General features: G+C 37.2%; 1 protein-coding gene across 5 annotated transcripts; it reads left to right on the top strand.

Moving 5' to 3' along the window:
• Positions 1-34469: 34469 nt before the first annotated feature.
• Positions 34470-129472, top strand: STXBP6 (syntaxin binding protein 6). Of its 5 annotated transcripts, none has more exons than XM_030948788.1 (7): positions 34486-34594; positions 41045-41121; positions 69285-69470; positions 104548-104678; positions 106478-106643; positions 125059-125216; positions 126377-129472. In XM_030948788.1, exons 3-7 carry the CDS (start codon positions 69317-69319, stop codon positions 126398-126400), a joined length of 633 nt encoding a protein of 210 aa, XP_030804648.1. In that variant the 5' UTR covers positions 34486-34594; positions 41045-41121; positions 69285-69316; the 3' UTR covers positions 126401-129472. The 5 variants fall into 5 exon arrangements, with proteins under 5 accessions (XP_030804647.1, XP_030804648.1, XP_030804649.1 ...); XM_030948789.1 differs by lacking the exon at positions 34486-34594 and adding an exon at positions 38300-38449; XM_030948790.1 differs by lacking the exon at positions 34486-34594 and adding an exon at positions 38318-38439.
• Positions 129473-144179: the final 14707 nt, after the last annotated feature.

Raw genomic sequence — 144179 nt, 5'->3', positions numbered from 1 at the left:
AACTTTCTTTTAGAAGCATATGCCACTCATTCTGTGAGCAGAACAGACTATTCACAAAACACGCTTTCTCAGGAGTTATTTTTTAGTAATTAATCCTGTCAGATAGAAAAAAAATCAAAGTTCATGCATTTAAAGTTTATGTTCTCTGTAATCAACACCACAAATATTGGTCCACAGTTTGAAAGAGTAAGCTTCTAGAAATGTGTACAACCTACTGTAAGATTGTAACCTTTTGTAGTATCAAATGTCAAAAGATCCCTATAATTTACTTTTTAGGGTACCACAGGATACAAAAAATGAATTCAAAACACATAATTATTTCTGCACAAACCAATAACTAATGGGACATATTGACTCTTTTAATTTTCTATTTCAACTGAAGTTCATGGAGGAAATAAAAATTATGCTATTACTATTTACAGAGTATTGAATATACTTCTCTTTTTAAAGATTTAATTTTTCATAAGCTTGTCTCTATGTGAGATTTGAGTTGATTTATGGAAGGCTTGTAGAACATCTATAGTAAAAATTATAAGATCAAAATGGTAAAAAGAAGTAATGGCCACACCCATACATCTTTAACTTGTCATAACTTTGTAAGATGGTCTTGCTGAAACAAAACAAAACACACAACAAAAGAGCAAGAAGAACTGCTGCTGCTGGCTATGATCTTTCAGCCTTAGTCTTGCCTGAACTTCAAGTAATGACAAGCTTCTCAAGTTTGTCTCACTGTAAGGATTTCAAAGTATATTGCTGTGCTGTTCATAATTCAGCTACTGAGATTGCAACAATCCCTTCAGCCTGGTGTGAAGATGCTGGAATCTATTTATTCTTGCCAGCTCTTAATTTGCTCTTACTTGCCTCTCCAAATGCAAGCAGAAAGTTGTCTACTGGAAACTTTGATGTGGATTCCCAATGCATTAAGGTAGGAAGAGTAAGAGAGGTCCCCTGAATCAATCAGATGCTGGGAGGAAACTGTGTGAGGACAGAGGGTGATTATGAACAATTAAGTGACTGAATTTTAATCTTCCCTTGGAGAAGGATTTGTTAATGTGAGGGAACACAATCACTGAGGTCCAAAGCATACACTTCCAGGCTTTAGAGCTACTCTGGGCTCACAGTGCAGCCAGGCACAGAGAGCCCCCTATGTGAACCTCAATATTGCAATATTGAGGCAATATTGGAACTAGCAGCACCAGGAACAGACAGAACGAAAGCCAGAATCCCAGTGGGATCAATCCTGGTCCAAGATGAAATGGTACTGTAGTAACGAGTTTTAAATTATTCTACTTCCTCAACTCTGTAAGAAAATTCCCATTAAATAGGTGACAGTGCTGGGACGGTGTTGACAGTGTTGACAGAAGGGTGCATCAGGAAAAAGACAAGGTCAAGGGAAGAACATTCGAGTAAGGCTTTTTTACATACACTTCTATTTCTCCAGATCTCACACTGTTGCTTTACACTGCCAAATTTTTTCTCAGCAGCACAAAATAGCCATTGGCATTAAGAACCTATTCTGAGACTAAGCATTAGCTGATGTGCTAATAATTAATTCTGTGAAGCAGTTCAGTGAAAATTAGCTGTAATCTGTGCTGTGGGCTGCCACAAAAGTATGCAAATTCTAATGCTATTTTATTATTTTCTACTACTTTGTTTCCTTATGCTTTGGGAAACTTCAAACAACAAGATGTATCTTAACTAGGTACTTGCTGGGATAGTGCTGGGCTTTCACTTAATGGTGAAACTTAATCGCTAATGACTCTGTACTGACACTGTCTCCTTATATTTGCAAGTATTTAATTGCTTCTGAAAGAATTAATTCCTCTAACAGCTCAATAAATAATGCACAATGAAGTAATCTCTCAACTTTAATTCTAATAATCAAAGAGGAGCAGTCTTGGACAAGATCTTTATCCCACATCTAACTTATCTTTTTATATGCAAAATACAAGTCAGCATTCAAGATACTGTTCTATACCATTAGTATGATTTTTCCACTCCAGAATAGTAGGTAATTTTCTTGACAAATTGTCTATCACCGAGAATTTGAATCAGGAAAGTGATTACCCAGGTATTAAGGCCTAATATTCAAACTGCTATCTAAATACTAAGTACAATTACTTATTTTCACTGAAACAAACTAATCTGTTCTTAAACCTATGGGAAGAACAAAAGTTCGGGCTAAGAAAAGATGATTTTGTCCAAAATATCATAATATTGTACTTGTTAGGATAATTATAATAATTTATCTGCTGATATCAAATTTTTTAGTGAAATCACATAGGAAAAAGCACAGAAATATAAACAACCTATGACAATCCCAGAGATCTTCAATCCTAACTAGTTTATGGTGCAATGCTTTTAATCTCCAATTAAGCAACTGTTTAAAGAGGTTGAAAGCTTTCTCAGAATTACAGCATTAATGTTCTTTCATCCCAATTAGTTCTCATGGTTCATTTTTACTAGACTAGACTGAGGCACTGGGTTTTTTAAAGTGCATTTTTTTCTTGAAAAGAGTGCCAGTTGTAAAAGTAACATAATTCTTAAGTATAAAAAAATTACCAAAATCATATAGAAATAAAAAGTATAAAAGAAGGAAAAAACAGTTGAATTACCATGAACTCCTTTGTCTTTTTCTTTTTTTTTTTAATTTAATTCAATGAATGTAACCAGTCACTATCATTATTTTATAGTTGGTTTTTTTTCCTATTAGGGACAATGTTTTTGTTCCTAAGAACAATTCAAATTATATGTGTTCATCTGAGAAGAAATATGTGTTAATATGGTTGATGAATGTGTCCAAACCTCACTCTCGAAAGAGCAAATAAATCTGGTATCTCTTAAAACTCCCATTTAAAATGAAACTAGCACATGTAACATACCTATTGAAATCCATCCTTGAATAGATCTATCCTTTCCATCCTTGGAAAAATGCAAAAGCTGTTTGGACATAGTGCTGGGAAATCTGCTGTAGGTGAGAGTGCTTGAGCAAGGTGGGATTAGGACCAAATGACACCCAGATTTCCCTTCCAACATCAGCCTTTCTGTGATTCTATGAAATTAGCTCAAATGCATTAATTTGTTTACTCAGTAGCTCATCTAGTATCACAAATCAATAATATGGTCCATTTTTTGTGGAAGTGATATTTTGTTTCATTTTAATTGTTGGAGGAGGAACATTTACAACATTTATTTCAGGCTGAAATTGGTGAGGACAGATGAAATAAGCTATTACTCTGATCACCTGATTCACCTCATTGATAATAAACAGTTCTAAAAGGTATCTTAGACTTCAAGGTATTTTCTAGATTACTAAAGCTAGATACTAGGAATCATAACCTGATTTAATTTTGTTTGGGGCAGAAAATCTTCCATGTTAAACAATGAAGTGAGTACTAGATATCCGTTGTCAAAGAACATGGCAGGAGCAATGAGAGAGTGTGAGTGCTAGAGGTGTTCATACTTACAGTGTAAACGTCTACAGCTGAGTGAGATCCATATGACTCCTCTCTTTCTATAGCTAAATCTTGCAGTCAAATTCCAAAAATATCTGCCTACTTTCTGATACCTGGTTTCAGCAATGCTTAAGATATGAATCTGCCACAGAATGAACTGGGATAATGACATAATAAGGTTTGGAATTCCCAGAAACCTGTGCTTTGGAGCTGATGGGCAGTCTCACATGAACTCATAGGAGAAGGGCTTCCCTGAAATGTTTTGGGTGTCTTAGGCACCTGGACCTCAGAGTTCAGTACATGTGTGAGATTGTAGTCTACATCATGGAACTGCCTTTTTGACAAGGGCTTTCTCCTGCATGGAATGTTCTCCTGCAAGGAATGTGTGCTAATGTATTTACAAACAAATCTACAGGTGAAGGTACAGGTGCTAACATGTTTGAAATGGGCCTTACTGTCTCTGCTAACTTCAAGCAGCAGGTTGGTTACAAAGCCCAGACGGCTTAGCTCCGGCAACTGACAAGGTTCTGTGCAAGATTTGAGTTTCTGAACTTGGGGGTAAAATGATGGGTTCAAGGGGGGAATAAGAGGGGAATATATGGTAGGCAGTTCAGGATGGCTGTACCTTCCTAGTGCCTCAGCAACGTGCGGCCGGGAGCTTGGGATAAAAGGAGACTGTGCCCTCTAAAACATCGAGAGAAAACCCCATGGGCCTGTGCTCCAGCGGACTCTCTCCCTTTATTCAAATAAAGTTGTGGTACTCCTCTGTCTCCCATATGGACGTTGGCTTTTCACAACGTGATTTTAGGGGGGGAATCTGATTTCCCTTTGCAAAGTCAGATTTTCAGCTCCAGGTGATCTTACCAGTATCTCAACAGCCCTTTAGTTTACACATCCAAATCTCATCTAAAACACTTGACCAGGTCAAACTTCTCCTCTATATTCCTTTAGGCAAAGGATGATCTAGTTCCATTAAGTATCAAAAGTATCTCATCAGGATAGTGGGAATTTCAACCTTTATGTTCCTAAGGTTTTTAAGACAAGACAACTAAGTTTTAATAAACTTTTGGGGTTTGACAAAACTTTCTTGGTTGTGAATTTGTATGGATGATTGTAGTTTGATTTAATTTTTAATAAAATGGACTGAAATAAAGAAACATAAATCTTCTCAGAATTCCAGATAATAATTCAGAATATCACTTATGTCACATTCCATGCAAAAGAGTGTCTCGGAAAATGTCAGAAACATGCCATATGTTTTCTGTTCCAATTAACAGAAAATACCTCACAATCCTGCAGTCACCAAAGTGAGATTTGTTGCAATTCAAAGGCAGACATGATCCTTCATACCAGTTAAAATTGTTGTGCTAGTGTTATAGGGTAGAATATGGCTCCATCCTTGTAAATATGAAAGTATGTGAAAACACTTTTAAGACCTGAGATGTAAATTGGTGCTTATGTAGACCATTAATTCAATATGGCACTTAGGGACATGGTTTAGTGGCGAACATGGTGGTGCCAGGCTCATGGTTGGACTCAATGATCTTATACATCTTCTTATTCTATAACTTTGTTACTATTTTTAAATGTGACTAAGAGAATATATGTCCTTAAATAATTCGGACACAAATTGTCCTGGTCCTGGACAGGGCAGGTTAATTTTTGCAGTAACTGGGAGAGGGCATGGCCAGGAGATGGAGGTTATTTTATACCACCTCACATTGTTGCCAGGGGTGGAGGGAAGAGAGTCTCTTCCAGGGAGAATGGATTCCTTCCACTCAAGAAAATATAGAGGAGGGAGTTGTTGGTGTTGTTTATCGTAGAGGGATTATTGCCTGAATCCCTCCTTTCTGCACCTTCTCTCATTAGTACTGTTGCTGTTACTCTTTGTTTTCTTATCTCCTTGTGATTTTCAGCAAATTGTCCTTATCTCAATCTGTAATATTTGTCCTTTGTGCCTCCAGTTCTCCTCTCCAGCCCAAGGAAGGGGTGGAGGAGTAGGGGAGTGAGAGGTGAGTGTGTTTTAGTGGGAGCGTTAAATTGGACAATATCATTCCTAAACCACCGCACAAGTCCTACTGAATATTATCAGGACTTGGGCCAGCACTGCAGTGTGCCTGTAAGCTGCAAACTTACTACATCTGACACTAAAAACCCTTGAGATTTTGAGAGAGTTTTAATAAAATGGCAACACATTGTCAAGCACACAGGAACATGCCGAGAATCAAACATTATGAAAGCTTTCATCCTGCAAATGTTCTTACACGTCAGTTTCATTTTCAGTTTTCAGACATATGGACTCAGTGCCTGTTTCTTCTCCACAATTAATGTTTCTGTAAGACAGGAATCTTACATTTTCTGAGACTTTCTGAATCTTATACTTTCATCTCCTGTGAGTACAACACTAAGGGAAGATAAAAAGAACAGAAGAGGGTAATATTTATCAACACCTGAGTTTTCTTCAAGTTAGTAGGCATATCATGCTTGTTCAAACACTTATACTGTATCAGTACTATCTTAACATGAACATGCTTCAAGAGAAATCTTGCCTATTTTCCATCTTCAAAAGTCTCACTCACTGAATATAAGCCAAGGCTGACTCAAAATCTGATGATTCTTTGCTTCCAGAATGTTCATACGGTACAAATTCTATATTCTGTGTTTTATACTTGGGAAAGTATATTCTGTGAATTATTAGCAGTTCTAAAGGTAAAAGAACAATTTGTGGTTCAAAAAAATTTGCAGTAGAAGGACCTGTAGCTTCACATAATTTTGTTACTTAGAAGATCTGTGAAACATTTCTCCTTAAAGTCAACCTTGCATACTGCAAGTGTTTAAATATCAAATTTATCTTCCTCGATGTGCCATTTTCCCCAGTAAAATTCCATAGTTAAAACTTTGACCTCTTTAGACTTTTTGATAATTGCTAGATGTAATTTCAAATAATTAACAAAATCACTTTGTTAGTTTAACACAAAAATTCAATACCACTCTTCCCAAATACCCTATCAAGTAAAAATTAAGGAAAAGTAAACCTACAGAGTGGGAGAGGCAGTGAGGAAAATGTGAGGGACTTGTGATTTTGCTGGTGTCTGGAGTTATATTTTAGTATAAGAAGTGAAGAAAATGTTCTGGGAGACAAATGGATATAATAGGCATTAAGTTTTTACCTTTCTGTGAGATTTTTTCAGCTCTGAGGTGAGGCAATAATCTCTTTCACTCTTTCATTTTGTAGTAAAAAACTAAAAAACTGGGAAATTTATCCTCAGGATCTGTAGACAAGAACAAGCATAATGGCAGCCTGAGTGTTTAAACAGCTAAACATTTAAATGTCATTTTAGGCACCTTCTGAGCACTGGCTTTTTGTTGTTTTTCCTTAGAAATGCCACAGAGAAGCCACAGTCCTGTTTTGCTGGCAGTGCATGAAAACCTGCCAAAGTGAGAGGCCCCACAGCAGAAATCTACTGTCCTCAGAGTGCTGCCTGTGCCTCTCAAACCTGCAGTCACCCATGTTCAAGGACCAGACCCTTATCTGATCAAATCAACTTAATGCTTCCACAGTAAATGCATTATGTTCATTTATATCAAAAGGAAGGACTTCTGTGGATAAAGAAAAATAGAAAATAGTGTGAGAAAAGTACAGAATTTGTTGAATTGCAAATATGGTTAAAGATTTCCTTACAGTGGAACTTCTTATGGATTTGCAAGGCATTCTTGAATATAACATTTTGGAAAAATGAGAGAGGAAATCAGTTGGAGACACAACACATAACTTTGCATTATTCTTTGTCAGAAAAATACAGACCTGATCTCTTTCTGAAGATCTTACATTGAGAAGCTGCATTGTTAGCAAAAGTCCCACTCTCAGTAGTTTTAAGTAGCAATTCAGACAATAGATTTTCTTTCCATTCCTTGTACATTACCTTAAGTAGAGATTTATCTAAAAGCAATTTTTGGACACTGTCCCAGAGCACAGACTTCCTTTTTCTTTATTGGTACTACTAAAAAAGTAGTACCAATAGCTCCACAACATACCCCATATATTAAATACATTCAGCATTCCCCAAATTTTAATGGTGATAAGTGAAACTAAAGACCACAAATGGATTAGCTTGACTTAATTGCAAAAGTTAATTTTAGAGGTTGAAAACATTAATGTCTTATTTCAATGAGCTTTTAAAAGCATGGAACTTAATGACTTTCCTGTGCATTGCTTTTAGGATGTTGCTGAATATTAAATATAATTTTATTGGATAATAATATGCCTCTGCTATCAAGAAAAGTGACTCAGACTGGAAATGTTTCTACTTAACATAAAGGATTTTCTACAATAGTAGTTTCTTCAAAAGTCATCACCAAAGAAGTGGTGTTTCTCACACTAGACTACTTCTAGTACATAGCTGTACCAAACTTGCAGGAAATAAAGCATAATTTTCTTGTGAGTCAATAAACAGAATTAACTGGTGCAGATTAAATTGTTTCTTTTAGAGATCCACTGTGCAGGAAAAAGAAATAAATTACTTTTTAAATTACTCCTATTTCCTCAAGCTGTTTCCTGCTGAGTTACCAGACCTACAGTCACACCTCACATCAGGGAACACCCAATTTGGCAGTAGCTGCTATATCTGCTTTTACAGACAAGAATGAACCAATATTTTAGATATTAAAATTAAACTGCTGCAGTTGGGCCACAAAGAAAGATGCTTGTTTACTAATGCAGTTCATATAGAATTCTGTATTCATATCATACAGCTCATATCATATCCTATTCTAATTCCTACCCTATCTGTCTACTAATTCCTCCCCTATCTGTGCTCAGTGTGAAGCTGTACCTGTAAAGGTGATGGGTGGAATGCAGCTGTCCCCAGAGCCCACAGTCAGCCCCTGCACCATAACACGTGCATTATGTAGCCCAGTTGCTCTTGCAAATCTCTGATCACTGTGGTTTTCCTTTGATCTTTTGCTCACAAGGTGTCTATGGGTTCATCACTAGACAATTCAGACAATTCAATGTCTCATTGCTAACTATGAGACTTGGAGGAGGATTGATCATGCAGCATACATGCAACATGCTGGAGAAAAAGTTTCCTTGATTGCTTTTTGTCAGTATGTTCCTTGCCTTATTTAAATTATGCAAATAAACGAATTCTGTTAAGGAACAAGGTAGATCTTTCACTATCTTCTTACAGATTTGTAGTCTTTCTTCGGTTCAATTTTCACACAAAAGTTTTTAATAACAGCTATTAATTCGTATTTGTTCTTTTGGAAATAAATGTCAAAATATTTTTTATCCCACCATGTAGTGGAGCACAGAGTGACATGAAGTGATTTGGCCAGTGTCATACAACAGGTATGCCCAGTCCTAAGTTTCGCAACGTGCTTTCTTATGCCTAGTACAGAAAAAAAGAGAAATCTGCCTACTTTGATTCCTAGACAAATGCATTTTCTCTAAAAATATAAATATCATTTTTCTTCTCTTCTAGTTCTGAAAAGCAAATTGATTCTTCCCATACTGGTCATAGATACTTGCAGCTAATGCAAGTATCTATGACCAATGATTTTTAAAAACTAAGTACCCAGATTTTAATAATTTCAAATATAATCTCATGCAAATTTGTTTGCATGCACCAACTACAATTCCAAACTATCTGATCAAGCAACAAATAAACATTTTCCTCTGATAGCTCAGATTAGCTTTAGTATTCCATGCTTACAGAAAAATACTTTCTCAAGAATTGTCCATGCTCAGAAACCAAAACGGAATATAATTTTCAGCTTCCTCTCCAAGCTTCCTCTCCAAGCAGTTTCTGCACAGCACTGAACATAGTTCTCTAAATTAAAACATTTGTTTGTGAATGGAGGACAACTGCATCAAAAATTATGTGCAATAACACCATGAGCAAATTATCACCATAATATACATATGCATAAATCCAAGCTTTCCATTGTAATGTCTACAAAAAAAAATTCTCTGTGGAAATGTACCCTCATACAAATTTCAGGATAACAATATTTGAATCTTTATTTTTAGTTCTAACTGGAGTTTATTAATCAACATATTTAGTGTGTCAATAAATACTCTAGGGAAAATTTTAATATAGTTGTGCAGCAACCTGGAGATTTATTTCTTATGTTCTGATGCATTTTTTCAAAGGTTTTGTAAGTAGCTGTGATGAGTCAGATGGTGTCCACAAGCAGAACTGTTAGAAAAGTTGCAAACTATGTTCAACTGGTTTTCACATGGTGAGTTAACTTTGGTAGTACCAAAAGGCCAGACTCCCACTTGGCTGCTCATTCCCTCCTCCTACTCAGCAGGATGAGGAGAAAATAGGATAAGAAAGATTGTAATGAGATAAAGACAGGGACATCAGTTACCAATAACTGACTTGAGGAAAATTAATTTAATTTATTGCCCATTAGAATATTTCAGACAGTGAGAAACAGAGACAAATATTACAACACACTGCTTCTCCCCACTTGCCTACATTCAACTTCACACCTTCACTCTGCATATGAGCTCTGGAAAATTAAAAGCAACTCAGTTTAAAGAAAGAATCCTTCTTCTATAATGCTAATAACTTACCTTGTTCCTTACATACCTTCTATAAACTTAGTCTCTATCGCATGACCTTGGTAGAATCACAAATTCTTAGGATAAGCTTATGCGGAAGGGGCCTACAAGGAACATCAAGTCCAGCTGCTGGCCCTGCACAGAAGAGCCTGAAGAATCACATCATGAGCCTGAAAGCATTGTCCAAACACTTCTTGAACCTCATTTCTCTCTGTGATAGGTTGTGCTATAAGATAATCAGTATTCTCATCTGAGGAATGCATCTGTTTTTTCCCCCATTCCAGGGTGATGCTTTCCCAGATTTGATCAAACTTTAAAGAGTTTCTTAAATTAATGTGAACTTTGAAATTCAAGTGCATAACTGTTACTACAGTAAATAGATACCATTTGTAGCACTGTAAATAGAGCTTCCAAGAAAGCAGAACTATTGAGCCACAGACAGATGGTATCTGAAATTCTGTATTCATTTTACTGGTTACCAGGATTTTTTTTTTTCCTGGCTATAATAACAGCTACATGTTAATAAAATGGCAGGTTTGTGATTTCCTTAGACATCAACATTACCTAGCAGATTTTGGATTTTTTAACTCTCTAGCACTTAGCATCTGTGCTATCTTGGAGCCTCAGGTTTCATGATATGACAAGTAAGGATCTTGTCCTCATTAATTCAGGGAAAAACTTTGGAGTACGAACAATAAAAGGTAAGTTTAAAAAAAAATAAACAAAGATATAACCCCATGTAGAACCCAAATGGATTTGTAAGACAATTCAGCAGCTTTAGAAAGCTTTAGGGACTGGCAATGCTAGATGCAGGCTTCCACAGTACAGCTATTTTGTCTTTTTTTAAATTTTCATTTGTTTTTCATTGTTAATTATCATTGTATATAATTCATATGTTAATTTTCATTGTTAAAATTTCCATTGTTTTTCATTTGTGGGAGAAACTATTATTTCATCTGATTTAAGACATATTACATAGAAAAGAGCACTTCTGAAACTTGAATAACTCTTGAAGATTGTAAAATAATAGCTCTCTGAAATAATGACGCTGACAGAGCAGAAATTGAGAAGGTGAAGGCTTGAAAAGAGGAGTAAGAGATTTATATCTGGAACAGTTATACTTTGAGGGGGTTCAGCAGGTAATGTCAGACAGAAAAGAAATATTTTTTTCCAAAAAAGACAATAAAACCCCTAGAATTCCAAAGAAATTGGTTGTTATTGCAAAATGGGGCAAATTTTCCATTATATATTTTCTCTGATGCAAATTATGTATCATATATTTTCATTGTATATTAAAACACATGCTATATATGTAGTTTCAATATAGCAATAATGTTTAGTCAATTTGGTGACTTATATAATTCATACGTTTTTTACCAAAATACTGCTGAAAATGTATATAAGAATAGAGTCAAAGCACTAATTAAATTTTACATCAAATTGACTGAAGAGTCAGCTAGGTTGTTCAATAAGCACCTCCAGCAAATGTAAGCTAGCACAGATACTGGGAAAAACATTCCTTGCCACCACTAAAAACATGCTCCTGTTCTCATTCCTCCCATCCTTATACCAGCACAAATGACTGGGTGTGCATATACAGCGTGCAGCAAGAGAGCTGCAGAGATAAAAATGGAAAGAAGGAGAAGAGGCAAAGGAATCATTTTTTGTCAGATCAGATCCTGCATCCAGGTCACTACTTAGACACATGAACAAATTTTGGACACATCTGAGCTTTGAGAGCAGGGAGCATACAGGTAAGGAGTGAGAAGGATTTCTCTGGTGGAAGTGGTGACCTGTAATTGCTGAAATGGCTGCTGAGAAATTTCCTTGTGAGAAGTGCCAGAATCAGATTGTGGTATAAGCTTACTGTGACAGTTCAAATATTTTTTTAAATGACAGTTAGAGATTTTATTAGTGGCACTTATTTGTTGCAGGATTATATTGGCAAGTAAATCAGACAAATATGCAGTAAAGATCAGAATGAATAACCTACAACAATCTTACTTTTCTCTTACAGTTAGATTTCTTTTCTGCTATGTTACAGGTTTCCTTCTTATACTTTAGCCTGGATTCCATGATTTTCATCTATTCAATGATACTCCCATCTTAGGATCTACACCAGCCATACAGAGAAAGGAGTGGGGTGTTATCTTTGGCCATTTATACTGAGATATGGGTTAGTCTGGACTCATTATAGTTCATTCTGCTATATGAGGAATGCTCTTTGCTGTGGGGCTTACTGGAGCTGAAGTACTTCTTTAAGTCTATTTTATACTACTGTTAGAATGGCTGAGACTTTTTAGGTGAATTTAAAAGAGGATTTCAAATGAAAACTTGGCTTCAGTTTCCTATTCTTTAGAAGTCACAGAGGACATACTATTCTGCTTTTTATAGAGGCTGTGTTTTAACAGATGTAGAGACATTTTCAAATACTTGAAAATACAAAATGCTTCCATACTGTTGGAGCCTCCCTTCAATATCTTTCAGGCTTAGGCTAAAAACAGAATTACCTTCTCTCTGAAGCACAAGGCCTCCTCATATAAAATACTGTCCATGCATATATTTAGAGGTAAAAATGCATCATAGTCCTTTAAGAAGGGTGGTGAACTTCTCCCTGTACTGCTTGTTCTCTCACAATGTATGAAGTTGGGAAAAAGAATGGTATCTGCTCCTTTTGGCAGTAAAGCACCACGTTTTTATACTGTCATATTTCAAGTCTACCATGCCTACAACTGAGTATGCACAGTATGTAAGTCTGCAAGTGAGTGGGTGAGGAGTGGTTTTGTGTCCTGTGCTGTGACATCGACACAAGGACAGCTGCAGCTTGGCCCCCCAGGAGTTCTGGAGATTAACTATCCACTGGTCTTAGAGACAGCTGTGTCAGCTGCAATATAAATTTTACTGGTTTGAAGCTTAAATATATAGAGAATAAAAGTACTGGGAAATAGATGTGCTAAAGCAGAGCAGGAGTTTTCAAGATACTAAACAGAAAATTTGGTGCTTGCAATTAAAACAAAAGCAAACAACAGACATAGCATATAGGGTTTGCAAATGTAATTCCCAAACTATCATAGGAAGTTCATTTCATATTGTGGAAAATTAAGGCCCTAATAATTTTCTATTAATCACACCTTAATATAAAGAAATAATGATAGCTTCATGAAATTCTACTGTGTTCATATTTTTTTTCTGGTTCATGTATATTTTAGTTCTTCCAGGGTTGATAAATGCTTGTATTTTTTACGAGCAAAGGGTGACTGTTGGAATTGGTACTGACACTGATACCAGAACAACTAACCTGTTCATCCAGATGTTTGCTTTCCAGTGGGGGAAGGAACCATTACCTCATTCTTCTGACTACTGTCATTTGGCCATTTCTCACACCAAATCAGTCTTTAGTTGAAAGGCACCTCCATGAGCATTTACCCTGCCCTTCTCAGAGCAGGTCTTATTTTACCAGGTTTCTCCAGGCTAGGTGCTGCCCTGAACACCTTGCAGACTAGGGAGTCTGCAACATTTGGGGCCAACCTGATTGTCTTGGTAAAAAGGTTTCTTTATACCTAAATGGAGTTTTTCCTGTTCCAGCCTGTGCCTGTTGCCTCTCTTCCCACTGCTGTGCACCACCAAGAGTCTGACTTCTTCTTCTCTCTATCATCCATCAGGTATCTCTAGGCAGCAGTAGTGTCTCCCCAGAGGCTTTCTCTTCTCCAGGCTGGATAAACCCAGATCTTTCTGCTGCTCCCAGCAGACTCCATTCCTCAGCCCCACCGCCACCCTGCAGGAGCCAGCCCTGGGAGCACCAGCCTGACAGCTGTGCCCATCCTGCCTGGTGATCAGATAAACAGGGGGTTGAATGCACAGAGAGGAGAGGAAATTGGATATATGACCCTTTGCTAGATCAGCTTTCTCTCCAAAAAAAAACAAAACCTGAGGGCCTTGAAATTTTATATTAAGGCTTGCATTTATTTTTGGTGAGAATAATGAAAACTTGTTCCCCTGGCACTTAGAGAACAGTGAGTGAAATTGTAGTATTCCTTGAACAGACTAAACTTTTTGTGTTAAAAAAAAGGTGGGGTCAAAATGGAAGAATTGTGTGTATTTGTAGAATTCTAGCCGTCTGTCAAAGGCTTTTGCTAAACACTGGAAACTTTGGCCTAATCTTATAGTGATAGATGAGCTGTAACTTGACAAAATAAGGCTTGAATTTTTAATCAGTAAAACTATGAGTTGTAAGAAAAAAATTTCAAAATATGCACTTTATATTACTTTAGATGAAGGGCATTTCTGTGTATATGAGAAAGGTACATTAGTTATAAAACTATTTTTAAAATTGTGCTGACTCCATTTAAATTTATAATGTCTCTTGGAATTAAACTATAAATATTTATGAATTATGTTATTAATTTCTGTAACAAGTCAGATTTTATTTGAATATTTCTGAAGTAAAACTATTTCCTTGGGTAATGGAATCCAAATGATTAAATAAAAATGTTCATTTATAATAAATATCTAACATGAGAATTTGCAAATAGTTGTTTCCTTTGGTTTTTATCCTCTCTTAATACCTATCATAATAAGCTGTGAGCTGAAAAAGGTCATTTGTAGTATGACAAAGCTGTTCAAGTGGTGAATTAAGCCCTTAAAATATATGGAATATTAGAATAATTTTTTATCTGAACAAATCAAGTTTAATCCCCCCAAGAGGGCTGACTTTCTAGACATTAAATAAAACCAAAGGAAATATCTTTAGAACTTGAATGTCTTTTAATCTATTGTACTGAAACTAATGGCAAATAATTTCCTAAAATTTTTTATGAACTAGTTCCTTTTTATGAACTATTTTTGTCCGTGTAATAGGCTAAATGCTATGGAAGAAATCTGCAGAGAACTATTACCAAGTACCAGAAATTTACAATTGATTCATCACTAAATTACAGCTTAATAGCTATTAGAAGTTAGCTAATACTACATGAATCCTTGTTCAGAGAAGATATTGAATTACACATAACTGAAAGCTGTTTATATCCATGATAAGGGGAGTTGATATGATATTAGAGGACGAAATGCCAATGGTTTCAGAGTCATTCTAGTTCACATACCTGTGATGCATACATTGTATATTAGTGACAACGTTAAAAATATAAAACAGCAGGTTTAGACAGTAGCCAAATTTTCCAAAATTTCTGTTTGAGGCTTCTTCTGTATACAAAGAAGACCAAGAAAATAGGCTTAAAAATTAAAATCTATGGAAAACATTTTGAGGGTGCGGGGGTGTTAAAAAAAATAGCTAAATATACAAATGTACCTTTTCCCCAGGAAAAAAAAGGGGAAAATTAACAAAAATACATAATGAAAAAGTCTTCTGCTGCTGGAAAAACAAAACATGTTGATATTGTTTCTTTCTGTTTTACCTGGAGGTTTTTTTTTGGTGTTTTGTTTTTTAGCTTTTCTTGGTTTGTTTTTTCTTTGTGTGTGTTTTTTTTTTTAATGTATCCATGTTCCTAGGAAAAAAAACTTTTTCCCTATATGAAGTAATTTTAATAGTAATATTTCTCAACTTGAAGTGGCAAAAGCTTTCATTTATAGAGAAATATTGGTAGATCATGAGAAAAAATTACCTTCCTTTCTTTTTTTTTACAAAACCCCCCAACATGTGTGGTTCATCCCGTGGTGGTTCAGAAGGTGGCACTGTTCTCCCTGTTGAGTTTAAATGCTTGTGTGGCATATCGGAACAGGGAACAGCTGTCATTTAACGAAGTTATATGAATTCCTTCCCTGTCCATTAGCACATATGTCAAGCAAATGGAAAAATAAAATGTATTTTAACACTTTTCTTATTATTCACTGATATGAGTCAAGTAATATTCTTTTACAATTCCAGTTATGTCTCTTACCTGCTTCTCTGTGCTTATAGTATGTAAATAATTCTTATTCACACAACGGAATTACAGACTGCAGAATTTCATTATGAATATCTTTTAATAATTGTTTTTCTCATTTTCAGACATTTGTTATATGGTCTATTCTGTTCATTCTGCCCACAAGTATACACCAAACACAGTAAAGGCAGCAGGCCCTGAATACCTCTTAAGTCACCCAAGTAAATTATTTTGTTTTCTCTTATAAAGAAAAGAATATTTACAGTTTTCAGAAAGGGAAAATAATCTACTTTCTAGCTGTATTACATTAACTGAAAAAGTGTAAAATAACAGATGTCAGCGCAGATTGGATTTATTTTTCCAATATGCTTTCAAATGAATGAATGTGAAACTGTTTAATACTTGTTGTATCTCAGAAAGTTGGTTATATTTACATGATTTGAATGTCTGTTTTTTTAAATGTTAGAACTGCAGTCACGTATGTGGGAGGTAACTGGCACTTTCCCAAAAAAGGCTAGCTGTATGAGCTTGTCATTTAGGATGACAGCCATCTTTTCTTTCCTATTTATTTTGTGGTTTCATAAATCAGATCTTTTGTTGTTGTTGTTGTTGTTGTTGTTGTTGTTGTTGTTGGGGTTTTTTCACAGATACTGAATGTGTATTTCTACTCACAGGAGAACTCAATAATCAGATTGAGTCTAACAATGCTCTATGGGCAATGAAAAAGGCTATCCTTCTTCAGGAAGAAAGACATTGTAGCCTCCTACAGTGGTGTTTCTTGTACTGCTGTTGAAGCTGTACAGAGATATTTTCTTCTTGATGCAGATAAAGAAATAAATTCATTCACGGTTCATTACTTGTTGGCATCGTGAGAATGTGATAAAATGGGATACAATAATAAACCAATCTGCAGAGCTTATGGTCAGGAAAACCAATAATGTTATTGTCCTGTTACTCTAATCTACACCCTTGGGTGCTGTGGAGTCACATGTACTTCCATTGATGACAGAAATTTTTTTTCCACTTCTGTGCCATAGTATCAATACAGTTATGGAAGAATGAGCTGAGCTGGTCTGCAGCTTTCCTTCTACATCATCCACACTGTCAGCTTAGCTCTCTGTCTGCAGAGTCCTCATTAGAAAGGGGAGTGGAAGGAATGAACAGATTGCTTTTTTCAGATTCCAGATGGAGTTTGTAAATCTGACAGGTGAAGAAGAGAAATGAGTTGGAAAGAAAAATTTTCATGCTTGTGAAATTACAAAAAATCTGTCTAGAAATTATTGAGAAAATGAATATTGGACAAATTGGGGTTGTAAATTATACTCTTCCCGAGTATAACAGTATCTGAGGGATTAATCATTCAAAAATGCTTGAAACTGACACCCAGATAATCTGCAATTGCAAATATGTCAGATGAATACCAGCTGAGATCCTTGTCCATGAACAGATTACTTGTATAAAGACTTGTGCTACTAGGTGTTTCTTAAAATTTTACACAACTTAATATGCTGAATTCCTTTGTGACCTTGTAAGCATGAGGCTGTAATTTTCCAGATATGTGTATTGAGCTACCCTGCACAGATGTCTCACCAGGTAGCTCTCTAGCTTCAGGTCACTACTTATTTGCTTGCTTGCTTCATCTCTGACTGCACTGCTTATTTGAAATGAACCAGACTTAAATAAATACAGCAGTTAGTTTATATGGAATCATACTTGCCATACTTCCATACATCCATTTATATGGAATCATTTTGCACATTTGCAAATATTGCAGGCAATGGAAAAGAAATCAGCTTGAAAGCTTAAAAGCTAAGGTTTATACTACAAGCCACTATATTTCTATGTTTCCCCAAAAGGTAAGGAAAGAGCAGGGGGGAAACCAATTAACATGTGATAATGAAATATATAAGACTGAAATACAAATTTTCTTTATCAGTGTGAATAAGTATGTGGATATACCTGACTGGTCTCTGCAAATCCAAGCTAAGCAGCTATGCAATGCCACTGGCAGCAGCAGGTTGAGATGAGATATAAACTATTAAATATAAAAATAAACATATTATCCATATTCCAGATTACAGTGTGTCATGATAGAGCCTTTAGCTGTCTTGTAAACCCCTCCAGAGTACAGAGAGGCAAAACAAATGCTAGGTAAAATAAATAACTATATGTCACTGTGTTGTGTCCTCCAGTACTTCAGAGCATTTAAAGACTAACACTCACAGAAAGTCTTTCATATCAATTATGATCCAGACATGAATCATAATTTTATAGAAAGAAAATCAAATATGTTCAGAGTATGATGATAGGAATTAAGCTACTTAATTCTGCACAATAATATATGCTTTTATAGAATTAATTCAAGATATTAAGAAAGAAAACTTTCTGTTAGCCTCTCAATCTGGTATTACACCATTAATTTTAAATTTAAAAAAATAAATCTAATTTTCTTTTTATATTTTTCATTATTTTTCCAGGTTTTGTACAGCATTATTCTTGAAATAATTTATTAGTTTTGCATTTTCTTATTGTGAGTCCTTATTTTATGTTTCTCTTGACTTTTCATGCAAGAGCTGAAAATTGAAATTAAAGGAATATTGCATAGGGTCAGCGCAAATGCTTATCTAATCCTTGCAGTGGCTGAGAGTGCATGCAGAAGAGTACAAGAACCAGGGTATTTATATTATCCTTTCTCTTCTAGTTTCTGGAAGATCAGTAAAACTGGAGGTTTAAAAGAAACATTTTATGTTTATCAGCTATAAGGGGAACCATCTTCCAAAAGTTATCTTTCTCTATTGTCTTTTAATACAGGAAAAAAACTGTGTTTATTTTTCACTTGCAGTGCTTTACCCTCCAGCCTTTATAGTAGAGACTGAATCAAGATGACTGTACTTTCTCCTGAAAGAGCAGCCCCAGAAGCTGTGAATCCATCAAACGATGTCAAAGCACCTAGAAAAAACTGATATGTAAAAAGCTATTTCTATAGCCTGAAATGGGTTATTGTCAGGGCCTCAAAATCTGGATATAAATTTCTTCTGACCACAGTGGGCCTGCATATGGGTCAGAGTAGAGCAAGTGCTCTGAAGGAATATGAGATTCATGATTTTGCTCTCAGTGGAGTGTAAACTGCTAAAGGCTGCATGCCTGCAGTCTGCATCCAGAAAGAACTCTGGCTCCTTTGTATTCGCTGAGGGATATCAGACTCCTAGATGTCCTCTGGGGAAAAAATATATATATGCTGGGAAAATAAAGGTCTTGTCTCTGCCTCAGGAAAGTATTACACTGATGCTTTTATAAACTCTGGAAGTATATTTGTGACGTGCTATGCTGTCTTGTACACCAAAAATTCTTCAGGCTTTTCTTACAAGATGTTATTTTTGCTTTAGTTTGATTTAGAAAGAAAAACTACCTTTTAGGCTATTTCACACCTCTACTGTCTTCTAAGTATGCAGAAAAAAAAGTATTATTTAGTCATTGAGTCAAAGAATTCTAATATCTCCTCCCATCTTTTATCTTTTTGCCTTAATCTAAGCTCTCTAGGAAACAGACATATTATCTATTCTCACAAAGGCTCTGGGTAGAGATTTATTAGCAACATATTTCTGAATTCTTCAGATTAATATATGACTGAAATGCAAAGTGCCCTTAGTGATTATAGAAAATGCAGCTTGTATTGCCAGAATACAGCTTTTTTCATTAAATTAAGACAGAACTAAATTCTGCTGCATTTGTGTCCAGAGTGTGTATTAGTTAGGTAGTAAGAACTACCAGAGTCTCATTTATTTTGTTTCTGACCAAAAAAACATGCATTCTAAAAATATACTTAAAATATTACTTGGGCAGCCTCTAACAGTGCTTGGCTTTGAATTAGTCACCAAGTATTGAGAGATAATTATAGCACTTAGAGTGAGTGTGAGGAATTGTGGTTCTAGTTGCTGAAGCAGAGATAATTGCTGCGAACAGACTCTCCACCCATGCCATTCTATAAACACTCACAAGAGTGTTTGGGAGAGTGGTGAAGAGATTGCTGAATGTCCACGAGTTCACAGCCTGGAGCATTAAGAGGAAATTTGTTTCAGTGAAATCAGTGGTAATTTTTTCTTCCATAGCTGTGTCTTACTCTACCAAATTATCCGAGGCTCAAATGTGTTTGTCAGTCCATCTCCCCAGTGTTAGTAGCATCCATCTGACAACAATACCTGCTTTCTGCAGAAGCATCCCCAAAGGATCATGACTTCCTCATGACCCTCGCTTCTCTTTCCATTTCAGTCCCAGATGTCCCTACAAGCACCAGAAAAACCACACAGGAACTGAATGAAAAACAGTCCTCTCCTTGCTGATGCAAACCCTCTTGTTTCTGGTGTCTAGCAACTCACTGGCATGTGCAGGTCTTTTTTTTCCCTCAGGATATGAATGCCCTCCATCTCATCCACATGTAATAAGTTTTTAGGTGGTCCCCACAGATGCCTTGATTACCACCATACCTTTTTTCCTCCAGCTTTCACTAAAACTGGAACTGTACACAGTAGCAATCTGCTCTAGGTAGATGGATGTAGATGCAGGTAAAAATGCATCCAAGGACTCTAAGGTTTGATGAAGATGTTGCCTAGGCTGGTGCCAGAACATGTTCTAGAGAGCTTGCTGTTGTTTCTCTGTCCCCTTGTCAATCCCACAAGCCTTTTCATGTTTTTCTCAAGATCTCTCTTCTCTTTTTCCCACTTTCAGACTGGCCAAAACACAACTCTGATTTTGGCAGCAATTCCCTAAGGAAAGAATTCATCCAGATTTTTCTCCAAATGCAGCAGAGCGTGTGGGGATATTCTGAAAGAATATGGAGAGGGATTTCACATGGAAAGAACTATGAAAAAATGCATAACAACTGAAAAATTCCCAAGCAATAAGTCATACATGTGATGACTCAGCTGGCCTAAGGAGCTGAAGAACTCAAAGCACCTCTCTTTCAGATATAGACACTTGGATGCTTATGTCAGATGTCCTTTCCACAACAGCAAGATAGCAAGGAGCTTGTGAACAGCTCACTATCCATTCTCACTAGGACAAATTAGCAGATTTTCTGAGACCAAGAATAGAAAATGAAGGCCCTTCCTTTCCTCTTTTCCTATACTTACATTTCTCAGCCTTTCCTACCTACCTAATGGAATATTTAGCATAAACGTGCTCGCTCCTTCAGAAACCTAAACCTACAATGTGGAGTTCAGCTACCTGAAGACCAGCATCTAAGCTTCCTTCTGGAAATAAAAACAAACCCCCATAGTCCTCTACCATCATCTAAGAAAGCATAAGAAACATTTTCAGAGTATGACCACATACTGAAATTACTTTTGTGTCAGACAAAATAGACTATGAAGACGTTTTAAAAATACACATCTGATTCAAAGTGCTCTTCATTATCTGAGTATGGAATTTTAACTTTTTGTTTTGTGATTTTAGTATCATGTAAAAGATTCTATTGTTAGACTTGCTTCACCCTGAAAACCGAGTCTGAGTTTGTGTCCCATCCTCCATTTGATCAGGCGAGTGTATGTTCTTTATTATAGACTCAGTGTGTTTTTAAGGCAATTGCATCTTATTTGCAGATCTCTACATTTTGGGGAAAAAAATCTTAGTGCTCTTGTATGCACATTAAACAAACCATATTTTAAATATCTGAGAGTTTTCATATATGATGTAATATCAGGAAGTGTTTTTTTACAGCCCAGTCAGCAAAATTAGGTTCTAATGGAATTAATTATCCCCCACATGAGAGACAAGTTCTTGCAATGTGGCATCTTAAGAAGCAAAAGCATAAATTTAAATATTATTTTTGTATATTTTTAAATTAAAAATCACATTACATAATAATATTTATTGTCTATATTCAATTTTTATCCTAGACAAGTTGTTGCAACACAAAATGTTAATTCCCAGCTGTTAAAAACATGAATTCTTTGTTTGTATTTTAAGTTGTTTCCCCTTGAAATGACATTGCTAAAAATATATCTTCACTCTGTCTATTTTAAATATTATGTGCACACTACAAAGTGGCAGTATATTTTTAAGGAAATATGCTTCTGGTCCTTTGTTAGTATATTCTGTTTCCAAAGGTTTCTAAATAAAAATTACATAAAACTCAGTAAGGTGGTGTTGGTTTTTTTTTCTTGTTTCTTCTAGCAAGTCTCCAAAAGTATTGATATCAGTTTCTGTACTATTTATGTAAAGTACTTCAATAATTTTGACTTTAGGGAACAAGCGCATTCTAATATTTAATAGCTAAAAGGTCAATTCAAAACAGACTCTTTGTTCAGCTTGCTTTGAATTTTCAACAATTAGTTGATCAGTTGTGATTTTTGAAAAATCTAGTTACAGTCTCAGAGCTGTAGCACATCTTCGATTTTTTTAATCAGTCCTTATGTATTGAAAATCTCTTTACTCATCATGAAAGCTGAATAAATATTAAATAAAAAATTTATTTTATTATAGAGTCATAGAAAAAATTACTGAATCACCTTAACTAACATCTTGAAAATAGAAAGTGCAATAAATATTGACTGATTTTAATGTCACATTGCTTTGGATTGTCAGGATGACTAGCTCTTTAGACGAATTCCTTCATGAGGGCTTGGGGCATCTATAAAAAACACCAGAACATCTGGGTTAGACCGGTTATAATCTGAGTAAATTGTTAGGTTTTGAGTTAGTGATTCTTCTTCTTCTGGATGCTGATTGTAGAAGAATTGAGAATTAAAAAGAACAGACATGACAGGCAGCATCATAACCCAGATACAACTGGGGTGAGAAAGCACAAAGATGATCCCTTCTGTATCTGTCACTCACAAAGATGATGGGCGAATGTTTTTGAACTGGTGAATGCCACCTCCTGAATTACCTTGTCAGATGATACTCAACAGTAGCCTTTTTGATTGCCAGAAATGTCACCTGTCTACCTCCTCAGCTGAAGGGGGAGCTCAGCACAGATTTTTGTGCATGGGCATCGACTCTCTCATCTGGAAGCTGCCCCTTCACTGATGGCCACACTACAGCCTCAGTCAGCATTGTCCCCAGGCTCCAGACACTACTTGGTGCTGGTGTCTGGGTGTTTCTGAGAGAGACATCTGGCAGTCAGATGCATCAGCTGCACTGCCAGCTCTGTTCCCTGCCTACCACTCTGCAGTTTTTGGAGAGATGGGAGCTGTTCCGTGGCTGCACAGCTCCTTTCCCAAAGCCCAGCTGCTCTCAGGTTGCAGACTAGAAAGGTTTCTAAAGGGTACACTGGAAATCACTGGGCTGAAAGGCAATGCTGTCCTGATAGTGATGTTTCTTTATCAGGGGCTATTTTTGCAGGGCAGAGCTAAGAAACAGGAGAGCCTAGGAACCAGCTGCCAAAAGCCTCCTCAGTGTGCCATGCAGATAAGCAGAGGAAAAACACCAGGCAATCTGGAATGGCTCCCACATGCCCACAGAGCGTGCAGATGTAAATGCCATAGTGTGAGCTTTCCTGCACTCCTACCTACTCCTATTCTAATCTGCACTACTAAGTGACCTGAGACCATAGGGATCCCTTTTAAATCAACATGAATGTATGGCCATAGGTACTCACAGAATCCTTTCTCTCCTAAAAGTTTTTCCCTAGTTTAATTTCATTTTTTTCTTATGTTAAACACTCCTTCTAGCTAAAGTTCCCTGAATCAGAGTTCTCAGTATTAACACCTGAGAACAAAATCACAGATCAGTATTTTGAAACCAAATGTGTTCTGAAAACTGTCAAGGGATCCATGACATTTTCAATTTATTTAGTTTAAACTGCATTAACCTCAAAAAGGACACAGTGCAGTTCTTTTTATATCATTCTATGTATTACTGCAGTGTACTTGGTTATCTTGGGGAGAAGGCTTTACCATTTTAAATACTTGTATCTGCAGGGATGCACAGAAGAATATTAAAGACATGCAAACAAAAGATTGCAGCTGAAAAGAAAAAATATCTTGTGAATTTGGTTTACTGACTGTAAGCAGTAGAAGAGTGTTGGGGGTTTTTAAATCCTATATATATATGTATGAAAAACAACAGCTGAAAAAAAAATGTTTTTCCAGTCATACAAAGATGTTTTACTGGTACACAAGCAAAGTTTTTGCTTTCATGAGAGCAAAATGGAGAAAATAAGTTAGAGAAGATTACGAGATCAAACAAGAAGTAACTCCATGGAAATTAGGGAGGTACAAGAACAGTGCAAAGTCAAAGTGCACATTTCAGAGTAGGGCCAGTGCATCCTGATTATCAACATTGATATGTAATGGAAAAACACAAGTTAGCTGCAGTAACATTCTCATTCATAGAACACTAAAAAACAGCATTTGGATGTTAACAAGAGTGTATAATTTCAGAGTTTTCTCTTCCTCAACTGCCCTTTTTATCTTAAGTATTTTTAGCCTGACTACTTTCTTCACTTCCCTTTAGAAGGAATCAAGCCTCAGGAGGCAGAAGTTGCACAACATGGATATTTCATTTATTTTTTTTCACCTTAAAAAACCAAAAGTTTACCTTTAGATACAAAAGCAAAAATATACAAGAGATAGCCACACTTTCTTCACTTTTTTCACTTAGATAGGATGGGTGCAATGAAAGCTTATTTTAGAGCTGCTTATTTAAACTCTAAAGTGCCCATAAAAGAAAGAATTTATCCTAACTGTTTGCGAGAGATATGCAAGTTAAAAATAGTATGGCAGTGAAGCAAAACACATGATGACACTGTGCCAGATGACAACAAAATGGCCTCCCAATGGAAAAGACATTAAGTCTATATACAGTAAGTTTTTTCTCAAATGCTCTTATTTTCTACACAGATTTTCTCTTCTCAGTTATCCGTATTATAGCATGACTCAAAAGCAGAATAGGTAACAAAATGAAGTGTTAAATACAAATTAGAGATATGATACTAGAACTTGGTGTTTAGGGAGGTGGGAGGGATTATTTTGTAGGAACCAAATTCTAGATTTTGTCCTTTAAATATCTTCATCGTTATTTCTGTTAAGTAACAACAGAATTTGTTAACAAATTATCAAATGAAAGGCCATTCTAATATTTTGTATATAATTAGTTTAAATGCCTGACAGGAAATACTTCTGGTAACAGTACTCAATGTGCTTTGAGAATTGAATTTATTCAAGAGTTTGTTTGGTTTTCATATTATGTTATCTCTTTCTTTTATAGACAGAGGATGTTTTACTAATTTTTTTCTTCTCTTTGTTTGCAGAAAGTTAAAGTTAGGGAAGAGACATAATTTAGAATCCATTAAAAAAAATAGGTCATTATTAGAAATGTTAAACACAAAGCCTAATCAAGACTAAGTTTAAACTGCAAAGAGGTTCTTCCTAATTATGTTAAGAAATGTTTACATGAATAATTAAATGAAAGGAAATTAGTCTATTGTTACTATTATACAGAAAATGAAATCTTTTCAGAACAAACCACATTTTAAAATTACCTGAATATCCAGAAGAGCAAACTTCAATTATTTGGAGAGTTTATGATCATTCTTGGGAAGTTACCATTACTGGCCATAAATGGGTGTGCGATTAAAATAATTTTCTAATACTAAGGCAAAGTATTCTTTTTTAAATCCTCAAGACTATAAATTTTTAAAGTACCTATCCATCATATGTGCTCAAATCCCTCAAATGCAGTATTGTCAATACAGTAACCTCTCCTCAAATTGATTATGTCTGTATATTGGCTACAGATATTGAATCAACATTTTTAGTATTTAAAGAAACCTGATGGTGTTATTAGTAGTATTATTTGGTAAGTGATTTAGGGTCAAAACCACAGTATTGATCAGACTCCATATTTGAAAGAAATAAACAGACTGAACATCTATTGCTTTACCTTTCTGTGCATGTATATGTGTGTGCCTGCACACATGCATAGCTGTTTACTTTGACAAATATGGTTTTATTTGTCCCCAGAGGAAATGGTGCCATTAATCAGCTAATTATGAGTGCAAAACTATCCATTGGGCATTTAATTATTTGTCAGAGTACACAAAGCCATTTCACCTAACTGATGTTTTTAATGGTTAAAGAGGCTGAGTACTACATTACGTACGGGCTGAAAATTGATTATCTGAAACACAAAGTGAAACTCAAAAATTATTAAGTATTCACACTTGCTGCTCTCTCTTTTTTTTTTTTTCTATGCAGTGGAACCTTTTTATGGCTGGAGATGGAGCTGACTTAACACATTGCTCCTCCAGGGTTGGTGGGACACAGAGAGGATACGCTGGCTTTGCACTGCTTAGGCCTCCCTGTAAGTGGCTTTTTAACCTCTGCTGCAGAAAGCCTCAGGGCACTTGTACTTAATCTTCAAGAACTGCGGTTATTTCAGAAAGGTGACAATCTTAAATAGCATCCCCACAGAAATGTATGCATATGCAGGATATAGATACATATTTAAGCATTTTTAAAAGTTTATTAAATAACTTATTAATTTCCTTCTTAAGACCTCTGATTTTACTCTTTCTGCCTCTGAATACAAGATTTAATTTACTGTTGATAATTGGCCAATGTATCTTACATCTTTCAGATTGTAAGTGGGTTTCTACATAATAATCCTTACTATTCTACAAATCATTCTCTGACATTCTCCTACTTTCATAAATCCTTATCCAAGCAACCTGTCCACACAAATTATTTCTCACCTAATTTCAGTATAACCTCTGGAATTGGCAAACAGTGAGCATCTTTTAGTGTTAAATGCCCTAACAGAGCCTGTGGCTGATTTTACCACAAGACTCAAATCTACCCCTGAATTTAACACTATTTCATATATTAAGTCTGTGACAATTTTGAAACTATTTTCAATTTAATATGTCCTCACAAGAGGCAGACATAAGGTCAGTCGTAGAAAAACAAAGATAAAACCCTAGGAAATCTATTTTAATGTTACAAATCTGTATTAGAAAAAAATTGTCAACACAATTCAAAGAGCAATGATGCAAAATTATTTCTGGAACAATTTTTTGTATCTGCCTTCTTGTGTTTTATTCAGAATGGTTGCAGGAAGTAAACTCATTGGAACAACAAATCTGAGGTCTGGAGAATAGAGCCTGGCAAGATCTCAAAGCTTCTCAAAGATTTATGTTCTTCTACTTTTTGACTGATGCTGAATCCACTGCTCTGCAGATACTGATTTTCTGATTTTATATGGTTTAATTTGGTGATTCTTAAAAAAAATAAAATATAAGGAGAAATATTGGTGAGTAAAAATTTTTACAGTTCAGTGTGTAATTCAAAAGCATGCCTTTTCATTGTGTTCTGCTTATGATGAGTATTTATAAGCAGAAGTTTCACTTTTTTTATTTTTACAAGTAAATGAGTCCTTTCAATTTTTCTAATAACTTACTCCTGCTTTGAAGATTCAGAAATACACAGTTTGGAAATCCTTGAAGGATTTTACACGGGATGTTACAAGAAATAAAAGAAACTTTCTCAGTCTCTGAGAAAGACATCTGACCGCCATGATGACAGAGCACAGCTTTGCAGAATGTATCGCAGTCCAGGTTCATCTCCTCGTGTGCCCCCAGCGTTGTGTCAGGATAAAACCTTCTCAGGCAGGTTTTGAACGTCTGTGCCGGCCTCAGACAGATTCTACTCCCAGTTCCTCAGATGGACACTTGAATCTAACTCAGTCATGGAATGACGGAAAATATTATTGGGTTGAGATCTTCAGGGGTAATTTTGCCCAAACTGAAAGCAGGGCTCTCTTGAAAGACAGATTTGCCCACTCTAGTGATGGCTATTCCACTGCTCCCGTGAGCAACTTCTCCCTTGGTTTGGAGAGTGTATCATCCCTCTCATGCCCAAGAATTTAGTTAAAGATGTGTCTATGGACAATATTGTAGTTGAGGCAAAATTATTATATCTACATCAGTAAATCTCATTAATAAAACAAGCCCCCCTTAACCACAAAGCTACAGAACAAAATGTATTGTTTCAAACCTAACAGCTGCCTTGAAATCATGGCCAAACTTTTAAAATATACTTCTAACTTTACATTTCTTATTCTTGTATATTATTGTATGCATTTAAAATGGTTCTTCAAGTCTAAGATGCAGCATTTTGCATATCTGGCCTTTACTTCTTTACTTGAAAAGGTAAAACATACTTTATATAGACTATTACGCATGCCATTTGTCAAAAATTGGAGTAACTCTGTTTATTGGTTTAGAATGGTGAATTTAACCTGTCATTACCTGTGGATTTTCACTAAAAACACTCTTCACCTTCAAAATATCTACAACTGCTCTGGAGCATATGTTATCCACACCTCTCATCCATGGCTCCACTTATATCAGAAAATCTGTTAATCTCACAACTAGACAGTACAGGGTACTCTTCTAATTCTGAGTTGTAATCAGACGTGAGATATGAGATGCTTGTTTTTTAGGTACAATGTATTATTAAATATGGATTCCTTTGTATTGACAATTTTCTGTAAATATTTGTGTTTATAGCTTTGACTGTCTCGCAGAATTCCACTTTAAATGGAATGTAAGATTCTGCCTAAATTATTTTCCTTTAATTAAAATTCAGAGAGTTTGTGTATATATATATATATATATATATATACTATTTAAAAATAATATCTATCTGAAGAAAATATATTTCATGTCCATTTAATATTTCAAATATAAACCATATAATGGCTTACACATTAAACAAAATTAGGGTTAATAATCACTGAAATAACACAAAGTAATGGTTTTCTAGAAGAACAAAACTTTCCCAAAGCAATGAGATATTTCTCTTTTTTTTATTCACAGCTGCAAGCTGAATAGAAAAATAAACTTGTTTCTTTCATTTGTATTATCTAGTCTGGGACATAATTTAGCAAAGAATACTATGGAGCTGATAAAACATTACACAAGTGCTTTGTACAGGAATCACAGTAAATTATGCAGTGCTATTTGCTTTTTCTCTCCTTTACCATGAAGGGTATTTTTTCAAATAATTGCTGTTAACTTTCTATGAACTCCTGACTCCAAAGTAAATAGCAAAATGTAAAAATTTTTAAATTAACTGTCATGAAAGCATATTTCTAACCTTTCTAAAGTCCTTGGATGTCATACTCAGACCCATGATATTTAACACCACTGTCCACATGGCTATGATTCTAACCATTAAGAGACGATAAATTGTAAGGCATGCTGTGCAAATGATATATAATTTTATGTTGCATTCCCCATACCCTATTACAAATCACAGCAGAATTTTTGTGGTTGGGTCATATACTGTGCTAGGCCAGGCAGCACATGATGTCACTCCCCTGATAATCATAAACATTATGCACAGATTTTATCTACTGGTCAAAAGAAACCTGTAATTAGTGACTAAGCCAACCAGATCTAATAAAATGATAGGATCTTTCCAGTCCTATAAGCATGGAAAAATCAAATCCCTTAAAACCTTCCACTGCTGCCTAACACAGTGTATGTCTTTTCAGAAAAGTGCATGTTCTAAAAAAATTTAGGAAAATATCACAAACATTTCCAAGATGTCTGAGGCTTACTTGTGCCCCTTTACCCTGCTCTGCCTTGCTGTGCCTGCAAGTCTTCTGAGCTACCACTGGTCAAGGAAGGCAATTACTCATCTCATTTTTACACAGTTATTTTTAACCCGGTCCAAGCATGTTCTGACAACACAATCCAGTGCCTTCATTGCAGAAACTGGGACAGTTTTAATGTATCCCAGTAATTAGGGATTTGGATTTTCCACATATAGATACACACATATCTATCTATGTCTCTGCATATCTTGATGTTATCTTAATTAATTTGAATTAAGGGTTATTTCTTTTGGACAGTGCTCCTACTTAATTAAAGACTTTAATTTTCAATTGGCAGGCTTAGAGGAGATCTGAGTTTGCAGTTAGAGATATTGCTTTTAGTGTAAACAGAAAATTAATAAACATCAGAAGATATCAGTGAATAAAGTGTGCAGAAAAATGGTGAAATATTTTTTTCCTTGCCTCATTTTGTCTGTCGTAAAGAAAGATAAAACCATCTTTTGAATGTAGAACAGCATTCTCCACATGCTGTTATTTTATTGACATATTGGAGTAGTGAAACTTCCTGCTCTTGTTTTATGGTGCCATAAGATGAGAAGCCCACAATGAACCTCCTTTGCTTTACATGTCCCATAGATCCTGCTGTGGAATATCCCATATCCTGACGTGGTATTTTGCTCAGCCTGTCTTGCTTCCTATGCTCAATCCTTGTGGCTGTTCTTTCAGCTGCATAGAAGGAATAATTTCAGGAAGATGTGTGAGGGGAGATATGTTTTTTTATTATATGGGAAAGGAACAGTCCTGAAGATAAGATAGAAGGAATGTTTCTTTTGCTACCTGCCGATGCATTCTGCTGCTGAAAGAAGTGCAGAATTCCTGAATGCTCCCTCCATAGGTAAGAAAGGGCTAGAAGCAATTTGTCAAATGATCCTACTATCACCCAAAAGTCTGTATCTATTAATATAAACATCAATTTTGCAGTGCATAGATACATAATGCTTTTTTTTTGCAAACAGTAGTAAATCATATTAATTCTCTGGATTGGGTTATATTAAATTTCTTTTTGTTAAGCAACACTTGCTAATACTGAGGACTTCTACAAGAAAATATGACTCAGCAAGGATCATGGGAAGTATCCTTTTATGTTAAAATTTTATTTGTATCTTTCACGAAAATACAGAAGCAAATCTGTCCAATTACTTTTGTACATATGGTGGCATTCTTTCATCATTGGAAGGAACAATACAACTTATTTATTCTATAGCAAAAAGAAAAACAGTGGTGGTCCTTCAAGTGACACGCTGGAGACATGCTGTAGTTCTGCAGTACGTATGCATTGGTCACAGATGAGTAGCTTCTGCTTTTATCCACACTGCACAAGGGTTTACCCCTCCTGCCATCAGCTCTTCAAAGGGCCCACCTCTTGACTCAGAGACTGGCTGCTTTCCCACTAGGCAACAGGAACACTGCCCGCCCTAGAGACTGCCCCTGCCACCACCCAGTCCCTGACCCTCTCTACTTCTAGCCACAGACTTGGTGGATTTGCCATGAGGGGTTTTATGATCTGAGGACTAGAACAATTAGCTAGGGGGGCAGTGTATGCAGGTGACTCAGAACCCAGTGCTGGCTCCTACCTGAGAATTCCAAAGTCCAGGACACAGCTCCCCTCTCTATATAGTTCATCAGGAAATTGTATCACAGGCGTTCTTATGATCCATTTTCTCTGTCTTGCAACTGTAAAGCACTTAAATTGCTTAATGACTTTGGCTATGCACTAAGCATGAGGCCCAGCACTTGTCATTGGAGCCCTGCACATTCAGTTTATGCTACATATCTTTAAATAATACATTTAAAAATGATTTCCTATATAAGACTTCAGGTATCCTGCACTGTTAGTGCTGTGAGGAATTGCAGATACCCTGCTTGTTAGTCCTTTATCAAGCTGCTCATCAGTGACATTCTGGTAGTTCAACTGCATAACTGTAACAGTCAGACTTCTGCTCTCTAGGCCCACAAAACACTCCTTTAATCTTAATTCTGAGGTCATATTTCTCAGAAACAGTTTATTATCTAAATGTAATTTTAAGTATCTTGCACACAAACCATTTCAATAGCCTTATGTGTTCTTGGAGCAAAGGTTAAGGTTTGCTTTTGAATCCTCAGATGAGTCTTACACACTGATAACCACCAATATCTCTATTTCATCTCTGTTGCAGTGGAACTGATGAAGAGGGAACCTTTCCAAATCTGGACCTCTCTCCTGATCCCACAGGATTACAGGACATACAGGCAAGCTCCAACTTTGTTTCTCAGATCTCACTCATGCAAACACTATTCTTCTTAGAGGTATGCTTTGGTACAATAATTTAAAATTATTTAAAACACTATCACTACCTTGGTTTAAGCTCTATCTCCTGGCCAGAGATTGCTACAAGGAATGTTTATGTTAGAGGTGAGGTTTGTTTGTACTGAGATAACAGACTATGAATTGGGGTAGGAGAGACACAAACATGTCCTGTTTTACTATGAAGATGGTAAGCTCTGTGAAGAATTCTGCAATACTGCAGTGGGATTAACCTTTCAAATTCATTAATCTAACTGGACCCCTTAGGCACTCAAATAATTTTACATGGTTGACTGATACATTTTTTTTGTGTTGCTTATGGTCACTTCCATGTGGAAACCCACTTGCATTCCTTGCTTTCCATGTGGAAACTCACTTGCAACCCGCTTGTTTGGCATGAAGGTTGAAAGCTGCTGGACAGTTTATGTATGCTAAATCTGTCTAACTAATAAATTTATCCAGCCATAGGAGGAGAACAATGGCTGAGCCCAAGCATGCCACTCAGCCTGACAAGCCCAAGGACACTGAAGACATTTTACAAGCATACATGTGACTGGAAATGACAGGCTATATGCTTAAATATAAACTCAAGGCCATCAATACAATTTAGCATTTCTAGCAACATCAATGCAGTAACCCAAATTAAATACTATCAGTTCAAAAGACAATGGAAGCAAAAATTAGACAAATTTGAAAAGTCTGAGTAGCTGCAAGAATAAAAGCTGGACTTCAACTTCTACTCTTACCTAAAACCTTATAGGTTCTTGCCTGCAAAAAAACCAAAAAACCCCAACTAAATAAAATAATTCCCAAAACCCGAAGCTTGCCAAAATACACTAAAAAGAGAAGAAAAAAGGGGTGAAAGGCTGAAGGGTTGAAAAGTGTCATTATTAGTGTTCATGAAGACATATTCAGCTTTTCTCTTGGTTTCTGTAATCAGGCAATACCCATTGTAACTTCAGCATTCCTGGTCTGTATGGCTGCAGAAAAATTAGAAAATGACATTTAAAATGAGCCAGTATTTGGATAGTAAATAATGATGCATCACTTATCTGGATGTTCCCAAGTTTATCTTTCTAAAAAAAGGTCATGCTGAACTCTTTGAAGGCCTCAATGCTCAGATTCATCAGAACAAAAAGAAAAAAATAACCTTGTTTCCAACTTTGCCATTCCTAACTGTGGCCTGTCCTCCCTGTTTGCTGTTCATGGCTACGCATCTGGCCTGAAACTCACAGATGCTGGAGACACTGATCTCTACTGGCAATCACACTCACAGAAAAAAAGGGGATCTATCTTTTGAAAAATTGGTTTTAATACAGAGGGGCAGCTGAAGGTCACTGGGGGTTGAACTTTAATAAATAGGAAGACATTTGTAGGAGGCTGTTGCCTACAACAAAAGTAGATTGACCTATTTCCATTATATCCATGCAAAATTTATTTGAATTAATATGAGTCACTGAATGGATTTCACAGCATTTCTAAGAGAGATCTAAAGGAACAGCAATACAAGTGAGTGTAATGGTCTGAAAAACTGAGGCTGTAGGGAACTGCCACTATGTAGCATCAACAACCATTAGATTAAATGACAGGATCAAAACACACACCCCCTGAGGAAACAGTCAACTTACATTTCTATTCACTAATGGAAGTTGTACCAACTACAATTCACATTGACAATCATACAAAAACTCAGCGTTAAACACTGTAAAATAAAGTACAAAAATATTTTGCTATGTTGTGAATGTTTATTCTCTAACTAACCAGCCAATTATTTCCAAGCATTACATCCCCAGCATTGCCACAGTGGACACACAGCAATGTGTGTGGCCCAGGATCTGGACACGTCACTGACACCCAATGTAGAAAATACAATAGCAGAATTTGTTTCCAGCCTTATCCTCTGAGTGTGGAGGAACAGCCCGCTGTTATTTGTGTGACGCTTTAGCAGGAGACAATGCCTTCCAGGAACCTCGCTGGGGGCCTGGCAGCGATCGCACACCTGACCGATCCCACGATCTCCGCGGCCGGCTGGGAAGAGCCGAACCCGACTCCCGCCCCGCGGGCTTTCTGTGCCAAGGTGAGAACGTGTTTCTGTTCCCAGCACGTTTAGCGCTGCAAAACTCGTCAGAGAGCTGAAAGGGCGCTTTATACGTTCATTTTGGAGGTTTGCCCGTCTAAACTCTTAATTCCGGCCCCGGGCTCCTCCGCCTGCCCCAGCGGCTCCGGCGGGACTCCGGCCGCGACGGAACCCGGCCCGCAGGAGGCTTCCCGGCCTCGGCGGGCGCACGCCTGTCCTGCGGAGCGCTCTCGCGGAGCGGCGCTGCCGCCAGCCTGGATCCACGGCAGCTCCACGGCGGCCCCGCGGGCGCGGAGGAGGCGCGCAGCCCCCGAGCAGCAGCTTTTGGGGTTCCCGCCCTTCAGCGCTCCCAAACTCCGCTCCAACGCGCATATTTCCTCCTGCCTCCCAAACCAGCTTCCTGCCCGCGCAGCCACCGCTTCTCCCCGGCATCCCGCCCGCCCTGCCGCGCCACGCCGCCGGTTCGCGGGCGGCCCGGGACGGTGGCGGCGGGGGCGGTGGGCGGCCCGCGGGCGGCCCCGATTGGCGCAGCCGGCGCACGTGGGGCCGCCCTCACGCCTCGGCGCTGGCAGCGCGGCCGCCGCCGCGGGGCACGGCAGGGCAGGGCGGGGAGCGCACCGGGCTCCGGTCCGCGCGGGTCTCCGCGCACCGCACGCGGCGCTGCGGCGGGGAGGGGAGAGAGAGGAGTCAGGCCGAGCCTGCGGAAAGGTGGGTGTGGAGGGGGGCAGACGCTGCGCTGCGGGTCGCGATGGCCGTGGGATGGGCAGAGGCGATGTGCCCGTCGGCTTCCTCGGTGGCGCGCCGCGCTCGCCCCGTTGGGGCTGCCGGCTGCGCGGCGCCCGCGGGCGGAGCTCTCGGAGGGAGCGGGCCAGCGAGTTAGTGATCAACTCCGTGGCGGCGTCCCCCGCCCCGGCACGGCGCCGGGACCTCCTGGGCGCGCCGGGGGTGCCGGGCCGAGGCAGCCGGGCGTGCACCCCGGGGGGAGGCGGCCGTTCCCGGGGGCGGCCGGGACCGCGGGGCTCCGCCGAGCGCCGTCTGCGGCGCGGCTGGGGCGAGGCGGGCGGTGCGTCCCGCAGCGCAGCCCTTCAGCCCTCGCCGTCGGAGGCTGCGGGAGCGGGGAGGGGGGCCCGGCCCTGCAGCCCCGGCACGGGAGGCTGTGCTCTGACGCCGGCCCCGAAGTCTGCCTGGAGCCGCTGGTGCAGCCCGGCCGTGGTCGGTCCCTGCCGACCGTCCTCAGGAGGCTCTGCGGGTGGTGAAGAGCAGCACAGAAGCGGCCAGTAAACGTTAAGCTGATGCGCTGCTCCCCTTCCAAAGCGATGTTTCAATAGTAACCTTGTCAGTCCAGTGGACCGACCACCATCACCTTCCCCGCTTTCTGTTAGAGCCAGCTTTGCTAATGGAAAAAAGTAACATTTAAAATAGCTAGTCATTACCCACTTGTGATGGATAATCCACAGCTGATGAATTCTGAAGTTCAAGGAAATATTTACCATTATTTAGAGAAATGTGTTATTCTTTTTTCATCATATTTTGCCCCCTGTCAAACAGAGGAGCTTATGTTTAAGGAATTACATCACTTTGCAAATCCTTCTATCTTTCTCTAAATATAAGCTGTCTTAGGATATCTTCAACTTGGCTGTTTTCCTTTTGTGAGTCACAGCTAGTGTTACTGCTTTTCATTGCTTGAACGGGCTCCACAGACCCATGACACCTCTCTTCAGAGTTTTAAGAGTTGTTGCTCATGTGATGGGGATCATCTGGCAACTCTGCTTAACGTTACTGAGGCAGACAGGACCTCTTCCAGCCTAAAATACTGGAAGATGACGATAAGGTATCTTGATTTTCTTTTGATTATGACATCTAATCAGTGCTGCAGTGACTAACTGTAGGGGAGGTCTGTAACGTGTCATCTCTTGTAAGGGAGGAGTAAGCAGAGCGAAGGGAAGTTGTATCTTGCTGGTGATGCATTGTGTTAGCAGCTCAGAGGTTTCTTTTTCACATCTGTAGTTTCCAAGCACACTTTACCTCTGATTTTTTCTGTAATTCTAGTAAGTCACTTTAATGAGGCCCTAAGAACTGAAAACATAATGAACACAGAATACTTGTGGTAGTTTGAGTGCAAGTAATCATAATGGGCTGTTGGGCTTTATTTGTTTTTTTCCCCACACTCTGTGAATAGGAATTTACAGCTTCTTGCCCTTAGGAAGAATGTTCCCCATGGGGCTGATCTTCGTCTGCTTGGTAAATACTTGAAAAAGTCACTTTCAGTGAAATGTTTAAGACCTTTCTGCTTGAGGAAATGCAGTTACATTGTAGTCGTGCTACCCTAATTTCCCACCTATTACTCTTGATTTTTTTCAGGACTATGCCTTAAAAGTTGCATGGCACCTTTAAAAATACACTGAGGTAAAACAGTGAAAATAAAAAGTACTGTAACATTTGAGTGTAGAGTGAAAGCACCATTTTGGAAGTTAGCCCAATCACCATTTTGTGATAGCTTCCTCAGGTGAAGGAATTTCCAGGTGGAAAAAAAAGGCTGTGAAGAATTGTGCAATGGAAAGGGGTATCTTTCCCTTGAGTAAGAGTGTTTTCTTGGTAACTGAGACTTCTGTTAACTTGCACATGTTGATTTCTCATCTCTATTTCATTTATTCTCAAGTTTCTGAGTGTCTCCTAGACATGATCTGGATAGGAACCTGTAAAGTCAGGGAAGTGTGATGATAACATGATGTTATGAGCTATAGAAAGGTCAAAGAGAAGTACTTTGGGTTTTTTTTTTCCTTTGAGATTTGTGTTCAGATCATCTCAGTCCTGTGTGAATGTGGGATGTTTGGACAGTGAAAATAATATAATTCATTTATAAAGTCCTCAGTCTGAAGGGGTTTTTCTCCCTCCTGGTTGAATATTCTTTCTTTGTACTATTTAAGGCTACTTCTACTAGAAGTTCACTTCTTAAATAAGTTGAATTCATCAGTAGGTACTTCTTGTGTTTGTAGTGTTATTAGATTACAGCATACATTTTAGAAAACTTAAAAATACCTTTTTTTAAAAATGCAGCTTATAAGACTATATGGGATATCTTCTGTTTTATTATGTATAAAATTCTATGAAATGCTAGCCCTGCAAAATAGTAGCTGTTAGTTTCCTTTGGGGAGAAGCATGCTGTCTAAGTAATAGTGCATTTGTTCTTTCTTTCTTCTTTCCTTGTAACTTAATGTCTATTTCCAGTGTCCAGCTGGTAAGGTAACATTGCCAAGGTTGTACAAAAGTGTTTTAATCACAGATGTTCGGATAATATGGTGGTAAGACAAACTTGTCTTCTGTTTTTAACCAAGCAGGAATGCCATAGCTAACATGTGTGCAGAGAAAAATCAAGTCTTTCAAGGGAACACTTAATTTTCCTAGTCCTGGGTTGGTGATCTGGTGATGCTGGGGATTTGAAAAATGGATGAAATAAAAAGCCTTGACATTGATTTATATTGTATCCAGACATGCCAGTGAATTCATTAATACACTTTTGCATATGACTGCAGCAGTTAGTGCTGATTTAACTGTATAGAAGCATGTTTAAATTCAGGCTTTTGGTTTGCTTGTTTCTTATTCTGAGTCAGGAAATGCAAGCTAGGATGTATCTAGTATTTTATCAGTTCTAATAAACATTGTGTGTTTGTTTACAGTTTCTTGTTGTGCAGCATTCCCTGGTTATACAGATCTTTAATCTTATCCCCAACAAATTTCTTAAGCTTGGAGAAAAGGAGAGGAAAATAGTAATAATAATTCAAAATGAGAACTATGTTAACAACAGAAGGGACTGTTGGTTTTCCTGCCTAAATGATGTCATAGAACATTTAGGCTGCAGCGTGCAGGGAGAAAGTGGTTTTAGGGAAGTGGGAGGAAGGACATTGCCTCTTACTACTTTTTTTCCCTTCTCTGGGTAACTTGCTGTCACAGAAAGGAATGATGATTTTTCAAAAGCAAATGCATTTCTGAAGCTGCATATAGCAGAAATAAACTCATGAAATATATTCACTGGGTAACTGAGGGCCAAAAAGATATCAGACCATTTAACAAAACCATTATATTCAAACTCTTTTCAAAATTGCCAGTATCCTCTTCCATCCTGAAAAATCTTTTCCCAGCAGTCCATTTTCTTTTCCAGTATACATTTGTTGGAGGCCCAGTTGACTTCTGGCATGTGTTGTTCATTGTGGTGGTCTAGAGCTCATAGTTGAACATTAAGCTACCTTTTTTCCCATCTTAAGCTTAGGCAGACATCCTCTTCAGCTGAGGTTTTTGACACAGACAGTGCTGTGGGGCTTCTTTGTCATAAGTATAAAAGATTTCTTTGTAAATGGGATTGCATGATTATGAGTTAGCTTGATACTTTACATATTCCTACTTTCCCTTTCATCATTTTTCTTTGCAGAGAGTTTTGGGAAAGGATTCCTGCTGTGCTGAAGTGCTGCAGGTCTGGGAGCAGTTCGGACTGTAATGTTCCTGTGTTCTTTACAAGACATCACTTGTATTGGATTTCTGATGCTTGGAAGATCCAGGTTTCTATGTGTGTGTTGTCAGTTTCAGACTTTTATATGTAGTTAACAGTGCTAATCTACTGTCAACAGCCCCAAGGGAAAAAAATGCAGACACTTCTGTTCTGTAGCATTTTGATTTCCTCAGTGAAACAGGAGCATTGTGGGAGTTCAAGGCTGCTCAGTGGTGCAGATTCTTACCAGTGGCTATGAATCCAAGTTACTGAAGGTTTTTATGGTCATGAACTGCGGATTAAAGTCCAGCACTAAAAGCTGAACTTGGGGGTTTTTTGCCCTTGGTTCTAGTCTTGCTGTAGACATGAGAATGGTGCCAGCTCCAGGAATTTTTTTTTGTTGTTTTTTTCTTCTGCCTTTACTGTCTTGTGTGGTTTTAAACTTCAGACACTTTCACTTCATTATCTCTTCCTAGAGACTGCACAGGTTTTTTATATATGTGGAATTTCTAAGTAGTTTGAGACACGCTGTGTAATTACAGACAGATCCATTAATAATAGGGCATGCCCTCAGATTATGTGTATCTGTGTGAAACACTTAGGATGAAGAGACTTTGGAAAATAGGTTTCTGAGTAGGTTGAGTTTTTCTTGTCTGTGCATAAAACAGTACAATTAAATGTATAACAGTAATAAATAAACTTGTTTTGGAGTAGATTTCAATATAAGAAATTAACATACTCCTACTTAAGCCATGGTTAAATTATTAACATTCTGCTGCTGTGGAAACAATTCCTTTTTCTTGATGGATCACCATGAGATAAAACTGGAAACGTAACTTCTGTAAAATTTGGTGCTTGTCTGCAATTCATCTGCAAAAAAGAAATACTTATTTTTTCTTGTAACTGTGCTGGCCAACAAGTTTTTTATTTACACAGTTTGGTTTTGGGTCTCCTTTTCACAAGCCATTCTGTGCTATGTTTGCAGGCTGTTTTAGAAAACACTCTTTGTGTCTTGCAAATACTTGCTTGGAGAGCCAAAACAGTAATTCCTTAACTTTACTTACAGATTTTCTTCAGGGTTGTTGAGGTGCAAAATTGAGATGTAATCTAATATTTTTCCTACATTTCCACTTGCTAGTGTATTTAGGAGGAGGGGAAGAGCAAGCAGCTTGTCATATGCAGTATACACTTGGAAAACTCCCTCTTGGTAATTAGTAGAAATTCTAGGATGTTCATGAGCTTCCTCTTGAATTGTTTGCCTTTAATGGGCCATTATCTGAGCATATCAACTTTCTGTATTCATTTAAAGCTACATAATGCTCCGTTCAATGTTGTTAGTCATATGTGGAAAGAAAGAAGGAAAGAATATGATCAGTTATTGACACATTGGAATTACAGAGTGAGTTCCTGTTAGTTCAATTATTTCCTTGAGCTTGTATGGCAGGTTCCTGACAATGTAATAAAGTGTCCAAGTGCTTCGATATAACCAGAGGTTAGTGACTAGTCTGTTAGCACCTCTGTGACTTTAATATAAACATGTCAAATAGTTTTTTGAAGAGGCAATTTTTTCAGTGTAGGTTAACAATCAACTCTACCCTCTAACAGCAAACACTTGTAAGTCTGTAGGATGCCATGCTGGGGCCTTAGGCTTTCAGGCAGCATGGGGAAAGGATGGATGCTCAGACATGTGCTCTGCTCATGTGTAACAACAATGCAAAGGGGCTTCTTTCTGGCTTCCTGCTGGCCACCAGTTCATTGCTGGTAGGAATCCACTGCACGTGGGCTCTGCACCTGGGCCTTTGCCACGTTTTTCATTGTATGAAAGTTACAAGATTCAGAGAGACAAAAAAGTGTCTGGTGTCTTTCCACAGGAAAGGGCCAACATAAAACTTGCATTCAGGTGCCCTTAGTGTCTTAAGGACAGATTTAAAGGTGGGTGCTTAAGCTCCAAATTTACAAGTTTTGTTATTTTAAAATTAGATCTATGCTGAAGGGGTTGCCTTAAAGAAGCAGTCTGACTTAAAAAACAAAAACCCCCAGAAGATCACAGAACAGCTGAGTTTGGATGGGACCTCTGGCAGTTCCTTTCACAGTTTTATTATACCACTCTCTTTAGGAGAAGAGCTGTGTTAAGCTTAGCTTTTTTTGGACAGTGTTCTCAGGCCCATGGTGTGATTCTTGGGCTTGTCTGTGCAAGGGCAGGAGTTTGACTTCATGATCTTTGAGGGTCCAACTCATTCCAACTCAGGGTGCTCTATGATTTGTTTTGCGAGATATAGAAAGGAAGTTGCAGCTTGTAAATATAGAGGTTCACTAGTGTGAGGGGATATCAAACAAAGAAGACTTTGTTTTGTAAGCAGACAGCTGAGTGAACTCAGAGGCACGTTCTCAGATGGAATGGAGTACTTGGTTACTGGAACTGAAATTTTCCTAACCTACTTTTTTTTGAACCTTAAATGGGGACCTTTTAAGAATCATCTTACATTGTGCCCAAGCTATTAATTTTTGTCTCGATCAGTACAGAATTTCAGTTTCATTATAAACACACTTTCAATATGTTCTTTGAAAAAGCATTATTCTTGACTTACTTTAGTAAAACTCACAACTTAAGAAAACTAATGTGTCAATTATTTATTTAAAACATTGGTTTTACTGTAGCCTGTGTGCATTTGCAGCTGTTCAGAAGTGACTGTCAGAGGAGCAGAGAATGATTCAACAGCATATGAGGTGCTGGATGCTTCCCACATCATTGGTAACGTATGATCTGTATTTGAAAAATGTAACCAAGACGGAATCTTTACATGTTTTCATGTTTCTTTTTCTGGACAATTGACTAGTTTGGCTATAACATCAGACTGTGTTTGCTCTAAGTTGGGATATTTGGATGGCTTTCAGTTTACCAGGGCCTGAAATATACATACCGAAATTCACAATGAAAGTGTTTGTTTTGAAGATTCTGATTTAATTTAACTCCTGTGGAAACTAAAGGCTGTAGCTGACTTCACTGGGACTTGAACAGAGCAGGTAGGCAAGCTTTGTCCCATAGAGTTGCTTTAATGTTTCTGTTTCCTGTGTATTTAGTAAGGCTTCAGATGTTCCTTTAGTATGTAACTATAGGGCTAGGTAATGTGTTTCATAGATGCTGAGATGCAGTTGCAGTATATAACCTATTGTTTAAATATGCACATACAAGATTAAGGTTTTGCCATAGGTGATCAGTTCTACCTTGCAGAATTGTTAATTAACTTGTACTTAGACACAGATTGTGTTTTTGATTGAGTCTGGGCTTAAAGCAAGAGTCTTTTATGTCAGTTCTGCATTGACTTGTGAGTTAATGCTGTCTACTTAGGCACCTGATTGTCTTCTGACCTGAGATGTCCACATTTCCTGTCAAGTCAGTGGAAGGAGTTGAAAGCCTTGGGGGCATGAATCACAGCATTGTAGTGTTTCACAAAATAGTAATGACATTACTTCAGTAAGCAGTATTAAAAAGCATGAACTGAAGAAATAGCTTTCATGTGCGTTGGGAGTAAGGCAATACAATTTTGTTACTGCTGTGTTAGCTGAAGGTAGCTGTGTCTGTTGGGTTCCACCTCATTTACACACCACTGTCCCTGCTTGCCCCAGTTTGCCAAGGTCATACTGAATTGTGGATGGTTCTTGTCCCCAGCCCAGGAAATCAGATGCTTGGGGATGTCTCTTGAGAAAGCTTTGGGAAGGTAAGCTAATTGATTATCTGTAAAATTTTTCAGGAGGAAGCTAGGACCTGGGACCTCTAACTTACTTTAATGATTTGATGGGATCTGAAATATGGCATTTAGTGTCTTAAAAGTAAATTCCTTGTGCCCAATATGATATTTTAACGCAGAGCCCTTATCTGACCAAAGGCTAATGTGACAGCCTTTAAAGGATTAAGGAACCAGTGTGCCTATACCTCATAAAGGAATTTGGTAGATAGGAGCCACGTATAGGGCACCTTCAGGTCCTTGTGAGATTACATAAAAGACTAGTTTCAGGTTCTGTTTGGTTGCTAAACAATGTTTCATTTTAGGGGACAAGAAGTAAGCAATTAAAAAATATTAAACTTCAGTAACTTTTAACTTTTTGGGGGGCAAACATTATGCATTTTAACCTCCTAAAAAGAAAACTTCAAGGATAAGCTCTGTAAGCTAAGAAATATACTGGATTTAGTCATGTCATGTAAAACAACAGCGCATTAAACTGCCCTTCTTTTTCTTTCAGTGGTGGTTATTGTGAAAAATACAACAGTGTTTTGGAGTGGGAGTATAAGGGCTTATGATGGTTCCAGATGCCTGTGGGTCCAGTTCTACTCCTGGTTACTTCTATATAAATCTTCTCATTTATTCTTGTAGAAATGATTGCTTATTTGTGAGAGTGGGCAGATGTGGGCTGAGGCAGGGCTTGATCCTATTGTCCTTGGAGTGCAATAACAGTGCTTCTGCATTCCTCTTAAGGGGTGATAAGACCATGTTTGCAACTCTGCTTTCTGTTCCTCTCCACTAATTTATTAGGGAGCTGGTTTAGTTTTCTGGATGTTTGGGTAAAGAAAACTGAGAATTCTCCAGTAGTATCAAACACTTGTTTATTTCATGTTTGTTCCCTATGGAAACTTGTGAAGCAGGATATAGTCAAGATGCTGACATAGCTTGTGATTAGTTGCTTGTTTCAGACAGTAACAGCTGATGTCTTCAAATCTTAACTTGGTAATACTGACTGGTTTTGTGTGTGAAAGTAGGCTTGTTATTAATTCAAAAGCTAAATGTGCAGTTTTGTTTTTGCTTTTTCTGTTCTATTTGGTTACAGTGGAAAGTGCAGGAATGGATTGTCTTTGACAGTAACCCAGGTACCACTTTGGGTGCTAAGTGAGGCTTCCTTCCAGCTCTCTCTGAGCAGTGATTAAGCTGAAGAATGCATTTGTGCAGCCCTGTAACACTGACCTGGTGGTCCCTTAAGTGCTTAGCAGATGCCAAACTCTCTTATACATTCATGAGCTGGGTGTGGTGACCCCTCATTTTCTGCAGAAGGAAATGATCTTAAATGAGTTGTTCAAGGTGATATCTGTAGTAAAACTGTGATAATACATCTTTCTAGTTCTGTTTTTATAGATTATCAGTGTATCAGACTTTATCTTTTAAGCAATTCAATAAGAAATTTGTAATCAACTCTGTGTGCATTTGAAGGCCTCTTAAAAATTTGTGAATTCATCCCATGGAGAATCTTGCTCAATGTGTAACACAAACATCTTCCCTTTCCAGCTTATAACAAACCTGTTACTTAGGTTTTTAGAGTAAAACAGGCAGTGATGTATATGGGCTGTTTTTCTGTCTCTTTCATGATGCATCTGTTGTGTGATCCTCTGTGTCTGACATAGTTTGTGCACGTACCCCACACATAGTCTGTACATGTCTCTGCACAGAAGGAAATGAATTTTCACAGGTGGAGCAATAAAAGCCACCCTTGTGAAGGTGTAGTGTCTGGATGTTTCGTAGGGAGCTGGTTTGGTGGCTGTGAGCATTTTCTCACTTCCTGCTGGTGACAAAGCAGTAAATCCCAGGTTGTTTTTCTCTATGTTCCCCCCACTATGTGGATTTATTCATGTTCGTACAGCAAAGGCTTATCTGAGCTTCAGGATGTTCCCAGCTTTGACATGAGTGCTCATACTTACTTTTGCCTTTTTATTTAAACATTTCTCCTCCCTCCATTTTCAAAAGGGTGGCACGAGGTGAGGTTGACAATTGATGTCTGCTATGACTAAAAGGGAACCTTGCTTTTCTGATAGAGGGGTAAATACATAATTTAGCTTGCCGTAAGAGGAAAGTGCTTTTCATTTCACTCAGTGAGACATGCTGAGGAGGGGACAGTAGGGATTCAGAAAAGTGGAATCCAGACTGTGATATACAGAAAGTATTGTAGTATGTTATGCTGAATAAAATTTCCTGAAAATAGAAAAGCGATATTAGAGGACTCCCAGGAAATGCAGCAATTCCCCTAGAAACATGTCTGAGATGGGAGGAAATGAGAGTTCAGTACCACTGAAACACAGAGAGGTGCAATGAGCTGTCTTCTGAGGTGTGGGAGCAATGGGAGGTATTTATCTGATTAATGAACCAGTAGCACTGGTTCAGCTGTCTTCCATGGATTAGGATTATTCCTGTAACACGGTCTCAGCTGTGTGTAATCTCCTTCTAATGTCACTCTTTGTTTTCTGCCTTTATAATTTTGTCTATTTCTTCTTCATTTCTCACTATTTTTTATCTTAGCAACCTTTGTAAATTATTTTAATCACGGGGCTGTTCTCTTTCAAACCTCATTTAGCAGTCCCTAGGGACTTCTTAAGGGCCTTATTAGGTGTGTATTTCCCTGTCATGTGTCAGTTTAAACATTGACTTTGGCAAGTTTAGTCAAAGAATGTTGACTAGAGATTGATTTCCTCTATTTATAGGTGAGTTCTCACCTTTCTTCATGTTCTTACTTCTTCATTTAAATAATTACACTTTTTCTAGTTTATCTTAGAAACAAGGTAATTTTGGGAAGAGTAAGATGTGACCCAGATGACTGGAAAAAGGGTAGGATTTTGCCCATCTTGAAAAAGGATAGAAAGGAGGATCCTGGAAGCCACCAACTTGCCAGCCTCACCTCTGTGCCTGAGAAGGTCATGGAACAGATGCTCCTAGAAGCCATGCTAGGGCACATTGAGGACAGGAGGGTGACTTGAGACAGCCAGCACGACTTCACCCAGGGCAGGTCCTGCCTGATCAAGAGGCCTTCTATGTTGGAGTGACTCCCTCAGTGGACAAGGGAAGCTACAGATGTCATTTATCTGGACCTTTGACATGGTCCTCCCCGACATCCTTCTCTTTAAACTGGAGAGAGAAGGATTTGCTGGGTGGACTGTTAAATGGATAAGAAATTGGTTGGATGGTTACATCCAGAGGGCAGTAGTCAACGGCTCAGGGACAAGGCACATCAGTGACAAGTGCTGTTCCTTAGGGATCTGTAAACTGTTTTATTTAGTATCTTCTTCATTGATATAGACAGAGGGATTGAGTGCACCCTCAGCAAGTTTGCAGGGTGACACCAGGCTGAGTGGTGTGGTTGACACACCTGAAGGATGGGATGCCATGCAGAGGGACCTAAACAACCTCAGGAACTGTGCCCATGGGAATCTTAGGAGTTTTAACAAGACCAAGTGCAAGGTGCTGCACCTGGCAGGGGCAACCCCTGGTATCAGCACAGGCTGAGGATGAACAAACCCAGAGCAGCCCTGCCCAGAAGGACTTGGGGGTGCTGCTGGCTGAGAGCCAGCCATGTGTGCTGGAACTGAATAATCTTTAAGGTCCCTTCCAACCCAAGCCATTCCATCATTCTGCAGTTGTGTGACTTCCTTTGTAGTTTCCATTTCCCTCTACTTGCAATTCTACTCCCCTTTCACAATGTTTCTTCTGAGTTGCATACTTTAAATGAAACAACAAAGTTATTGATGATAAGGGATGAAAGGTAAGTGTTCTACAAATGCCACTGTGGTATGTTCTGGATCTTTCCAGATATGTTACTGCACTCTGTGACAGGATGTGAAATATTCCACACACACTGAGTAAATAATAGCTGTTATGAATAAATGCTTTTAAATTAGCAGAGCAGGATAACTTGTTTGTGAACATCTTAAAATGAAAAGCCTGAAGAAATGTAGATAGAATAAGGAAGGACCTGGAATTATGTTAGATATGTAATTAAATGGTTGCTTCTTATTCTGTTGTGGAACAAAAGAAGCCAATGCTTTGCCAGTGCTTAAGGGTCACTGAAAAGGAAAAGACAAATTTGAAATTGTGGGTGGTTGTTTGCCTTGGTATGGTGCTGGCAAGTCTAATATACTTTATTATATGCAGAGTATTCTGTATTTAATTAAGCTTAAAATGTGAGTAATGTACATTCAAAGGCAAGAGAAATGTATCTGTTATCTTTTAATCTTTCATTGAATGGAGCAATTGATTTCAGTGCAGGATTATCTGTATTACAAGGCACAGGACACTGAAGGGCTGCTTCCACTTCTGGTTGTCATTTTTCATTGTTCTAAAATGTCTGAGCGCTTTAAGTATGAGCAATATATATATAATACTTTGAATTTTCTATTGTGTTTCTTTAAAATTATTGGTTAAGGGTTATCTTTAGTACATAATTTACGTAATTTGTAAATTAATTACATATGTATGTGTACCTGAGATCTTTGCTTTTTAAGAGATGAATTTGCATCTCTGCATAACCACAATATTTTGGTTTTTTTGTTTTGGTCTTTGGCCCAAACGGACATCTGAGGCAAAAATATTTTTGGAAGGTTTATTAGCAGTAGATCCTTGCTTGATTCCAGATGGAAATCTCTCAGTTCTCTTGGGGGTCCTATGAAATTGTTCTTTCCTACAGTAATAAAATAGTCTCTCAAGTATAAATGGTGCTAGAATTGTCAAACTGAGCAAGCAACTAAAACTAATGAGTTGCAAAGAATTCCAAGTATACATCTGGCTTTTAGGGCTATGCCCACAGTTTTGTGATATCTTTATTTGGGAAAACATTTCTTGCTTTCTTTACTTGCTGTGCAGATGGCCATACAAAAGATTGCTCTTTGAAGAAAGACTAAAACATCAGTAGGCATAGCAGATAAAAGCACAGAATGCACTTAACACTCTCTTTCTTAATTTCAGAATCTTTCTCATGAGGATTTAGAAGCAGCCCTTATAATGATGTAGCTTTTGAGAAATTAGTATCATTGTAAAAGCTAGATGAAAGCCTTTTAAGAAGTTGTAAGAACAATATTTGTACCATGTGCTATGTGTCTACATTCATGGCTCCTTTATTATAGATCTTGGTTTTTGCAGAGCTGCCTGTCCTTGCAAACCTTTCTGTATGAAATTTTCTTGGAGAGACAGAAGCTTCTAAAATACTAATAGATCTTGTAGTCTATAACACATGTGTACTTTGCAAATGAAATGCTTCTTTCTTTTTTCAGCAAATGGAGTAATGTGAATACTTTTTTGAAGAAAAAACCAAAACCCTAAGCTTCCCCTTCCCTCCTTTTCTCCCTGACCAAAGTATTTTGGGGTATTAGCTTTAAAAACGTAGTTGGCTCTTCATTTTCGAAAACGTTCTAACATGTAGACAGGAATAGTAAAAATTTTTAATCACTGCAATCCTGATAATATCCCACTTTTTAAAGGGTGATTAGTTCTGTTGGACTCTTGAAAGTGTAAGAACTTGTGGAAGACTAAGTTCAGCTACCTTAGTGGTGAATGACCAGAAGAAAGCACATCTAAATTCCATTTAGGGTGCACTAAGACCCTTATAAGGATATTGCTCAGTCGGTCTCTTTTTTGAAACTTACCTTCCTATCTGTATACAGTGTGTTTCATTGGTGGCCTTGATGTACTTGTCAGGCTGAATAAAGGCTGTTAGTTCATATTGTGACTCAACATCACCCCTGAAATGTATACTGTACATCTGCATTGTATGTAAACTCACTATTAAAAAACCCCAAGCAACTTTTTAGTATTTCTTATATCTACCAAGGCTTAGATTCAGACCTTTGAGTTTCTGGGTGGGTTATTTTGCTTGAAGACTGAAACTTACATAGGCAACCCTGAGAAACTTGTGATGGTAGCATGATAGCTGATACTTACTGGGTAAGGATGAAAATGTTATTTGCAAAGTGAATGTGTGCAGAATCAAACGGATCTGCCTTATCTCTGTGGGGTATGGTAAATTTTTGGTTCATTCGAGGTTTATTTGCCTTTGTCTTTTGTTTATATTGTGTTTTATTTTATTAGTGATAACATCTATGATAAAATGCATGGCTGAATCCTTGCATAATGGGAAAGCTACTGAAAGAGCTCTTAAATATAAGTAATTATCTGTGAGGCTTTACCTGCCTGTCCTGAAGATCTCTCTCAGGGATTTCTCCAGTTGTTGAACATAATGAGCACAGACCAACATTAACTTTAAAGATACTTTGTGTGCCTCACAGGATTCTGGGTCCCTGTTGAATGGATGACACTTACTGATTTTCTTTGTCTTGGAGGAAGACATTTCTCCTTTCTTTTAAGTCTGTCCTGTCACTGTTGCACATTTGTCTTTATATAAAAATTAGTAGGGATTCCCTTCCTTTTCTTGTTTTCTTCTTTCTTAAGTTTCTTTCTCATTGTTCTGCTGTTACAGACTCGGATTGCATTTCTTTTGTTTCATTCCTTCACCAAATTTCACATAGGTATGGGTGGTTAAAAAGACTCTAGTTTCATCAGGTTGCCTACTCAGGTTACAGCATGATTCGTGTGAAAGCTTGATATTGAAAGGAGAAGATTTCAAAGATAAGTGTTAAACTACCAGCAAAAATGTACAAAACCTTGATATTTAGCAAGATGTAGAATGCCATGCACACTTCAGTAAAGAGTATTGATCAGAGTACTCACAGAAGTGTATTAATAATCTGGATAAGATTTTAACAATCTAGAATAATCAATCCTAGTTGATGCAAATTTGCTTAAAAATATTTTCATTTTGACTTCAGTGTACATTCTCACACTTCTCTGGCCTTGCCACTGTATTGTAATAGGGCTTACACCCCCTGAGTAAAGCTATTTTTGATTCCTTTTAGGAATGAATAAAGGAGGGAATTGTGTTTCTGGTGAAGCCAGAGCTGTGTACAAGGAAGTACTAGATCTGAATCATTCTTATTGCAGTTGTGAAAAGGCATCAGAGCGGTAAATAGTTCTGTTGTATAGCAGGAAAGACAAAAGACAGTAAACATTTGCATTTGATCTTGAATCTGATTTACATAGTTTATTTAACAAGGCTATCTGCTTTGATTGTAGAAGAGCAGGAACTTTTGGTGATAAGGTGAGTAGCAATTTGAGTCTCCATTTTATGCCTTTCCTCTGGTGTTTGTACCTTGGGCTTACTGGGTGTCAGATACCTTGAAGCAGTTAACAGATCTGCAAAAGCTAGAAGGAATACTGCTCACATTTGAATGCTCAGCAAACATATGTACGTTATTTTAGGAAACCTGACAAGTCTTAGAGTAAACTTAAAAGTCACCAAATGTACTGGTACATTGAGAACACATCTCCTCAGTGTGAATACAGCTGCACTACCCTCCTGACTACTGGGAGGTAAGATCCTGGGAAGGGCGAGTTCTCGTAACAGAAGGCAGAGAAAACCTGGTGATGTTTGAAGGACCTAGTTCTTTCCGTGTGTGAAGCGCAGTTAGCATCATCTTTGCAGCACAAGGGAAGAGAGAATGAGGTAACCTTCTTGTGAGAACTTCAGAGCCACACTGACTGGGTTTGAAAGCACTGTATGAAAACATTCTGTAGTTTTCTGTCCCAGCAATAGTATAGCCTAGGAATAGGGCTGAAGACTATGGTTAATATCTTCGGGGTGTTGACAAATTGCAAATGAAAAAAAGATTACCTGGGCTTGAAGGGAAGATTGTATTAATCTTCTTTCATTGTCAATTACAGCAGAAATAGCCAGAATAACATGTTAATTCCAAGTAGACTCTTCAGTGTAGATTTAAAAGCCCTGAAATATGTAGACTCATGTTTCTTCATGAAACTTGGGTAACTTGAAGCAAGTTGGGAATGTTGTTCTCCCTTTCACCTGCACCCCTCTATTCACATTTTGAAATTATATTTGGATTGTACCACCGATTTCTGTCATGTGTGATTGCAGTGTTGTAGGTTTCTGCTTCTCCTTAAATGAAGGTAAGAAAAATGACATCATTCCTATTGTCATTGAAAGCGTGTTGTTGAGTAATAACAATGAGAGCATTTTATTAAAGCTGTAAAACTGTCCTAGATCTCTCTCTCATCAAAACATTGTTCTTCAAACAAGACTGAAATACTCCAAAATGTAGTCTGCCAGTATATGTGAACTAGAGGACACAGGCTCAAAGATCAGACACAAAGTAGTGTAAGCACTTATTGAAACTAAGTTTATGTGAAAAGTGGTAGTAGGTAATTTCTTTTTATGTCTTCTTTGGTCTAAAGCTAATAAAAGCAGACTTGTGTGGATCAGAACTGGTAATATTCCACAGGTGTGGCATTCAGATCCAACACTTTGCTCCTAATTCCTTTTCTTCTGTATCACCTGCATAGTACTGCTCACTCCTTCCCCCCCCCTGAAAAAAATGCACACTGGAGTTCCATAAATTGGGAAATTATTTCATCTCCTGTAACCAGCTAAGTTCATTATCAATTCTGTGTATTCAGGTTGTGGTATGAAATTTGCAGATTTGAATTGCTCAAGACATTCCTCAAAACTATATGAAAACAGTAAGCACAGGACAAGAGTTACAGCTTGATGGAGTTGAAGTAGAGGTGTTGAACAGAAAGTAGTACTGTGGTGAAAAAATAATCATGTGCCTGGATTATCATAATAATTTTAGAGGATATTGGGGCTGATTTAGCATAGAGACAAACGTTTTTTTCTTAAACTACATAATGAGAGGAAACATTGAAGTAAGAGACAGACTGTTCCTGCCAGACACTAGAATTATGACTACACTGATAAAGTTAGTTGGGATGATTTTTTTTTTCCTTTCTAAGGTGGAGGTGGCAATTCCTCTTTTAGAATATGATTTCTGAGATCTTCTGTTAATATGTGCAACAGTGAGACTGCCAGAAAATGATTTTCTAAAAATGCAATCTCTTAAGTCAACCAAATGCTTCATTGCAAGCAGTTTCTTTTAATCCACAAGTCAGTAGGCATCAATCCTGTTTAGTGGTTTGAGTTTTAAAAGAAGAACATTGATGTCACACTGAAGCTTGCATAATGCCAGTGGTGGCTGCCTAATACATATTATTTCTATGAGCTGTTCTAAATTCTAGACTTACTGGTAGTGCAGATACTGTACATCATTTTATGGAAATAGAAATGGATGCTCTTCCGGATACTCTTTTCTGCATTGTTTTCCATGTTCAAGATTCAGAATGACCAAAGATGATCCTTTTGCCTACCATTTTCCACCAGCAGGCACAGCAATGTTTGTAGATATTTCCAATTTAGCAAAACAAGTTTATGAAGGTAATCACAGAAAGGTCATTTTGAAATAGAGCAGGAAGAGAAAGGGAAGCTTTCCCTATGATACTGCCCTTCTACTCAGGTGAGAATGGCTTGAAAATCTAACCTTTACATATAGGTTTGCTTCTTTTTTTCCTTTTTTTTTCCCTGTTGGTTATTAATAGAGTGGGTATACTGGAGATAAACCCATGTTAAGCCCTCTGTTATAGTATGTGGAATGCTGTCTCTGAACTAAAATGGGAAGAGGAAACCTTATGTGCGTCAGAAGGATACAATTTACAAATGTGAATTTTCAAGTCTAGTGTTTTATTTCAGTGTACTTTCAGTTTGCATCTGTTTATGTACTTATAGTATACACAGTATTACTACACATAACTTTAGGATTGGCCATTCAATTGTTTTTTTATTTTGTATTTTGGAGCATTTCCTATTATTAGACCAACTAAAATGTAGCAGTTTGTCGGTGAAGTTGAAAATATCTTTTGCTGCTCTGGCTTGAAGGAAGAGCTGTGCTCTCTGCCTATTGATAACCTCTTTGTTTTGTATGATTATGCTAGAAGGTGGTAACTGGCACCTTGCTTTTTCATACAATTTAAGGATGCCTTGTAGTTAATATAATTTGCTGTTCTTCAAGGTAACTAATTCACATATGCAGTAATTCAAAGGAAACCAAAAGGAAGTTACATGGAATTTCACTTTTGGCTGTGCTTGGTAAGCATGTTTCATCATCCCAGAAATTCTGTTCAGTCAAAGCCTAATTTTGGAAAAGGAGAAAAACTGTCTGTTTCTGTCTGGAACTTGCTTGATACAAAGCAAGCAATTAAGCTTTCTGCCTAAAGACTTGTAATTTATATTTGAAAAAATTAATAACTGTAAGGGAAAACTCAATAGGAGTTGGAATCTTAGGTTTTTCATTTGATTTAAACTGTCACTAAAGACTTGACTGGTTTCATTTCTTCACCTAACCTCTTTTTATGAATATGCTCTATGTTTCTAGTTTCCTTCTCCTTTGGGAATGCTTGATGGCTGTCATTGTGGATTTTTATTTGAGTGAAAATGACAATTTGAGTGTAAGTGACAGTTTTCAAATCCACTTTTAAATAGATACAAATTTTCCAAATTCTTTGTAGATTATGTCAAACCCCTTGTCTTTAATGGGTCTGTAGGATCTCTTCAGCAGATGCCAAGGAGCCCATCTTAAAACCCTGTCAGGATCACCATTTATCCTTTGCCCATTGTACTATCTGTGGTTTGCTGCAAAAGCGCTGAGTAATCCCAGCATGGATGCACATGATTCATGAGTCTGTTGCATACCTTTATCTTGTGCATAAGCCCTGCAGTTACCTCATGCTTATGTGTCACAAGCGCAGGAATGAACCTGGTTTGTAACAAGGAATGCTCAAGCAAGAGAGGAATGCTTGGCAGAGCACTGTAATTAAGCATGGTGCAAACAGGACATGTCCATCTGTCGAATATGAGCTGTGCATTCTGCAACCAAAATGTCCAAGTAAGTGCTCATCCTTTGCATGGACAGATATGTAGTGGTTTGATCTGTCAAATGCTAAATGGCAGAATTATCATGTGCTAAATGGAAAGCTCTTACTTTTTTCAGTTTTAAATTTCGATTTTGAAGATTCAAATCTGTATTTCTTCTAATGCTGTTCAAACTAATTTTATCCATCAAGACAGGGACAATAGTTTCTGATTTTGAAATGTCAGATTACTAGTTTCATTACTACTTTTTAATGCATTAATGCACCCTGGCAGAGTTTGTGAGTTTGAAGTATTATGCAGATGCAGCTGAGGTATAAATTGTATAAATGGACATTAGTAGTAAGTTAGACTAAAGGATATTAAAACAGGCCAAGCAATTATGTGTTCCATTTATTTATTTATTTATTTATATCTTGTATGCTTAAAGGGGTTTCCTTTGGTTTTGACAGATGTAGCAATGACATTTCCTAATTTCATGTCCTGGGACAAAAAAATACCTTTATACTACTATATATCTAATACTAGCTGCAGCTAATTCTCTGTTCTTTCTGTTTCTAAGGCCTGCTTTCCCAGCTTTCTGAAAATCTTCTTACCTTTACTGTTTCCCACAGGAGGTTACCTCGAGTTGGTGTTAACTGCTTAGAGAAATATCAGTTCTAAATAATGTATGTTTGAGTTACCCCCAGTAGGGAATGGATCTTTTGAAATACTTTTGAAATCTATTTCCTGAGTTTCCGTAGAGTTTAAACTTCTTTCTGAACAAAAACTTCCTCATTGTCCTGTCACCACAAATAAGTTGATCCATTGTTTTTGGTGTTCTACTATAAGTAAGTCTTAACTGAAATTATGCCTGTCATTGGTACCTGTTTATTTTGGTTTTATTGATGTTTTCTACTTTGAATTTCAAAATGTCGCCTCCTTATGCAACAGAGAATGCTGTAAAGAATCTTTTTTATCTGTAAGTGGGTATAAGAGTGCTTGTTTACAATGGGCAGTTGTGCTTGTCATTTTATATATTCACTGACCAAACAGGGAGCAATCCTGTGGAAAATAAGCCTTTGAAATTCAGCAAGGTTTATTTTGAAATATTACCTCAAAATTTCTCATAACTGTTCAGGGAGAAGTTTCAGTCTTATTTTTTATATACCCAGCATTTTGAAAAATAGAATTAAACTATTGAGGCTTGTAGCCTAGTCTCTTACTGATAGTTACATCTTCTAGTATCTGTGAAACTGCTTTTACTTTTTTTGAACCACTGCACAAATTGCTCAAAAGTCTGATTTTAAGTGTTAATTCCTCTGTTATGTGTACACAATAGCAATGTAAACTATTTGAACTTGTTTTTCTTTCTGGTCAGATGTGCTTATAGGTTCAAGGTTTTACTTTCTGTTTTAATTTCAAGTTTACAGAATTTCTTAAATTCAGATGACTGCCTACTGGTGGTCCATATGGAACAGGAACCATTCTTAACTGTGAGCAAGAGCATTTTGTGCATAATTCTCCTTTTTGGCTGCTCTATTTATCATCTTACTAGAATGGAATTATGCTCCCAGGATGTTGATAAATGTTGATGAGTTGTAGTTTGAGCACTATTATGCATGTTGTATTTGAATAACCAGGAATTTTTATTGATACATAAAGGATGTATATGTCTCTCTAATTGTAATACTGTTGTTGAAGTGCTTATCTTTTTATCTTGCCTTAGAGTGGAAGAACTGGCAAGGCTTGGCAGCTCCTTTGCCTCCTGTCTAATTTGGGTTTCTTGCCAGTGTCACTGAAGCAATTTTTAATGTGCTCTTATTAGACTAGAATTACTTGTATCATTTTTCTTTTCTACTAAGTCTCAGCTCAGAGCTTGTCAGCAGGATTATGTATGTCCTTGTGATGCTGGTGTTTCGAAGAACGTTATCATTTACTTTGGCTCTGTGCATTGAGGCTTGCCTACAGGAGGTGTGGTGACAGGGAGTGCTACAGCCTTTTTAGGTCATCGTTAAATCAGGCTGCTGCTGTCTTTCTGCAGAAGTTTTTCAGCCCTCCCTCTGAAGATCTCCATCTGCACTTTTGAAGTCCTTGCTGCCCTTGCTAACCGCATATAAGCAGAAAGTTTTTGATTCAGTGGTATAGCTTTTCAGATGCATGTTGTCTTCTTTCCCACTGCTGAGCTGGGCAGTCTCTTGCATAATTACCTTTTATTTGAAGAAGAAATAGCTCCAGCTGGCTACTGCTGCTGCATTACTATGTGCAGGCAATGATTAGGTGTTCTGACTTTCCTTCCTTGTGCTTCTCTACTCTCATTGCTTTGGCTGTCCTTTGCTGGTACCTTCTGCAGTAGTCTCTCTGATTATCTGCCATCCATTACTTAAAACCTTCTAAAAACCTTTACTTGCTAAAAAGCAAGTAAAAATAAGTTTTGTTTGCTTGATTCCTTTGTTTTCCCTCCCCTGTCCTTATGAACTTGGAATAACTGCAAAAGGTTTGAGTAAGCACAGGCTTTGGATCCTGTTTGCCGCTTAGTGCGTTTACTCAAGCTGTTGCTGGTGTTCCTTGTGCAAACAGCTGCCAGTGGGTTTAAGTTGATCTTTTGTTTCTCACGTTGGTTAAACCTGCCCAGGTGCTCTGTGAGCTGGAGGTTCCCTTTGGTTGTGGCACCAGGAGTGGTGAGGGATCCCTGTGGTCCAGGCTGTTGGGTGGCCTCAGCCTGGGGCATGGGACACCTCCCTGGGGATGAGGTCAAGCCTGGGCTGGGGTATCAGCCCACCAGCAGCTGGGGGGGCTGGATCAGAAGAAGTTCTGCTGAGAGGAACTTTGGTCTCACAGGGCTGTAGGGATGGCCTGAGGCCAGGCTGGGATGTGGGCCCACAGGTGGGACTGGCTTGGTGGGGCTCATGGCCATCTGGAGGGAGCTGGAGAGGAGCCCTTTAGAAAAGAGTAATGCAGGAATATGACTGTCCTGCTTTATGTTTTACATACAAACTAAAGCCTGATTATTTTTTATTATGAGCAGGACGTACTGAAGGAATTAATTCATAAACAAAACATCTGTCTCTCCAGCAGTTTTTTTTTGCTGGGATTGGAATGAGTCATGGGTTTGGGAACTGTGCTGGTCTCAGCGCAATGAGATCACCAGAAGACTTAAAGATTTTCACTGTGTTTTCCAGGAAGAAAAGAATATATTGTGAAGTTAGTAAAACTTACCCTCCTTTTACATTTGCACATGGCCACCTACTTTTATGCCTTTATGATATTGGGAACTGTCTTCTAGGAGAGCAGTTTCCTTTTATTTTCCAATAAAAGCATTACAGAGACTTGGACAAGACTTTCTATACTAGTAAAAGTTAACAATCTGAATGTGGTGAGAGGAAATGAAGAATGTCAGGAGTGGTAAGGAGCAGTATGTTGTTGCCAATTCAGTTTTGGCCTAAACTTATATATGGGTAGATACCATTATTGAGGGGAAAAAATTGAGTTGACTGACTAGAAGTAGTCCAGAAATGTTTAAAAGAAAATAAGATTTTAACTGTAAATTACTTGAAAAGCAGTGTTATGGTACTAGGAGATGGAAAATAGTCATTGAAAATGAAACTGTGTTCTTCTGCACTTGCCTTTTCTGAGGTTTTATTTATGAAATGTTAGTTTATTTATCTAGCTGAATTATGATTTACTTACAAGAAGAAATTGAAGTGATCAGTGCTTTGCTGCTCAGTCAAATTGAATTGACTCAGTTAATTCCTTCTAACTTTTATAGGAGCTGTAGCAGATTTTTAATACTGTCTAGCAAGGCTGTTGTATCTGTATTCTCTAGATTTGGTGCTGTAGTTCTTCAGGTGAGAACAGTCTGTAATTTTGTCAGCAGAAATGCACACAGTCATGTTAGCGCAATCGCTTTGCACTTGATCTTTCCTTCCTAACGCTTCATATAATTCTATAAATTTGATTTGTATAGAAACTGATCCAGTCTCAGGCCCTTAAAAGAATCTAGTATTTGTACCTTAGCTGCTGGATCCCACGTTTGAGATGTTTTGTTACCATGTTGGTCGATGGTGCTGTCTCCATGTCTCTTGCATATATTCTCATTCTGAGATTCTCTATCTGACAATCTCATTAAGCAGTGGGCTTCTGTGCTCCATTTATTAGTAATAGGCCCTTGCATAGTTTTATTTCCTCTTTAGAGTGGGATTTTCTATGGGAGTTTTAATTTTCAAAGTTTATTTTATATATGTTAATATGTCTTAGATGCATAGAAGTTGAGGAGGAAGACTTATCCAAAGACTTTTGGAGCATGAACAGTCACTTTTATCCTTGACAAGGCTATTAGGGCACAAGAGTGAACTGCTTCCCATGTCTTTCTGTCATTCCCTTATCTAGCCAGCCCCTGGCATGGCTGTAGTCCAGCATGGTAAAGCCCAGTCCTGGATTTTACCACATACATTCACACTCTATGGTGTGGCCTGTGAGGACCTTCAGTGCTTCTGAGTGGAGAGGCTTGCCTTCCACTAGCACAGGAGTTTCTGCAGCAAAAGAAATGTCTTCCTCAGTGCATGAGACTTGTGAAGGCTGAACAAAATGACGAGATATGTACTCCCAGTGCAATGTGCTTCTCTTCTGATATCATCGTAGCATTTTGAGGAGTGGGGCTTTGTCCCTCCCCTTTTATCATAACCTATGTTATTTCTGTTATTTCATAAATTATAAATAACTTAACTAAGTTATTAGTTTGTTTCCTCTGGTAGAGTTTGGGTTCTCTCTGCTCAGAGATGATTATGTTATGTGGGTAAAAGAAGTTCTACCCTTTTGTCTGGAATGCGGAGATGTCTTTGTTAATCTCTTGTGGTAAAGTAGTTTCTTACTGTGTCACTTGCCAAATGCTTCTTAATCAAGGGCCTCTTGTGCTTGGAGTTATACTTGATTTTTACTGGTATTTCAACAAGTATTCTCTGTGTCCCATCTGTTCTTCACCAGAAGATGGGATTGCTCTGAAGTTTCTTGACTGTACCCATACTGTTTGTAAAAACATGTATTTGTTTCACCTGCATCCTGCCTTCCTTGTACCTGTGCTCATTGTGCCTATCTGCGTAGCTAGTGCTTTAAGGCAGATGTAGTGAGCTTTTTGTTTGTTACGTAGTTAATGTTGGCAAAGTGCTGTTTTCAATGTGGATCAACAAGCCACAGAAATAAGCCTTAATGTCAGTTTCTCAAAGTACATTGTTTGTCTTAATAAGTTCCTATATACCTTAAACATGCAAACATATTTTAGGTATTGGAAGTTGTAAATGTGTCTTGTGAATGTAAAGCCACCTATGTAAGTTCTTAAGCTTCTTTGCCTGTTGTGTTAGCCATTATGAAATGAATGTGTTTGAAGTAAATTGTTAGAGTGATTAAGTCTAATGAATGGCCAAGTATCAGGTTATAAAGTCATGTTTATTTACCTACTGACTGTGTGAAATGAAAAGTAAAGGGTAAAGCAAAGCTGGATTGAATCATTCATGTTATTAGATTAACTATTCTCTTTTAATGTAGCTGATTTCTAGATGGGTGATTTTGAGGAGTTACAAGTCTGGAGATAATGCTACTGATACCTTTTATGAATTTCATGGGTTTTGTTGTTACTATGTCTGCAAAATATATGAAAGGAAAAACCTATAGCAAAAACACCACTTGATTTAACATAAGATGTACTTAGAAAATTTTCTGGGTGCTGTGTGTTAACAGTTAATTACTGAATTATGGGATTGCTTTAACTACTCACGTTGATTGTTGGGTTACAAAGGCAAAGTGGTTTAATAGCTTTTAATAAAGCGTGGTGTTAGGATTAGTAGAGGTTGTGGGTCCTGTTGAGTAAAGAAAGAAAAAGATTAAAACTGCAGATGAGTCTATAAGTTCATTGTAACAGGATATATGATTGTCTCTGAAATGGATTCAGGATTCAAAAATAATAAATTTTAAGAATGTAATTTTAGGGCTTGGTTCTAAAGGAATGTGCAGAGATGAGGGTAAGGTTGAAGAATGAATTAACCCAGTGAACTGTAGATTACTGCCAAAAGTAGCACCTATTCCTCCCACAGTCTCACTGTTTTGATACTAATGTGCAGCTGCAAATTTTAGTATTGGTCGAGTGTTCTAATGAATCAGGAAAATACTGGGTGATGAAGGATCTTGACCCTTTTATTTGGTAACATCCCGCAGTTTATCTGGCATAAGCCACTACTGAAAAACTTCTTTTGGTTGAGGACAGGACTAGATTTTTTTCTCTGTGAAACAGTATTCCTATCTGTAACTAAAAATTTCTGTCCTTGAGCAATTGTATGAGTTGCTACTATTGTGTAGTGGTGGTTAGGTTTTGTATAGAAGGAGGATTTTCATAAGGCTGTTTATGGTAGAAAAAGAGTGATTTGAGATAACAACATCTGTATCTACATGAATTTTTTTTGTAGGCTGCACACCACAGCCAGGACTGTGTGGCTGTCAGTTGTTTTCCCTTATCTTGTATTCAGATGTCTTAGTTAAAGATGGAATATATTTCTTCCTATTGTTGGTGCAGAATGTATTTATGGAATAAAAATCGTAATTCTGTATGGAATATGTGCTTATTCTTTTGGTTGGATGCCATTTTATCTAGGGGTTTGGCCATGTAAAATATGATGTGGGTTGTATGAAGTTGATTTTGGCACAGAATTGTTGCAGAGAATTTGTTGCTGTTGACCTTGTCAGTTACTATACATACTAATCTGATAGGGGAAAATTGGAAATGCCACTCAATTTTAAAATGTGTATTTATCAATCAAGTGTGCATTTGGTGCTAAAATTACCTTTTCATAAGCCTGTGGAGATACACTGAGAGATTATATTATTTCAGGGTCCATAGCTCTGCCTGCTCTTTAGAGACAGCATAAATTATTCATTGCAAAGTGGTGGTTGACATTTAAGTTGGAAGGGTGTCTGATACGTTGATTGAGCTCGTGTCTTCTCGGATTTGTCTGAAGGAAGACATACATTGTATATTTAGTCATGGTTTTTGTTTGGTTGGTTTGTTTTTTATAAACAGCCCTCTTACTTTGACGTGTGAAATTGGTAGATGCCTGTGCCTGTAAGTCTAAGATCTGTGTGCAATAAGCATGGAACCACTCCTAAATGTATGAAGTAAATGATACAGGGGGTTTGTGTTGAATTGTCTTGCTGCGTCCCTGCTCCCTGGACAGGATGCTTCTTAACAAATGTAGGTGTTACTCCTTCGTCCACCTTCTCACATCCTCATGTTGTATTGTCTTAGTTTCAGGAATGTAGAACAGATACGATTCTCCTAATGTTTTCACTTCAAATAAAGGCATTCCAGTCTCTTCCTTGGCAAACTATAAAAAGACATAACAGAAATAAAGAAGGATGTTTTTGTTTGCTTGGGCTGTCTAGGTTACCATAATTCTTTTATCCTTCACTGTGCTGTTATACTGTTGTTCTCAGAATTTAATGTAGAACTGGAAAATTTCGCTACGTGTTTTACAGGTATCCCATACATTGATCCCATATATCTCCACACTGATCTGTAAGAGATACTAATCTAAAACTTAATGGTTTGTCCTCATCCATAAACGTGATGAAGTCTTCCCCTACCTCAAGAAGTTCCTACTTGTTCCCTGCAAGGAGTGCGGAGGGGGACAGTGGTATTTTATTTATATTTTTTATTTTGAAAGAAGACTGTCTTCTTCCCAAGAGGCTATCATTTGACAAAATTTCTGCATTACCATGTTTGATGGAAACTTTCTAGCTATTAAAATAAAACAATTCTGCAACTGATCACTGATTGCAAATTACTATGAAAATAATTAAGTAGAACTTGCTTGAGAGTTGAAGAGAAAAGCCAGTAGTTTCCTTTCTAGATTTTTCTCAGCTTTCTCTGAGATTGAACAGGTCAGTCCTCAAAAAAACCCAACCAAACAAAAATAAAAACCCCCACAAAACCCCATAAATTTCAATGTACAAGGTCTGTTTGCAGTCATGGTTTTCTTAAATAGATTCTGTCAGGAGAGCAGAGCTAAGCTATCAAACATAGTGGGGGCTAGAAGCCGTGGATGACAGTTTTAATCATTTCTGAGATGATAACATCCCTTGAGCAAAACACTGGATCAGACCATTTTATTTTTGTTTGTAATTTCTTAAGTTTACAGAACACTCTGCAGTTTTGCAAGCTTTGTTGAAGTGATTCGAAGCTTTGTTGAACTCACCCATTTTGAAGTGAGTGATGCTTGTAACTGCTGGAAGATTCTTGGAAAGAAGTAGGCAGCATGTCAGAAATGTGTTCAGGTTGTGTTATTTGCCAGAAAGAAAAACTATTTATTTAACTGCTGCAAAGTATGAGCACACTGCCAACAGATGGTTTACTACTTTTACATAGTGTTTGTTTTCCTTCAAGAAAAACATTCATGTAGTAGTTCATAGAGGTATTTCTACTCTTACAGAGATTTTAGTATCCCCAGAACTGCATATATTTCATTCTTAAAAGCATTATGCATTTTGCTAGTAAGTTATTCTTCTTAGGCATTTGGAGTGATTGAAAAAAACCACTATTTATATTTACCAAGGAATGTTGATTCACCTTAGATGGATGAAAGAAATGCTTTAATACCTTGATGTTATCTTTTATTGTCTTGTCCTAATGTATTACTATGCTTTTGTACTTTTCCCCAGCATTAAAGTAATAAAAGGAACTTTTTCTTTTTTTTTCTGGTGTGGGTGTTGCAGGTTGCAGTTTAGAAAATTGAAAATATTTATCCTGAAAGGCCTGACTTTGTTCCCTCCTTCTCTTTTGGGATATTTAATTTAATGGATGACTACAACTTGTACCAGTATCAGTTCTGTGAGGAGGAATGGAAATGGAACTGGGAGGATTTGTAAAACCTGATTTCAGAGTTTACTGACTTATACTAGTTGGAGAAAGCAAGTAGTAAGAGTACCATGTACCAGTTTTGTGGGGTTCTATATTTTCTTTCTTTAAAACACCTTCAGCTGATGATGTAGGAATAACCTGTCTCTCTGGCAACCTGTGCACTAAATTATGAATCCATTTAATGTGTTTTTTCAATTATCAGTACTTAATAAGTCAGAATCTGCTTCCTGTGAGATGTTTTGACAGAATAGGTGATGTGAGTTAGTGTATTGTAGTTATGGGTGCTATACTGCCGTAATAGCATTGCAACATTTGTTTTCTATATTCCTATAGGCAACAGTTCTGATAGTTGTAACAGAGACAGACTTTTAACCTGACTTTTGCTACCTCTCTGTTTAAGCCAACAAATAATGGAGTCAGTATACCAAGAAATTTTATACTATCTTGAGCCCCATTTTCTTCTTTTCAAGGAGAAGACCCATATGGGCTCCTGTTTTAGCACTTTTTAGTAAGTTTGGTTCTTTGTAGCAAGTTTTGTTTTTGAAAAAATTTGTCTAGATTGTCTCCATGCCATGTCTTCAGTCAGTGATTTCAATATTTGATGAAAGTACATGACATTTTTGGTTTTCTCTTTAAAGCACAATTTCATGATCCTTGTAAACTAACACTGCTGGGGGCCCATGGGAGCCTTGATCTTACCAGCTGCACTTCATTCCCGTGTGCTGACACACAGCTGTGGAGTGCACTATATCAGGGAGCTTGAGCTGAGTAAAACCAAAAGTAATCAATATTTTTTTAAGATAGCTTAAAAGTGGATTAATTCTCGTCTAGTTCACTGTACTACCACAGAAGCATTTATACTGTCATAGGGAAGAGAAGTACAAAAGGAAGTCAATAAGTAAGTACAAGTGTAAGTCAGTACAAGTGCTTGTGGTGGTCATAAGTTCAATGAGAAACAACACAAACTACTGAAAGAAACTGTGCATGTTCTAAACTACAGCCCTTCCAACTAGTTCCCCTTTCCTTGAGGAACATGACTGCTCCTTCTCACCGGTATCCTTTAATTTCATTTTTTAGTGATTTTTCTTTGCCAAAATACAGACAAACAATTGAACAAGCAATAATAGGTCAAATGCAACTTCAGATCAGTTGATTTGGGTTTGTGATAAAAGTATTAGGCCATGTGAATAAGTTGGAGTTGCTTTAATGGTGCCTCTGGTGCTGTCTCATGTGATATTAGTCACATTGGATTAACGAAGGAAATTAGGTTCACATGAAAGTAGCATAAGGTGTAGAAACAAATGATTTAGAAGTGTACTCTAAGGAGTTAGTATCTTTCTAAGATATCTTTCTTACTGGAGGAGCGAAAGGAAGCTGTGCTATGTCTCAAACCATTTTAACTGTCCAAAGTGATGGCACACAGAATGTACCTCCTGACTTTTGATGGGTGTCAATCTAGAGAACTGCAAGTGTCAAAAGACAGAATTGGACTATAAAACTATTGTACAGTAGGAGAAATAGCCTTAAAGCAGTAAATACAAAAATCCCCTGTTAAGTTGGAATAATTAGTTATTCAGGTGTCAAATGTCCTTTTTTTTTTTTTCCCACAAAAAGATTGAAGAACATGGTAGATGTTGAAGTGAAGCTCTTCTGTTTTGCTATTTATGGCAGTAGCTGTATAAGGCAGTAGCTCACTCCTTATAGGAGTCTGTAGATCTCGAGTTGGTAGGGGCCCATAAGGGCCACTAAGTTCAACTGCTTTCTCCTCACAGGGCTACCTAAAACTAAACCATATGATAAGGGCATTGTCCAGATGCTCCCTGAACTATGATAGGCTTGGTAAGGCGACCATTTACCTGGGGAGCCTGTTCCAAAGACCCAACAAATAGTTCTTTCAGTTGACTCTGGTGCCATCAATGAAGCTGTGGGTCCAGACTTGAGGATTACATTTCAGAAAAGATATAGGGTAAAGGGAAAAGGCCTAGAGAGGTGAGAGGTTTGGAGGAAGAAATCTGTGAGGAATGGCCGAAGAAACTGTGGCAGTTCCTCCTGCAAATGAAAGTCTAAGGTTGGGTGTAATAACTGGTCTTAAGATCTAAACACTTCTGAAAGGTCATATGAATTAAGCTAACCTCTCAAGACTACGATGTACAATGCTGTTATGCAAAAGTAGTAGTTTTTACTTGTTGTGAATGTCCCAGTGTCCTGAGGGCAAATTTCTAGAAATGCAAATCTGGTCTTTCTGCGGCTTTGTTATAAAATCTGGTAGTTCCTAAATTTCTTGGTGAATCTGTGTGATTCAAAATGTTCCTGTTAAAAAAGGATGACTCCAGCACAGGCTTCCAAGAAGTTCTTGACTGATTTTTGGTAAACAGTTTTCTAGATTGGGTGGTGTTGTTTAATGTGGTGTTGTCCATCTTTATTTTCAAAATCTTACATTCTTGAAATAATAATGACTTTCAGATTGTGGGATTCTTGCAAGGAGAATCTAAGTGGGTCTCTTAACTGTTGCTCTTCACTCAGAAAGACGTGGAGAGGGCTGTACCACCTTTACAGAGATGCCTTTGCCATTCTGGGGCAACTCGCAGAAACACCTCCAGCTTTTCATACCAGTTCCAGGGGAGGGCACATTTAGGGAACAGTGCTGCTTTTGGCAGTTAAGAAAATGCTGAAAGAATCAGTGTCCACTGATTCTTGCATTATTTTATTAATTTCTTATGAATATAGTCTTGATCCAGAATACTGTGAAAATATAAGCAGAAATTAATTTTAATTTGCTGCAGTTCTTCAATATATATTTGTTTTCTTGCACACCTATTTAAAATAATCTACTAATGGCCTGCAGTTATTCACACACAGAATCACAGTACAGAAATGTTATGTCTTACATTTGAGTTGGATTTTTCCCAGATTGCAGTATTTAGGTTCACTTCAGTATTACATCCTTTTTGTGAGCTGGGATCTATGATACTGTTTACTAGGACCTTAGCTTCTAGATCTGGAATTGCTGTTTTCTTTTCAGAACATGAAATATGACCTGGAATATACAGTAACCCATCCCTCAATATGTTTCTGTCACCTTATATGCCTTATGTCACCTCCTACTTAATTTTCTGTACCATTTAGAAACAGTTTAGGGGCACAGTCTCAAAAGAATGAAGTGATACTGCATCTTCTGTAAAGTAAATACCAGGCAACTATCACAATAGCAAGAGCTGTTCTTTTGGCAACAGTGTCTTGCAATGATTTCCTTAAGTAGATGTCATCTTTCAGGATAGTGGCTTTATTAAAAGCAGATTTGAGTGCTTGCTAGAGTTACTATTCCAAGAATAGTTGGTTGCTCAGATGATTTCACACTGCAGGCAGCATTTCAGTGGTTAGCCTGTCCTGTGAGCCCTTCCCTGTTTGTGATTAAACTGAAGATCCTTAAAAACAGCCAGATTTAGCGTACTGAACATTTTTTCCTTTTTTTTGGAAACCTTTATGTCCTTTTCCAGCTCTTGCTTTGTATTGTAATTTACTCCTATTTGAATTCTGAAAGCTGAGAATTAGTTTCCTTTCTGCATACCTATACCCTCAACAAAGATACTGTAAATCCCTTTTTTCCACTTATTTGCATAGAGTCCTATGAAACATGTGGGTGTAAAGATAAATTAGCCATTTGCTGGCTGTGTGCCTGAAAACAGTCTGAGATTCTGGCTAACCAGAAAACTGTCCAGTTTTGGTTTGGTTTTTTTTTTTTTTGTTATTGAACATGTGGGATGCATTAAGGATTCAGCTTAATTATCTTGGTTTTATTTAATCTTCTTTTTAAGAAATTGCCTTTAATTGTTGCCCCCTCACATACTTCTAGAGGAAAAGTCAGCTGTTCACAGAGGGAGCTTTTAGTGATAGAAATATAGTGGAGAAGAACTGTAGTAGAGAAAGATGTGAGAAGATGCAAATGAGCAGCGCATTGCAGGCACTTTTTCAAATCCACACAGGAATCTTTCCTCTCTGTGTTTCTTCTTTGTGCTGGGACCACAGTGTAAATGCTGACATTCTGTTCCATAGTGCTATAGTAGATGGAGTGAAAAATTGCAGAAGAAAAAGGGGGTCTTTGATTAGCCTAAAGCATCAGTATAGTAGTTTGAGCGGAAGTAAATATGTGGAACAAAGCACGTGAGGTAGGAAATGTGGTCTCTCTTTCTGAACTCTTAGGTTCACTGGAACATTTCAATCCCCCTTACCTCAGAGGGGTTAATGCTGCAAGCAGTAATGCACTGTCTGAGAGTGCTCAGTGGTCCTCCAACAAGTTTCTTTAAGGATTTTATTTTGTATTTGAGTACAAATGGGAGGAAGAAGTTTGTGTTCCAGTGCATGAGTTCATAGCGGCCTTGAGTGGAAACTGCTGATGGTTTGAATTTGTCCTGGAATGTGCACCAAGAGAAAACATAATTGTGCAAAGAAATATGCATATACAACATGAAGTTGTGCATGTACAGGCAGGGGTTTGAGGTTTTTTTTTGAAGGAAAAGAGGGATTTTGTTGGAGAATGGGGAAAAAAATGAGACTTATTCATGTTCCTTGAGGAAGTGTATATATATATATATATATTTTTTTTTTTAAGTAAAACTGCCAGGAATTGTATTATCTCCACTTGTAAAAACAGGGAGCATTGGAAGGCTTTACTTATTTAAACAGAGGTCTTCTGCATGCCTCTAGTGCATAGGAGAAGGTTGCTTATTTGAATTCAGCTGCTGATTTTTTGACGATGGAAAACAACTTCATCTAAACTATATTGACATCTCAATCTCAGAAATTTGTTTGTACACAGGCACAGTTAGTTATTTTCTTCTTTAAATAAATGGGCTTTTGTGGTTTGTGTTAGTGTCAGTTTTCACATCAGATTTGGCAGTTGCATCAAGTACACACTGTGTTAGATTAATTGTTTGAATATGGCTTCTGAAGCTGTTGTCAGCCCAAGTTCCCAGAACAGAAGGATCAAGGATCACAATCTCTGAAGTCAGGAGTCCACACTTTAGTTGGAGGTTCCAGTTACAGTCCAGGTATCTACTGTGTCTGTGTACAGCTTCTGGTAAATGTATACAAACCAGCTTAATGTCAAAGCCAGTGGCAGCATGCAGCAATGAACCACTAACATTTTGTGATACTGTAGGTAAGAAAAACTTGCATCTTCTCTCAATCCGGGAAGCCTTTACATCCCTGAGTAATCTTTGAAGTCATATTTTATTTTACAGTCTGTGACCATTAAGAAAATGTCTGAAAACATCTATTCAACAACTCAGTTGCGGAATTAACAGCATCAAATCATTGCAATCTGGAAAGCACCTTTTCAGTTGAATGTCACTTGAGTGTCTTTTAACCTGACAGCACTTCTGTGTGTTTTCCCGAAAAGCTGTTCACTGAAAATTCTTTAGGCACATGAAGGTCTGGGTTTTGCAAAGATTATCAGTCTCTAGTTCAGTCAGGAGGAGGTCTGTGTATTTAAATCCATTGTTGTTAACAGTGGCCTTGAATTAAAAAAACAAAAAAAAAAAATTACCTCAAAAGCTAGTTGCAGTTTCCCAACAGTTTAAATGCTGGTATGATGTACTCTGCAAATATTTCTGTAACACAGAAGAAGAGAAAAGTATGAGATGAATGTGAAAACAGCACATTTTCTTTCAGAACTTTTTTCCAAGTAACTGCCATGTAAGTTTATTATTTTGATTCTGTTGTGATGTAAATATATTCATTTTAAAGGATAGGTAACTAAGATGTTGGGACTTACGAGATCACAGCTTGTCAGGAGCTATGCATTCTTTGATCACTTGAAATTGGTCTGGATTTTTCTTTTGATGGAGACAATTTTTAAATCCAATTCACTTTTTTAAAGGTTCATGTAAAATGACGTGATGATAAAACATGTCAGAATTCAAATAACTCTATGTTGGTTAACTGAGGTATGCTGTTACAGATTATTTTGGCACAGGATTCTGTTTGCATCCCAAAATTAGCGGGTGATGAATTAAGTTTGGACTAAGTTGTGCTGTTTCATGTGTAGTTTTTTTTTAAATTTTCCCATTTATAAGATAAGGGAATGTCATAAATAGAGACAACAAAACTTTGAGACTGAAAGTCTTAAGGCAATTACCTTGCTGGTAGTATGTGCACAAAAAATAATGGATCCTTGACCCTCTTGGTTTCATAATCTAATTTGACTGTAGTTTATTTACATTTATTTTAAATTATAGCAAATATCAAATGATCCCACAGGCAGAATTATCAGGTAGTTCAGGCCTGAGTATTATCATCTTCGAACTAAGAAAGCTAAGGATGTCAAAAAGATCTGTCAGCTTGAAAGTCTTAGTAATACAGAAACGTGTAAATTAATGTATGTGCATTGAAATGTCATTACATTGGGACAATTAAAGGTGTCATTCAGCAGTTTCCGTGAATGGGGGCCTATGTATGTGTTACAAGAGTCAGTGCAGAACTAATGGGAGTTACAGCTTGCACAAAGAACCTGTTAATGTCCCCTCTCAGTTCTCCCTCCTTTACTTAGGCCCCTCTGCAGGCTGTGGTGAGGTTTGTTTTTTGGGATGTGCATGACTAAGCTGCTTCCCTCCTCCTTCCCTGTTCTCTACAATAATTTTTTCCTATATAAATGTGTATGTCTCTCCTGAGACAAATGTCTCTCCTAAGTCAACTGTGCTGTTTTGTTACGAAACACACTGAGGAACTGACCTGGGTCAAAATTACAGAGCCCAAAAGTAGAGGTGTGGTTTTGTCTGTGTTGACCCCGATGGTGTCTCTGACACCGTTTCCTGTGCAGTTGCCCAGTCAGTAATTCCAGAGTTGAGGGGATGAGATGCTAAAGCTGCAAGAGGTGCAAGAGCTGCGTAATCAAATGCTGTCACCAGGAGCAGTGCTCCTGAAGGAACAGTCTCACCAAGTCTGAAGTTGTCTCTGTCCTCTGTGAACGTGACTTCTTGTGTGCCAGCACAACCATGGTTCTGCTTCCCTAAGCCCTTGCAGTGCTTTCCCTGTGTATGTGGGACACAGATCCGAGTTTCCCTCAGTTATCAGAGGGGGAATTAATGAAGCTTTTATGCTGCATGAAGTTAAGCAGGGTGTTTCTCTGAGAAGATTTTGCAACATACTGAAGTGCTAGTGCTTCTGCCCAAAATAAGCGAAGCTTGTATAAGCAAATTTAGGAAGTGTGGAGAACTTCAGTGAAGACACTTAAATACTTTGAAAATTCTGCCTTTACAAATATGAAATTATTTTCTAAATTCTTTGAGGCATTAGAAACTTTCTTTGAAGGTCAGAGTTTTTAATGCCAGAGTAAGTAGACTTTGATATAACTTAATAGTTTCTAATATTGTGGACTTTGATACAACTTAAGAGTTTCTAATATTTTTTTATATTTATGATTTTATTTTTTTATTTTTATTTATTATTTTTATTTTTAGAGAGCGCCAGTCTGCTATACCTGTGATCTACGATGAATGCTAAATCTGCAATCAGCAAAGAGATTTTTGCCCCACATGATGAAAGGATGCTGGGAGCTGTTCAAGTGAAAAGAAGAACAAAAAAGAAGATTCCTTTTCTAGCTACTGGGGGTCAGGGTGAATATTTAACATACATATGCCTGTCAGGTAAGTTTAATGACTTTTGACATCTGGTTATTTGTTTAGGTTTATCTTTGATTAACTGAGCAGCTGTTGTCTGTAGCCATAAGGAGCTGGATTGTTCGAATCTTCATAGTGTAATGAGAGAATTGTAGCACTTACACCTTTTGTCTTGAGGAACCATATGCTCTAGGCTGTTTATATTTATATACTATGATAAATTGAACAGGGGGTTTCATTGTTTAAAAACCCCTTGGTGTTCTCACAGCACAGCTGCAGAGTATGAAATAGAATATTTGGTAACAGTCTTTCTTTAGTCAGATTAAGATATTTCTTAGAAAGATGAACTTTTCAGGACATTGAAGTGATATACAATGTATTTTTTTATGCCATGTTTCAATGACTGCCAGCTGAGGGTGTGTGAGTACCTTTGGTATTTAGGGTGATTTAGTCACTTATGTTTTTAGGCATATCAGTTGCTGCCTTTGAGTGCATGCATCTTGCTGGAAGTACAGTTAGTGGCCAAAAGCAATGTGCTATGACTCTCAGAAAAGTACAATTATTTTTTAACTAAATGAGAGTTTCATGACTCTTTCAAATTGTGGTGTTATTTTTTTAAATAATGTTAAAACTTTCAAAGCACAGGAGCTAAAACTCCGTGACACTACTACTGTTCTAGCATGTCACACATCTGCCCAAAAAGTGTACATTTACTGAATGTTATTGGATGAGATATATTCAGATACATATGTACAAATACTTCTGTTAGACTACAAGCTGCAGAGCAATTGCACACACATACTGAGGTCAGTGAGACAAAACAGAAGACTTTTCATTTACAGCTGAGTATTTTGCTTGTCATTGTAGGATCATAGAATATCCCGAGTTGGAAGTGACCCACAAGGATCATCGAGGCCAACTCCTGGCCTGGCATTTTGGTAAACCCAAAAATGGCACCATGTGTCTGAAAGCATTTCCAAATGCTTTGTGAACTGTGCTGGGCTTGGTGCTGTGACCAGTTCCCTGGGGGCCCTGTTCAAGGGCTTGAACGCCCTCTGAATAAAGAACCTTTTTCTGATACCCAGACTAAGCCTTCCCTTATAGCGTTTCATGCTATTTCCTCAGGTCCTATCAGTGCTCATGAGAGTGAAGAGATCAATGTGTGACCCTCTGTTTCCCCTTCTGAGGAAGCTGTAGACCACAGTGAGGCCTTCCCTCAGTCTCTTATTTTCTAGGCTGAGCAAGCCAAGTGACCTCAGCCATTCTCCCCACACAGAGAGCTTCAAAGAAGGATTTAAAAATTTATTCCCCTAGGCTGTTCCATAGACTTGTGGTTGGAATACTCTGTGTCGATATAAGAACTGTATGCTTCAGTCTTCTCAAGGTGTAGAGGAAACTAATCTAGGCCTCTCAGCTCTTAAAAAAATGTTCAAATCACTAATGTTTTTAAGCAAAGCTATACTCGTCTTTTGGGAGTCATAATTTTTCAAATGTCAGTCCAGTTTCTTTTTCTTAAGTCTTCTTATCAAGAGCAATCACGTTCTACATCTGTGCAGTAAGTTTTGGGATACACAGGTGTTTGATACCCATGTTCATGATTAAAGGTTAGAGATGTTCTCTATGCTTACAATTTTCTGTAGGCTAAATATTCTATGGGTGGATTTTTTTTGTCTTTTTTTTATTTGATATTCTGTAAAACTTGGCATTCCTTCTGCTCCCCCACCCCATATTCATATATATCAGTCAACATGGATTTTAAGACAGTGAATGGTCTTAAATGCATTTATTGTTTTACTGCCACAGCATATTATGAGTAAGGAAGAAATAGTGGATGTCCTGACTTAAGCAGAGTTGGCCACTCATGATAAGGAGAAGCATTCAGGATCTAAATACAATTACTTTGTGGCAGACACTGAAAAGCTGCATATTGATGTTGCAAGAGCCCTCCCATGTGGCTCACTATTCATGGTGTTTTGCACAGATCTGGGTCCAGGTTTTCTCTTATACATTTATAGTTTATATTATGAGAGTACAGTATAGTTGGTAATATCAGCAGGCAACAAAGTGACCAGGGAGAGGACTGCCTGGCTGTGTTTGATGTCACATTCCAAACAGCCTGCTCAGCAAGATTATGCAGTTCAGTAGGGTCAAGTGCAGTTAGGTATGTAGTCAGGAATCATCAAAGGCACAAAACCACGCATTGGGGAGCAAGCGATTCTGCCATTGTGTAAAAGAAATTGTGATGAGGATAAACTGTGATTTTGCCTATTCCCAATGGCTGTGAAGCAGTAATGGTTGTAGTTGCAGCACATTGTTACAGAAAAAGTTTCTGTTTAGTAAGGCAAAATTAATGTGGTCATGGCAATTTAGCTGTGCCCCAAACAGTCCAAGATGGATTGCATCTTGGGACAGCAGAATATACTTGATTACCTTCCTTTTTTGATGTAATGTGAAGCAGTGTACAGCGTACACTGTGAAGCAGTCACAATGGTGGCTAGCTCTGAATTTGTATTTACATTTCAGGCAACATTTCATGTGCTTTAGTGCTGAGTGTTGCAACCTCTTCCCTGGAAATGCCTTTATCAGCCTTTGACTCTTGTCCCAGGTTTGCTATGTATTAGGTAAACAAAGTGACTGGAATATCTCTGTGTTCATAGTTTTCTTGGACTAATTCAGTCTGGCCTTTGCTGAAAGGAATTTGATAATTTACTCTTTAGAACAGAATTTGACAGTTGAAAGAATAGAAACTGACTCCTTATATCCTTAGGGGATATAAATATAAAACATCTTGTCTAGTTGTAGTTTCATCCAAGGTATGGTACAGAAAATGAAACATAAGCCACTGTGACAGCTACTTCTATTTGCTGCTCACTTTGAAACTGAGAAATTACACAAAATGTTATAACAAGAGTTAAATGTTTTCCTTTCAGTGTTGAACTGAATTTTGGTGTTGAAAAGACATTTTATCTTAGTTGTTTATTTGAATTTCTGCAAGTGTGGATAGAGATGCTGAGCAGGGAGAATGTCCTTAGCCTCAGAAATGGGACAGTGAACCATTAAAAGAATCAAATATTGAGCAAAGCGAGATGGGAGAGTAAGGAAGATTCTTCTTTAGTATTGGTATTTGAAGTATGCACTGGGTTTTTTGATTGTACGATATTGAATACTGAGATGTTAGTAGTAAACGTGAATGCTTGAAGGAGGTATAGATAAAGCCTGTAATCTGAAACTGGACACAGATTAAGCTAACAAAGCTGTAGCAAGACTGCTTGATAGCCTGGTGGTAACCAAGCAGCTGGGTTACCTGCAGCTTTCTAGCTTAGTGTTGGAGCTAGCCAAGTTAAACTGGCAAACAGAGCCAAGACAGATCTTTAAGGAGTTATTTAGCTGAAGAAGAACAAGAAAGGAGTAGACAGATGGGAAACACAGAGGTAGGGTGGCTGTAGGCAGAACAGAGAAAATGAACACTGGGATTTTTGTAATGTAAAAGAGGATTTAACACAGAGAAAAGACAAGAAATTCAAAGCTGAAAGTGGATATTTATCACCTCCTCCACACTAGCAGACCTAGTGAGAGTTATTGGATCAGGTCTAAGTTTTAATTTTGTCGTCATTGTCTTATGTAATTGAAACATAATTGTTTAAAATAGTTCTTAGCCTTATTTAGAATTCTGAATTAAGTATAAAATGCTTAAACAGTCACTTCAGAAATACAGGTCATTGGCCTACTTGCCAATGGGTGGTATTTTCCCCTCTGTGTAAATGTTGTGAGAATGTTACTTCAGTGTTCATCATACTCACTTTCAATCTGACCCACTTAGATGTCAGATTCTACTGTATATTTGAATATTTATACAAAAAAGGTCATGACTGACATAAGAGAATTGGTCAGCCCAGAAGAGCACACCAGCCAAATGATGGTCCAGTCTTCTGCAAGTTCTGACCTGGACAGCTGTTTGCAGACAGCTGCAGGCCAGTTGTGATGCTTTGCCCAGCCCCATGGACCCAGACTGGATCATGGCTGAACATCTGGGCACAGACTGGGATGTTCAGCAAGGACTGAACAGAGTCCAGTACAAGCTTTGTGTTATGTTTTGTTGTGAAAATTCAAATTTCTTTTTTCAGAATAGAGGAAAAAAACCAAACAAGCTTCTTTCTTCACTATCTTATCTTGGTAATGGCTTCTTTAAGGTGAAGGTTTAATAGTTCAGGTATTTCTAGGGCAAATATTGTCTAGCTCCTCTTGCTGTGTGCTCAGTGACCTAAATTTACTGCTTTAAATGGGCCATAAGTTGGATAATGGAAAGCGCTGATGTTTTTCAAATTGTTGCACAGTGTGGTTACATTCATGTACTGTATTATGTGTGTCTAAATAAATATATGTTAAATGTACACATACAGCATATAGCTTCTAGTGCTAATATTAACAAAACATAATTGCCTTCATCTGCTTATAATAAATTATTATGATACTGACTATAGTTCTTAACCAAAACTCTTTTCCTTCTTTTGTCAGAACATGCTTTGTCTTTGTTAGGTACTTCTGGTATTTTAACTCCAGGGTTCCATAAGGAGTTTTATAAGGTCAAATATCAGTTGCTCGAAATGATAATAAATTTCAAATTCCATTTTATAAAAGAGATTTTAAAATCTTTTCTTAAGGGTCTTTGAAAAACAAAACTGGTGCATTTTGAGTGGAAGCCAGATTAACCTTCTCTTCTTTATTATTGATCTTTCTGTATATATTGAAATAGAAGAGAAAATGATGAACTACTTTGGAGAGTAGGATGCATTTATTGATTGTATCCTTAATATGTCTTGGTGCTCTGATCCCTTCTGATTCTGAGTTGTCCAATGTAATATAAGCAGTCCTTTTCCACAAGAATTTTGTGTAGGAGGACATCTTTTTACAGCAACACTACAGAATTATGTATTTGAAAGCATTTAGTGTTAAGAGTGGTGTGTTTTGGTTTGCTTTTTTTTTCTCTTTTTAAGGTGGAGGAGGAATGTATGTGTGTTCCTGTGCGTCCTACCAATACCCTACTTGATCTTATTCACATGTAGGAAATACTTTCTAAATGGCAAGCTGAAGATGTGTAGTTATGTGTCTGCTGTTCAGCACTTTTTTTCCCCCAAATCCTTCAGAATAGAATTGTAGCAGATTGATAAAGTTTAGCAGTTTACTGTGCATCAGTATTGTTCCCCAGAGCTCAGTATTGCACCCAGTCCTGATTAATATCTTTATTTATCATCTGGATGAGGTGATCAGGTGCATCCTCAGACAGATTACAGACTACACCAAGCTGGGCAGGAGTGTTGATCATCTGGAGGGCAGGAGGGCTCTGCAGAGGGATCTAGGCAGGCTGGATCAATGGGCCAAGGCCAGTGGTATGAGATTCAACAAAGTTCCAGATCCTGCCCTTGGAGCACAAGAACCCCAGGCAGCACTACAGGCTGGAGACAGAGTGGTTGGGAAGATGTCAGGTGGAAAAAGATCTAGGAGTGCTGGTCAACAGCTGGAGGAACATGTTCCAGTGTGTGCCCAGGTGGCCAAGAAGGCCAATGGCATCCAGATCTGTATCAGCAATAGTGGGGGCAGCAGGATCAGGGCAGTCCCTGTGTACTCAGGATTTGTGAGGCTGCACCTGGAGTCCTGTATTCAGTTCTGGGCCTGTCACTGCAAGGAAGACATTGAGGTGCTGGAGCATGTCCAGAGAGGGGGATAATGAAGCTGATGAAGGTTCTAGAGGGTAATCTCTTTGAGAAGCAGCTGAGGGAATTGGGGTTGTTTAACCTGGAGCAAAGGATGCTCAGGGAAGATGTTACTATGGCTGCCTGAAAGGAGGTAGTAACAAGGTGGGGGCCAGCCTCTTCTCCCAGGTAACTAGTGAAAAGACAAGAAAATGGCCTCAAGTTATGCCAGAGAGGTTCAGGCTGGACATCAGGAGGAACTTCTTCACAGTGGGGCTTCTTAAACACTGGAATGGACTGCTCAGGGTGGTGGTGCAGTTACCATCCCTGGAGGTGTTCAAGAGAAATGGCTGGTTGTGGCACTTAGTGCCATGGCATATCTGACATGGTGATGTTCAGTCAAAGGTTGGACTTAATGATCTGAGGTGTTCTCCAAGCTAAATGATTCTGTGACTCTCTGAGCTGTTTTTAAAAAATGTGTCAATGCACAGAATTTCTGTTACTAATGTTGCTTTCAATTCGATTCAGACTTGATCTCTTGAAATTGTTTTTCCTTCCACCTCAATCAGACATAAACTCCTTGAAAAGATTTCCAAAATCTCAAATGAGAAATCTTGGAAAAATGAGAAAGGAAAAAATGTGAGCAAAACAAAGACATCAAAAACAAAGACATTGAAGAATGTGAAGCATCAGATCTGTTTATTAAGTCGTATGAAAATTTGCAGTAATTAAAAGAAATAAATTCAATATTCATAAATACAAAGCCAGTTTTGATGCAACAAGATTTATGCATAAAACAAATTGGTTGTAAAACTGTAGACTGGAAGTTGTACAGTTGTACAGTGAGAGCTGCTTGTTGCCTCATTCATAATAAAAGAAGCTTGATGATATTATTAGTTGGACTTTGCGGGCTTTTTCATGGAGGTATGCAAAAATTACTACGCGAAGTAGTTATGTTGCAGACCCCTTCACTCCCCTCTGTGTTCCAAAGAGAATGGGGGCTCTATAGAGCTTTATCCATTTATTGTAATTACTTGTGCTGAGTAGGTTTGTATTCCTCAAGAGCTGGCAGCACCTTACTTCAGTGGTGATGATGTATTTCAGTGCCATGTTTTGCCCAGAACGTGGCAGATGCTTGCATCAAGTTTAATGCCAGGTTAAAATGTTTGAATGTCATGATGTCTTTGGAAACAGTTTGTTCATTATTGGTCCAAGTGAGGCTTTTGGCGGGGTTTGGTGCTATCTTGTATGTGACAAAAATGCAGAGCTGTGAAGTAATGCTCTACTTAACAAATTTTCATGGTAACTATCCTTTCAAGGTGGAGTACAGCAGCCATGCACGTAAGACATGTGTGAGTATCCCCTAATTGCTAGCTTTGGCAGAAGCTATTCTTATGGTACCTTAACAGTTAAAACTGCTGTGTTTTGCTTTGCAATAGGATTCATTCTGAACAGTCTTAGTTTTTGTAGTGCTGGAGTGTAGTATGTATAATACCCTGACTCACTGCATTATGGATTGTTGAATCATACTGGGCAGAAAACATCTGGAATGTTCCCTTGATGTTGTATTTCAGAAAGCATTTCTGTTGATTGCTGTATAGTTCTGCTCTTAGAAGTAATATCATCTTGTGAAGAAAACCAGAAGTTTTCTTTCTCACTGACCAACGCTTACTGTATTAAACCCTTTTAGTAGATAAACATCAGATTAAAACCTTATCTTTTTATAGTACTCCAAGCGATATGAGTCAAAGCCTGTAAGTTTTCACCATACATCTGGCCTTTAAATACTGTACTATGGAATAATTTTCAGCGTGGAGCAGCACGTAAGAAATACTTAAAAAAGGAACTGCTGAGCTGATTAGAATACTGCATCAAGCTTCTCTATCGTTAGGTAGATTTTATTGTTGCCTTGACAAAGAGAAAGATGAATAATGCAGTTCTGATGTCTGAATATTTTCTGTTTGGGACTTTAATCTGTAAATAATCCTTTTAAAGCAAGTAAAATTGAAAAAGAACAGATCAGAACTGATGATTGATTTTCTGGTGTGTTTAGCCTCTGTCCCCCAGTTTATGCAAACTGCTGCCACAGGAGCTCATATATCAATCGAGTAGCAAGACAGACCTGAAAAACACAGTAGGGTGGAATTAGTTAATGGACTAAGTCTGTCCAATTGTCCCTTACTGTTATAATATCTGAATGTTTCAGACTGTTGAATTAAAAACAAGCTCATGTTCTCATGTATGCATGTATATGTGCTACTGTGAACAAGTGCTCTGCATTTACAGCAGGCATTGTTTTTCCTCCAGCCTACTTACATTTAGATTTTTAGTAACTTGTTTTTGTACTCTGATTATGCATATCCTAACAAGAAGGAAAAAACAACATATGAAGGGTGGGGAGGCTGAGAGAATATAAACTATGCAAAGTTTTGTTGGCCTTGTATCAGGGAGGAGCCTACCCATTAGTCCAAGTTAAAACAATCTCTAGTAACTGTTTAGTTGGAACAACTTCATAGAGAAAGTCTGGCACACCCAGTCAGCTGCTTTTCTGTTCATTAGAGCTCAGCAGCCCACAGTAACGCTCTGATAGCCTCAGGGAATGGCAAAGTTAAAATCCTACAAATTCTCTAATGTTACTGTTTTAAACAAAATTTCATTTGGGTGAAATTTTCAGAGGCTGAGTCTGAGAAAACTTTATAACATTGCAAAACATACTTGTTAGGCAGTAAAGTTCCTTGGGCATTTTTAGCCCCTAATCTTAAATAGGTATTGGAAAATTACTGTAAGCATTTCATTCTCTTTTCATATTGTCTACTTAGACCTGTCTTGGGAGGACAGGCTCAGCTGGAAGGGAAGCTGCAACATAAACGTCTTGCTGGATGAAATAACTGGTAAATGCTTTTCCTGGATAATATGATATCAGCCCCTGCTGTGTTAGTTTTCTTAAACCTGTGCCTCATGTCACTCTGTGGAACACAGATAGTGTGGAACACACATAGTAATGGCAAGAGCAATTTTCTGTGACTGGAAGGGAATAGAATGTTAAAAGAACATTCTCTTACTTCTAGCAAGAGAAATGTTTACAACATGTATTTAAAGCAGTTACACAAAGTATGCTTTTTCTGAGTGAGGCAAAAAAAGTGGAAGCTGAAGTAAACAAAAGCTTTAAACCTTCAGACATTATATTTATTCACTTGCATTAATGACAGATTGCTAAAGAAAACTTGACTGTTTAAGTGTCTGGGAATATCTAAAGTTGTCTAGAATAGTATCTGAGAAGATTTTAGGCAGCTAAAATTTGTTGAATTTGCTTAAAAAGAAAACAACAGCTAGGTAAGAGAATGCTTAAAAGTTCTGGAATGATTTCTGTTCACCTTTATTTTTGTACTCACATATAATGATTTCTTTTAAGAATAGTTTTCTTAGGTTTAGCACATGTAAGTTTGCCGGACAAATATGCAAACAGTCCTTCAGCTGTACCATTTCAGGGAATGCTGCATTTTTGCCCTGTGTCCAATCTGTAATGAAAGGTAGTTGGGAAACAAAACAAAAATTGTCTTTAAGTATGGGGAACAGAAAACGGGTTGAGGAGATGCTTTGAAATTTTTTAGGAACTGGGAGATGGGAGGGTTTTTACAGTGACGTTAGGAAGAGTCTAAACTCATAAACCACTGTGTGTATTGACTGATAAAGCAATTCATATTTTATTCATTTGGACTCCTAAATTTTTTTTTAAATTTAAAAATAGGTTTTCCTTTTGTCTCCTGTTTTCCCCTGGTCACCTAGAGATAAAAAAAAAGTAAGCAAGTTTGCTTACAAGTTTGCCTTTAGATTTTGTGTTGTACTTTGGGAAGTATTGTGAATCACATAATTCCATAAATTCCATTTAGGTTGGAAAAAATCTCTAAGGTCATTGAGTCCAACTTTGAACAGTCATCACCTTGTCAGCTAAATTGTAGCGCTAAGTAACATGTTCAGTCATTTTTTCACATCTCCGGGGATATGTTCTGTGATCTATGTTCATATCATTTTAACTAAAAGTGAGGCTTGTTTGTGTTCCAGCTAGAACCTGATGTATCCTAATAAAATATTTTTGTGCTTAGGCCAAATAGTCAAATAGCTTTTGTTCTGGCCAGGGAAAAGTGTGAGGAAGGGAAGAGCAGAACAGAAAGAATCAACACGTGCAACTACACCAGCTGGTTGAACCACATACTTCTCTTGCTCCTAATGATGTGTTGGAGCATGAGGTTGCCATTGTGCAAGTTAGGACTTTCAGTCTGTACTGAGATACTGTGAGGACTGAAGTATGTCATGGTTGTGAGAGTTTGTGATCCGTGTGATGAGAAACAACTTTTCGTTAAAGGCTCTAATTGCCTTTATAATATGATAAAAATGTTTCCTTGTTTAATCATTTTTCAGTCCTTATGTTACACTAATCAGAGAATAGCAGAACAGCCTGGGTTGAAAGGAGCCTTAAAATAATCATCTGATCCAGTCTTTATTTGTTAAATAATATACTAAAAAAAAATAGTGTATAGTGTTGTTCAGTGTATAGGCACTGGTGTTGTTCAGACTGTCTGGAATTACCCAGAGCAGCAGCCTAAACAAGTAGAAATGGTGTCAAGAATAGTTTTAACTGTTCATTTAGGTAGGTAGCACAGTCTCAAAGACTTCAATGACCAGAGGTGTACTACTGCTTTGGACTGAAAATTTAATGATGTGTAGAAAATCTTGTAAAAGTTACATGTATCTGTGACTATCTGCTGCTCTGCTTTTTCTATTGTAAGTGTTTATCCATAACCCATGGTTTCTCACTGATTCAGCTCAGTCACTTCTTTAAAGAATTTCATATGGTTCTCAGGTCTGTTTAAGGTGGACCTGTTCAAACAGTATTTCTTTTTTTCCATTTGCTTTTTTCTCTCTTTAAAAAACACCTGCATTATTTAGGGCAATCAGCTTGGTTTCATGATGTCTTCCTGATTTTTGCATATCTGTAATGCCTTTAGAAGATGGGAAAAAGATTTGAAATTCCCTTTTTCTGTGGGTAGCTACTATTCTAAAACAAATCAGTTGTGAACAACTTCTTTTAGTCCTCTGATTTATGGAAGTTTTACTTCGGCAAGGTTTCTGTTTGTTACTTCCACTTCTAAAATATGCCTTTTTCTTTATGATAAATTATTTGCATTATTTAGCCATGGCTATTGCTTCTTGGAGAAGTTTCAGTCACTAACCATAGTTGTTTCACTTCAAGTTAATTCTTGTTTTAATTTTGCGCACTTCCTTCCTGAATGTGAATATTCACTAGTAACAGGCCATTGTCCACTTGGCTCTATTTCTGCTTAACTCAATCTCCAGCTGTCCAGCTCTGTGCAAAAATCTTATCCTTTTCTGAAACAAAACATAACACTAATCCTCTCTGCTTATGCCAACTTCTTCTGTTCATAACACTAGTAACGTTGCTGATTGTTAACCTCATGTGATTATTCCACCCTCTTTTATCTTCCTGCTCTTTTTAAAGAATCCACTTTCTGGCTTTTCCATCTTGCAGTCAAGCTCTTAATTTTCAATACCACATCTGCTCTTTTGGGCCATATTTTTGCTTTTCTTTATTTTTCCTTTCTAGAATCCTGCTGTAAACCCAGGCTTCCACTGTGCCATTTCTGTGAAAATTTGATATGCTATCACTTGGCTTCATTCCAGGTTCAGGAGGAATCACTTGGAGTACATAATTCCTATTTCTTATTTTCCCTGGCCACTTTGTCTGCACTTCAGTTGGATGTTTGTTTCTGGCAGGTTTTGTGAACTCCATGCTTTATTAGTGATTGTCTAATAGGAGATCAAAAGGTATTCAGTTGATTTGTGTAATATTTGATTAAACCAGTCCTAGGAGTTGCTTGTCAGCTCTGTGCAGGAAGCTTCTGCACGTAACAGAAGGGCAGAGATACTGCTCCTACAAAATGGTTGGAATTTTTTTGGCCATAGAGCTAGGTTTTAAAACTATTTGAAAAAAGTAAGAAGTTCACAGAATGGTGAAGAAATTATGATTACTAGAGCAGCCTTGTAGAGCTGTATTTTTGTCTGTTAATGAGTGTCCATTAGGACATGTTTGTGGGGATGGAGTAATGGAAAAAATGTTGCATTCTTCTAAATGTTTGACATTCATCTGTAAACTGTGGTTGTGCTCTGGCTTCCTTTCCACCTATTCAAGTGTATTACTCCTTCCCTCTGGGAAAGATTTTTGGCTTTATCGTTCATGCTTCATTCTCTTTTGCCCGTTAATCTCAATGAAAAGAGAATTTACAGCCTCTTCAGCTTTTTTTGTCCTCCACAAATACTGTCACATATAGCAAATAGTATAATACATTGTCCATATGTTATAATGGACATTTACTTAGGCTTAAGTAAACATGGAAGAGAGGGGTACAAATTGAATTCAACATATACACCTTCTTATATTTTAAAATTAGCTTTAGACATAGTTCCTCTATTTGTTTAAGTTCTCTCACAGCATTTCTGTGAGAGAATACAGAATAAGAATACAGATAAAAAATCAGTAATATGGTGACTTCATTTTTTTGCATAAAATACTTTATCTCTAGTAGTGTGGCATGTTAATAAAACAGTTTGTCAAACATCTACATGGGTGTAGAAAATAGAATAAAAGAAATGAAAATCCTTTCAGTTTTAAAGTGCTGCCTAAGCAGACAATTTAATTTAAATCATAACAGGAATGCATCAGTTTGAGGGCTGATATGAAAATTGTTTTCCTAACTATAGAAATGTTTTTTTAAAGCATGGGGTTTGTTTCATTTTGAACATATTACAAACATCTCAGGAACTGGATGGAATTGATATTCAGAAAATTCTGAAAATTTAATATAGTCAAATGAAACTTTGTCAAGCTATTTCGTGCCTATGTGCTTTATCTGTCAAAGCACTCTGACTCAGAGTACACATAGAATTTCCTAGAATAGGAGTAACTTGACTGACATGTCCTTTATTTTAAGATGTTATTTTTATTGAGTCAGTAGTTTCATAACCTAGTTATCAATATTCTTGAAACAAAGGCAGTTACCACCACCAAGTTGCTAAGTGACTATAAGCTTTCATAAGCGGTAATTAGTACTGTAAAGAAAAGGGGTAGACTGCTCACTTCTGATGTTTCCAGTATAAATCTAAAAATTCTTGTCTAACTTTTCAGGTTAATTTTTGATACTGGTGTGGCTGCAATTTGTACAGAATTTAGTTTTATCCTATTGGATAGTGAGTACAAAAAGATATTTTACAAGAACCCTCAAATCATAATGTAGTTGATTGTAGGATTGCCTTTCCACAAGGTGTGGTACTTCCTTATTACCCTAAGTGTTGGCTAGTGCTTAGTTTCATTTTTAAAGCAAGTGGAAGCAGGATCTTTGAGGGGTACAGGTGTCTGGAGGGGTCGGGACTAGCTGATGCCATACTGTGCAAGGTGTGCTCAGTACAATGTGCAGCCTGCATCTTAAGGTGCAGCTGTGTAACTCCTCTGCTCATACCTGCTCTCTGGCCACATCTTTTTAAGTAGAATCATCAGCCACTGGTGAGTGAGGCTCAGGACCTCTGAGGGGTCTAAGCACATGTTCATAGGGTACATGTTCATAGATTTGTTATTTTAGCTTTTGGTAGTCATTGTATTGAAATGGAATCTGGATTAAGGGATTAATCAGCATAAATTAGAAAGAATATTATTCACTGAATAATATGCCACAAAGAATATTATTCATTGGAAATTATCATGGCTGCAGAACATCCAAAATGGGATTTAACAAGGCATCAAGATACTATTTCTGGGTATTTCAAATGCTGTGAGGATCTGCAGGAGTTTCTTCACCAGTATAATACAGTATGAAAAGAGTGAACAGTAGAAGTAGTAGCAGTAATAAATGAGATTGCATTCCTTTCAGTGTCAACAGTAATGAATTGAAAAAGCAAACTGAGGCCTATAAAAGGAGGTTGATGTACTAAACTGATGTTTATCAATAGATGCAAACCATGTGTTGGTAAGGTTTAGAATCTGGAAGGGGTCAATATAATATATGAGTGGGAAACAGTATTTCTTATGGACATCTCTAAACAGCTGGATGTACTTTCAAAGGAAATGCAGAGTGATGTCACGTGTTAGCCCTTTTCATATGTGCACCTTTGGTTGTTTTGTTGCTCGGAAGTGCAGAGAATGTTTCAAAATTACTTTGTTGTCTTCCCCATCTTTTGGGTTGTACCAGTAAATGAGTTATGTACAATTGATTACACTTGTGTAATCTGTAAAACTTCAGTCTATGGGTTAGCATTGTCATAATGCTGTAATAAAATTTAATGGTTTTCTGCTTATGCATTGCTGGGGGTTTTTTAACTCTGCAAGGTCATTCATATGATAATCAGTCTTGACTGTATCTTGTTGTATTACATATTCTGTAGGATCCCTGTGGGTAGCATTTGTGTAACCTTTCAAGATGCAGCTGCTGCTGATGTTACTGAATCCTTTTCATTATGTATTCATTACAGAAGGATAAACATAGGTTTATTAACAATGGCAAGAGAAGTCTACTGCAGTCTGGGATATACAGATGCAATTTGTATAGTCTTTTTCTTTGTTTTGTGTTCAGTTCTAAAGTTCCTAATCATTAATACAGCAAGAATCCACTATGAATTTGCTGTATAGTCTCTTAAATTAAATTTAAGGCTGGCCATTATAGGATCAAAGAATGAGTTACTAAAGTCTGGGATTCCTATTAAAGCTAACGGATTAGTATACTATATTGGTAAAGGAAATCCCTGAAAGAGATATTAATCTGAGAGCAATGGTAGTATGTACCGTATAAGATTCTGATTTGAAAATAATCTTTTAAAAAAGTCTCATTCTCTTTAATAGGTAGGGTATCAGAATTTCTTGCTTGCTCATGGAAAATCTTAAAAATAGAAGAGTTACCCCTCCTGCAAAACACTACCAGTAATACTGTACATTTTTTAACTTCTCAAGATACAACCCCTCCTGAGACTTGTTCAGCACAGGAGCTGGTCTGAACTGTGTGTGTGGAAGGGTAAGGAATTACAGGAACTTGAAGTAGTTGTTGAGATAACTGATTTTTCTCAAACAGCTACAAGCAGGGATGGAGAATAACTCAGCTAAGTATCAGTATGTTTCTACTCCAGGGACTTGAGCTAGCTAATGTTATTCCAGACCATGGGCTTTTGAATCCATGTTTACTTGCTTCATTGAGAGAAGTACATGCAAGTCTGATAGCTCTTTATCTTTCTCAGTGAAGTATGACTTGAGTGAGATTTTTGTGGTATTGAGGAGGACTCCAGGCATTCTTAAACAGAATTTGTGTGTTTATACTTGAAATTTCTAGACAAATAGGTATGAAAGAGCACACACTGGTGTTTCTCAGGATCCTGGTATGTAGCTCAAACCCCTAGTCTGACCCCTAGTGCAGCAAATTGTGTGGGGAAACCTGCAAATATTAAAAGTCTTGATCTTATGTGTAGGGAAGACTTTGAGGTGGAAAAAGGGGAGGATATATCTGAGGCTGAACGCAGGGCAGGTTTGTTGCTTAGATTTGTTTTATTTTCAGCTTTCTGACTTGGTTTATGAAGAAAATCCTGAAAAAGCCTTGTTTGATAATGTTAAAATAATTGATCTGCAATAGATCACAGATACTTAAGTAGAATTTTTGAAAAGTATGCTCATATGTTGTGTGTTAGGATTTGGTTGTCCCAACAAGCTGTGGATGCCCCGTCCCTGGAAGTCTTCAAGACCAGGCTGGGTGAGACTTTAGGCAACCTGATCTAGCCTGCCCGTAGCAAAGGGAGATGGAGCTAGATGATCTTTATGGTCTCTTACAATCCAAACCATTCTTAAATTCTGTGAACAAAGTGTGAATGTATTTGTGTTTTAATTTGATTTTCCAGATTAGAGTGATTTATCTTCTTACCCTGATCTGTAATTAAATGCAACTGGTGGATCCCCTTCAGGCATATGTGAAACACAGTATCTTAAGCAGCTTCATAAAGCCATGTGTTTGCATTCCTGTCTGAACAGCAGCATCTCTAGCAATAATCCAGAGAATTTGCCTCAGCATTAATATAGGTACTTTGGGTGAATTTAGTGATATATCCAGTGGTGCCTATTGTGCTGGTAGTTGTAAGGTTTTAATTATCTATTTCATGCTGTCTTTCTTTTGTAACTCTTACAGCCAAGTCTAATTGGCAGTGCTGCCGTGGGAGAGTGTACTTAGTGTTCTATTGTCAGTGGTTTTGTTAAGGAGAGAAATGTCTGGCTAATCGAGCAGTAGAACATAGGTAAGATGTAAAACATTAACAAAATTCGCATGCTATTTTTGTAATGGTGTCACATTGTGCTACATTGTTTGGTGAATTGGAAAGTGGATAGAGTCCTAAGGCATTTATAAAAATGAAGGAATTGAGTTGCTTGGTGACAGCTTCATATTTAACTGTTTGCTGAAAGATATAGACCCTTTCTTTTTATTTCGTATGTTAAGCTGTCATAATTTTGGATAAAGTTATTAGGTAAATATTTAAATTAATTAAATGTCAGAAGATAGAGTTCAAGTCCTATGTAGTATCATGATAAGTATTATAGGAAACACAGGTCATGAAACTGTTTTAAATTAGTATGGTCTGTGTTCTTTATGAAAGTGAATTAATGTGGTATAACTTTTGACAACTTCATAGCTTCTCACTCAAGCTGCTACGTATTGGTTGTTTTTACTTTTTGACACTTGAAATAGTTTTAAGCAAGTGTTAAATCAACAGGTAGATGACCGCTTGAACCAGAACTTACAAAACATTAGATTAGAAAAATGTCTGTGTACCAAATTGATGTTTAACTGATATTTAGTCAGCTCTTATCCAACCTAGTGGGGACTGATCTAGTCCAAGTCATGAAAGAAAAGGAATTAGCTCAATAATGTACCAGGGGACATTTCAGAATGAAAAAAATTACCAAAAAAAAAAAACCCAACAACAACAAAAAGAAAAAAAAAAACAGAGCAAGAAATACAAGTCTGAAAGAAATCTATAAAGCAAGTCCTTCAGCATAACTCTTTACTTTTATTTCTTTGGTGGCTCTTTAGGGAGTTGCCATTCTCTCCCTTTCCAAATGGCACTGCAGTTTGTGCAGTCATATTACTGATCCAGGTCAGGAACTGATTCAACTGAAAAATATTTTTCTTTTCCTGTGTTCTTTTTCATCCTGCTCACTCTGCAGTCTGGTACCACCTGTGACTGAAAGCCATGGCATGGGACAGAGTGAAAGCCAAGGCAATGGGAAGAGGCACCTGACAGCAGTACCTGATTTATGCCATAGAGGTACCAAACTTGTGACCATGACCTCTGCTGCCTCTGCACTGTCGCTCTTGTTTGGTGCTGGTACAAATCCTGAAGAGATTGATTCCATGCATTTGGCCAAAGCTGTATTTGAAATTATTGAGACCAAATGGTGTCTTCATAAACAAGTTATGCATTTATTAAATATAAAAAATAAAAATATTATGTGTTAATAATCAAAACAGGAACAAAGTGAAATTCACAAGGCTTATTTACTATGCAAGGGCTTTCCTAAGCAGCAACAAGTGGTGTTACTCCACTGCTTCAAATGTACTTCCCCCCTTATACTAAAATAGTAATTTCCATAGGCTCCCCTTGATGAATCAGTTATATATACTAGGATATACATTTAGAGGAACTGAGTAACATAACAGCCCATTTTATGAATGAATATATTCACAAGCAGCAGAGTATTCTCAGCAAAAGAATTAACAGCTCACAACCCAAATAAGTGTTTTGGTTCAGTCACCTAAGCCTCACAGATGGCTAGCCCATTGTAAAGAGGATATCTGTCTTAAAGCATTTATTTCTACCAGATTTATGTGAAATATATTATTTATTTCCTCAAACCTATTGTACTTTATTTGTCACTGAATGAAGACTTACTAAGTATCAACAGTGTTGATAATCTCAAATATTCACTTTTATATGCATGGCAATTGATTAACATGTCATGTGTTGCAAAAATAGATGTGTAATATATCCTTATCTTTCTAAGGGAAAATGTTGATTGGTAGCATCAGGTGAGTTGGGAAGAACATATGCAATTATTTTTCATGTCACATTCTAATCCTTGTATCTTATGGTGGCATATCAGTAAAGGACTGCTTCTCTCTAAGACAGAACTATTGCATCAGATAGCTCCCTTTGTCATAGGAGCACAATACTAATGGGTGTGTTCCCATGGGTGGGCTCATGCATGGATGACCTTTCTGCAAGGTCTTTTTAAAATTAAATTAGTAACTTATGTCTGGATAGTTTGACCAACACAGAAGTGTGGAAATGTTTCTGCCCCTTTTTTATATTCCTTTCTAAATGCCTGGTATGTAGGGGTGTTGTAGCTGTGAAACATCACTTGGCTGATTATGCACTTCACCTCTCCTTAAGATACATTGATGTGGTTTAATTATTTGCTTTAAAGTAATCTGATCCTGGTCGTATTCTTATACTTTTGCTAGTCATATTCAATACCTGTTAGTCAGGGAATGTTCCAGCATAACTTGGCACACAAAATACTACTGAAGCAGACATCCCTTTAAAATATAATTAAAACCTAGAGACCTTACTATTCCCATGTTATTCTCCAGTAATCCTTGAGCGTTTGTAAGCTATTGAGATGCTTCTTTTAAAAGTCTGTTCATCATTACTGTATTTCTTGTGCTGAGTTTTACTAGGGAGAGCAAGATACTAAGATGGAAACCTTCAAATGGGATAAGGCTGCTCTGTTCCCTTCCCCTGTAATTTTAGTCCTCGTATCCTTTTGGTCTAAATGCCTTTGCTTTCTTTCCATGATGTAGTTTCTATAGCTATATTCTGGATCACATTCAACTTCTTGTGTTGGCAGTCTTTGCAATTATACCACATTCAATAAATCTCTGAAAAGGCTAAATTGACTTCTAAAGAGCCTTTTGAAGGCCTCATTACCATCATTTTTTGTCCTGACATGCTAATAGGGACACACCCCTGCACTTTTAGCAGGGCCAAATTATTAAGTAGTTGAATACCTGTCCCTGTAGCATCTAAATTTTCTAAGGTAGTGCTCTTTTCTTTTAGTATGAAATAGCATATTCTGTATAGCTGTGATAGTCAGTCTGTGGGAAACCAAGAACTAGGATGCAGATGTGTTCCCTTAAGAACTGTTAAACCAGCTGATGCTGCAATGTTCTGCTTGTACATAGCTGTCTACAGCAGACAAAACCTTTTTAGATTCATAGGTAATCTTGTGGATTTAAGATGTTAACTGAGAGCTGACTAAATATCAGTTTTCTCATGTAAGAGAAAACCATTTCAGTTTTCTCAAGCCTGGGAGGACAGAAGGGTTCAGTGAGCATCTCTTGCTGATGCCATGGGAGATTTTGCAGCAAGCGTTATAAACAAACAGCTCTTGCAGTAATCAAGTTAGGCAAATCAAATGACAGGTACTAATTACTGTGTCCCAATGGTTCTCAGGTATTCTCATGTCCCATTTACTGTTTCATGAACAGAGACTTAAGTTTTGAGAGACAAGTTATTGCTTCTTGAAAAGCCAGTGACAGAAAAAATGCCAAGTAAGGAAGAACTCAAATAGGAATGGTGTCATGATTTCAATATGTAATTTTAATTAAATTTTTTGAGTTCTCAAATGATCATGTGAAATGATGGAATGGGGAATTAAACCCCTTATAGCAAGGGGTCCTATTCTTGATCTTTTATTTATGTATTTTGGGGTAAAGCGCAACAACTTTAGTTTTAGTAGAACATCTTATCTAGTAGCAGAATGCTGTTCTGAGTGAGTGTAAGCTGAAATGGCTGTATTTGCAACAGGTCATTAACTGGGAATAACTACCAGATGGAAAAGTAGTGGAAGTTAATATTTGTGAAACAAGGTAAGGTTTCTCATTAGGAGAATTAGCCTGTAGGGTGGGCTGTGGTGTTTTTTTCTCCCTTTCCCCCACCCCCCTTTTTAAGGTGCTGTGTCTAACTGCTACTATTAATGTATACTTGGGCAAGTAAGCTATTGAATACGGATAGTTTTTAAAAACTTGTGTTTCTAGGAAATTTCTCTTAAATTTCACTACAGAGCAACTTAGATTATATGATAGCTTTATTGCTACAGTCTTGGGATTTGGAAATATCCAGCTGATTTTCCGACCTTCACTGGGAGACAGGGTCAGACCTGCAGAAGTTATGATAGCTGTTGACAATATGCTCAAATTGTAAAGTCTTCAAAGCTGTGAAAGCAAGTCTTTAGAGTGTGAAGCAAACCCTGTGTGTTTTTTTTAAGTACAAAGATTTTTGCATTTTTGTTTCAAGCCTTTTAAAAATTTGAATTCTGTTTCCAGCTTAAAACTCTAATCTGAAATTTATTTATTCAGTAAGGTTCTAGTATGCAAAAGAAAGCAAAATAAAAGTTTGTTGAATAGGTTTGTCTTCACAGGGACTAATTTGTGATTTTTATTGCTCCTATGGAAAAATACGAAATGCTTTTCCCCTCTCTAACAGAAATTCTTCGGCAGCCATTCTGTTTAACTTTTTTAGTTTCTAAGAAATTCAATAAATACTCTGAGTTTTCTAGAAGGAAAAGATCTGGAAGTGCACTGTATTTTCTTGGTGGGTAGAGGACAGAGAAACCAGCTATAAAAGCACCACATTTGGCTTGCTTTGAATTACCTCTGTCTCCTTAACGTGCGTGCTTATCTGAAAGAAACAAAACATTAAAATTATTCATTGTTTAGAGCTTATTTGTACCAAAAAATGGATTCCTAGAATTGAGAGAGCCAACCACAAAGCATAGATCTTAATAATAAAACAGGTCTTGATGCAATGTAGTGAGTTCTTCCAGGCTGAACAAATCAAAGCAGTTATTTATTACTAAAGCAGGACACAGTTTGGCACTGCATGGATGAAATTGTCCTCAATGTATACAAACAAAAAATATTAGCCTTAGGCCATGTGTATAAGACAGTGGTCTAGAGCTGTTTTCTCCTGAAACATTGGGCAGAGACATGAAGCTCTGATCCAGTTCTCTTTTGATGTCTGGGCCTGGCTGGCTGGGAAATGGTACAGAAGAGAACCATTAGGGGAAAATAGATTGTGACAAAGCTCCTTGTCTGTTCTCCTTTTATCTTGACTTAGGAAGATTGTCATACTGTTGTTGCAGTGCTCTGATAGGAAAGGGAAGTGTTAGGAGTCTGAACTGTGCACACAGTAGTGGTGTGTAATACAAATGTGTGGCTCTAAGCATTGAGAAAGTGATAGATGGGCTGCAGTCCTGCATCTGCCAGCCCCACTTCCTGAAACTGCAAAGAGCTGAGCCTAGTAAAGTAAATAACCTTTGATTTGAAATGAGACTTTCACTAGCTCAGACCAGCATGCTTTAGACTTGTACAGTGTTCTTTTTACTGCTCAGCATTTTCCTTTAGCCACCTTGAGTCTGTCTTTGTCAGATAATGATTATTTAATCTTCTCTCTATTTTATATTTCTTTCTCTTTTAGTATTGGATAATGTATTTTGTTGAAATGATCAGTGATTCCTTTTCAAATTGATGATAGCACTGTCTTTACAAACCTTTTGATTCATCTCTTGGGTTTAGTATTTCTGGTTTTGCTTCTAAGCTTGAACTTTTAAAGTGGAATTATATGGATTTGTTGGTGTGGTACCAATAATGCCTTGTTCATAAAAGATTCATCAGTATAGCTGGCTTCCAGGCTAGAATAGTCACTCTTGAATATGTAAAATTGTCTCTGCATGAGAAATGTATTATACAGGAATATTGGTTAAAGGGTTTTTTTTTCTTATGTACATGGGAGTGGTCTTAATAGAGTTGCACTGAGAAAGGAAGCCTCTGATCATGGCTATGCAGTCCTAATAAGTTCTTTAGCCGTGGCAAGGGGAGGAGGGGAGCACAGGGCAAAAGGAAGTACAGATAATTCAGTGTTAAATTCTCTATATTCAGAAAGAATGTGAAAGGGTGTTAGAGTATAGAAGATAATGTGTTTCAAGATAAGATACACATTTTTCTTAATTTTTGGCATAACTTTATGTATACTGGCCAAAAGTACAAAAATAATCTCATCTAAATCAAGATGGTTGGGGTAAGGGGCAGAGGAGAGCAGTCTAAAACCTGTTTACTAGAAATAGCCATTCTTTGGCTTTTATGTATGTCACTATTCTCTGAAGTAAGTCCTGGTTCAACTCTTTAGGTGGCATTTAGGCATTAAAAACTAGAAATAGATTGCTTGTAATGCTTACATTTATTTACTAACTGTCCTGTTACACTGTTCTCCAGGACTTATTTTTTGTAAATTTGAGGGTTCTTAATAAGTCTTAAACAACATAAGTCTTAAACAACATTCACTGGGAACTACTTATGATGCTGAAGTTACTTCTCTTCTTGCTTTGGCTGAACTTTGTTGTTCTTTTGCTTCTTTAGTCCATAAAACATCCAATCTTAAGTCCTCGGTATGGACAGTCATGAAAGGATTGGTATTGATTGCATCGGTTGATGAGTGGGTATAAAGGCCATGTGTATAAATCAGGATTGGACTGGGACTTACACCTCTTGACAGCCTGTCAACCAGCTGGACAGATTGCATAATATATCGTAGTCTGTGGAGAGGGACTTCATGTCTTCTGTCTTCAGTAAATGCTAAAGTTCTCAGTAAAATAGGGTATCTTAAGTCAGTTTTGCTTTTAATATGTTGATAGTGATACACCAGAAACTTACAGTTTCACAGTATTTAAATTTTTAAAATCTGAGTCAACACTGTCATATTTTTTCTGTGGAATTATAAAAGTGTTATTCACTAAAATGAGTGCTTTTGAGGGATCAATTTTGTAATTTAAATCTCTGGACAAAATTGTTGAAGCTTAACCTGATTGACAAAACCTGCAACTTTAGAGGAAAATTATTTTTTCAGGAAGTTTTGACCCTTTTTTGTTGGTCAGCTCTCATGATATGGTTTTTGAATTTTAAGTTTTAAAAGTAGCTATATATGCCATTGATCTATAAGTATACCTTTCTCTTTCTTAATGCTTTTAAGCTCAGAAGTCAATACGTGTAAATTACATTCTAAATGTTGTGACTTCAGTTCTTAGTTGATTGTTTGATCACATGGCAAATGTAATTTCAAAGAACATTAGACAGTAAACTTTTTTTCTTACATTGACTTAACATCTGTATCATTAATTGATTTACCAGGGAATTACTAATCTGCAGTGAAAATACAATGCATTACTAATACTGCTCTAGTATAGAGATTGACAACAAAGAGGCGTAAAATGCAGTAAAATTTTGAAGTGTCTTCTAAAATATGTCCTTAATTCATGTAGAATACGCAGAAATAGTTCACAGAGTATCTTAGGGGAAGTGCTTTGATGTAACTTCTAATCAGTGCTCAGAATTTACTTTCTAAATTGCCATAGCTGAGTATGAGTGCATGTGTTGCAGTGATACTGATTTGCTTTGTGAAGGTATTACTCAGGAGTCAGTCACATGTTTTTGTCTGCAGCTATTAATAATTTCAGTAATGAAACAGTATTTTCATTTAAATTTTTATAATAAAATTTTGTATTGGACTTTTTTATTTTGGAAAGGCCAGTTATTTTCTTTTGAGGAGAACATGGCTAGATGCTGGTCTCAGTAGCTACCACTATAAAGGTTTTATATGTTCAAGACTTTTGGCAAGCTTAGAAAGAATTTTATTTCACAAAGAATAATGGCTTAAGGAAACTGAAAAACCTGTGGAGGTATTATTGCTACTACTGTAGTTCAAGTTAAAGCCATTCTGTTCATGTCTTAAACAGCAAATTTTAGTGTCGTTCCAAGCCCTTGAAAAATACATTGATACATTTAAACTAAGCAATTTACAGTCAAGATGACAGATTTTCTTCTTTGCTGCACCATTTGTCTTGTTTTCTCAGAGTATTTATGGATGACTCTAACAGGTTAATTACAGGACAGCCTTCATGGACTGGGCAGCAGACAAGCCAACAGTCACGGTGATTCTTGGCTGTAACTGTGCAGTGGGAAGAAGCTATTAGCACCAAATTTACAAGCTATGAGGCTTAGAATAATAGATGATATTAATTCTGTGTATTAGAGGACAGAAAAATCAAGCAAATGCTCTTCTATACATAAAACTTCAGAAGAGACAGAGGACCTTTTCTTTCAGGATGGGAATTTTCTATATTAGAGGTATATGAAGCAGAGAATAAAAAAACCTCCCAAGTCATAACCAACTGACAAAATCCCCCTTTTTACAAAGACAACTGCAAATACAAAAATGCATGTAAGTTGCATAGTAATAAATTTCATACACGAACAATAGCAATTGTTTTGCATATGTTGACAATCCAGTTGTTAGTCCTGGTGTTTGGAGATTCTTCCCTTTCTTTATATGTTTAATTTTGAATGGAGGGAAGAGGAAAAAATTATAGTGTGGTAGAAATATTGTGCATTTTTTTCTTTTACTTTATTCCCCTACCTTAAAGTGCTTGCGGTTTTTACAGAGTGGTCGATGCAGTAAAAATGACTGACATAAATGTTAAGGATATAGAACTTGATCAGAAGTAAATGCTGACAGCAAGAGGGCAGTTAAGTTGAATAACAGAGTTATTTCTGGGTAGTGTGTCATTTCTGTGTATTTTTAGAGTTCATTCAGGCTCTCACTATAAGCTTATGGAAAAATAAATTGAAAATTGCAAATCAAATTTAATTTGCAAATCTGCTCAGTGCTAGGCCCTTAAACATTATGTTTCATCTGATTTTAAGTGTTAGACCCTGAGCTTTCAATAATTAAGTAATGCTAAAGTAAAATATTGGTGTGGGTAAAAATTATGAGTTATGTAAAACTGACACTAAAAGACAAAATATCTATAGCTCATTACATTAATGTTCTACATTACAGCAGTAAATTGATGCTTGTAAAGGAATTTATGAATACCTGAGTAGATCTAATATCACTCACTTAGATGAGAATAGAGTTGTGTAGCCCAGCTTTCCCTGTCCTTGTAGGCAGATGGGGTAATTTGTATAGGAGAGCTGGAACTAGGAAGTGAGAGGAAGCGCTGAGAGGAGCACAGGGCTCAGAGCTGTGATTCTGTCTGTACAGTGGCTCAGTGTCACAACGGGATGGCTGCTGGTGGCATGATGGCTGTGGAAGCTGATCCTGCAGCCAGGCCTGGTTAATTTCCTTTCCCATTACTAAGATAACAGGATGTGCTGTGTCCCTCAGGTTTGCAGGTGATACCAAATTGGAGGGGAGGGAAGTAGGACTTTCAATAACGTGGCTCTAGATGTGGGAATGGGGAAACAGAAAGGGACTTCCTGATGTTTGGCCAAGACAGGTGTGAAATCCTGCACCTGGGCTGGAGTAATCCACTGCCTGGGCTAGAGGGCTGCCTGTCAAGTCAGGAGAGGAGAAGAAAAAAAAATCGCCATAAGAAAGTGAAGTCCTTCATTTGGTTTACTATCTTTTGCAGTTAAGTAACCTCACTGGATGATAAGGTTTGCCCCACTTTGAGCGGGGGTTTGACTAGGTGATCTTGAGAAGTCAGATTCACTTTTGTGATCCTAAATTGTATAAATGAGCAGGCAGCTGTGAAGGAACTCCTAGCATGTTTTGACATAGTAATTCCAGTCTGTCATGAATTCAGGAATGTTTTGGTAATCTGAGTGCTGTGTGCAGGCTTCTTAGAGTTTCATGATGGAATTGGTACAAGCAGCATAAACTTTTCTGCAGAAAGAGCAGAGTATTAGATTCAGATTAAATCTCTGTCAACAAGCTGGATGCTTTCTAAGACTGTCACATCCCAGTGGACATTTTTTCCCTGAAGATTGAGTTTGGATATCTCTGTTAGTCCTGAATTGGACTTTTCTTTGAATGACAAGTACAATAAATAAGAACTAGGATGCTGGTAAATTCAAGACATCTAGTGAGAGATGAAAGGTTCTATCAAAAAAAAAAAACAACTTGGTTTTATACTTGCTCCTTAAAAGTATTGCCAAAAGTATCTCTGCTCAATCATAAATTAGTTGGTTATCTTTTCCAGAATTTAGCAGTGTAGTGTGGCAAGATTGGAACAATATTATGCTGTGAAAGAAATTCTGTTTGATTTTAATTTTCCATAGTAATTTCCCTTGTGAGGAAATCTGACAGTCAAGTCTTACTTGTTAAAGTTGGTATTTGAATCTTCCTTTGCTTTTCAGTGGTGGATGTTACATGTTAATTCTGGAACTATTGGATGGACATGGTTTTATTTGGTGTGTTTCTGTATCCTGCACTATTGTAACATTGTATTTTTTTTCTCTCCTGATATATGGAGGAGCTTTTTTTAAATTTGACTGCAGTACTACTAATGTTCTCTGTAGAACCGCCCACCAAGACAGCAGGCAGCTCCATCCATTATAGACCTTGTACCAACATTCACAGCATGCCTGGGAGCTAAGGGGGCATATCTGCATGTCTGGTGTCTCAAGTTCAAACTGCTGAGTGTCCTAGATAGTGAAACTACTTTAAATATTTGAGATTATAGCTCTCTCTGATCCAGACTTTTTATGTTTCATGCGTGTTCTTTGGGCATTTTTCTCTTTTCACGGTCTTTCAAACTGTTGCATTTATCTGCTTGAGAATATCTTTAGTCTTAACCTTTTGAATGTAGGAGAAACCCGGATCTCAGGAACAAGTCTTCTTTTTTCCTTCCACCCATTTTTAATTTGGCTATAAATATAAATGTATTACTAATACGCAAAATCTGCAAAAGAGAATAATTGGATTTTCCCCTCTCAAGGGCTGTTATTAGTGTACTATGTCTAGGAACACTATGGATATTGCTTTAAAAAAAGTATACTTCCCTCAGTGTAAGTTTCCTTTACCTTATCCTTTGTGTACTGTCAACTAATCTATACTTTCACTGGCTCTTTTCTGGTAGGAAATTGGTCCAATACAGTCAGGCAAAACACATACTTTCAAATAATTCATACTTATCTACTTGGGCAGATAAAATCCTATTGTTCAGGTACTTCAAAACAAAAAAAACCAAGCAGTAGTGCTTTTAACAGACATGAGTTTATTTCTGGCTTCATGGCAGTTTTTTGTTTCAGATTGTTTTTTGTGATAGTTGTTACTTGGTAGAGCGAAATTAGAATGTACCTCTGTAGTGGTAGCTTCTATTGTTGGTATTTAGAGACTGAACAAAATTAGTTCAGTCCACATAGACTTGTTGAATAACACTTCAGTATTGACCTGGAGCCCAAAATAAAACTTTAAAATGTTTCCAAACTGAAATTTATCTTCTCGTTTGGCTTTATATCACATTTCAGCTGCACCTTTAGGTACCTCCCCCCTGATACATTTCTGGGGTGTTTATTGGTTTGGGGATGTGTGTATGTGTGTGTTTCAATTTCTTCAGAGCTTTGAGGGGTTGAAGTCTGTCGGACTTTTTTAGTTGCTTATATTGAGATTTAGATGTTTTCATAGCACATGTATGTGAAGGGATCTCTAGAATTCTCTCAGACAGTCTGAGTTACAAGTGCGTGGAATAATTTGCCCATTGCTGTTCTGACTGAGGCCACTGTATAGCAAAAGCTGGGGATTTTGTCTTGAATTACTGTAATAGCCCTTTCTTACATCTGCTCATGGAAAGCATTTTTTTTAGTAGCAGTCTCATCTGCTGTATTTTAGGTCATTGATTCAGTGCAAAATCAAGAAAAACAGTTTTCTAAGTAACTTTAAAAGCTCCAGTAAACCCTCTACCCTCTTATAACAGGATTCTCTTAGAATGTAGGATCTTAAAAGTTGTTGTCCAGTTTGTTTCATAACCTGAAGCCTCTCAAGTTATCTGAACAAGCTTAGAAATGGAGCACGATTTGTTAAATACCACGCTCCTTGTATGAGTTACTGAGCAGGCTTTAATTTTCCAGAGCCGCTTCCTGCCTCTCAGGACACTTGCTGTGAAGTTCAAACATTGTTTTCAGGCTGGTGAGGTAATTCCTAGTGTACTCTCTGCTAAGGATGCACATCTGTTAACTTGCACAGGAATTATGCCAAATTCCACAAGTACTTTTGTGGTATTGATTTTAATTGGTTCCTCACAGTTTCAGTTGCTGAAGTGACCAGAATGTGATAAAAGGACAACCCACACATGTATTCACTATGGTTTGTGTCTTGAGCCTTGATTTCTAAGCTAAATTGAAGTGAGATTTTCTGCAGTGTGCATGCATGCTTAAAAGGTGATTTTAAAGTACGCTTGCTGTTCAACAAAGTCTTTGTAGAATGCTGCCTTCCTTTTAAGGAAAGGAGAGCAAAGAATATTGAAGGTATAAGTGATGCAGAAAACTAGAGTGAGCTGAAATTCTAAATCACCAAATATTCTCCAATTAAGAGACAAGACTCTATCATGCCAGGGCAAGGTGAACTACTAATATAAAATGCTCTAGGTCAGAATCAGCCAGAGCTCTACTCTAACTGAGAGGTCCCTGATGAAGATTTTGGTGTCTGTGTTATGAGAAATTTGTCATTCTTCCCTGGGACATGCTTGAATATCTATTATCTTCCCTAGAATGACCCTGCTTTGGTAGATCTGCCTGAGCACCATGCTGTCCTCTCAACTAGGTTTTAACTAAAAACACACACAATAAATCTGCTGGTTTTGACTAGCAGTATCTTGAGTCCTCAAATGCAGCTGACTGTGCACAGGAAAAAGGAGGTGGGAAAAGTTTAAAAGTTGGCTGCTTTGCAATATAAAGTAGTAAAAGGCAATTCAAACAAAACCTGGAAGTTCAGTCATCATTCTGGAAGCGAAAATGTGTTTAATAAGATTCCTTTGCAGATATTTGCAGTTAAGCAGAAGCTTTCTCTCTGGTGACAAAATGAAATCTGCCATTCTTGCCACGGTTACCTACATTTGTCTATATAACTGCCACTATGAAAAGCAGTAGACTTGATATCAGTAACTTAAATTATATTTCTGTAGTATTTGAAGAATTATTTAAACAAGTTATTAATTTAAAACTGAAAAATTTCTATATTTATAGCCTTAAAATTTTGATAGAAACAAAAGATGAGTCTTCTGCAATGGATATGGGTGATGGAGGGTTTGGGTGTTTGAATAGTCAAAAAGTTTGTTTTTAAGGACAATTATTTACATAGTTCTGTGAAAAATAAATGGGGAAAACCAAAGGCAAGGCATTCTGCCTCTAAGCAGCAGTTTTTTATTAATACAGTCATGTTGGAAGACTCTCACTTCAGGCTGATAACACTTCATAGTGTCATATGCATGAACAACAAAAGTATTTTTTCATTGCAACTCAAAGCAATTTTTTTTTTCATTTAAAGTCACCAGAACACTTTTTTATCTAGTCCCTTACCTTAGGAAGATACAGCACGTATCTTAACCTGAATTTCCAGGTTAACCAATTTTTTTAGTACTTGATTTTTCTTTTACTAGTCAACAGATAAAGGTAACTTGCATGTAGAAAGAAAGTTTATTACTTACATAAGACTTCATTTCAAACAATGTATGAATATACGTTAATTAAGAGAAAAACATTTCATACATTTTTATCCTGAAGCATGAGGCTGGCAGCTTGTTATGGGCAGTGATGCAGTAGAGCTGATTTAAGCAGATGATGCATATTGTTTTCTGAACTACTGGGAAGGGCTGTGGGAAAACCAGTATGTGTTTAGACTTAGGAGTAGTTTGCCTCTTTTGTATCTGAAAGCTTCTCTTTCTTCCAATTTGATGTCAAAACATTATGCTGCGCCTAAAGAAACAGAAGGAATTAATGTTTGGTTACACTGCTATGTATTTAGGGCCATTTACATCCTGATGTCCTATTTGGCAAGTGGAGAAGGTGGAACTGTGCTGCTTGTCCCTGCTTTCAACTCCTTAGATCCCAGATGGTGAGAAAGCAGCACTGTCAAATGAAGGAAAGAGGAAATATGGGCAAAAAAAAAAATAGGAGATGCCATTCTGAGAAGTCAGGCCTTATGAACATTTTGACCAGCAAGCGGGAATTTAAACCTGCCCCAGTTTTAGCTGATTTTGTTTATTTTCAGTGAGGCTAGCTGTCTTTTCTGCAAACATATCCTTTCTTTTCTCTGTACCTAAAAAATAAAAATCCTGGAAGTGGCAACATAAGTCTAAATTCTTTTTGCCACAGTCTTCTCAGAGCATCCTTTTGTATTATATATAGATTGTTGAGGTCTAAGAAGTGTGGCAGGTGTGCAAGAGGCAATAGTGGAGCAATCACAGTGGGAAGGCTCAAAGTTCTAGAATTAATTCAGACTGCACATTAAATCAGTATTAGTTGAAACTGTTCTGAGAAAACATGAAACACTACAAGTTTTGGTGCTCAAACTCAGAGCTGGAATTGATAGGTAGCAAAGCTCACAACCGTCGTGTAAAGCAGATTGGAAACAGTTTTCCTAAAATTCATGTGGTATACTAAGACAGTTTTGTGTAAATCTGGCTCTTACTCCTCATGACCTAAATAACTCAGAATGCACCTGTTTGCTCCATCTTAATTCTCAGCTTCATTTTTCTGATTGTCAGAAAGCTATTGTAGGAAAATCTGGAAGTTGCCTGCCAAGACCATACTTTGGGGACCATGTGACCTGAACAGTTGTAGCTTGAACTATCTTGTAGCCTTGCAGAACAGAGTAATACAAACTTCTACTATCATAAGGGTTAAGGGGATGTGTGAGAGTCCTTTCCCCTGCCTAGTCTTCATTTCCTTGCTTTGGGAAGAGTGTAAGATTTTGAAATGAGGGGAAAACAATTGTAAGGTTGTCTTAGTGACAGAAGGAAGACCTGCTTATGCTGAAGGAATAGAGATAGATCATCTTTTCTTTCCTTTTGCTTTGGAGTTATATAGGTAAGAATAGCAAATGGGGGCCAGCCCTCTTAGATATCTTAATGCCTTTTCTTTGAGCCTTTGTACTTTGACATTTGAAAGAAAACCCAAGAAATATTTCTTTCTCAAACTTCTGGGGCATTTCTACAAGTTACTTGTGCTTTGTCCTCTGAGACAACATTGCAGAATTGAGTATCAACTGAACAAAGATACAAAAAAGTCACCAACCTCACAAAGTCTTCCATCATAGCTGATTTCTCACATTTTCTTACTTCACTGATAACTCTGTGTTGCTTAAAAAGAAGAAATCTTATTTCCATCTATGACATGCAGAAATGTCATACGAACCTACCACTTATTGACGGGTTCCAAATAGATGTAATTTGTCCACACTGCTACATCTTGTTATTTTGAAGGCATGGTGTTACAGTTTAAAAAAAAAAGGCAAAGCAAACAAAAAACACACTTAAAATTGAAGCATAACTTAAATATTGGCTTTTATTAAGATAGATGATGATTATGTAAGATCTTAGCAAAAATGCCTAAATGATTTGTTGGAGAGGGAATGTGTCTAGGTATATGTAATTGCTTCCACATTTTTCCTTTTTTTTTTTTAGAAAATACTTTTTACGTCTTTGCAAGATAACTCCCACTCAGTGGCTGGTGAAGTGCTCTAGTTTTTTAAGCAATATAATGAGCAGCTAGTGAGCATGGTTTTCCTGGCTGCCAAAGGGTTTCTCAGTAGTTACAGTGACTGCCATATTACTGTCAAGCTGTCATGGACTAAGTGGTGGTTTTAAAGCATGTTTGGTGGGTTTGTGAGTAGCTGGTTTTTTGAATGCTATAGAAATGCTAACTGTTTCCTAAAATACTACCACACAAAAGGTGAAATGCAACTAGATCTGTTTGGCTGTGCACAGTAATCATGAGTGTGAGATGTGAAGGAGGAGCTCCTGTTTTCTCAAGAAGATTTCACCATTTATTTTAAGACTGAATTTCTGCTTAAGGTGATGACATACCCAAGGTCCTTGTAGGTTCCTTCGTAGAGGAGTAGCCCTCTTGGCCTCTCCCAGAATTCTGTGGTGGATGATACAGAAACAGTCATCTAATTAAGATGCTTTTCTAGTTCATCAATAATAGGCATTTTAGGGAGGTGGTGAAGTTTGGAAATGTAATGTAAATCTTTCACTGCAGTACAGAGCACTAATGGCTCCAAATGAAGACAAAGCTGCTGTTTATTGATTATTAAAAGTGCTATATAAAGAAGTTTGGAGAAGTAGATTTTGGATATGTCAAGTGAACCTGTTTATGGAGATGCTGAGATTAGACATTTAGTGTTCAAATATCATCTGTAAAATTTTATATTCACACCTTGAAAGATTAATGCCCCCTGTTTTCAAGAGCACTTAAATGTATGTCATGTATAAGCCTTCAGAACAATAGGAAGGTATTGTAGGAAAATCTGGAAGTTTAAGGCTATACATTTCATGATTGGTTACCCATGAGACTCTGAGGCGGAAAAACAGGTATTTGATCACACAATCCATCTAGTGCTTCCTGGTGTCAAATCCTTTGTTTTGCAGAGTTGCTAATGTTAATTATATGTGTGACTTACGTGTAGTATGCACTGTTTTTTCTTTTTAATACATAGCTCATTTAGCAGTACATCATTGCCTATTTTGCATGGAAAGAGAATAGTCCACAAGCCATAAAAGTTTAGCCATTGTTAAATAACCTTCAGTTAGTACTGATTTGTAGAAGATATGTGAAACTTGGTCTAGTAGAATGCTGTGAAGTGTTTGAATACATAAAAAGAGTAAATCTGGGGAAAATAGGCACATAAACTTGTACAGCTTTTGAGTTTGTTTTGCACTCACTACTGTGTAGGTTTGAAGAGAAACAGAAACCTCTATATAGCCTGTAGGTATAGATAGGTTTTGTGGCACCCCTGCTTTATTTGGATTGTTACATTTGGATGCATGGGCCATGGAGTAAGCAATGAATCTTTAATACTAATCTCACTTCTTAGTAATAGCAGACTTTGCATTTCAGTAGTTATTCTAGTCTAATTTTGCTGCTACCTTTCTGATACTACATTAATCTTCTGTGTTCTGTACCATTTGATGTAAGATTCTAAATCACCTACTTCACCATGCTCCAGTTTGGCTCTCAGTGCTTCCACTGTCAATGAGATTTCTGGCAACTTGTTTGCTACATTCTTGTCAATAGGCTGATCAATATACTGAATCCAGCTGTGCTTTCTATTCCAAGGTAGCTTCTTAAAAACAATTATCTCCCTTGTGAAATGCTAGTATCTCTTTTTTTCTTTTTCCCTGCTAAAATTTCCTTGGAGTGAATTTTCTGTTTATCAAGTTTAGTTCTCATAAGGGTGTTTGGACTTTCACAGACACGCTCAGAACTGAAAACATCTAAATCTGAGATACTGAAAAGAGCTTTTCATATTAATCTGCTTTTGCTGATGTATTTCAAAGTACATTTAACAACAAGACACTGATCTATGCATTTTAAAATTTTCATCCTAAGAACCAATATTAACCTTTTAACTTCATGGAATGATAAGGTATTACATCAGTCTTTAATTAGTGTTTAACTCTGTCTCTGGGTGCAGAAGTGCATGCAGCATGCCTTTTCAGAGTGGGAAGCCTATTACTTTTCTTTGTTATTTGGGCAAAAGGGAGCACAGAAATAAGCAATCTTGCTGTTTAAGTCTTGATTATTTTAGAAGCTCTCTTTGACTGCCAGCATCTAAAAGCAGAGAAAAGCAACTTTTCCAATAATACTCTTATTTGGTGGACCATATGGGTAAAATTATTTTTGGAAAGAGTTTAGGTAGGAAAAAAATAGATGACTCACCAGCTTTAGTAGATTATGCAATACGATGATTATACAAATTATTTCTTCATTGAAAGTGGAAATGTGTTTGGGAGTGACTTAACGTACAGCAACAGAAAAGTGACATGTAAATTAAATACACATTTGACTACAGAAAGTGTCTAAAACTACTTATAGAACTTCCATGCAGTTACACTGATTAAAAGAATATTTGTTTAGAGAAAACATCTAATGCAGGAAGTCAATTTTCCTGCTGTTGAAAAGCTAGCCTTATTAAGTACTCTTTGAAAACACAATTTTGACTTAATGATACACTAGTTTGAGCATTGTATTGCTTTTTTTATTCTTTTCCAAAATCAGAGCAGTCTTCTTTTTTGTGGCTTTTAACATACATTTTGTTTATAATAAGTAATATAATTTTTATTCATGGTTGTTGTTTGTGGTACTTAATATTTGGAAGGGAAGGTGTCAAAAAAACTTTAATTCCTTAATTCTTATACCTGTGGTTTTCACAGACTGTTGTCTGATTTGGTGGATTTACTGTGTAGTAAGCACATATACCTATGTTTCTTGGCTGGCAATCAAATGTCACAAATGTTGGTGGTGTTATACAAGCATGACCTACATGTACCATGTTGTGAAAAGACTGGAAAAACACTTTGTTTTTTTCAATCAGCAATATGAAATTCAGTCTAAAGTAACAGGTTTTTTTAACAAGGTGTATATACTTACGTGGTCATATGGTTGGGTTTTTTCCCTTCTCTGTTTTCCTAAATTGAGAAGATGAGAAAGAAATTATTAATACTCAGTGCTGAATATGAGAAACTTTAGCAAATTAGCATTGGGGGAAGAGAACAGTAAGGTAATTGATGGTGCACCTTTCCTATGAGGAAAGTCTGAAAGAATTGGGTTTATTCAGCCTGAGGAAGAGAATGCTTTGAAATGACCTAATTGCAGCCTTCCAGTACCTGAGAGCTTACAAGAAATCTGGAGAGGGACTTCTTACAAGAGCATGTTGTGATAGGACAAAGGGAAATGGCTTCACACTGAAAGAGAGTAGATTTAGGTTAGATATTAGGGGAAAAAAAAGTCTTTACTGAGAGGGTGGTGAGGCACTGGGACAGGCTGCCCAGAAAGGTGGTCAGTGCCCTGTCACTGGAGATGTTTAGGACACACTGGATGGAGCTCTGAGCAACCTGGTCTAGTGACAAGTGTCCCTGACCATAGCAGGGAGGTAGGAACTGAGTGGTCTTTAGGGTCCCTTCAAACCCAGGCCATTCTGTGATTCTGTGATTGTAAGAATGAAATGGAAACACCTTTGTTGTAGTGCTGGGGTTTTTTACAGGATATTGGTAACTTAAGTTGATAATGGCTAAAATATCCAATTTTGAGTACTAAACAGCTTGCTTGGCATCATACCACCATTCTGAGAATAAGGAATATGCTTTTCAGTATGTTATCCTGGAAAGATAATGCATTCTGCTCTCAGAATCGGTGACATGTATTTGCTTTGTGAGACACTGTAGAAAATACACCAGCAAAACAGCTACTGGTAAGTGAAGTAAACAGCATGCTCCTGAATCACAAAGCCCATTTCAGTTATATGTTTTTCTATATGTTCAGTGACAAACAAGAAACCAGCTCAAGCATCTATTACAAAGGTGAAGCAATTTGAAGGCTCCACGTCGTTTGTCAGGAGAACGCAGTGGATGCTCGAGCAGCTCCGCCAGGTCAATGGTATAGACCCTAATCGGGTGAGTTTGAACGCTTTTCTAGAAAATGAAAATTGAGCTGTTATGTAACTGACTTGGAAACCCAGCATTCTTTCTGTTCAAAGGGTATCTGGAAATATAAGATACAGGTTTAAGTGCAAATTTCAAAAAAGAAATAGCTAAGTGGAATATGTGAAGTAAATTTTAATGGGAAACATGGGAGGAGGCTAAAACTCAGTCATATGGATTTTTTCTTCTTGTCTTTCCATACTTTCCTTACTGTTTTCTCTTTTCTTTGTCAAGAGTAGAGTAAGAGCCTTGTTTGCTTCAGCTTTAAGCCTCTTGGGATCAACTTTGGTGTGCAGCTGTGCTATGAGATAGAGCAATAGGTAGAAGTAAGTGCAGAGGAGGTTGCTGAGATTCAAGTTTGTGAAATCTTGTGGATCCTGCATTTTTTCTAGGACAGTCCTTTCTTCAGATATTTCAGCATTCCTTATCTTATGCTAGAAAATGTGGTAGTGTCCTTTAGCTGCAAACAGCAAGTGGACACTGATTTAAACAAAAAAAATACCAAAAAATAAAATAATACAAATTAACCCTATATTAAATAGCTGTGGAATTATTCCTGTGATTTGGGCTATGCAGCTCACCTTGAGCTATCTCAAGATAAGGTTGTACAAGTATGTGTTAGGATTATGAATGCAATTCTCCGGTACTAGAACAACATAATTAGAAGTTAAAAATGTGTCTCATATTATGTGCTCACAAAGTGATTTTGTGTTCTTTTTATAGCAAAATATTTTTGTGACTAGGTCCCTTGTTTCTTCAAAGTTGTGCTCTGATCATCCACCTAAGCATCTTAACTATGGTGCACCAAATTCTGTCACTACCCAAGTCTTGGTTAGTACCTAAGTGCCTAGTACCAAGTTTAGTTACTACCTAAAGACTTGGTACAAAAAAGAAGCCCTTGGCCACTGCCTTATGAAATGCAAGGAATGGAGTTATATTTTCTATGGGTAAAGGGACTATGAAAGCAAGTGAAATGACAAAGAGGTAAGGGATAAGAGTTTTAGGTCCTTTTACAGCATCTGCTATGCAGCTAGGTACATAACAGATTGAAAGTCCTACCAAGCTGTTGAGCTTAGAAATGTTTCCTTCTAGTCTAGCTCATCTCCTTGTGAATTCCCAGGCTTATCAGTTGGAAAAGAGCATTTACTAGATTAGATTGCAAAGCAGTGTTTCCTAAATATTAAATGTATAACATGATCTTGCATCAATTCCTTTTATTTTGGCAGCTGAATCTGGTATAGAGCTGCACTGTGATTTGTTCTGGGAGTGGCCTTTTGCTCATGTTATCCTGAGTGCTTTGCAACACTTGATGAAAATGCATTAAATACAATAACTAGGACTTGTTATTTGCTTAGGACTTAGCTTATTTGTTTGGTTGAGCATGGAGAGCAGATCCACATCTTCTATAACATAGTGTGACCATAGATTTTGTGTTGAGAGACATAAATGCTTGCATAATATAGATGACACAAATAACTATATATCTGAAGATAGCAATGGTTTCTTATGAGAGTTTGGCTTTTAATTTTTTGATCTAAAATATATTTGTTTTCAGATATTTTTTCATAGCTGACTATTCCTCATTAAAAATAACAGTAAAAAAGCCTTCCTGCCTGTTTGGTCTTTTTTATTCAAAAATATACAGTAATACCAGGATGGTTATTAGTTGCATGACCTGTCTGCTTTTTGCAACACAGTACATTTTAAAAAATATCTTTCACTAAATCATTTTTAAAACAGGAATAATAGCAGTCTATTTTTTTTTCTTCTAGGATTCCCCAGAATTCGATTTACTATTTGAAAATGCATTTGACCAATGGGTAGCAAACACAGCTTCAGAAAAATGCACATTCTTTCAGGTTCTACATCACACTTGTCAGCGATACCTTACAGACAAGAAGCCAGAATTTATCAACTGCCAATCTAAAATTATGGGAGGTAAGCGAATCAAAGCCTAATACTTTGCAGCTGGAAATTATTTGCATGTGATTTATTCTGTGTTCAGATAATCTTGCAGCCTAATGACATCTTGAAATCATGGATCTGAACATGCTAACTTAGCAGTAAGCTTCTAGGCTTCAGCATTTCTCCACCAAGCACCACCTCACACTCTTCTGTTACCTTTTCATTCCTTTTACTTTAGCTACTGAAACTGATAGCAGATACAGATAATTTTGTCAATCAATGTTTTTCTTTCAGTGTCTTCTCAAACTAAGAAAAAATGTGCAAAATTTCTTATGTCTTCTCTAATTCTTTCCTTTTCCACATGAATAGAATTTCTTTGTTTTCTTCTTAGTGTGGTGGTGAGGAGGGAGCTGCATTAGTGGGTGAAGATATACTCTACCATTTTTCTATTTCATATGGGAAGTCTCATGTTGGTTATCTGTTTGCTAATGTTTCTCACTTCATCCTTCCTGCAAGTAAGTTGTTACTAATAAAGCACAACACATTTTGCCTTTGAACTTGTATTATTCTTCTAAGCTTGACCTGTCCAAAATCAAGTTCCTGATTCAACTGACACAGTATTAATTTTATCCTAAACAAGTGTCATCAGAGTGGAAAAAATTGCCACTGAGGTTCATTAATATATGCTTAACTTCTACTTTTTTAACACACACTAGACCTTACCATGTCCCATGAAGCACACCCAAATTCTACCTTTGACAGCTGCCTAGATAAAGTGGGAGTATTCAGTAATCCTCTGGTAGCAGAGGGTGACCATTTCCATATTCCTTGCATGTCATTCTGACTGGGCACAAGTCTGGTCTGTGTATGTACACACACAGTGCTGCATATAGACATTGTATAGGAACTAATGAATCTGCTCATGGATACAGTGCTTCTGCTGTTCTTCACGCTATCAAATTTTTCCTCACACTGGGTGACACACTGTGGGTAGGTTTAAATTTGACAGAACCTGTACAAACTGTAAACCAAGTAATAGTTGACTAATTTGACAAAGTGGCTTGCTGTGTGTCAACCTCACTGAGCCAGCTGTTTGCATCAAAACCCATTTAGTCCAAAACCTGAAATACCAAGAGGATTTTCTGGAATGTATGTTGAAATGTGTTGTCAAGCTCAAATTCATCCCAACTAGAGAAAGTAATGTCCAAATGTAGCCAGGCAAATCAAAGAACATAGACCTGAGGATATAGTTTGAACTATATTATACCTAGTTGAGAATTTACAGCTTGGGGTTTTTGTTGTTGCTGTTTTGTTGGTGTTTTTTGCTAACTAGGCAAAGCAGTATATTCAAATCATACTTAGTGCATTCAGATTTCAAGGCTTGTCACTCCATCCCCTCAGCCAAGGCAGCATAACATTTAGAGTGATATTCTTGTGAACTTTCTGGGGATATGAAATTAATACTTTTTCTTTTTGATGGTTTGACAGTTTAACTTCTAATACTCTACAAAATTTGTAAGAAATAAATTATTAGAATATATATATGCATGCATTCACATGGTTTATTAAGTCATTATATAGATAAGCCCATCTATAATAGACGTGTGTAATGTGTATCTTGTAGCTAATGATTATTTTCAAAAATAAAAAAAAATTGCCACTAAAGAACAGTTCTTCCTAAGTGGTGCTGAAGATGAAAGAACTTGAAGGGCTTGTTTACAAGCCTACTTATCTTATTGAACCTTGTTCCTTCCTAAAGTGTGAAGAAAGTGAAACTCGTGCTACTCCTGTTTCTGCAAGAAGTGCTTAGGAGCTTAGCTTTAAGTAAATATGGGTGCTCCGGTGGAACTCCAGACCCTCTTCATGACCTTCCTCCTTTTACCTCCTTTCTCTCTCACACACAGATACCCACACATTTCCCCCTATGGACCAGAGCCCTGCCACTGACTCTCCTTCTGCAGAATCATTTTTTGCCTTATTTTCATTTGTGTGTCATGTAACTATAGTTTGCAGAGTTAAATAGGCTAGACTGTTTTCTGTAACTTGATTCATGACATCAGTACTTGCAGCAATAATGAGAACTGACTGACGGTGTAGGTGCTAATTCTGAGAACAAAGAAAAAATTCAAGTTTAGGCAGACTGTAACAAGATTCCTCCTACTAGTGTCTTAAACTAAATATTTCGAGTTTGTCTTTTGTTTAGAATTTAGGTGAGCCCTGTCTGTAGCTTACATGCATTCTGGATGTTATGGTGGAGAAGAAAGGCAGGCTTTGGGGCTAGAGGCCTTTTTTTGACTGATTTTTTCCCCTTGTGTAAACTTTTAACATACAGGTTCTGATACTGGAATGTGTGTAATTTGTAGTATCTTTGTGTTATGTTGTTATTTGGTGTCCATGTTAGTCAGGTTGTATTGCTTTTGCAAAGCAAAGTTGGAGATGGCTGGTGTGCAGAAATTCAATCCCTTAGAGGTTGTGTTCATTGGAACAGCTTGATTCTTGACATACCATTAAACTGACATTGAGGATGCATTTGGTTCTCATTTCTGGATAGAACTTTGAGATACAGCGATTGAAACTTTAGAGATTAACTCAGGCCCTATAATAAAGAACAAACATTTGCTGCCACCTTTAGATGCATATTAGAAATGCATTTGGTTTTAAGCTTTGTCCTACATCTACACATTGATATTTAACAATTGTTCTGCTGAATTAATCAAAATATTCTTGGAAACCCAAAATGATGGCACCTTTACCTTTGTGACCTTTTCAGGAGTTAGTAATGAATCATTATTTTTCCTCCAAGAGTAAAATTGCCAGTGTGAGAATGGTAATGAGTACTTTTTCCATACAGTATTACTCATCTTGGCTTACCACATTTGAGACCTGCTGAGCATATAGTGGTGTTTACCATACACAGCAAGATTAATGACTGACCAAAGGAGACAAACAAAAACTTGTGTTAGAAATTGCCCTGAGCATCCCAATCTAGTGGGTGGCATCCCTGTCCATGGTGGGGGTTTGGAAATTGATCATCTTTGAGGTCCCTTCCCACCCAGGCCGTTATATGACTCTGTGAATTAGGATGGGAAAAAAGACGATTGTTGCCCTCCCTTCTGTCAAATACCTGGTAGTTGATTGTTTATTTCAGTTCTCGCCTGAAAGACATTGAAAACAGTATGTATTTGAACATACTACTCTTGAAGACATTCACATGTAAATTAATTCTGATAGAAATGACTTTGCCCCCCAAAAATTTAAAAAACGAACAAAAAACAATAATAACAAAGGTAAGTTTTCTGCAATATCTGTTATTTTGGTGTTTTGCTGTTTTGAAATGACCGATCAAATTTAGCCCTGTTCCCATACAGAAACTGTTTTCTTTTCAGTTTATTTAGATATTTTTTGCCAACGTATGCCAAATACTCAGTTATTGTCATTCTAGAGGTTAAAATATTGGAAGTGTTTTCTGCTGCCTAAGACTATTTCAGATGCTTGCTCTTATGCCCTGCATATTCATGTCAAGATTAATTCTGCTTTGGAGTTTTACTTAACTATGTGTATTTTACTGATCTTAAACACATAAGCCATGTATTGAGATTCAAATTAATAAGAACAGCTGAGATCTTTTTTGAGATAGAAATTTGGCATATAATCTGAGCTCTAAATTAACTTCTAAAAGGGGAAACTTGTAAGAAAAAAAAAGTACATTATGTTCTTGCAAAATCTGTAGGGATACATAAATTGAGAAGGGACATTTATCATTATAAAGGTTGGTTCCTTTTTCTGATCTGTATGACTCTGAGACAAGGTGATATAGAAAACATTAAGCAACATATTTGCTTGACTTTCTGAAGATTGAAGGTTTAAGTAAGGTGTTCTCTTCAAGATACAGAATATTGCTGTTTGCCATAGAAATTGGATTTTTTTTTTTTTTATCTAGTTGTTAGATTTTGATGTTTACAGAGCCAGACTGGGGTTATGTGCCTTGTTGTAGTTACTAATTCTGAAAGTGTCTGATTGGTTAGACTGTCATTTAGTATAAATCTTAATGATTATTGAAAATATTGCTTACTTAAGTTAGAATTAATTTTATAAATGTATTAGATTAGAATTTAAAGTTTTACAAGTTTAAATATATTTTTTCATTTAGAAAGAGGGTAAAGATTGTGTTAATATGAAATTGATCCTAGTTAGGTATTTCCTTAATGTATAACTAATATACATTATACAGTAACAATCTGTCCTGGCATCAATGCAAACAATTAAGAACATTAATGGGAGAAGATAAGATTTTCTGTAAGGAATTTGTGACCTGTCCATTCATCTCTTAATCCTTGTTCTCTATATTCTCCAGAACTGCTAGAAATGTAAAACATAATTGCTTTTCTGTTTCTTTTAAGGAAGGAAAAAAACCAGTCCTGGGTGACAGACAAATGAAATCTGTAAAGGGGAAAATTAGTTCCTAATTTCAGTAATTTGATTAAACTTTAATACTGTTTTGATGTAGAAAGGCAGACATCAAATGCTATGATGGTGTTGAACCCTAGAAGAATCCCAAAGTCCAAAGTGTGTGAATGTATTTGGCTTGGAAAACTATAAATAACAGCCTTTTTTTTTTTTTAATTTGAACATTTATTAGCACTCAGGCCAGATCATGACCAAAAAAAAAAAAAAGTATAAAGAAAATAAGGAAGTCCTTACCTATGAAAATCCTACCTATGACAAGGGAAACTAGCCTGGCCTCATGTTGTGTTACAGGGCATGAACACTAGAGATCACATCCTCAAGGTGTACAGTTAAGATGAAATACAACTGCCTGGACTCATAAACTAATGATGATATTGATTAAAAGGTTGCAACATGTTTCAAATGCTCTCTGCAGGTACATGTTATTTGCTGTGCTTTCCTATAGAAAGGTGATGATAAGTAAGCTGAAAGTTGATGTTTTTCTTCTTTACTCATGGATTGGTCTTAGCACACCTGAGTTATGACACACTCAGTTTGTCAGTCCTGTCAGCCCACCTCAAGGACTTCTTGAGGCACTTCTTACCCAGAGGTGAAATTCATCTTGAATGTAATTTATGATCATAGTGGCAGAGCTATTCACTGCCAGTTTTACCCTGATTTCTTTTGCTAAGATATCTTTCACTGTTTTACCTCACCTAGCTTCATTAGTTTAGTGTTTTTGATAGATTTTGAAGGTACAAGTCTGATTTACGCATACTCAGTATATTTATACTTACATAGATACATTTTTGTATGGATAAAACCTAGGCTTAGGTTTGCATATATTTTTTACAGCATTTTGGAATTAATCAGTTTTTGCCTAAAATTAGATGGATGTCAGTTCTGTTTTGTGCTGCTGAGCATTACTTGATTGGTGAAAGCTATTTTCTGGTCACCTTTGTGTGTAACCAAGCAAGACCAGCCAGAGTTTTTTCATCCTATATAAAACTTCCTTTAATCTAGCTGACCTCTGATGTGGAAAGGTGATTGTCCATGTTCATAATGACTTCAGAACTATTAGAAATGTAAAATAGCATTGCTTTTCTATATCTCATAAAGAAGGAAAAAAAGCAGCCTTGGTTGATAGACACATTGGTAAAAGGGAAAAAATCCACCACCTGAATGCCCAGGTTTCAAAAACCTAATGTTTTGAAACATGTTTCAAGACCTAAAATCTGCCTTTTCTGTTCCTGCAACCTGGTATTTCCTATGTTTCAATGTTAGTTCACTGTTACATTATTTAATGCAGCATTTTTCCCAGTCTGGAAAGTGAATGCATGTGGTGCATCAATAGTAATAACTATTCAAAATACCTCTATGGAACATACTTTGTTGAATGAACCCAGATCCACTTCTCAATATTTCTGAACTTCTTAGACCCCTGAGAATAATTTTTGCATAAATTCTCAGGTTACTTGAGTCCAGAAAACTCAAATGAAGCATTAAATAACAGTTTTTTCTTAGTGACATTGCTCTGAATATTTGACCTCGTCTTGTTTGTAAATCACATAGCCACTCACTCAAATATGTTGCTGAAGTAAGCAGACAGATATTGTGCTTGATGAATTGCCGCAGAGTTATCATTTTCTTACCTTTTTGAATTTTAATTCTTTCGAGTCTGTCAGAAAGGATCTGTTTAAAGAATCACTTCTTGATCTTCTTATGAAAATCCTGTATACTATGTTTGTCATTATCAGTCCCTATAGAAATTATAAGGCAGTGGCATTACTATGTATCAGAACAAAGTCACTAGGAAGTGTGAATTAGCTTGTACTTGTTGTCCAGCCTTGTCTCTGTTCCAAAAATCATTCTAAACTTAGCACATTGTAGTTCCTCATGACTAGCAGGAATTCATTAGTGTTGACATTTTCAGTCTTCTGAGCTGCTTCTGCTGACACAAGTAGGATCAATTCAGTTTGTAAAATGACTGTCTTTCTACTTCGATAGCATAGGTCATTTCTCTTCTGAAGCATTTTAGAATTTTCTTTATCTTTCACGGTTCCCATATTGACATAAGAAAGTGGAAGACCTTGTTTGGATAGTCTTATTTACTAACATAAGAAACACTATTAATTTTTTTACTGCTGAACAATAAAATACTCCATATTTTCATCTCTTTCCTCCATTTCAATTCTGTGTACATAATTTATTTTTTAGTCTGTTGGCAATGCTGATTCTTAAGATAGCCCATTTTAATTCTAATTCTGTTTTCCATCCCTCGATATTAAGTGTCATTCTATCCTAGCTTATTTATATATATTCAGCATCCACATTGGAATAGAATGTTAGTCTCTACTCTTCTTTGAATTCAAACAAAAAGCTAGTTTTTAAGTGTCTAGGATCTTTCATTTGGTCTCCAAATGAACATGTATCTGAAAGTTTGCTCCTAACCCAGCTTTCTAAGCTCTTTAGATTTCTGACCTTGAAGAGGTAAATATAAGATATAGAACTGTAGACCATCTGTCTAGGTAGCAGAGAAAAATGTCTTCCAGACTACTTAAGCCATTTAAAAAATAACTCACAGAATTTCATTTCAATGACTTGATATTTTGATATTCATGGGTTAGCATTATTGTTTAGTATAAAATATTTAAGAATTAGAACACAGTGTCTAGTCTTGGTGATGTCTTAGGTCGAAGTGTGGATTTTTCAGAATTACTTACAAAAGGATTGTTTCAGAAGGCCCACTGTGGCATGATAGCAATTTCCTAAGTAGGTAATTTATTGATTATTCTGTCTCTCTCTTCACAGTATTTGAACTCACTCATAAAATGCAAAACAGATTGGATGTACATCACCTTCGCTCACTGTGGACTTTATTGCATTACATATTTTTCTTCATTAAAATAATATATAGTTGATGGATCTGTATAACATTTTCTGTTCCCTCTCCACTGCCAGGCCATTAGCATCAAATGGGTTTTTTCAATGTTTGCTTTTATTTATGTTTGGCAACAATACAAAATTACTACCTTGGCCAGGTGCTGTTTTTGCTAATCAGTAGATACACTCAGTTTGCACACCTGCATTAACGCTATTCTTTCTGTTTCCTTCTCCCCTCCTTCCTTCTCCCTTAAGGCTGGTGCTAAGGTGGTGCTTTAAAACTCATTATTGATTTGGTCAGGAAGGTACAGGGTGTGAAGTTCTCTACAGTGTTGACTTAAAGGCTGCCAGTTTGGAGAATCATTGCTGGCCTGGACAGGTTTTTAGTAGCATATGCTTTCACTTCAGACAAATTAAGGTCTTTCAGGCTCCCTTATTCCCCTTCTGGGACCATAGCAGACTTCTCTTTGTTCACTGTGAACTTGAGCTCACGGTTAGTTGGCTGTTGAGTACCTGGATACTGTGATTGCTCTACATTTTTTTTCCCCCATCTTAAAATGTAGCTTGCAAATCTAAGGAGCTGACATGGCTAATGAAAACAGAGGAAGAAATTTATCTCTGTTGTCAATAAGGCTTATCTTGTTTTGTTGCTTGCTAATGAAGATGCTGAACAGTCAGGATGATCATTTTGCCTCGTATATTCTCTGTAATTGGTAGGACCTTTTAAAAAGTATAATGTTGTGATGCACAAGGTGTTCTTTGTTGTTGTTAGAAATAACTTGCAAGCATCTGTTTAACTCCCAAGGTTATAGGTATTATTTAACTACTAGCAGGAATAAAATACACTTTTTCTTCATATTAGAGTTGAGATAAATTTGCCCTCTTTTTGTGCTAAAAGTACAGGATTTCAGATACACAAAAATAAATTGTGGGCAGATGTAAATAATGTTCAGAAGCTATGAAGTGACAAACTAGGGTTGTTTTAGAACATGCTACAATATAAAATATTATATGTTACTATGACTGATATTATAGGCTTTATTTAATGTGTTGCAAATCAGGAAGACTGAAAAGTATGGGGTCAAATCTGAATAGTTTTACTGAGGCTTAAAATGCATTTATAATATACTGGGTTTGGGTTTTTTTTTTTTTCCTTTTTCTGTCTTACATGCTTTGAACAAAATACCGGATTAGATGAATTTTTCGGTCTCTTTGCATCAGCACAATACACAATATTTGCCCGCCTTTTTATATTTAAATCTGTTCCTGGCCAGTTTTTTTATTGATGGATATTAAAAGATCCAGATGTGTCAGAAGTAATTGCCTAGCCCACATGGGAACAGGGGAAAGTACTGTAACCAGTTTAAATTTGAGATCACTTCTTACTCTGAAACCTGTATTTCTTTTCAGGGTAGAATAAGATTTTTACAAAGGTGGAACCGTGGATTTATTCCCTTGGGAGTACAATGATTCTTAATGTTGCATAATTGGTAAAGGCTAAATTCAGTGCAGAATATGTACCACTTACATCAAAATAGCTACCAGGCTTGGTAACTAATGCTTTTTGAAGGCTATAAACTTTCCAGATTCAGGTGCAAAGACTTACAGAAGTGTTTTGTTTACTTTCAAAGAAAGTGAAAGTCCATGGCAATCCTGCTGTCCAGGCTGTGAGACTTCTAGATTTTATGGTCAAATATAATTTGGGAAGTAAGTTATGTTTGAAAGATAAATTGAGAAGTTGATGTTCAGATTTAAGTTCAGATTCAAGTTTTCAAAGCTGGAAATTCAATGAAGATTGTACTTTTTATAAATGTTCTCTTTCCGATCACTTGGGCGTCCTTTCTGGATGATAATTGAAGTATTGAAATTATCTAGAGAACATTCAATTTGTGTGGAATTCATTAAGTTGTGAGTGTATAATCTTACAGGATTACAATCACAGAAGTACTGTTTCTATAATCTTCTACTTATTATCTCAAGCTGTTAAATAAGGCTTTCACATGGTTGTTTAAGATAGGTCAGTGAGAGATGTTTTTCTTCTGTTTGAGTCTTTTTAGTAGCTCTTCCCTCTTTTATTTGAGAGAGCTCTTAACCAAGGCTGTCAGCACAGCACCAATACGCATGAAAGGATGTGTAACAGTGAAGAAGGAGGGGAAGAATGTGTTTGTCCTGTGGACCTTCATAATCAGGTGTTGTGTTACAGATGTGATGGAAAGCCTTGGGTTAATGGTAGTCTAGGAAATGTAACTCTCTGGTAATGATGATTTCAACAAAACAAATGTGCTCAGCAAGGAGAGGCAGCTAATGGATGTGTGAAGTCCACCATTGGTTGAAACTTCATCAGTCGATGTTGAAATAATGTAGCATCCTGAGTTAGATGCTTAGACTTCACTTAATCCTTTATAATTATTGTGGTGTTTCTTGGGTATCATTCCAGACTAAGTTATTCCTTATTGTGAGCAGTTTCATGACAGTCTTAGCAGTAGAAGAGGTTTGCCTTCATGTCTTCAGTGCTGTGTTGCAGTAATGAGCAGCTCTTAGCTTTTTTTTTATGGCATAATTCTTTCTTCTAACAAAATGTATGATTTTGATTGGTGAATATAGCTAATATGTGGGAGTCACCTGAACCTTGACAGACTTCGGAGAAACTTTCAGATCAGCAAAACCTGTAATTGCCTCTTGAAGCTTTCTGCGGTCACTTGCGGTCACTTCATTCTAAAGTGTTGATTTCAGTGATTCAGTACAGTTTGGAGGTGAAGGAAGAGATTGAGTTTTTGTAAAATGCTGTCAATGTTCAAGTTGGTTTTTTATTGACAGTGGTTGATTGAAACAGATGAGAGTAATGTGCATAATTAGCAGAAAAAACTATTCAGACATAAACATACGTCAGTCATACCAGTCTTAGGTGACTGGGATGGTGCTAAAATACTGTCCGTAAATGTATAGCTCCTGCATTACCCTGAGGAAGGGTTGGCACAGCCAGTTACTCTCAGGTCAGATGCTGCATTTTTCATTTGGTGGTTTGCAGCCATTGCTCTTGACTGATTGCATCCTGACCTTGACCAGTTCTTACTCAGTTTTCATTCTTACTCATGAGCCGTAACTTTATTTTCAGTTTATCTGGTGAGAGAAGTTGGTGATTTTGAATATGCTGCTTAAGTAGCAAACACAGAATTTTCAAAGTCACTTACCTGATGGATAAATAGGAATGTGTTGACAAATACACTGTGTTCCATGCCTCCATTGTAGCAGGTTAATGCATTATGTTTCTCAATAATAATTAACACTACTTAAGCAGAAGCTCAATCAATAGTATTGACACAATGTCTGCAAGAACTACCTTTGTTTAGAAGAATCCTGTGGTTCATTTTCAGGGCATGTTGTTGTCTAAATCTCCTACCCACCCTAAAAGAAATGTCAATACTTTGGTGAATTCAATTTGAAACAAAACAACAAAATTGCATCAGGAGATGTGTTAACACTTTGGACTGCCTTGACAGGGAAAGTGTGTTAGGCTTTCTATTGGTTTTGGCTGGAATGGAGCTTGTTTTTCTTCATAACAGCCAGTACAGTGTTATATTTTAGATTTGTGACCAAAACTGTGTTGGTAACACACTGGTGTTTTAGGTGAGGTGTACTTACACAGTGTCAAGACCTTCATGGTCTCTTCCTTCTGTCTTGTCCCCCAGCAAATGGCCTGGGAGGGGACACAAACAGGGAATCTTACCAAAACTGACCAAGGAGATGCTCCATGCCATGTAACAGCATGCTCAGCAATAAAACTGGAGGAGAAACTGCCTTTTCCCAAGGTAGACGTTGCTCAGGGACTAACTGAGCATTAGGCCAGTGCTGAGTGTTGGCTGGTGACTGATTCTTTTTGCATCATTTTTACCATAGGCTTTCACTAAAAATAGATTTTTTTTCTCTTTTAAATATTAAATATAACTCTTCATAGTAGTCATTGGTTGGGGGATTTTCTTATTCTATATTAAATCTGTTCCATCATTCTGAATATTCCCTATGGAAAACTATTCCACTTTAGAATCAAAGTTGTTTGAATATTTCAGCTTGTGGTCATGAAGAAATGTAGTGAGTACAGCATTTCACTTATGGCAGAAATGTCTGGAAGGATTTAACAAAAAAAACCCTCACATTTTTTTCTTTATAGAATGACATCAATATCAGTAAAAATTGGCATGGGAGTTATCCCATTTCCAGTTATTTTACCTGTCAGCTGATCAAAATTGGCAAAGCTTGCAAGTTTTTTCAGTGTTCATGACTCTCACTTGTGACCCCAGGGGAGCAGGATTTAAGATTAATATTTAAATTTGCCAGCTCATTCTCAAAAGAAGCTTGCCATGGTGCGTAGCTGCTGTTCTTTGTTTTAATTACACATTCTGCTTCTTGTCTGGTTGGCTGTAATATGTGATCCTGCTGAATTCCAGAACTTTTCCAGAGTAAGCCTCTTTATTTATTACAAAATTGTCATAATGGGTAAATGGCACTTCACAGTAAGGTTTTTGGACATTATTGATTTTATACTCCCCAAGAAAATTACCCTTTCTAGAGAACAAATCAGACTTCCTTCCTCCAGGGTTTTGAAAGTTATTACATAGAAAGTTTTTTCACATTTGGATCTTCAGAGATGAAGTTTTCCCATTTTCTTCCCTCTGGAGATCCGAGGTCCCTTATTGGGCTAGAAGTCCAATCTCCTCATTTAATATTAATCATCATGATGGAATGTAATTTAATACTGATTTTAATTTATTGGGAAATATCTATAAGAAGATGTTTGCTTAAAAAGAATAAATTTGCTAAAAATGCAGTAAAAGTAACAGCATAATCCACATACCTTGCCTCCACCCCAAGATTAACAGCATTTTGACCACAGTAATGATCAGAGACAAATTCGTGTCTTAGAATGATGCAAAGATAATGCTAAAGTAATTTTTCTGATTCTACGGCTTGAAATTTGACTCTGTAATTAGTTAAGCTGTTCAAAAGTATGAATAATTTACATGAAATTGTTGCTGTGGAGTACTGAATAAAAGAAAATCTCAAGAGAGCAGGAGGTATTTTAGTTATCAAGATACCTCATCAATGAAAAAATCTTTTTCGTTTTACTCTAATGGTGCCTATGCCACTATTTAACATAAAAAGGCACTAGCATCAGAGATAAAACTTCCTTTCACTTACAACTGTAGCAGGAAAGCTTGTGCTACTTAACTGCCCATAGAAGAGATTTTTCTAGGGCCTTGCAGAACCATAATAAGGATTGGGTTTTTTTTGGTAATACAGCTGTTTCTAGATCTGCAAGCCACACTTGAGAAATGAGAATACACTGTGTTTGCTAAGCAATAAAAATACTGAACTGTTGAACCCTTAATGTTATTCAGGTAATTTATTTTGTCATGTTTTGGGGGCTTTTTTTGCTTGTTTTTTAAGACCTCATATTCACAACATGATTAAATTTTATTTCCTATGGTCTGCAGAAGTCATTCTGTTCATGTGCTTCTTTCAGCTTTTTGTCAGCTAATTGTCTGCTGTGTTTCAGGCTATGTTGATTTTCTTTCATTTTTGTGTTTCTGGTTTGCATATATTTAAATATGGAAGTTAAAACACCGGAAATCATCCAGATGTATTTGATATGTTCGAGATGATACTTCTTGAGCTAAAAGTAGGGGTGCTTCTTTTTTTGGAGAAGTTTATGGAAATAATTTAGTCAAGGTACATATAAAGATACTCTTTGACTCACGAAAACCCCAAAGCCACGAATAGTATTGTAGACTTGGAAAATATATTAGTTAAGTATCACTATATATTTGTTTTGCTCTGAAAATTTTATTGAAAATGTCTGCTGGTTCTTGCATTTTTGTAATTTTCATAATTGTCCACTGATTTTTGTTAACATCTTCAGAATTTTTTTGAAACATAAAGAACATTCAAATCTGATCTGTGGAAAATGTATTTAGTCTTGTATTTTGGTTTTTATAGCAGCATTGTGGTTTAGGAATGGTATTCCTCTCTCTAGTGCTCCAAGCAAAACTGTGACAGCATTCACTTCCCCTCCCCCTCCAGCAGAAAGCACAAAAGGCAAAGATTAGTGCTTGAGATAAGAAAAATTTACTGAAAACCACAATGAGAAAATTAACAGTAACAGCAAGAATACTAATTACAAATAATCAAAGCTAACTGCATTTATTTCCTTCTCGGAAGTAGGTAGTTGCTAAATGCTTTATTAATGCATGTACAATTAAAATTGAGTACTCGTGTTTGCAAATCAGTCGATGTAGAGTTTGATCACTAATCTAAAGATAAATCTCTGCATTGAGCTGAAATATATTTGATATATAGAGAATGCGATGAACCTTTTATGAATGTGTGATAAAACAAATGATGCAATCTAAATAATGGTATCTCTAGAGACCAATTAGTTTCTTTGCATACTTGATTATGACAGAATTCCTGTGTCTTTCAGGTATTGGGCATGGTGGCTAAAGGATGTATTTTTCATTGTGCATGATAAAAGTCCTAAAGCTGACTTCTTGGGGTGTAAGAGCCTCTCAATACAGCTTGAATTGTAGAATATCCTGAGTTGGAAGGGACCTACAAGGGTTATCAAAGTTCAGCTCCTGGCTCTGCACAGGACACCCCAGGAGTCACACCATGTCTCTGAGAGCATTGTCCAAATGCTGCTTGAGCTCTGTCAGGCTGGTGATGTGACCACTGCCCAGGGGAGCCTGTCCACTGCCCAAACACCCTCTGGGTAAAAAACCTTTTCCTAATATCCAAAATAAACTGAAGAGGTCAGTCAGTGCCTGCCCCTCATCTTCCCCTCAGGAGAAGTTGTAGACTGCTGTGAGTTCTGACTTCAGTCTCCTTCAGGCTGAACAAGCCAGGTGACCTCAACCACTCCTCGTATGGCTTCTCCTCTAGATCCTTCACCACCTTTGTAGTCCTTCTTTGAACACCCTCTAATAGCTTTACATCCTTTGAGTGTTGTGGTGCTGAAAACTGCAGACAGGACTCGAGGTGAGCAGAGCAGGACAATCCCCTCCCTTGCCTGGCCAGTGATGCTGTGCCTGATGCCTCCCAGGACAGGGTTGGCCCTCCTGGCTACCAGGGCGCTGCTGGCTCAGATTCAACTTGACATTGACCACGGCACTGCTCTCCAGCATCTTGTTCCTCAGTCTATACATAAATCCAGGGTTGTTTCATCCCAAGTGCAGAATCCAGGACTTTCCTTAGTTGAACTTCATGTAGCTGGTGATTGCATGGCCTTCTAATTTGTCAAGGTCTTTCTGCAGGGCCTCTCTGCCATGATGGGAGTCAACAACTCCTCCCAATTTAGTATTGTCCGAAAACTTAGTATACATCTGATTCCTGCATCCAAGTCCTTTTTGAAGATGTTGAGAACTGGGCCCTGCAGAACCCTACTAGTTACAGGTCACTAGCCTGGTGTCACCCCATTCACTGTAACCCTTTGCACCTGAGCCATGAGCCAGTTGCTCACCCATCATATGATCTGTTTATCCAGCTGTGTGCTGGACATTTTGTCTAGAAGGATACTATGAAAGACAGTATGAGAAGCTTTACTAATGAAATCCTAAAGGAATCCATCAACATGGAAAACATCTCTCAGGATATTTTGAATCAGAGTAGTTACCTCCTGAAGAACAGCTTAAAAGTTTTGCAGGTTGTAGATTATTTATTCATAAGAATGATTTTCCAGTATGTCCAGTGCAAGGTTTGCTATTCCTGCAGTGGTACTAATACAGGGATGAGGCATAGTCAGTCATACCAGCAACCACCTACACATGCTCTAGAAATACACTGATGAAATTCCATAGACTATTGACATGTGGGTTTCTGTGTTGCTCATAGATAAGAGCAGACTTTTTTTATTGTTTTACTGACATTCCATTGGTAAGGATACTCCAGAAGTAGTTCTTAGGAACAGTCTCAGAATAGCAGCTTCTCTGCAAGTCACTGCCTATGAGAAAATACAGCAGATCTTACCTGGAGAGAACACAATATTGTGTTAGCTAGAAGGAAAAACAGTTACTGTCACTGTGCCAAACTTTCAAGTTCATTCTTCTGTGCTGAAAATAATGTGGAGTAATAGATACCAATCTTTGGCCACAAATCTACAAACAGTTTTAGGAGTATAGAAAATAAGGAATATTCTTAAGAGTAGAGAAAATGAAAAATATTTTTGTTCTGTAGTTTCCTATTGACATGACAGAAGGTCAGAAATATGTTAGTCTGCTCCCCAACACATTTTAAGACTTCAGAAAATACTTAGTTTTATAGATACTAAGTTTGTCCATGTAGCCTGCTTTCCTTGAATTCAGCAAAGGCTTTGTGATATTGTAAAAAACCAATTTAATTCAGTGTTGTGAGCTTTCAAAACTCTTGTCCTAGAGAACTAACACTATACAAGAGGCCAAAGCCATTAGATCACACCACCAAAAAAGGAAAACTATTTCCAGTGCGGTGTTGCTCAGTACATGTGTTTATTTGAAAAGCTGCCTGAACAGAAGCCAAAATAATAATCTCCTTTAAAAAATTATGAACAAAATAGCAATTGACTGAAAAGTTTCAAAGTAAGAAAGTGTGCAGGATGTGAAGTTGTTTGGTTTTACAATCAAACTCCTCAGTGTCTGAAGGGAGATCACTTGAAAAGATTAATTTCTGTATCTGCAAAGTTCCAGCTCACAGTATTGTTAGATATTAATCTCTTCAACAAGAATGCCAGCTATTATATTCCTTTTCTAAATGCAACAATAGGAAAAAACCCCAAACCTGTAGCAGTTCCACATCTACTTTTTTTCTTTTTTTTTAACTCCTGATGTGCAAAATTTAACAATATTGGTATTTGGGAGGCCAGAATGTTCTTTTATGGCTATTTCTCATATTGACTCATCATCTGTGAGTCACTTTGTGTAGGTTCTTAAGTCTCTCCCTCACCTCCATAGTTTAATACTAGTTGAGTTTTAGCTTAAAATTGTAAGCCAATTTTCTTTATCTCAGGAATTCCTGCATATGCAGCTTGTACCGTGCTTCACAGGCTACTCAGGGCAGCCTTTAGCTTCACTATTCATTGTTTGTTTGGCCTTTCTAAGGAAAGGATTATTATTTGAAAACTGAGTCTGAAAGGATTGTTTGTTCTTCTTTTTTCTAATGAAACTGTGAGCTAGTTTCAGCTGTGTTAATTTTTTTTCTCAGTGGCTGGTACAGGGCAATGTGATAGATTTGTGGTGAACATGGTGTTGATAATATGGAGATTTTTTGTTATTGCTGAGCTGGGCTTGCACAGAACCAAGGCCTTTTCTGCGTTTCATACTGGCCATGCTGGCAAGGAAGTTGGGCCTGCATGGGAGGTTGGTGGGAGGAGACACAGCTTGGACAGCTGAGCAAAGGGATATTCCAGACCATGTGACATCATGCTCAGTGCATAAAGTGAGAGGAAGAAGGAGGGAAGGGGAGGAAGTTTGGGATAATCACATTTGTTTTCGTGAGGAACTGTTTCTGTGTGATGGGTGCCTGCTCTCCTGGAGATGGCTGAACCCCTGCCTGCCCATGGGAAGGAGTGAATTAATTCCCTGTTTTACTTTACTTTAGTGCTTAGCCTTTGCTTTCTCTATTAAACTGTCTGTATCTCACCCCATCAGTTTTCTGATTTTTACCTTTCTCTCCCCAGTCCTGCTGGTGGGAGAGTGAGCAAGGGGCTGTGTGGTGCTTGGTTGCTGGCTGGGGCTAAACTACAACAAACTAGTAGCCCTTTAAATTGATGTTTGGATTTGATTTTTTAACCCGAGAATATTTTTGAAGTAGGTACACTTCCTCAGATTAATGATAAAAGCAGTCAGCATGTTTGTGTCTGTTTTCACTTGTCTTTGTATGCTGGTAAGAGCAACAGAGTTTAACAGCAGATTTGCTGTAGTGCTCACTTTGAATGAATTTGTTTCATACCTTTACCACAATAACTCATTTAAGAGCATTATATATTTGGTTTCAATGCTGTGGAAAAAATGAGGACAGCCAGGACTACCAGGATATCAATCCCAGCCAACATGGATTTATGAGAGGAAGGTGCTGCTTGACTCTGCCGATGTCCTTGTATGACAAAGTGACCTGTTCAGTAGATGAGGGGAAAGCAGTGGATGTTGTTTATCTAGACTCAGTAAAGTGCTTGACACTGTCTACCACAGCATCCTTCTCAATCAGCTGGCTGCTTGCAGCTTGGATGGGTGGACTCTTTGATGGATAAAAATGTGGGTGGATGTCCAGGCCCAGAGAGTTGTGGTGAATGGAACTAAATCCAGTTGGCGCCCCGTCACTAGCAGTGTTCTCCAGGGCTCCATTTTGGTGCCAATTCTGTTTAACATCTTTATTGAAGATACGTATGTAGTGATTGAGGGCACCCTCAGCAGATGTACAGCGATACTAAGATGGGTGGGAGTGTTGATCTGTGGAGGGAAGGAAGGCTCTGCACAGGGATCTGGACAGACTCAGTCAGTGGGCTAAGGACAGCAGCATGAGGTTCACTAAGGCCAAGTGCCAGGTGCTGCGCTTGGGTCACAGCAATCCCAGGCAGTGCTACAGGCTGGGGCAGAGTGGCTGTCCTGCAGAAAGGGGCCTGGGGTGCAGGTCAGCATCGGGATAAGTGTGAGCCAGTGCTGAGCCCAGGTGGCCAAGAAGGCCAGTGGCGTCTTGGCCTGTATCAGCAATCGTGTGGCCAGCAGGACCAGGGCAGTGACCATTGCTCTGCACTCAGCACTGGTGAGGCCACACCTCAAGTACCACGTTCAGTTTTGGGCCCCTCACTTTGAAAAAGGCATTGAAGTACTGGAGTGTGTCCAGTGAAGGGCAGCAAGGCTCTGGGAGATCTAGGGAGCTTGTCTTTTGAGGAACAGCTGAGGGAGCTGGGCTTGTTTAGTCTCGAGGAGGCTCAGGGGAGATTTCATTGTTCTCTGCAAACACCTCAAGAGAGATTATAGTGAAGTGAGGCCAGTCCAAATGGCAAACCAGCTCTAGAACATTATAAATTAAATTAATTGTATTTATTACAAAGCATATATATCCTGAGTACTCTAATGGCTTCTTGGTGTTGCAGGAAACAGCATACTGCATTCAGCAGCAGACAGTGTAACAAGTGCAGTACAGAAGGCAAGTCAGGCCTTGAATGAGCGTGGTGAAAGGCTAGGTCGTGCAGAAGAAAAGACAGAGGAGCTGAAAAACAGTGCTCAGCAGTTTGCAGAAACTGCACATAAGGTAAGATTTCAGTAGGATAAAGTCAGATATTTGGCTGTCATAGTTTCTTGAATGAAAGCATGTATCTATACTTTGTTGTATAAAGGCTTGAACTTAGCTCAGGGTACATATCAAATCCTCTTTGTGACACCTTCTTCACCTTCTTTGCCTCTAAAAAGTCCCTTCCATTTGTTGGTGACTGCTCAGGATCTCAAAGTTATAAATTCTGTAAAATAAAAACTTCTCAGAGTTGCCTGCCAAAGACACATTTAAAAAACAATTCTGTTTGAGGAAAGAAAGGAGAGTGTTGGTTTAAGTTCTTTAGTGCTTAAATGCAATTCTAGTATATCACTCAAACATTAATTTCTTTTAAAAGTGTGTTTGTAACCATATCTTTGAGTATCAAAGGTTTATGACAGTTTAGTTTGAGTCATTTATTGGTCATCATTTCACCATTAGCAAATGAGTGAATTTTAACTGCTGCTACTAGTTCTATTTTCTAGGTGATTTCCCAGACAGTTCACTCATCTCAGTTTTGTTAGCATGCTATTATCTACAGATAGCAGTTTTTTATTATATGGAACCTAACCCTAAGCTCTCTGCCTGGTTTGCAAAGTGCGTTTGTCTACGCATTTTTTACCGGTTTTAACTCGCTTCATCTCTTTCTTCTCCCTCTCATTCCCAGTTAAGTGCATTTTTGAATTATTTGAAATGGAAATAATTGGTAATCACAGAGGTGGAAAAGCAATCAGTCCTTTATTTTTCATCATTTTGTAGTGGCAGAGCTCCTGAATAGGTGTTTTAAATTACTTGTCTAGAATTTCTGATTGTAGTTAATAATCAAAATCATTGGGTCAAAATTACTATTCTTTTAAGCATGTCTTTGTTTCTGGTGTCTTGCTCTAGCCTTCCTCACAGACAGCAAAATAATGGAACATTGGGAAACAGAGCTGGGAAAGCAGATAAATCCTGCCTCCTCAGCATGGCAGAGAGAGGCTTTGCCTGTGTGTCCCAGGAAGGGGAATGACTGTATAGTTCTATGCAAAGAAGTTAATGGATTTCAGGCATCTTTTGAAGAATTTGTCTTACAAACTCCTCTTATCCACACTAGCCACATTAGGTTGATACAGCTGTCATTCTCAGCGGTATCTCTTTAATTAATTTTTTTATTTCTTTTTCAGCTTGCCATGAAGCACAAATGCTGAGTTATTGCCCAAAGTTGAAATCTTCTCAAGAGAAGTTGAAAAGGCTACAATCAGCAACTTTTACAGGAGATTCAGTCTTCTGTGTGCTTTTTCCTTCCCGTTCAGTGGAGATGCATTCTTTCAGTTTCTGTGCAGGAAAAAGTGTTGCGTTTCTACTTTTCAGACTTCCTTCTGTTCCTCTTTTTTAATATTGCTACACAGTCCTGCAGTACTTTCTGCCTGTGTTTCAGTTGTTACAGGAGTGAAAGCAGACATTGAAAAAGGACCAAATGACAAGCTGATCAGGATTAAAATAGTAATATTCTTCCATGGTTGTACAAAAAGAAAGATTGAACTGATTGTGGACATGTGTGTGAAAATAAAATCCAAAGAAGGGGTGTAATTTTCTTCATTTAATGTAGCATCAGCAGAATGTGAATGAATGTTAGAATTAAACATCTGGGGTTGTAGCTATAATGGAGGACAAACTCCTTTGTCCAGGGAAACAGAAAAAAATTGTTTCTTCTAATGTAGGAAGCGTTGCATGTTTACCAGCATTCAGAAGTGCATATCTGAATTTCATTCATATCAGCATTTTACATGTTCCTATTTTCACTTTCAAACTGATTATTTGAATAGTATGCTGAAACCTAGAGAATGTATGCTTGAGGTTTCAAAATAGAGGAAAAAAGTAATTTTTACATCTATATGCACATAGCTGTGCCTCAAACACAATCTACAATTCAGCAATCTTGATATAAAATAGCATTTCCTTTTACCTGTGATTGTGTGGCTAAAGGCCCATGAAAATGAGAATGCAAAGGCCTGGGAAGATAAGAGTACACTATTTTCAAGACATCTGTTTTTCATAAATTCTACAGTTTTTGGAACACTTCAGAAATGTGTCTGATTTTAATGCCTTCTCTGTTAGCAAGTTGTCTGATTTTTTAATATAGAGGCTTTCAAAAAAGCATGTCTTGGTACACTAGAATCAACTTCTAGTTTGAGTCTCAGCTTTCAATATGTTTTCACTGGAAGGATGACTCTATTTCATCTGTATTCATTATATGCAATATATGCACTGTGTTTCTCTTACAAAAATAAGTAGGTTACCTTTTTCCTTCACAGCTGTTTCCTTAATATTTTTAAGATGGTATAATCTGCTACAAGAATGAAAAGGGAAAAAAAAGAGAAAAAGATGTTTTTTCTTTTCTTAAACCAGTAAGCTAGAAAATAAATCCTTGCAGAAGGTACAGCCTTCATCTTCTGAAAATGCCTGCTCTTCATTTTCACCCTCATCTTACCAGAGAAAAGCTGGCATTATGTGAATGTACTGTATTCATTGTAGAATATGATTTTTGCATTATTAATGACAGAACAGTCTAAAATCCTCAGAGCAGTGCTTGTAAGAGAGATAAAAGCTACTGTAGTAATTGAGAATATTTTACTTACTGCAAGCTGAAGTAACTGAAAATTTCATGGAAATGCCCATTTCATAAAAAGATGCTTGCCTTTAGGAAAGTATTCTCATTTGAACTGAGGACACTGTCTAGTTAGCTGATTGCATTCAAACTTAACATCTGCTTTGGTTTTGGGGTTTTTTTCCCTGTAATTTAAACAGTTTTGTATGAAGCTTTTTATTTAATTTCACACTGGGAGTTGAGAGAATGGGTCATTTGTGTAGTACCATAGGATCATTTAGCTGTATTTAGCACCAGCTCCAACAGTTACCAAATCTAGCCCCTACTGAAAGGGAATTTGGCCGCTTCTGTTATAAATCAGAACAGGTTCATTAACAACACAAGTTCTGAACACTCTGTTGAGCTGTGTGTAAGTAATGCTTGCCCTGGAAATGTCTGAATGCTATTGTAATGACTGGGTATTTCTGCAATTAACCAAGGAAAAAGTCTCTGTTTTTTAAACCGAAGTTAAACTTCTGCTAGATACAAAATGTTAGGCTATTTTTTTTTTAAGATGGATTATAGGTCAGTCAGGGAGAACATTTTTGACCACATAGCAATCTTCTTGTCATATTTTCCATTCTTTTAAAACTACATTCTGCTGCTAACCTCACAAGTCTCTCTCGAGAGAAGGAAGTAGATTCTGAGCTGCTGTCATCAAGCCAGTCCTCTACACTTGCAAATAATTAGAAGAAATATCTAAAACCCAGGTCAGATAAACCTGAAAATAATTAATTGTCTAAATTTAGATTAAAAGGCATATATTTTTGAGTGTTTACATAAATATCAGCTGGACAGGACAAGATCATAATTGCACTGCTAAGTTCCAGACCTCTTGTGAGCTGAACTGTACTGAAACATTGGTTTAGTCTCACCTGAGTTTTTCAGCATTATGGGTTGTTTCATATCTTCCAGTTAAGTGTATGGTTTTCATCATAACTCAGGACTTTAATCCAACCATCAAAAGCCATTTACTATGGGAACTTTAGGTAACCTAAGTCTTCTGAATGAAGGAAAAGTGCTTTGTCTGTTTACTTTGTTCTTTCTGTTAATTAAACTACAAGGTTTGCTAGTTTTTAGGAAAAAAAAATCAAGGTGTATAAGTGTTTATCCAAAGGTAAATCTTAGAGCATTGCAGTTTCCTTCTGGAACTTAGCTTGTAGTGTATAGAACCTAGTATTATTAGTCATGTACATAACATATAATATGATTCAGGTTAATGTTTCATATGAAAGAATGTATTTGTAAATTGTAACAATATTACTAGTTCCTTTATCTTTTTAAAGTTCTAAACAGAATAAAAATTATGTATTGTTAGACTTGACTGCTGTACTGCAAACTCTGTCTTAAAAGGTTACTTTTGTGTCTAGCAAAAGTTGTGTATTATGTGAAATATTAACAAAAATGTGTGCTCTTAAAACTGATCTTAAAGGTAGGTAGGTTTTGTCATGTTTTGCCAGAATTGTAATACTTGCTGATATCTATTGTAACCAGTTCCTTGGAAGTTCTCAAAGATGTAGAAATTATTTTGTGCCATTCTGAGGAGAGAAAAAAAAAAAAAAAGTGGGACCTGCTCTCTACTCACTACTAGAAACCCTGATTTTTGTCATTAAATACTTTACTGTAATGAAAACTGTGTTTGGATTATTTGAGTTCTCTATTCAAAATATGAATTGTTCTTGAGTTAGGTTTTTGTATTTCACTCTAGCAAAGTTATATTGAATCTCAGCAAAACCGAGTAAAAATTATTTTCTGGTATAGTGATAAAAATTTTCTCTAGAGAACTGTAATTAAAAGAGAAGTAGTGGAAACTAGGTTAAAGCATTTCCTGTCAAAGCAGATGCCAAAAAATAATTGCTATAGGTTGAAGTTAGCATCCTACCTAAAGGCTGTGTAGGCTAAAAAGAATCCTGGTAATTTACTTTGCATTCCTATGAAATGCTTATTCTCAAGTTGTTAATATCTTCTTTTGGCTATCTAATTTTATTGATTTTTTTTATCAAAGCACAAGCAATTTTAATTACCCTATAAAAATAAAACTATAAAGGTAGAATTTGTCTACACACAGAGAAGCAATCCCTTGGATTCAAATGAGGTCTACTTGCATAAGAACCATATCCAATACGAACTGCCTTTGCTGCCATCTCTCTTTTCAGGCTTAAATGTGCTCCCTGTGATCGTAATCTCAAAAATTTCTTGTTGACAAGTACTGTCAACTGTTCAGTTATTCTGGTTACTAGGTAAGTTTTGCTTGAATTCATGTTATCCATGGATGTTGAATACCATACATCCCCAATGCCCAACCTGTATGAACCTCTTGGTAAAAGAAATAGATCTCAGGTGGATCAGAAGCTAATTTCATCTGGACAGCATTTTGGTGTAGATTGAACAAAATGTTCAGTTCATTTTCAAACATTCTTGTAGATCAATTTCACCATGTCATTTTTTAAATTTATGTTACGACTTTCATAACTTAGCAGCCTTATTTGTTGCTGTGTATAACTTAAGGAAAAGATGATAGGGCTTTGTTTGTCATCTTTGATTCATGGAAGAAGCTCAACCATGGATGTTTGCTGATTCAGTATGTTAGTTTCCTAAGTAAAATATATGTTAGTATGTTCCTGAATGGATAATATTCGACTGAGAAAATTGTTCTTCAGCTACAAGTCATGGCATCTATGAAGATACAGATACACACTACTTCAGGGAGTGAGCAAGAGTGCTGTCCACGCCTCACAAAGGATTGCAATGTCTCAGATTAAAAATGGCTTTCTCTTGTTTCAAAGTTAGTTCCCCATGGAAGTGATCAACTACTACTGGGGTAAGACATTAATTTATATAAACAGTAACTTCCCTAATAATTTCAAAGCAGCAACTTCTGCTTCATGGCACATCATTACAGCCTGTTTTGTGCATCATCTGGAAGCACTGAACGGTATTTAATGTCTCTTTCATTTATAGTTTTTCTATTTGAGCTGTTACTGTCTTTTTTTCTGCTGCCACCTCATGCGGTCTAAATTGTGGCAACATTTTTTAGTGATGGTGGCTAGCTTTGGCAGGGGTTGACATGGGATTACAGGTCCAAAAAGTATTTCATTATTTATTTTTACAATAACTGAACAAAAGTAAACTGAGGGTAAAGGTCTGTTGCATGGAGGCAGAGTATTATGTTAGATCTCCAATGTTCAGGGCCAGTATCCAGAGTAGAAAAGTAACCTTGTTAACTAAGCAAGTGAGGTGGCTTTAGAAGTGTAGAAAATACATATCAAGCAAAGTACTAATTGATATTTCAAACAGTTTCAGAGGTTTCTGGTAGCTAAAAGTGTGCCAACTTATGCAGAGGACTTGAAGACTGTCTTGTGCTGAAGTTCTGTTGGTGCTACAGAGGAAGAAATAGTTTTTATTTGTGTCAAGTATTTTTTCCTGTAAAGAGAAAGAAAACGTGGTAAAAAATAAATGAGAAAACAGTGATAGTGTTTCATACTGTATTGAAAACAAACTCTTCAACATATGCAACTAGCAATAATCATGCTGAGTTGCAGCCAAACCAATTGGGTTTTTTTTCCCATTTCAGAAAGAATAGGCATATGAAAGCTTTCTTTGCCTTGGCATGATGCTGGAACTAGGACTTCTGCAGAAAGCACCTTTACTTGTCAGAAGTATTAAGATTTTAATGAGAATCCTTTCCAAAACTTTCACTGGTTTTATGAAAAATAGCGTTTGGAAACACTTACTTGTTTCTGTGAGAAAACATAGAATAAGGAAACATAAAAGAGAGAAGGCTATTAGATTTAACTTTGCTGCATTTATTTGAGGATTGTAAAAGACTAGTCAAAAGCATGGCACCATTACTTTTTAGGAATAAGGAAGTTTTTCATGCTGCCAATCTGCCTGAACCTGAGGAGAGGTTGTGCAAGATGAGGGACAGATTGGAGACTCCTGCATCACCAGGTAAGCAAATCGGATGAGATGATGAGGTAACTTCTGAGAGAGTCCCAGGGAAGAGGAGAAACATACCCCTTATTTGGGAAGACACTGCCATCACTCCCAGTGTGTGTCTTCCCCCCGCTTCCTTCTTGCCCCAGCTTTTTATATGCTGAGCACAAAACTGCATGGAGTAGGATTATCCCTCTGGTCAGCTGGGGTCAGCGTCCTGCTTGTGTCCCCTCCCAGTTCATTGTTTAGCCTCAACCTCTTTGAGGTTAAAGAAGCAGAAAAGGCCTTGACAATGTGCAAGGCCTGCTCAGCAATAACTAAAATATCGCTCAATTATCAGCACTCTTTCCAGCACAGATTTAAAACACAGCCCCTTACTTGTTACTATGGAGAAAATTATACCAGCCAAAAGCAGCAGACTGTTCAGGGTTTTCTCACAAATGAGTAAAGAACCATTTGCAATTTTAGCAGCAATTTTCTTCAGGACAGTTCTGAGGTGTTTTAAACCTACATAGAGAGAAATGTGAGTGCCCTTGGTCTTTTACCTGTTCTTTTCTGGTGCTTCCTCATGTGCACTTGTTCAGTATTTGAGACAAGCTGAAAACAGGTCTGTTAAAAGTCAGAGCAATGAAACTGCATGACAGGTATTATTCTTCACTGAGGCCATGAACAATTGCTGAGCTTCCAGTGTCTGAGGGAAATAATAGCTGTATATATAGGGTCATTTGTAAGACAGATGGCTGAGAAGGGCACCATTTATCTACCAGGCAAGGTTTCACAACTTTTGGCTTCCATTCTTGTCAAAAGCATCATTAATGTGTTAGCTATTTGCTAATCACCTAAACTTAGGTGATGTTAGATTAATTTTTTTTCTCCAAGTCTATTCTAGGTGGCAATCTCTGCAATAGCACTGAAAAAGGAAAGGGAGGTGGGGAGAAAGAGGTTATGTGTTTATATTCATTGACTGGGTAGGCTTCATAGAATCTGTTCCTCTGTCTAGCACAGTACTTTTGCAAGGTTATTTATGGCTTCCTTTAATACCCCAACTGTCCTTCCTAGTTGCCACTTTTGAATAGTCTTCAATATTCAGTGTTGTGTTTTTGCCATATTGCTCACTTGAAAATATCTCATCCTAAGGGGTGGCTCCACAGCTGAACTATCAGGATTTCTAAGGCCAACATGAAGTACAATCTTTAGCGTTTGCTCTTTGGTGTTTGAATAGCTCCTCTTTCATTATTTATTAACTGCAGATTGTTGCTGTTTGTAGATGAAGATGTAGGCATGTACTGCACACGAAATGAGGATACTTCACAGCACAAGGGCAAATTTGTAGTGAAGGTGTTTCAGTATACCTGAAAAATTTAGGATAAGATTTTGCAGTCAGAAATTTGGAGTGCTGTATCACCAGCTGAAGTGTTTCTTCCTTATGCTTGTGAAAGGCTTTTTTTCCAAAGTCTGTGATGAAGCTGTAATAAATGATACAAGGTATTTATCTTAAACATAGCAGATTTCACCCTACAAGATTTCAAAAAGAAATATCAAATTTGTTTCATATAAAATAAGCCCTGGAAGTAAGTAATATACAGTAAATTCATGGACCAAAGTAGAATTGAGATCTGAGAATATAAACTCCAGTTTCTCCAGTCCTAATCAAAAAGTTCAGGATTATAATGAAATAATTCTAGTTTCTGGATTTGTTAAAAAAAAAAAATCAGATACAAAAGCATGCTTCTCTCTGTCTTGCTTTAACCCCTCTTAGTAACCAAGCAATCTTCCTCCAGTGAGATTGGGAGAGAACCTGAAGAATAAAAGTTAGAAAACTGTGGGTTGAGATAGAGGCAGTTTAATAGATTAAATAAAAACCACACACACAAGAAAGACAGACAAGGAATTAATACACCATCACTTGTCATTTATATTGCAAGAGTTCCATATTAGTGTCTCCTATCACAAAAGTTTCATACCGCCTTGATGTTTCTCATAGGCAGCTCCTCTAGGCACTGACTCTTCCTTGTCCTCACAGCAGCCAACTGACTCCAGTTTCCCCCTCAACCAACCCATACACCCTTTTACATTCTTCTTATTGGCTACAGCTGTGGCCTGTTAAAGTCAGGCCTGCTCCTAATCCTTAATAATTAACCCAGCTGCTACTCTTTAGGGGTAAGATTACTTTATATACTACCTTTACTTTCTTATATGCTATCCTCCTACAATCACTCCAAATGTCCCTGCCTGCTCCTTCTTCCCCTGGCTTTATGTGCTGTGTGACACCATATGGTCTGGAATATCCCTGTGGTCCCGGTTGTGTAGTTGGGGTCCCAGCTGTGTCTCCTCCCACCCCCAGCCCCCCCACCAGCCTGGCAGTATGAGAAGCAGAAAAGGCCTTGGCTCGAAGCCCTGCTCAGCAATAAAAAAAACACCTCTAAATTATCAACCCCGTGTTTAGCGCAAATCCAAAACACAGCCGTACACTAACCATTGTCAAGGAAAACAACTCTACCCCTGCCAAAACCAACACACGCACAGACATTTGTTCTTCCTGCTCTAGCAGTACAGTACCTTTCATGGCATGCAGTATATGCTGTTTGCAAGGATCAATCTGTTGTTGCAAAACATATCTGGAGAAAGAGAAGGCACCAAAGGAAAGCTGAGAAAAAGCAGCCATAAAATCTCATTGCTGCTCTACTTGGATTTTGCACTGCAAGAGCAAACAGTCAGCTTTGAGGTTGAATGCCTTTGTATTAATGAAAGAACCCATTTTAAGGTATTTTGGGGAATGCAGTGTCTGTATGCGTCTTCTCACAGGCTTCAGCAGCTGTGAGGAAAACATGTCTGTTGCCTTGTGCTCAAATAGTTCTCTGACATTCAGTCTAAGGACAAAAGGATCTCTGTGTCAGAGACACACTGCTTAGTCAGTGTCAGCTTCCATTAAACTGCCATTTTGAAACACATAAACCCTCCCTCCTAAAAGCATGGGAAAAGTAATTCAAGGAAAAGGAAATCCATCATAATGAAGCATCAGAAACACTTATATTCTAGAATGATATTTGCTATAGGAATTCAAACTGCAAAAGTATTTCAGGTAGCCAAACTTGAGCAGTTTTCTCATCTCAGCAGAATGCAATTAAAACATGCTTCACAGTATTTTCTGTCCCTTCATTTGGAATTTAGAAATCAAGCATTGTGATTCTCAGTTGAAAGGTATATTACAAAAGAACAATATGGTACAAATAGGATGAGAGTACTCATAAAATCAAGACTTACCACTATACCCATGGATGTGACCCATAGGGGAGTCATTTGGTGAGCACTGGAGGCAATAGAAACACCAGTCACGCTAAAGAAATGAGTATAGACTGAGCCACCTTGAACCTAAATGAGCAACAGAAGTCAGCATTTCAGAATGTGAAAAATATGTCATTTGCGGCTGTCATGAAGGAAATGGTCAATGCATTCATGTAGAATGCATGATCTTATAGAATTTAAGAGAAGTTATGAATAGAAAATTAGGGAGACTTTGTTTTTTAACACTAGTTTAGCTATCTCTATTTACCAGCATAGGTAACTTCATTTTTAGATAATGCTCATAATGGTTTTAGCTCAACCATTTTCAAGTGTAATGCTCAAAGCAGTAAGCAACTTTTCCGTTCCTAATTAAATGCTAATGTAATAGAGCTTAGTTTAACCCAAATGAAAAGCAAACAGGTGTTCTAATTTTCCTTCCAAATAGTCAGAAAATACAAGAAGCTGGTACTTGGTCATCCCTTCCACATGAAAGATCTTTGCCATGTTGACAGTTTAATATTTCACCAGCTCAGCTAAGATTCCTTGTCCTGTAGGGGTGTAAAATGAAAGCTTCTAGTATCTGCTGTCTTCACATCTGGACTTTTTCAGTTCTGAGATTTTTTTGTAATATTACTACTGAAATAACACAAAGTCTGTGTCTCAATTTTGTTTTTACATAGCATAGTTTCTGTCTGAAATACACCATCGTGGATTTAGTGACTGACAGCTTATGCTGTGAACTGCGATGACTTGTCAAATCAATGTAATGTTATCAAGTTCTAATCAAACCCTTTCTATTGGTAAGTATTAATTCCTCTCTTACTAGAACTTGTATTAAAATCTGTCATACCTTTGACTTTCCAAGGATAAATCTTGTAAATCAACAGAGTAGCATTTTTCCAGACAGTCAGTGATTCCCCAAGTCAGACTGAAAGGGAGCTACTTGTGTCAGGGGAACCTAGGAATCTCTCCAAATAAAATAGCTTCAGGAGTTTTCTTGCTAAATCAATGTAAAACAATGATAGAAATGCTTAGGGAATGGTAGTAATAAGGTCTTTTATTTTTTTAAATTGAAGAGAAGGGTTGGCTGGAATCCCTAGAGAGCTCAGGGCAGGGGCTTTCTAGGAGGCAATGATAGGTAAGGGTCGTTTCTATCATTATAAACTCCCTAGGCAATTTCTGTGCCCCAGCTGCAGCTCTGAGGTTTTTGTGAGTTGCAGCACAATACATTAAGGCACTTATGAATAGGATGTACAGAAAACAGCATGCTGTCCAGAAAAGCTTTCAAAGATTTCATATGATATGTCTAAAACAAAGAAGACACGCAAATACAGTGTCTTTTTATGCAGTAGCACTCTTTTAGAGAGAAATTCTCAGAAATTTTTTTAATTTATTACAGTGTGTGCTTAATTGGTTGGTTTTGCTGCTGCTCTTCTCTGTGTATTAAGCATATTTTGTCAATCTTCCCTGTATGTCTTAGTAATTAAGACATAAATGTGGCGCATTTAACACTACTTGAAGGACTATTTTGCTGAAGTACATGGAATTTTGTGATGGTCTTTTTTGTAGTATTGAAAGTTCATTCAATGATATAGAAAGTAACTTTCAACTTATTAATTTGGCCTCTTAATTGTTGCAAACTACAAATACAGTACAGATGCTATAGTAAAATGTATTATTGCTGTAGGTGTTCTTAGCATGACATTTAATATTGACTTGTGGTCAAGGATATGCTTGGACACCTCTGGATTTGAGATTTCAGTTTTTGGAGTGGAACTTTAGGCTGGATACAATCCTTGAGTTAGGTAACAAATGGTCCTTCTCCTCTTTTGCCTTCCCTTTGTTTCCCTTGGAAAGAATGGAACCTGGCTGCACAGGATGGCACTGAGCCTTTTGAGATGCCCGAGGAAAAGAGCAAATGGGATAGTGGAACAGCACATTTTTCTTCAGGGTTGACAAAGCAGAGAGATTGAGACTACCCTGCCCAATATGATAAATTGTGTTATTTAGAACTTCTTTAAAAACAAAAAACATTTGTTTATGTCTCAAAAATGTGAGTTATAGGAAGTAGAACCCAAGAAAGAGATTACTTCTGAGATCACTGTAGAATGGTTTGTGAAGCATAGGCAAGGAATGCAAGAAAGAATAAAGAAAAAAAGAAAAAAAGCAGATCTTTCTGTTCTGGGATTAAGATCTGAAAAGTGAGGCGAAGTCTGGCAAACCCCTTTTTATTTCTTATAACAATTACAATTTGGAAATTGTAATTGTTATAAGAAATTAAAAGGGGTTTGCCAGATTTTCTGGAGCATCTGAGGAAGAGATACAAAGAAATCTATTTTCTTAACTGCAGTGATTGTTAAAGTTAGAATTCCAATGTCCATTTGAAATCAGAGGAATTAAATGTTTTGGCCAACATAACTTTGGGTCAAAATAGAGTTAGACATGGCAATGCATGCACTGGATCACTTTATCATGATCATTAGCCTCTGCAGGCACAGCAATTAGTTTCAATTTCTAATAAATTACATCTTTACTGGTTTGCAAACAGAACAATGCTGCAACAACGCTGGCATGAGGGAGCCCCTCTTTGGATGTTTAGAGGTTTTTTTGTTTAGATAGGTTTTTTTCCCCCATCTCCCCGGTTTTGTATTCACTTTTTTCAATCAAAATTACATCATTTTTTTATGCAAACATTTATCTCTCAAGCACTGTCCCTGGAGTTTGGAATTGACTGCAAACTTGTACAAGTCTCATTCCCACCCAGCTAGTACTTCTTCATGGCTTTTTATGGAAAGGAAAACAATTCACAAATGCACAAAATGAGTTCATAGATTTTCCATTACATATGCACATGCAACATTAAAACCATATTTCAATACATTATATCTCTAATTTGTAATATGACCCCAATGTGACTCATTTTGCACATAAAAATCTTCTAAATTCCTGCAGAGGTTTTTAATCTGTATCCCAGTTTTTCATTTGTATCTCAGTAAGATAAATGATGAGGTCACTTCAACCAGGAAACTCAAAAATTTAAAGATTGTCTAAGAAAATTATTTCTGAAACAGTAGGTATTTGTCTATGTGACAATAAGTCTTTAGCAGTCAGCTGTGTTATTGATGCACTCATCTATTAAGTCATTCTTGTTTGCATATTATAGTAATATTAATTTTAATTGAAAAGAGATCTAAAATCTTTAACTCTTTAGGATAAATTGTCTTAGTCTTTACAAAGAATATAGGAAGTATTAGTATACAGTTAATGCATTACCAATAAAAAAATAAAGTAGACAAAAATAAAGGAATTTTCCCATCAGAATTTAATTTCAGATGTGTTTCTGAACTACAATGTTTTATTAATTGATCTTTAACCTGGGATAGCTGGTTGTTGGAGATAATTCACTCTTTTTCGTTAAACATCCTTCACAAATAATGTGTCTTCTCACCTTGCTACAGTACATAACTGCTATTGATTACCTGCTCTCTGTTAAATTCAGCTTCTGTTCGGCACTGAAGGGCACATACAAGAGTTCTGACAGATTGATCAGGACATGCAGAAGGAAGTTTCAGGAGATGATAGCTCTGACCTTCAACTAAGAAGCCAACCCAAGCTGCCGTGTGAAGCGTGTCCTTTAATTACCCAAGTCTTTGCGCTGATATTTTCTCTGACTTTAGAAATATGTATTTACAGTATTTGTGAATGTTTCTATAGAAACACACTTAACAAAGGTACACAAAAGGGTGTTAATTATGCCTGGACAAAAAGAAAAACTAAAAAACCCCCCAAACACCAACCCAAACAATAACAACAGCAAAGAAAAACAAAAGCAAAACAAAACAAAAATCAAAAAATCCCAACCAAACAAAAACAACTCCAAACAAGCCCCCTTCCCTCCCAGAAAACTAACCTTAATTTTGACTCTTTGAATTTTAGATACTTTTTAATAATTCAGTTCCTAGAAATAATATAGTAATACAGTGCTATTACAGTTTAACCCCAGCTGGCAGCTGACTGTCATGCAGCCACTTGCTCCCTTCCCCTTCCCTGACACACTTGGTGGGATGGGGAGGAGAATGCAAGGCTGAGCGCAAGAAACCTCTGTGGTTTGCTCTGTTATTAGATGCCAAATACTGGCTGGTGCTGTATTGTTGGGAAAGATTATTCCAGCAAATTGGAAGCACGGCAGCTTGGTAAATGTAGAAGAGGAGGCAGGAATAGTGCTGCAATAACTGTTGTCTTTATCCAAAGAAGCCTTCATGTGCACTCAGGTTGTCTGGTTAGCCCAAAAAACAAAAGGCTGGTAAAGCTGTTCAGCTTTTGCAGTTTTATTGTAGCCAAATGGAAGGACCTGGGACACTGTACAGGGAATTTTGGTCAAGATCTGGTAAGCACAGCAATTCTTTAAAATAGCATCTTTCTAACCCTCATCCAAACAGCCATGTTGTCTGCATCAAATATATTTTTAAGGAGCTTGCCATGAAAGTTTGGTTTTTAACAAAGCAGAGGTAAGATTTGTGTGTTAAAAAGCTGTCTCATGTATTTGACCAGCAGAAGAACATATGGCTAGAAAATACCGCAGCTAATGCCTCACCATGACAAGAAATATGAAATAAAAACCATCTGGGGTATTAATTCCAAGTGAACAAAATTTTTTTTCCCTGTAGAAAGTAACAAATTTGTTCAAATAGATGCAATTTTCTATCAAAGTAGTTCTGCTGGCAATTTTTTAACCTCTTTTGCTTGTTATTTTTTCTGATATCTTACCTGAGCAATAATTCAGTTTTTCTGGGACAGTTCCTTACACCCAAGTGTATGCCACATTCAAACTATCAGTGCTGGAATATGCTACTATTATCCTTATTACCATCTCTTTTGCTTAATACAGTTTTGCTATCCTTTAATCCCCAGCATGCTCCTCTTCATCATTTCTCTTTCCCTACAAAAGAGAAAGCTCCTGTAAAGCTCCTATTGTTTGGAGTTTGGGTTTTTCCCCCAATTCTTTCATTTTCCAGGTATGAAACTCCAAACATCTTATTGTTCACAAAGTCACTAAACCTGTCTGTTACTTTTGTTATGTAAAAGTAAAAATTTTCCATATTGCTTTTGTACTCATTCTGTCTTCCACAAAGAGAGGTCTGACATGAGCAAAAAGTAGCCTGGAACTGCAGGATAAGAAAAGTTATCTGTAAAATGTAAGCAATGGGGAAAGTCTGAATGTATTCAAGTCATTTACTTTAGCAAAGAAAATCAGAGAATACTTGATGGCTTTCAAATATATGAAAAGACAACATGAAGAACAAAAGCAATAAAGTGTTTCATAATAGATAGCTTTAGAAGCCACAGTATTACAATTCAGGAAAGCAGATTTAAGTTAGACAATAGAAAATATTTCTTAAGGGTGCAAATACAGTTGAATGGGCATTACTACATTACATTTCTGAAAACCAGAAATGATGGCACTATGATTTATTTTCTCTTGGGGCAGATAACCTCAATATCCTTTCATCCATATCATTAATGGTTCCATGACTTCTGATCTCTTGTCTATTAACTGTTCACTTAAATAGACTCAATCAAACTGGATTTCACATCATCATTATCCTTGTACCAGCTCCCCAAATGTACTCATTACATCATGAATTAAATTAGATTGTAAGTGACCTTTCCTTGAGGACTGCTATAGAGTGTCAGTTCAGTACATGCCACTGTAGAAAAATCTATTGAAGTTATTCTGAACTACATCTCTCTCTCCAAGGCTTCTTGGAAATTGGGAGGAATGAAAAGTATGAAGATCAAGGATGAGGAAAAAAAAAAGATTGATTGGCTTGTCGCACTTCTGAATAGTCTTGGACTATGTCACTGAACACTGTAAGCAGGGTCTGAAGTCCACAGTTGCCTTTAATCAAAACTGACTTGTTAAGATCTTTGTGAATGTAACTGAACAGCTAAATTGTAACAGTACAAAACATGGATGTGACTCCATGCCTAGCAGCATTATTATATCATGTTTCTCTACTTTCCTTATCTTATTCACACATAATAGTGAGCATGAGTGTAAAAACTTTACAGAAGATTTTTCTGAATGTAAAAAAAAAAAGTCAAAATTCTCAGTAAGGAGTTGCTAGACTGCTTTTTTGTTCACTACCTATAGAGCATTTAGTGTTTTGGACTATATCTCCAAACGTCAATAGCAGAAGAAAGATATGAGTGAAGTGTATACATTTCTATTAAATGCCTCTACCTTACCCTGTGTGCAACTGAATACATTATGCAGCTTTAGAACTCATGTTTGAATTCGATGTTTCACATGCAATTTGTGATGTCAGTGTCTGATGCTGCCTAGTGGGTCAAAAGACCTGGAGATTTTGACCTACAAGATTTTCTGATGTTAATTTTTTCAGAAGCCAGTGATGGTAAGGAACATCTCAGTATGTCCCACTCCCAGCCATGTTTTATCCCTTAAATATGGGATAGTATCTCAGCTAACAGATAAGGTGAAGATCCTGGTAACATCGTAAGGCCTTCAGGAGCTAAGGTACATGGCAGGTAGGAAAAATTTCCGTTGCTGTTGCTTCTTATGTATCTGCTCCTTAGCCAAAGCACCTGACTTCCTTCTGAAACTCTGATACTGCAAAATGAGCCTTAATCACTTTTTAAAGTAAATTGACAAAAATTTAAATGTTGTTCATTAAAAATTAAAGAAAATAGGCAAAACTCCAAACAATACTAGCCTTATTTCTTCATTTTTAATATGCTTTAGATGATTTAAATCACAAATATAATTTTTAATGAGTAATTGTTGATTATTTTTACTAAGCCCTACAGACATCAATCTACATCTTGTGCATTTATTTCCTACATTGTTTAATATCAAGTTTTAGAACTAGTTGATGGTCAAATATATACAAGATTAACCTTTCAATGAAACGTGTTTCTGACCTGTTCTCCAATGCACCATATCTTTAACTCCTGTGAATGGAAGTAAGGGGAGTTAGTGAATGCCAAAAGATTACATTCAATCGCTATTAGCTTTGTTTTACAAAAACAAAAGTGTTCAGAATTGAGTGAATTAGTGGCTGTGATTGGTTTCTTTTCACTTTCCAAGTAAAACAAGATTCATTCTCTGAGAAGATAGTGCATTAAAGAATTATTCTTAGGTTTAAATATTTGAACTCTATGCTCCTATTTCATGCATTTTTCTTAGCTATATTTTAACATAATAATTACTTCATCATATTTTTCAATTTTAAACAGAAGGTCATTCTTGGTAAAGGTCTACTTTGAATCACGTCCATTAAAATGACTCCTACTGTTTTGCAAGTGATTGGAACAGTGGGTACTTTTGCTGGAATCTGTTTCTCCTCTTTCTGTTAGAATGTATCAAAGAATCAAGAGTAAAAGAAATTCTCCTTTCTACCAATGGTGTTCAAATTTAACAGGATAACACTTCAAAGCTATTTTCAGAAATATGCTTAAGGGGTTACATTTCTACCTGATACAGCTCTGTGGCTGATGGTGGGTGATTTTGTCACATAATACTTACTGAGTTCAGGGTTTCTGGATTTTTACTTGTCATTGGTAACCTGCTGTTTTCATGAAGCAGATCCTGCTTTCTGTAGAAGGTGGTATTTCAAATCCAAAGGCATAAATCACCTTTGGATTTATAGGACTAAGCCCACACATTTTAATTAACTTTGTTCATGATTAAAACCACTTCCATGTTATCTTTGGTGAGTGATGTGTTTGCACTAATGTACACGAGGGGAGAATTTGGCCTAAGCTATCCTGATTAAAACTTTGTCCTTCTAGCTGACTATGCAGAAACAGAAGAGAACTCCACGTTTTATTATATAAAATTGCAACTGATATAGTATAGACCAAGAAGAAAATTCTGACAGAAATGAAAGAATACATCTCTTTAAGATATAGGTCAAATGTTAGGCACAAAAATTATGACAGGTTTTCTTGCTAGCTCTCTCAGTTTCCTTTAGGTTTTTCCCATTCAATGTCTTAAATAATATCACTGTAGTCTTGGATATTAATGGTGAGATATGTAGGTAGCATTTAGGGAGGAGATTCAAGCTAGATTCTGACCATATTTGGGTTTTTGGGATCCCGTTATGTATTTTGTAAAAGCAAGACTTTCATCTTCAACAGGATTGATCATAATGTATAGCCACATCCTCTCTGATAAAATTGTCATTGCAATTTTAATTGGATGTAATATTCTTTATCACAGATGTTGAAAGAGATGAAAGATGCTTATACCAGTAAAGAAATGGTAATCTTGTTAATACTTTAAGTCTGTATTTTTGAGATGCTTTTGTGAGTATGCAAGTTTGATATAAATATGTAGATAATGTGCATATCTATATGTGTACATAGACACTAAATTTGCAAGATCAGGCTTTTGATAGTTAGAAAGAGCCAATCTGCTTATGTACTATAAACTTGTAACTAATTTTCTTAGGTTTATGGTTCAGTGTTTGCAGTCACGTCACCAACTTTTCTCCACAGATCTCTGGCTTATTTCCAAGCATGATAGTATTGCAGATGTAACGCTGTGGAATTTTCATCCATCTTTTTGCCCTTTAGATACAGTGGCTGAAGAATGAGAAAAGATGACTGCAGGGTTTAGGCAGGTAATGGTTTCCTTGGGGAATGGGTTTCTGTCCCTATTATTTCATCTGATGTGAGTGTGATTCTGTGCCTATTTCATCCAGTGCATTTCTTTCTAATGCCTCAAGATGCACTTTTCTGAGTATACACTGATACAGCTGTGCTTCAACTACAGTGGGTGTTAGAAAATGTTACACTGCTCAAAAACTGAGGTCCCATAAATTTTCCAATTCATGAACCTAAAAGTAATAATGTAGGGCTTTTTTTAGTCTACAAATAAAGTGGGAAATAATGTTTCACACCCTAGTACTCTGAAAATCAATACTACTTGAGAAGGACTTGGACTATATTCAGGGATAAACACCACAGAGAAATTGTCACCAAACTCATCATTCACTGTTCAGAATAGTGTTTGGATGATGGATCACATACAAAGTAGGGACTGACAGCCTAAACATTGTATTAAAAACAAACCCAAAATTGCCGCTTTGTTGCTT

This window comes from Camarhynchus parvulus, chromosome 5 (assembly GCF_901933205.1).
Source record: "Camarhynchus parvulus chromosome 5, STF_HiC, whole genome shotgun sequence".
Classification (NCBI taxonomy): Eukaryota; Metazoa; Chordata; class Aves; order Passeriformes; family Thraupidae; genus Camarhynchus; species Camarhynchus parvulus.
This window is presented reverse-complemented; position numbering and strand designations above follow the sequence as displayed.

What these genes read in the sequence shown, in the direction of transcription:
- STXBP6 (XM_030948787.1), top strand. Translation starts at nt 69,317, where the DNA reads ATGAATGCTAAATCTGCAATCAGCAAAGAGATTTTTGCCCCACATGAT. An exon ending in AACATACATATGCCTGTCAG is followed by an intron (nt 69,471 to 104,547) that starts GTAAGTTTAATG and finishes CTATATGTTCAG; the next exon opens with TGACAAACAAGAAACCAGCT. An exon ending in ATGGTATAGACCCTAATCGG is followed by an intron (nt 104,679 to 106,477) that starts GTGAGTTTGAAC and finishes TTTTTCTTCTAG; the next exon opens with GATTCCCCAGAATTCGATTT.